The sequence below is a fragment of the Plectropomus leopardus genome, chromosome 14 (genome assembly GCF_008729295.1).
Source record: "Plectropomus leopardus isolate mb chromosome 14, YSFRI_Pleo_2.0, whole genome shotgun sequence".
Lineage (NCBI taxonomy): Eukaryota > Metazoa > Chordata > Actinopteri > Perciformes > Serranidae > Plectropomus > Plectropomus leopardus.
In genome coordinates, this window is record NC_056476.1 from 13,219,415 (window position 1) to 13,363,593 (window position 144,179).

The 144,179-nt window shown below is 40.7% G+C and overlaps 1 protein-coding gene across 5 annotated transcripts; it reads left to right on the plus strand.

Moving 5' to 3' along the window:
• Positions 1-265: 265 nt before the first annotated feature.
• qkia (QKI, KH domain containing, RNA binding a) lies at positions 266-98,416 on the plus strand. Of its 5 annotated transcripts, XM_042500784.1 has the most exons (8): positions 266-674; positions 38,110-38,252; positions 55,451-55,567; positions 66,298-66,441; positions 90,311-90,398; positions 92,200-92,637; positions 95,162-95,236; positions 96,507-98,416. In XM_042500784.1, exons 1-8 carry the CDS (start codon positions 530-532, stop codon positions 96,521-96,523), a joined length of 1,167 nt encoding a protein of 388 aa, XP_042356718.1. In that variant the 5' UTR covers positions 266-529; the 3' UTR covers positions 96,524-98,416. The 5 variants fall into 5 exon arrangements, with proteins under 5 accessions (XP_042356718.1, XP_042356717.1, XP_042356720.1 ...); XM_042500783.1 differs by lacking the exon at positions 96,507-98,416 and having other exon boundaries at positions 95,162-95,933; XM_042500786.1 differs by lacking the exon at positions 96,507-98,416 and having other exon boundaries at positions 92,200-92,499; positions 95,162-95,933.
• The last annotated feature ends 45,763 nt before the right edge of the window (positions 98,417-144,179 follow it).

A 144,179-nucleotide genomic window follows, 5' to 3' on the forward strand; every position in this document is an offset into this window, starting at 1 on the left:
GAAAAGCAGAAGAATTAAACGTGTGCTGTTCTGTGTTGACAACATTTCAGGGGCATTATGTGCATTCCTGCGCACTGCACACCATTGGCCAAAATTTCTGTCAATCATTCCACCAGCCACCCTGCCCCGCCCTCCTGGCTCAGACTCGGGTGCCCATTGGTTGTCCTATTAGTCCCCTGAAAGCCCCGCTGGCCAATAGCCGTTGAGGAGGACGGAGCCTTTCCGGTGGAAGAGTCTCTCGCGCCTACAGTGGTGGAATCGAACGTCCCCGAGCGCACACGGCGTAGAGGAGAGTACGGCGCACGAGTCTCTGGAAGGAAGATAACGGTTTCTTTTTTTGCCCCTCTCCACTCAAACAACAAGAACAAACCAAACCTGAATTTTTAGGGGGGGTTATACAGTCTTCACATCATAAGGAGGAGGGAAGCGAGGGATTGGAGCCGCAAGTTTTTTTTCTTTTTTTTTTCTCCTTTTCCTAAAAGAGGATTCTGTGTTTCACGGTGGTTTGTTCTCCGCTCTCGCCGCAAAGATGATGGTCGGAGAGGTCGAAGTGAAGGAGCGACCGAGGCCGAGTCCCGACTATTTGATGCAATTATTAAACGAGAAGAAGCTCATGACCAGTTTGCCAAATCTCTGCGGCATCTTCACACACCTGGAGAGGCTTCTCGATGAAGGTAAGTGGCAGTCTGGAGAGGTTTGGTGGGGGAGACGCTGGGGAGGAAGGGGAGGGAAGCGTGACCACGGCGCAGTCCGGTTTCGGCACGGCTTCGCTGGGCGTCCCTGCTGCATAACGTTAGCGAGACGATATTGCTGACTACGGCGAGCACAAAAACACTCACAAGTTCCCCCGATTGACACCTCACATCACCCAAAACAGGAAATCTCCAATCCCGACTGACTGGTAAACCCCAAACAACAGCTCGAGATGTGGATTTGGGAGTTGTGTTGCTAACGTTGGGAGTTAGTTTCTGCACTCTTGACTTTGTGGCGACGAGACGAAAACTTTCTCTCACGCACTTAGAAAAATCAGAACAGCCTATCACTGTCAATGTATTCACAAAAACAAATCTCTGTGAGGTTTTGGAGCTCCCTCTGTGTTTTTAAAACCTCAATTAATTTAAACGGGGCCTGAATCCACATGTTCAACAGCAATTTAGCTCGGGTTAGCCACATTTTAAGCTAGCGAGCCTGGGTGTCTGCATTCCGTTGAACTCTTCAGGAAAACGGTAGCGTTAACTTAGCTAACGCGTCCTCAGATAAAGACTTAACAAGTCGACGTGGCGTTACGGGCAAATGTCATGAATTGTTAGAAAAGTTATTATTTTTTTCGTAGGGCTTTTTGTGTTAGTAGTTGCCCAGCGGCCGAGCTTTAAAGCGCGGAGGAATGTGTCTGCTTGTTGCCCAAACAATAGCCAGTGAGTTGCTGCTGCTGCTGGGAGGGGGAGTGCACGAAGATTATTTCAACCGTCTAACTTTTTCATTAAAAGGGCCACCGTTTTATTTTTCTCCCTCACCAAGCCGCTACAATATTTGTATTCGAGCGAGGGTTGTATTTCCTTCCCTTGCTACTGCAGCAGTCGTCGTGTGTGTTTTTTTTTGCCAGTCAAGCGTGCCCTACCAAAAATTGCGTCGCCTTTTGTCGGCGGCACCTTCCAGACGGGATTTGTCTGTCTGTGTGTATTTTCTACGCGTTGTCACTGATTTGGGCACAAGCGGCTGATGGACGAAGCTTATTCGCCGTTTCATGTTGATAGTATCAATAACATAAGCTGGTCTAAGCGGAAGGTTGGACCTATGCTTTATGTAACTGAGCTGGGGACACTAGAGAGCGCCACAGCCCCCTAGCAGACTGTCCCCGCGCTGTGTGTAGTGTCGGACTGGACACCATGACACACTGATGAATAAAAATAACAGGCATTATGACTTCTTCACGGGATAAACGAGCGCTTTGCTCGCAGACAGCACAGCAAACAGCAGTGCACACTTCATAGTTTCGGTTGCATGTCTGGATGAGTAGGCTCTGTAGTATGTAGTTGCTAAACCGGTCTGCAAAGATTTTCTTGCTTCCTTGATGGGGGATAAACAAAATAGTTAAAGGCGTCAAGTAGACTATTTCCTCTGCCTCACCACTACAACAGTGCAAAAATACAATCATGTAGCACTGAAATTGCCCCTACTCATATTGAGTTTGAATCTGAATGTTATTTTTCGTGTAATAGCTATAGTAAGGTCCCTTAAATCTGACTATTGAATGCCACAGACACTGTGCGAGTCTTAAAAGATAATGTATTGCTTTTAGTCTGAAAAATAGCACTTCAGTTTCAGGTTGAGAAAAAACAAGAGAGACAAATTCCCCGATAGCAATTTCCCCACAAATGTGCAACCAGTTTTTGTCATGAGGGTTCCCATGGTCTTAGAAAACTTAGAAAAGTCATGGGATTTCACAATCACACTTCCAGGCCTGGAGAAGTCACAGAATGAGTAAAAATCCTTGAGTTTTGGAAGAACCATGCAAGATTATTGATACAATTTCATTGTGTATAACAAAACTTAAATAATAATCTTACATGGCTGACCTTCCACATAATAATGTAGCATAAGGAAAATTAATTTTCTCTATGTAATGTAATTTCGTTGACGTAATGCAGCTCTATTATATGTTGACGACATTTTGTTTACCATCATTTATGTTTGTCATTATCTTTCTGGGTTTGTCTTCCTCTGTGCCTGCTAGCTGAAATTATGTTTGAAAATAATTTGAATCAGTTTGGATCTGATATTTTTGGAAAAGAAGTTTAATTCCTTTCCACACCCCATAAATGTTTTACAAAAGAGGCATCATGAAGTTGTTGGGTTTTTTTTCTGAAAGAGCAAATTGCTTTATTGGACTTAGTTGCGAATGAGGGGTGTGCTGATGTTTTCATTGCGGGGAGAGTCAGGAAGCAGACTTGTTTTCTTTTTCATCCCGACTCCCTTTTGCCATTTCCCAGCCCCCATAGCCACGGACCCTAACAATTGTCTGAACAGTAAAGAATGGAGCTCGTGCACACTCTGTGTACCTCTCATTTACTCTAAAAACTCAGCCGTGCTGCCGTTGGCGTGCTGTGTGAGCCAACCCACAGAAAGGAAGGAGCTGTGATTTGGCTTCTGTGTGGTCAGCAGTGATTTTTTTATCTGATGTAAAATATACATTTTACATTTACTGACTTTTTAATTAATTTATTTATGGGACTAACTAGCTGTGGTAATAAGGGTTTGGGCTTTTGAAATAGCCTGTTAATTCAATAAAATCATCAATCTTTGTTTAAATTTTGTATTAAAGTTTGTTTCTCTGTGACTTCATTAGTCTTCCAGTGTTATGAAGGAACAGAACATTTTGAATGCAGCTGAGGTATTGAGCATTTAATACTGGGCCTTTAGTCACTGCTCTTTGTGCTTTATTTGTGAGACTAAAAAGTAAGAAAGGAAATACATTGCAGTAAATACTGAAGTGACAGATTTAACATGTATAGGCACATAGTAAATACTGCTCTACTAATTTTATAAGTTGGGATTTACGGTTAAGGATCTATGTTTTGCTTCATTTGCAGTAATAAAGTTAAAAGCAAGTGCTGAAAATAAATTGGTGGAACTGTTTTGCTTGTCACTTTTTCAACATGTGGCTTGATTTTTTGCACAACACGATTTTGTGGCTTTGGAGGAACCGGTCTGCCAGGGGTTTAAAAATCAATCCTGTAATACTGGACTGGCCTGACGATTTTGTGCAGCGCTCGGCAGATAAACGCTCCCCCCTCTGGTGTTAAAGAAATCATGACTAGGACACTGGTGACACACCAGCTTCAGTCTCACTCCTCTAACACTGCACAAGTCTGAGGTTTACAAGCGTTTCCACAGCACCAGCCCAAACTTTACCCTGCCGCCAGAAATTGCGTGTGTGTGTGATGAAAACCACCCCAGTGCAGAGGAGGCCTGTCTGACTGTCTGGTTCCTGTTAGGGGCGGTTTGGTCTGCTTTCCCCTTTGAACAGGGCTGTAGTTCTGATGCGATATTCAGAACCAGCCTCCTCCTACTCTTTGTCCAGTACTGATGAAAACTGACCCCACCCTGGGTAAAACCAAAAGCACATCCAGTCTCTGTGATTTTTATTAGTCTGAAAAAGAGAGAAGAAAACTGTAACAGTAACTAATAGCCCTTCCCTTTGGCTGAATACTCTTAAAATAGTTGTCGAGTGTGTGTTATTTTTAATGTGTTGCGCTATGTGCCCAGTGCCGTCAGATTTCTGCAATTCAAGAAGCTCAGAAAATTTATTTTTAATAGTTCTTTAATGGTAGCTTGAGGTTGATAATTGTGTGATTTTAAAAAAATTAAGTATAATGACAAATGAAGCATGTTTTGTGACTGTGGTTTATGCCAGCATTTAAGATAAACATCACACTTGACTGCAACTTCCAGTCAGACGGGATAGACTCCAGAAGGGAATCTTTAACTTGTGGTATTGTGGTGTGAATCACGTTTGATCTGAGAAGTCATTTTCTTTGGTGCGTGTGTGTAGTTTTCTCCTGTGAGTGTGTTGCAGGAGGCCTCTGAGTCAGATCTGTCTCATTGAAAGCGACCGTCTTTTCAAGGTGACAAGGAGAGAGCAGATGCAACTTGAAAAGCTATTTATTCTCAAGCAGACATAGAAACATAACCAGTCAGGGTAGAGTTATCACAAAATAAAAAGAAAGTCCAAAAAACCTGAAGATAATGGCCGTCCTAATTTGTCAACAAGGCATCAGTCGTCTTTCCTCTACGTTTTTGTGTTGTTGATTAAATCACAATGACGCTCTTCCCTTCTGAGTAAGTACTGTTTCATAGGCTTAAATGTGATTGAACATTTTAAATGCCCTCCTTTTGTTAGACTCACCGGTGCTGAATACGAGCAAAAAATCTCACTAGTTACGGCTGAGCGCTTCAAACTCATTCCCAAATAGTCCATTTCTCAAGAGTATACCACTCCGACAGCTGTCTCCCTCGCCCACCCTCCGTTTTTTGCATGTCTACACAGCTGTTTCCATGGCGGAAGAAAGCTGACACCACCCTTGTGTGTGACGACTGCTCCCACCCAGCTACAGTGGCGTGAGTGCATGGACGCCCCTGTTGCGCTACCAATATGTGTGTTGTCCCTCAAGGTCACTCTGGCCGATTGACAGGCCCCCTTTGAAATCCCCTTGCGTTGCAGTTGTTCATCTCCCTGAGGTGACACCTGCTATGGAGTTTTTTTATTTCTCTTTACGATCTGCCAGCCAACAAGCTGCTTCAAATTGCTATATTTTCTCTTGGCAGGAGGAGACAGCCCATATAACATCTAGAGATGTAGCCTAGTAGTGAAGTGCAGGCGCTGTTGTAAGGTAGCGAAGCATAGGAGAGAAGGAAGGTTTTTATTTTTTTTGTTGTCTTGAAATTTGACGAGTGTTTCTATGGGGACAGAATGGTTAGACTGATTGAAAATATTTATTCCAAGCTCTTCTTACCTTTCCTTTACAGGCTCATTTTTGATCTTTGTTTGAATAATAGATTAAATGGTCCGTTGTTCCATTGCACGCTGTGCGGTGGAGCCACATGGTGCTTTGTACCATTTGTTCCTGGCTACAGCAACCCCCCCCCCCCCCCCCCTTTGCATATACAGTTTTGTGTCTGCTTGTTTGTCTCTGAGTGCCGTGATTTAACAGGACCTTCCCGGGAGAGCTGTCAGCGTTTGGAGGACAAACTGTCTGCTGTCCACTGTGGTGCCTGTGTAGGGAACTGGTCCTTTGGGAGAAGCTGTTTAGAGAAAAGATTTTGATGAATGGGAGAATGCTAGAAGTGTGCGTTTTGTTTTCTGGCTGATGTCTCATATTTCTCTCAGTCTGCTCATATGGTTCTACTCCTTTTTTCCCTAATAATGACGTCATGCTGTGATGCATGGCAACAACAAGTGTGGCTTAAAGCAAAATTGCTACTGGCCAGGAGCACCATAAGTAGTGTGGAATCAGTAGCCGTGCATCCCGAATGTTTAACGAACAGCCCCGGACTTTTCAGACTCTTCTTGCAACTTACTGCTCAGAGTAAACTGTCAGCGGCTCTGAGCAGCACAGTTTGTCTCTTTCCCTTCGCTCTCTCTCAGCATGATAAAAAAACTATAATATAATGTATATAATGTATAAATGCGTATCTATCAATCTATATATGTGTGTGTGTGTGTATGTTTATATACACACACACACACATATATATACATATACTAATTTATAAATGTGCAGTAGTCATTGCAACATAGCAGCCTGTCAAAATAATGCAGGTGTGTGTGTGTGTGTGTGTGTGTGCGGGTGGTCTGATCCGCACTGCTGAGTAAAGCACCAACGAAGCGGCGCTATTTTACAAGTTTAGAGTGAGAACAGGCTGGCGAGGTAATACAGCAAAAAGAGTAGAGGAGAAATAGTTGGGCTTGCAGTTCCAGGTGGAAACATCTTAGTGATTATTATATATGTACTTTTCATTAATGTAAGACAATGTTTTTTGTGTTTGGCAACTGTTGGATATGTAATTTTTGGTCAATTTTATTTTATAGTAATGTTTACATTTCATACAGAATCTAAATCTCTTCATAGGTTAATGTTGTTCACAGACTAAGAAAACTTACGGATGATTTTTGTGAAATTTTTACTGAATATTTGAAGATGAACTATTTCACTACAGTTCACTATTTCTTTTGACATATACAACTATAACAATTAATTTGTTTCAATTGTATTCTTGAAATTAACAGAAACATTTTCTCAGTATTTTTTTTACATATCTTTAAGAATATTTTTATCGCAAAAATACCCTATCGCCCACTCCTAGTGTCTGGCTGTGACCGCACAGACAGAAGTCTCCCACTGTAGGTTGACCCTTGGCGTTTCCTGGCACAGATCTAGACCTGCACTAACCTCTGACATGCAATCAATTCAGCAGGTAACAAGACTGAGTACTGCTCGCAAAATAAGATACAGCTTAGAGCCGTGAGAGAGCACAGGAAGAGAGAAATGGGGTTGTTAGGCCAGGACTGTTGTTGCAAGCAGAAACCTGTTATATCCCCCCACCCCAGCCCGCTTTTCTTCTCCCCACATTCTCTCCCAAAGCACCACTTATAAGCTGGAATTTAATTAACCGAGAGCCATTCTGTGAGCTGGTTTACTGAGCCGTCGCCACCAGTGAAAAAGCAGAATTGGAGGCTTTGTGTGCTGTCTTCCTCTGTCTGCCTCACATGGTCCCCTCTTTCTCAGTGTCTCCTCCCTGGTAATAAATTAGGTGGTGGCATAAGTCTGACAGGGTGAGGTGTAGGGGTGGTGGCAGGACCCAGCATCACCTTGCCTGTCTCCCTTCCGACGTGCCACTGCCTAGCAGCCCTCCTATCCAGAAGCCCCACCACCGTGCCTGTGCGAGCGTTAGTCCCTGTTCTAGCCCCAAACCTGGACCCGTTTGCTCCCCTGGCCCCACTCCAGCCCCAGCAATGCCACCCCCCAGCGGGTGCTGTATGATAAAGTCATCCAACGACAGCTCCGGGCTCTTATCTCGGGCCTCAATCCCGTGAGTGCTGGGGCCTCCTTATCACTGCTGCCTCTGCCTGGCCTCCTGTCTCCATGCCCTACCCTGACTGCCTGGCTGACTATCTCGCTCGCTGTCGCCAAAACTAAGTGTCTTCCCTTCTATTACTGCCGGCTGTTAGACAACACATTGCTTGAGGCAGTTTATCTCTCTCTTTAAGAAAAAAAAGCCTCCAGCCTTAAAGCAGAGCAATCACATAAAAAATAATGTATTTTATTTTTTATTTAACCTTTTATTGAACTAGAAAAAAAACTCTTGAGATTAAAAATCTCTTTTTCAAGAGTGTCCTGGCCAAGACAGGCAGCAACACAAGTTACAGGCAGACAACATGGAACAAAAAATCAAAATAAATGACTCCAAAACAAGCAATATAAAACACAAAAAGACCATAAAATGAGGTAACTACAAGGAAGGACTTATAAGTACGTCAATATATGCTATAAGTGAAACACAGAAACTAGAAAAACTAAAGGCCAGTGCTGCAACAGTTCTTTAAAACGGCTTAGAGGGACCAACAAGGGCAAGTCTTTCTGCAGGAGATTCCACATATATAGAGCTGTATACATAAAGTCTCTTCTGCCAAACTCCATACAAACTCTAATATTCATTATTCAAAATAATGTACAAGGTAACTAGATGCACAGTGAATTTTGCTGAGGAGATTTCAGTGAGTTATTTCTATCAAAACAAGAGTCGTAGTTCTGTGCGTAAGTGTGTGTTCTAGATGGTGACAAGCAGTGTTAAAGAGGAAGATGAATTAAGGGATGTTGTAATAATTATGTCACAACAGCCTCCTGACACAGACCTTTTCATTTAAGTGAGTTGTCTATTCTCTTTTTCTGAAACCGTGGCTCCTCCCTTTGTCCTTGACCCAAGTTATGTCCGCTTTTACCATCTTTTTCTTCTATTTTGTGTCTCATGCAAAAACATTTACGGGAAGTAACGCCCATTTCAGACAGGAATGGACTACGGAGAAGGCGAGTCAGTGGTTTGTTTTTCCTTCAGACAGACAGGGAGAAGGGAGGGGGGGCTGTTTTCTGGCTGTGGTGACAAGAGGAGCCTGCTCTTCTTGTGCCCTCTCCCACAGAGGTGGGTCTGTTGCTCAGCTTTCTTTTTGATTTATTTAGATTGCATCATGAATCATAGCTCCTGTTCCTCCTTCACACACTTGTGTGGATCCGCTTCACACACAAGATTTCTCAGTGAGGAGAAGTATGGGCCCCACCCTGTTACATTCTTTAAATGCTTCAAATAGCGCTCCCACCCCCCTTGCTCACAGTGGTCCCCCTTATTGCCTCGATCTTTCTTTTTGAATCTTCGTTTTAAGCGTCTGAAGAGTCACAACAGATATAGCGTCTAACAATTAGGTTTTTCAGGAATCATACCAGCAACATTTGTCACCGTTTCCTGTTTTCTTCCCCATTTTTATCATAGAAAAATGAGCTGAATGCTCACTCTGTTCCTCTCTGACTGCGCCCACCCCTCTGCATTCATTTTCTCTCTCCTTTCAGAGGAGGAATGGCAAGCGAACGTTGGCAACCAGCTCAGGAATTTTACCGGGAGCACAGTCAGAGCACTTAACCTCCAGCCTGGTGTTTGTTTTCCTCACACACTCTCATAGTGTGTTTTAGTTCAGCTTAATGTGAATGCCATCCACGGTGAGGCACAGGAACGTCTACTTTACTTTAAATACCAAAAAAGTGTTGAATGCATAATTTTTCTGTAATTTGATTCGTTTTTGTTTCACGGCTGCCGTGAGCAAGCTCCATTCCACTTGTAAAAAAGTATTAAAGTTTCCCTAACTCTTCTAGTTTTGTGACACACTCACCCCTGTTTAACTGATTGTTTATTTTTGCGCTATTTCCCCTCATCGTTGTCACACAGGGTTCATACAAGGTGCTTGAAATACTTGAATCAATACCTTTAAAATCAGATACTTTTGAACTTGGTCCTTGAGAAGGAAGTAGAGTACATTTGAGAGGAGAACAGAATGGTGCATTATTTTGCAACGTATGGGATTAATGCTTTAAACTAGGAAGCAAAGAACAGCAGTGATTACAAATATTTGCTAATGTTGTATTACCAATTGGTTGGTAAACACCAGTAAATAGTCGGTACAAGAATGTTTCACCAGCCTGCAAAACCCTCACACCGGAGGAGCATCAGCGGTTAGCACGGGGTTTGAGCTGTAATTTGCCACTAAATAAGCAGCAGTTAATTATTAATACATTGATTTTAGGCCCTTGTAGCATGTTTGCTCCATTTACTGATTCGCACACTTTTGTTACAACAGATGGTTGTGGAGAAAAAACATCATCCTTAAAAATACAAATGAGTGATTGAAAAAATACTTTGAAGTCCTTTTATTTGACTCGCTCCTGTCTGTAAGAACACCGGTCCAAACTCTCTAGTCCAAGAGGTTCACTAGCCCCATCCCTCTTAGACACAGCCCAGTGGATCAGTCTGCCTGTGGTTTGCAGCTTGTGCCTTGGTTTCTCACTAGTTGCTGGCTGGCCGATAAATCAAAGATGAATAATTTACCTGTCCCTCAGCAGCCCGTGTTGTTTCTGTGAGGCTTGGCAAGAACAGGCGGTGCTGCCATAACCTTCCCTTAGGGCCACAGAAAGTGAGGTGGCAAGAGGTAGTGAGATTCCTCAGCAGCATTTTGCCATCTAATACAAAAGCACCGGGAACTCTAATCTCAACTAGTTTCAGCTGCTTCTCTCACACTCTACAGCTTCAACACATTTTTTAGTCCTCACATGTCGAAGTTGTGTCATACTATTCACAGTTCTCCTGTTGCTCTGTTCTGCTCGGTGTTCACTCTGCCATTGTTCATTTGAACCATTAATCAAAAGCTAATACATGTTTTTGTCAAAAGGTGTTTCTCAGCTCATATTTTGCACTGTATGTTTCTGCAGCATTTGCTTTAATCTGAACGTTTACTTCCGTCACCATGTCGTGCTGTTTATACACTGTTAGATTAACCTTCCATGTGACTCTTGAACTGTCACCATGACATTGTCTTTGATACATCTGTAAACGGTGTCCAATCTTCTCTAGAGAATTGTGATATTTTTTGGTCTGTCCTTAACAATTAGGCTTGTTTTCATCTCTGAGAAATGTTTTTTAGAAATGGCAAATGCTTCGGTTTGCCAATCATGTTTACCCAGGGCAGTCGTTCAGCTGGCTTTGTGTCTTGAATGCAGATGATGTCTTGTAAAAATGTTTGCTACACTGTTTTTTGGAGCTGTTGTCCCTTTAGATTTCACTGGGTCTTCCTTTGAATGAAATTGAAATATTGAATGAAAAGTCTTTCTTGCGTATGTTGAGCTGCCAACTTGGGACGGCTTTTCAGCACTAAAGACGACAAATTTGTACCTAAATCAGTATTTTCCACATTTCCCAAAAACAGCTGTAAATATTTTTGGGATGCTTTTGACTTTAAGGTAGTAAAAGTGATGATAACCTACAGAGTACCCCTTTATTTTAGTCTCAATCAGATCTGAGACCTAGTTATCAGTTTGATTCACCTCTGGAAATGTAGAAAACCTCCAAAATGCTTTACTTATTGAATGTTTTGGTATGTTTTTAAGGGAGCTGCGTATGAGCACATTTATGATTCAGAGTCTGACTCTAGCAGCTAACGGTGATAACAGTGCTAACAATGACAGCAGTGCTGACAAAGCAATGTCAGACTGTCGACCACAACAAAGACCAGAGAAGCTCAGATTACAACACATACAGAGGGAGTGTGTCTTCATTCACTCCTCTATAAATTTACATTGCAAATAGGGTTTTGTTTCAGTATTAATCCCTTGAATTCCATATTCATAACCTTTAAAGACAGGGATTCAATCACGTGTGTTCAATGTGAAGTAGATGCACAGCAGTTTGGGGAAGAAGCGTATAGCCTCAAAGCACTCATGCTGCAAGGCTCTCTGTGAGTACAGTGAGCTCTGTGTTAGTGTGCAAGTGCGAGATGTTTGTGAAAGAGCTCGTTCCACACTGCAGTTATTCGAGTTTGTGGTGTTTTTACCACCTGTGCCATCCTTCCCCACCCTCGATCACCCACGTCAGTCAGTACAGGCTCTCAATTGGATGCCATTGCTTAAATTGTCAGATCAGAGAGAGATTGCAAGTTGCAAAGTGCTGCACGAGTTGTTGATCAGCTTGTATTGATAGATTTATGTTAATGTCGAGGACGAGGTCTTCATTCACTTTTAAGCCCCTTTTCCACTGCACAAAGAGAAAAACTAACACCCAGTGATATCTGGCTTTTTTATTGAACCCTTTGAAATTGTTTTGATGTCTTTTAAAAACATGGGAAGAAAGCAGCAAGCAACTTAACAAGAAATGGCCCAAATATTAGCAAGAAATTGGCAAAAAGTTACAAGAAAATTATCTGAAAATAAGCGCAAAAAAAGAAGAAAATTACCTCAAAAGCAATGTATTTATGCGACTCTTCATGGAAAAAAAGGGTGCTATTCACCTATGTTTTAACTGCTCTGTCTACCAATTCATTATTGTTACAGTTGCTTTAACTTCTTTTCTCATTGACAAAGTCAAACATGGTGACTGTCGAGCCTGACTAGAGCTACATGTGTTGCACATTTGTATCTTACAGTGGCTGTCTGCCCCGCAGTCTTGTGCTGTAATGTAAAACATGATTTGCTTAGCATAATTTATGCTCATGTGCAGTGTGTTCAACCCAAAGTCAGTTTAGGAGCACACCGAATGAAGTCAGAGTTTTACAACTGCAAGTGAAACTGTTATGTGACTGTTTTGTTAGTTTAGTGTTTGTCGCTGCTTGTGCTGTTTGTGGTGAGGCTTAAGTCTGTCTGTCCTTATCAGTTCAGTGGTTTGGAGGAGATTACAGAGCAGAAACAATGGGTGGTTTTGTATGATTAGACTTTAATTGTTGAAACAAAGAGCCTCTTTAGCACCGTGTGTGACATAGGAAAGACTGGCATAAAACCCCACAGATAACTGGCAGGAAAGAATTTGCTGTGCATATGAAAGGGTTAGTGAGCATGAGCCTCGTCCCTGCTCAGTTGATTGATTGTGTTCGCTGAAAGGAAAAAGGCGAGCAAGGCTGCCGAGAGCAAGGGGAGGATGGTGAATGTGATAAAGAATAGTGGGGGGAGACAGAGGATTCCTATGTGTTGTGAATGAGGTCATTTGGTTGGTTATGAGGAAGGTCACTGACCCCTCCCTCAGCTCCACACTCCACCCCTATGTCTCTCACTTCCTCCCCCTCAGCTAATGATACACAATGGCTTTTTGTGCTTTAATGGGCCAGACGCACACACTGGGTCATTCCTACCAGTTCACACAGAAGTGTGCGCACAAGTGATGTCTGTACAATGAGTCCAGTAGGTTGCAATGCATTTATATGTATTGCATTAATCACTAAGTTTATAATCTTGGTTGCATGCGCAGGACTTGAGTGTTGTGAGCTTCATGCAGATAAGTGATGTTGTTAGTGCAACCCAAGACCCCCCATCTATTCTGTTGCTCTCTCAGTTGAATGGTGATAGTAGCAACAAGTTAAAGAAAGGCTCTGTAATCTTTTCCTTACATTTTTGTTTTCTAGAAAATTTTCCAGTGGTAAGACTAGAGTTGCACCAATACACTGGTTTTAAGGTATACCGTGATACAGAAGTTGACAATTATCATATTGCGTACATTTATTTTCGATATTGAAAAAAATGCAGCTGTACAGAAAATCTTACCTTTATTTTGCTTATTTTCAAATGAGAGACTTTTTACATACTTTCACTGAAATAGTTTCAATTATAGTGATGAAATGTTTGTTCAACCAAAAGAAACCCTTTTGTTTTTATTCCTTCCTTTAAAGGGTCTATTTGACTGATAATAATAATTCTGTAATATCATGATACTGTGAAACCATTATATTTTCTGAGACAATTGTTGTACTGTGAAAATTTCATACTGTTGCAACCCTAGTGATGACGCAAAGATGGCTTTTTATCACAGAGTAAACAGGGGTATGTTAACATGATTTGGAGACTGGGGAGGGTTGTAACACTTTCAGTTTCTCTAATCAGGAACAAGCTACAAATAACCTAATTTGCTTTGCGCATGTTTAGTTTAGTCCTCATTCCTTATGTCAGGAATAAACACCTATGGCAGATACACATAGTTTTTATAATGAAAAAAAACATTTTTTAAAATTAAAAATAGTATATTTTTTCATCTCATTTATTTTTGGAATAGCATTGCCTGTTATATAGTATTACAGTTACTATGTGTCTATGTAGATATCTTTCATGCAAGTTGTTGGTGCTAATATTTTAGCCATTGGCTTTAAGGTAAGCTAGTGTCTGGGTAGTTGTTACAACATGTGATGAAAAAGAAAAACTCAGTGCAGTACAGGAAGCACAAACAAACATGTACAGCCAAGTAAGCAAACACAAAAGTGCAAGACAAACACACAAACAGTCAAACACAAACATTCACACACAGTGTCGAATGAAAAGCTTTAAAAGTTTTTGTCAAAATCCTTATTTCATAATGTTAAATTTCACCCTAGGCTGTAGGCCTACTATGGGGTGCATTGTGACATTTCATTTCTTGCGTTTGAGACCAAACCATGCATTTCCTGTGTTACAGATAAAGCAGCTACACCATTTAACAGAAGACACGTGTAATTAGTTTGTACTACAGTTTTAAAACACTGGCTAAAAAGTGCTCTAAGATACAGACAGAAAAGTGTTAAAATAATCCCTGGTCTCCTTTACACAGAGAATAGCATGTGTGTATTGGGATAAACATATCCGTTTGTATCAAGCCAGTTCAGGGCCATTTCCTTACAGTTTCCTATATCCTGCCCTTTGTGACTGTACAGCAAGTAAAACAAAGTAAACATTATTATGTCGAGTACATAATAAGTGCACATGTTTTAGGGTTTAGCTGTAGTCAAACAGTGGGTCACATCTTAGGTTGCTAACATATGAAATAATATACACACGGGGGAGTGTGGTGGGATTGCAAGAACGAAGCAGAAGCATCCAGTTCACCTTAAAATATTTTTTGCAGTTTTTGTTGTTCTCTCAACTTGATCTAGCAAAGTCAGGCAATGTTTTTAGTGTAGCTTAAATTGGTAGTGATTGTGGTCGCCAGCAGCACCGACAGCCGTCTATTTCTAAACAGGCTGGTTTCATGATAAATAGAAAGATATCTATTCTATTTGTCATGACACTAGTCTGTTTTTAATAACAATTGTATAGTTGCAGCAACACAGCTGTATGGTTATACAATTTTGTCATTTTTTTTCTCCTTCATCCCTGGATACGAAAAAAAGGATTCCAAAAAGGAATCCATCAAACATGCTAACACCTGGCATCATTGTGGAGATCCACTCAAGGACACCCCCACTTAACACCCCCCTCCTCCTGACCCTGACTGTGATCCTAATTACTGGGGATTGAATTCTGGATGCACCTCTGACCTCAGACGTCTGGGTCATGTCAATGAATAATACACTGCGGCTAGCATTCTTGGTTACACAGTTCACAAATAGTGAATGGATTACCAATGTGAAGTGACAGTTACTCCTGTGTGCAGAGACATTCCTGCTGCTATGTTTGGTCACATTAACTCCTAATTGAGTTAAAAGAAGTTATTATAGATAGGGATGTCCCGATCGTATCAGTAACGGGCCTGATGAAGTCATTTTTTAATTCACTGGGATCTGTTATTTTGGGCATGCGTCCTGCCTTACATCCTTTACATCTGCTGTCATACAGATGTCAGGAACGATTTGTAGCAGATATTCAGGTTTTATTGTAATGCTGCTACTCCAATAAGTAGAAACTGATTTTTATTTCCATGTTCAACTTAAGCTGCTACACATCTTTAAGTGGAATTGAAATTTTTGTTGTGCATTTTTAGTGAACTAGTTTTACTATAATGCTGTAATAAGTGTAATTATGACCCTTTTTTATGTCTTGTGACTGGGGATGTTAGAGTTAAGCTATAACACTACTTTGAAGTAGAATTGTGATTATATTACTCATTGAAAGTGTTTTGTATGTTTTTTACAATTCTCCACTAAGTGGAATTGAGAGTAATTTCTTAAGATATTTTTTGTTTACTTTTTTGTTTTTCTAAAAATGAAACAAAAAACCCTTGGACGATGTTTGGATGCAGACATTTTTTCTTGCAGTACATTGCAGAGCTAACTGTCTAGCATACATACTGGATTCATTTAAATAACTTTAAAGTACTTGAAGTTTGCATCGTGCAGCTGTATTATCCAGGTCAATCAGCAGATACTCAATATTAAATGCCTCAGATTGGGACTGGGGGCAAAAACCTTGATCTAATTAGTTTTTTGCTTAAAAATGCAAAACCAGCTGGCTCAGTTAAATAGTATCCTTCCACCTTGTAGGTGCTATTCCAGCACACTGTGGCCTGTTACTTTAGCCATCTTGGCTCGGTGTCATAACATAGGAATGTTGCCCATAAAAAACTTACAAGGTGTTGCTTTATTGTAATCTGTGATAAGATTACAGCTGCTTCTGTCTGTCTAGTGGTTGGGTTATATTTTCTTACGGGACATGCTCACTGACAGAGAAAACAGTGATTTTAGAGATGGCGTGATTTGTATAAATTATTTGTAAACCTTAGTGGTCCTTAAGGGGAGGTTAAAGGCAGCTGGGGATGGACGGATTGTAGACACAGCAGGCGTGACAGGTGTGTGTATGAGCAAGGTGCCAGCTGTTGTTGACACCTTAAGGTGAAGAATAGTCTGCCAGGAGATGGACCTGTCTCTCTCTGTCCCCTCTAATCCCTCTCTCCCCGGCCCCTTTCCACCCTTCCTCTCCTCTCCCCTGCTCTGCTTTCTTGGAGAGTGTTTGTCTGACATGAGTTTAGGCTGTTTGTGATGGGAGCTCTTCCTGCAACCTTATTTTTATTGAGCGTCTGACACTTTCGATGAACCAGACCTCGGTTCTATCTCTGCTCCTCCTCCCTCATCACCATGTATAAATTCCTTCTCTGTCTGCACCCCAGTTGCACTCACGCACATACAGTTTGCTTTGATTTCACTACCTCTCTTATCTCTTCCTTTAGGTTTTAACATGTACATGCATCCCCCTCATTTGTTTATTTTATACTGCCATCTATGGTTGTCATAGTGTTTTCCATAAGAGAAAATTGGTATCCATTCTCCCAAGGGAATGACTCATTTTTCCTGGCTTTGTCTTTTACCTATTTAATTTAGTTGAGTGACTGTACAGCTCCCCTCTGTCTTTGTGATCTCGTCTCTCATCTCCAGATTTTTTCTTCACCCGCGCTCTTCTTCCATTCATTTTCTCCTCTGCAGCTTCCCTCTCTACTCGCATGTGAGGCAAAGAATCCAGCCTTGGGGCTACATTGCCTCCTTCATGTTAGGACCAGTGGTGACATTAAAGGCCCGCTACGTGGTCTGTCAGTTTGCATCAGCCCAGCTCTCACTGTCTGTGCTCAGGACCCTAGTATGCGCTTGGCTCTCCACTCAATCACTCCCAGGCTCAAATGCTGGTTGGTAGAGAACAACATGTCTGCACCCGCTGGCTGTAATTGTGCGCGTTTATATGTACTTGCAGATTTGTTAAGTCCTCACACCCAAGCTCTTTGAAGCAGATCAATGTTTAAAGGCTTAAGCATAGTGAACGTTTGGTTAATGACGGTTGTGTCAGCAGCTCTTTCTCTCCTCCCTTTATGACACTTTGACCCAGTTGTTACAGCCCCTCTGACATCTTTGTTTTTTAAATGCTCTAAATCAGTGATACTCAACTTATGGCCAGCAGGCCAAATCTGGCCCCTGAGAGGGTTCCAGGTGCCCCCCCTCAACCATTTTCTTATTCACAATAAAAATAAAGTGATTACACTAGGATTTTTTTGGTACTTTTTAATATACATAAATAACCAGAGTGCATCAAACAGCATCAAAGTAAAGCTTTTTTATTTTAAAAAAAAGTGCCGGGGAGGATCGGCCCACACACCTGTCCTTAAATCCTAGAATCATCATAAAATCCTAGAAACATCATTAAATCCCAGGAACATCATAAAATCCTAGAAATGTCAGAAAATCCTAGAAACGTCCAAAACAAATGACCTAAAATTGTAGAAACATGTATGGGGATGCTGTGTCTGGCCCCCTGTTGTTTTGCGAAAGTGGCTCCCAATCAAAGCAAGTTGAGTTTCCCTGCTCTAAAATGGTACATTCAACATGACTTGGCAGACAAAACAGATCAACTAAGTGATCTCCAGAACCAGACTACCAGACCAAACACAGCCAGAGAGCAGCTCTTCTGCAGGCAGGCAGAAAGGAGTAGGTCAAAGTGAGCTTTTTTACTTCTTTTTATTGTCAGTCCTTTAAGATAAGCAATCTTAATATCTTGAGGTGCATCAGGCACCAAGAGTTTTTTATCGTCTCACAACAGTGCCAGGCCTGTTTGTTCTTCATAGTGAATCAGTATGTACCAGTTTAACTTACGACTACCAACACTCGCACACAATCCGTCCTTGTTTCTTGGCTCAGAACAATTGAAGTTCTGGCAGAGGACCATGCATATCCATCCAGATATTTAACACATTTCTTGTATGTCTAATTTGTATTTTACAAGAGTAGGCGTTCGAAGTGATTCGATTCAGATCCTGGAAAAATGGTATGTAAGGCTCTGAAGACAATGAAGAGCCGGCACAAAGACACAACAACAGCTGCGATGCGTGTCTGTGTGTTGTCACACCCAGGGACAGCGACTGAGTGGCTGTTGGACTAAAACTTAAGATGCTAGCTACAAGTCCCGGCAGGCTCTGTGCCTGGGGATCAAACAACAGCTGACACACACGTGTATACACTTTGTGATGTAACCTGTTTGTCTTCCTGTTGTTTTGACTCATGTCCCTGCCAGGCTTTTTTATGCAAAGAGAATGCAAGCCTTGCTTAAATTTTGCGTTGTATTAAGTGCGTCACTCTCAACTTTAATCACAACTGCAAAATAAACTCAGGGCAATGATAGGTGAACATAGCTAACATAGCAGGATGATACGCTGGTAAAACCAAACATTTCTCAGTTTATTAGAGGACAACCTGTCAACTTTGAGCGTACCAGTCTTATATAGAGAGAGAACTTAGATTGGCTAAATGTTATGGTGATTTTGAAGGCTTAATTAGGTTGGACTGTTAAATTGTTTTGCATTACCCTGGGCAATGATTCAAATATGGTGTCCACCTCATTTATTTAATTAAAGGTACTATAGAGCTGCAATAATTAGTCGATCAATTGATAGGACACTTAGTTGGTTGACAGAAAATTAATTGGCAACTACTTTGGTTATCAAATAATTGTTTCAGTTATTTATTTAAGCAAAAGAAAGCCAAGCATTTACTTGTTAAATGCTCTAAATGTGAAAATTTCCTTTGTCATACATAATAATAAACTGGATAGCTTTGGATTTTTGGACTGCTGTTTGGATAAAATATAAGAAACCATATTACGTTTCAATTTTTTCTTTTTTAAATTTTTTTTTGGCAAAACAGTTAACCGATTAATAGAGAAAATAATTGGCAATAATGAAAAAATGAATCAATAATGAAAATAATAGTTTGTTGCAGCCCAAGGAAAACTGCATTAGTTTAAATCAGGTGTACTCAATAAGCTGGCAATGAGCAAATGTGCATCGAAAAGGCAGGGTGACATTGAACTGTCTTCATTAACTTTTTTTTGTTCTTGCTATTGTTTTAATTAATATGGAATCCAATACAACAAGGACACAAGCTACAGCGTTAAGCAACCGTAGCTTTGAATCAATTTCTATCTGGCTCACTATTATCAACAACTGAATATAAGATTCACAAATGTAGGAGTTATGGCAGGGCTGCTGTATTAGATTGTGAGGTTATAATGATATTTTCTGAGTAACATTAGTTTCAATGATAGCTCATTTATTTAAATGGAAGCGTGTATTAGTGCCAAATCGCTATTTTTTTAATGACAGTGTTTTGGATTATTGAATCAGAGCTGTGCTACCTAGGAGAGGTGATGTGTTACATGTATTGTTCCTTTTGAATAAGTCACTGAGGTGTTTGAGGCACCACTTTTGTCTAATTTTGATCCAGGAAAAAAGCCTCTGGCTACAGGTCAGTGTTCAGTTTCAATTTTGCTCTGTGGACAAGATGATGAGACTGTTGATGTCTGACAGTCTGTCACAGGAAACAGGATTGAAGAATAATTGCTTATGAAACGTACTTGAAGGCAGTTGTCACTCTATTTGCGTCTGTCTCTGTTATGTGGCATCAATGCTTTCTTGTTGTGATCAAGTGACCTCATTCCCTGATAATGAGAGAGGGAGAGGAATGTAGTTGTTCCCCTTCTGTCACTCCCCCACTTACCAAAACATATTAAATAAAGAGATTTTTAAAAAAAAAGTTTGTTGACATTCTCAATACTGAACTTCTGGCAGGCTCCTGCTCTGTTCCCATCTGTTCCTCCCCTTAAATCACCGGAGTCGCAGTTGATGTAAGGATTTGCTAAAGGTTTACAGTTAAAATGCAGACCCTGTCTTCCTCTCTCCATGTTTCCATTTGACAGTATTTAATTGGGATGGAAATGACCATCCATCCTTTTTCATGTTAACCCTTTGAAACCTAAGCAAATTGGTGTGATTACTTTAAAGAAAAAAAACATGGAAAGAGGGCAGTAAGCGACTCAACAACACTTGGCCTAAAAATAGCAAGAAATTAGTAGAAATTTCAAGAAAATGACCTGAAAATAGGCACAATTGTGCAGACAAGTAGAAAATATATGTATATATATTTTTTCTTTTTCTATAATATAATTTTAAACATATGATTCTAATGATAAGAAAAAAGTTTTATGGCCATTTCTCTATAGATTCTTTTTGATAATTTTGTAATAATTTTCCTTTTTAAAAATCAATTTTCAGGTCATTTTCTTTGTCACCTTTGACCACATTCTTGACATTTCTGGTGAAGTTGGTATTGTATTTTCCTGCATGTTTTTGAAAAACATCGAACCAGTTTGTTCAAAGGGTTAAATAGCTTGTGAAAGGCATCTGAAGGCAGCACAAAAAAACCTGACGTCCAACCAGGTTTTAAACAGATAATTGCTTGGTTTACTATTTGTAGACTATATAATCCCACCGAGAGCACTGTTTCCTGTGGACTGAGATAATTTTTAGAAGCATAGGTCAATTTTTGAATCAGAGGACATGGAGAGAGGTTTGATCACAGAGACATAAAGACATCAAAAATCTTAAACTGATCGTGGGGTGTATGACAAATTATCCTCCCTCTCATCTTACCGATTGGTCGTGAGCACTGTGGTCTCCTTAGTTACAGGGGTGGGGACAGGAAGCACAGTGCATGTTATCTTGTCCAGTCACATTGACAGTCAGAGCCTTTCCTTCCTCTGTCTTCCTGTCTTGCTTCCTCTTCTGACAGCTGGACCTTTCCTGCCATTGTTGCATGGTGGAGGGGGCAGCTGTGTGTCGGGGTAGAAGACACAGTTGAGACGTGTTAAATAGATGAACACATGTCAGCATTTTTAGATCTGAATGTCGGTCTTCAGTTCTTCTTTTTACTCTTTGGTCACCCTTTAAGGCATAGTCTTCCCTGATATCCTAACAAGAGCCAGTCTGCCTACTGACAGGAAATGTCAATCTTCCTAGGCCCCTCCAGGCAGCGGGCAAAGGAAAGGGACACCCCCTACTTACAGGCCAGAGGACACGGTTCCTTGGCAACACAAAACAGGGCCAAGGACCGCTTTTCCAACTCACAGACATAAACCCCATCAGCATGCATCCTGACTCTTCATCCTGTTATTCTTCCCATTCCTTATCTCGTATTCTCACATCTTGTTCAGCTCACAGCATGCATCCTGTGCCTTATTTTACATAGCATCCCCTGCATTGTTATGGTGTCTGTGAGCCTGCAAGTGCAGATGCATGTTTGTGGAAGTATGCTCTGGGCTTCGGTGGATAAAACAGTTTTGTTTCTAGATGCCGAAGTGGCGCATGTCCACAGAGCGAGACACTGACAGTGGAGTTAAATGGGTTAAAACAGAGCGGGAGAGGGATTCTTGAGTAGCACCGTGCAGCACGGCTCAGGTCTCGCTTTTGTTTGTCGGCTTGATTTTTACTGGCAGGTAAAGTCTGTGAAATGAGTTCCCACGAGATGCAGAAGAACCAACAATCTGCTTGGCTGTTTGCGCGCATGCTTTTTTCATGCTTTGTGTGTGTTCACACTAATTAATCCAGCAGTTTAAGACTTCTCCTGTCATAACGAAGCATCTCTGTTGATATGCACAGAAACACGCAGGTTATATCTCAAGGAAGTAAAAAGTGGGATCCCTCCTTGTATTGCAGCTTAGTCGAGGCAGGCTGTTTCCTTTTTTCGATCAAGTATATCCCCTCAAATTTGTGAAACCATTTTCAGCTCATGAGGCTTCTCTCTTAAAGCCAGCCTGTTAAATGACTATTGCTGTGACTTCCAATTTAACGCTACATATCGCTCCCCCTTTAGATGGCAAAAGCAGCAGTAAAATAGCCTATCTTTGCTTGGTATTTTAGAGGGAGCCTGAGTCTGCATTTGTGTGCATTAGGTTGGCTGTTTCAGCTGAGCTAGGGTGTTGGGCTACTTTAAAAGGTGAACCGAGGAGAGGAAAGTATTAACACAAAACTCTAGCTTCTGCTGTGCTGGATTAGAATATTTTTTTTGCAATTGTTGAATAATTAGCAATATCATGAATCAACCCTGAGAAGTAGCTTTTAGCTCTCTGTAAACTACCACACTAACACTTTGTGGCGCTTCCTGTAAGGGAATTTTATCTGTGTGAGTGTGTGAAAACAGTTTCTGTAGCTTTCCACCTTGCTCACTCGCCTTGAGGTGCCTCCCCTGAGTTTAAGTGTATGTGAGTGTACATGCACTCACAGGTCTCACCCCAGGATCCCGTTGAAAGTCCCCCCACGCAGAGAGTAATGAACGTTGGACCCTTGCGGCAACCATTAAGAGTAAACCATTATGGTTCAGTATCGAGCCAGCCCTCCCTGCCAGTTTCACCTCACTCTATGGTAGACCCCACTAAGTGCACAAAACTGGCACTCCTATGGCTCATTGAGCTGCCAGCGTGCCCCCCACCAGCACACAGCCCCATAAAGCAGTTCCACATCATCAAATGTGATGATCCCTTGTTCTAATTTTAGTCTGAGGTCTTAATAGCTCTGCAGATACTGTCTGAGCCACTCATTTCACTGTGAGGCGTGGGATGGGTTAGCATGGTGGTGTGAGGGAGGAGGATAAAATGGGTTTTTGCTGCAACTTTTTTTTTTAGGAATCACGTAAATTTTTAACCTGAGTGGTTGAGCCAAATGTGACTGACTGACTCTGATCGTACCTTTTTGTAAAATATGACTGAGAAAGTGATGATCATTTTTTTTTAACCCTTTAAAAACTGAACAAATTCATTGGCCCAAAAATTAGCAAGAAATTGGTATACGATCACCGGAAAATAAGCACACAAAAAAAGACAAGGACCTAAAAAGGGTGCTGAAAAAAGTCAGTGACCAAATTTTAAACATACAATGAAAATAATTATAAACATTGTTTTTAAGTCATTTTCCCCAGTTTTCTTCTTTTTTTTTAAAATTTACTTGTCACCTCTAATATTTTCATGCCGTTTTTGTGACATTTCTCGCCAAGTTGCTCAGTGCCTTTTTTCCCATGTTTCTTGGGTTTGAAAGGGTTAAATAGCTTGTGAGAGGTGTCTGAGCACAGCAAAAGAAAACTGATGTTGATCCAGTATTCAAGGGGTTAACGTTTAAAATGCTGTGTCAAATGAAAATATATTTTTTTAATTTTTAAAATTTTAAATTTAAAAAATTTAAATTACTAAATTAATTGGTCACATTTTAACGGGTGGTTTTTAAAATTAAAAATGGTAAACATAGCCAAAAATGGCCCGCCGTTATTTCTACTCTTCCTATTCCAAAGATGACTGGCATTAAACAGTGGATGAAGCATTTTGGCATCTTCTGAGCAACAGCTCTAGTCAACGCTGTTCTGTCATTTTTCCGACGCGTACCAACACTTTCTGAAGCTGCCAGTTTTGGGACCACAACAAGATTCTCCCTGACTGTTAGCATTTTTAAGACAGTCTTTGTGGTCTTGCCATCTTAGGACATTTTGTAACACTGTAATTTCTGGCCGCTTGACAGTTCTTTAATGACTTTGCCTCACTGATTATTATGATCTCAAAATTGGCATCGTAGCTCCTTCTTCTCAAGCCTCAGTTAACTTGGCCTACTTTTGAGCCGCGTTTTCCAGGACAATCGCTGCACCTGTTCATCTGTCACTCCTGGTGCTGGAGTCAAGTGACAATAGTCACTCTAGTCAAGCGGTTTTTGTTCTGTGAGCAATATATGCTGTCACTGTGAAGGTAGACATTTCATCAAACGTAAGACATCCCAACTTTTTCAAATATAATTTCCAACACAGGTTATTTTTTTCCTTGAATGGAAACTACTGTATATTCAGTCCCTTTTGTCTCACTCTATCACTGCTTCTGCTTCTTTCTTGCCTCCTCTCAGCTCTGCCTTTCCTTTGGTCCCTCTCTCCTTGTCTGCACTGTCTGTTTGCTTTGTTTAATCACCAAACTAACGTGCTATGACACGCTCCTATAGCACACCATCACCGTTGCTGCCAGCAGCCACAGAAAGCCACATTCAGCTTGGCACTTCTTCCCCTTCTTGCATGCAGTCACAGTGACAAGCCCAGAAAACATTGCATTTGCCACCGGTTATGATTAATGGCTTTGCTGATTGCTTTTCTTGGCCATCACCACACCTACACGTTCTGCTTTTAGCATACATATTCTCAGGGGTTCAGCCAGAAAAGAGGAGGAGGTAAACTGTGTGCCCGACTTCTCAATGTTACTGACGTAATTGGGAATGTAAGAGTGGTTTCAAGTCATGGTTTTATTTGATAGACCAGTGACTTCAGTTTTTTCGTCAGTGCTTTCAGTAAAAGTAAGACTGAAGCATGTGTGCTTTATTTTTGAGCAAAACTTGATTTCAACAAGTTGCTAAAACAAGTCTTGCTCTTTGTGTTTTAGATGCAGTTCTACAATACTTGTTTTTAAATTACATTTATGGTCCAGTGTGTGAGATTAAATGGGATTTGATGCCTTCAGTGTTAATTGTTCAGGAGGTTTTTACTGGGAGCAGAATCAGCTGCAGAAGGCTTTTCCTCTCCAGAATATATGGACCAGGTTATCTTACAACGGTAATATCATGGAAAAAAGTAGTTTTATGTATGAAAAACAGTGGGGTTTGTCGTAGAGGGGCTGCGAACTCTGGGGGCCAACATGACAAAGCAAATGGTCCTCTATAGAGTCTGTGTTTGGTTTGTACATTCTGAGCTACTGTAGAAACATGGCAATGCAGTCCTGCAGTCTCTGTCAATGCAGACCTGCTTTCTATGTAGATATAAATATAGATATAAACAAGTCATTCTAAGGCAACAAAAACACAATTATTAATTGCTAATTATTAATTATTTAATTTTTAGCTGATTATACACTAAAGAAAAGATACTTATTTAAGTCCATTCTTTTTCTGCCAGAATATCCCCCTAAATCATACACAATGACCTTTAAATTACTTAAAAAAAAATAGATTGAAATATTGTTAATGTGGGACATATAGTATGTTGTTGTGCCTGTTGTGCCTGTAAAGGTAGAAGAGGGAATAAACAGAGATCTGACTATGCCTGACAAAGATCTCTGTTACATCAAAACGTTGCATAATTAAAACTACTGGGAGCTTTCAATACAGAGTGCGGATCTCCTGTCTGATTCTTGCCTTTTACAAACTAAAACCGTGTCAATGGTTTCCACTGTTGTCAGCCATCGAGGGAAAAAGTCAAACCAGTGAGAGTCAGGGGAGAATGTGAGGTTGATGTGCAATAACAAACAATCGGCCTTTATGCTTTCTGTCTCTTTGTCAGTAGACTAAATATGTGTCAGTGGATAGTAAAGCAAGGTGGAGAAGAGATGTACCACTATTTCCTGCCTGTTTCCTGCTGTATTTGTTTAGCAGATTTTTCCTCTCCGGCAGTTTCCCTCCTCCTTCCGTGTGGAGTGTTATTTCTGTGGGTTCACTGTCTCAGGAGAGCCCTGCCTACAAACACACAAAAGCTCATTAGCTCATGTGTGTGGGGGTGTTTTGATGTTAAGTTGGGTGTTTGTTTTTATATGTATTATATGTATTAAGTCAGAGTCAGAGCACACACATTCCTATGCATTGTTGGACCATAGCTAAATGGTATGTAAGTTGTTATCTTCGTGTGTGTTTTAAGGCAGCTTCAGCTCATTATTGATGATCAGAGAGCGGAACATGGCACTTTTGGGGAGGCAGCTGCCTGGGATATAAATGTGCATGTGTGTACATTCGCACACCCAGCATGTACATACTTCCTGCACTATAGTGTAAAAAGAGATTGTGTTGCAGTGTAAGCATTTTATCGCCGTAAATTGCATCAAATGTCTGTTTCCCAATTTGGATGAAAGCATAGTTCCTCTGTGTCTTGGCTTGCCTTTTGGCCATTAGATGAATAAGCACGTGTGTATGTGTTTGAGAGTGCATTTTCAGTGATTTAATAATTTTTCTACCTGGCTCAGAGAGAAGAGAATCCAGAAACCTTGTTACGCCAGTCGTTTATTTAGTAGCCTATCTACTTAAAGACCTGACGCTGGAGCTTTTTACCCAGCCTGCCTCAGGAGAATCCCTGACACACAACATAAATCTCTCCCCCTGGCTGCCGGCAATCCACACCGTCATTTCTGTCTAGAGCCATTTAGACCCCTCAGCCTGTGGGGGCAGCGCTTCTATCCATCATGTCAGGGTTCAGGAACCATGTGGATGAGTCACAGAGTACGTTTACATGCAAAAAAATGCTGAATGCTGAAAAAGACAATATTCCTGCTAAGCTTTTTACATGTCTAATGAAAACAAATATTCCACTAACACTCCCGTTTACCTGCAGCTGTTTGTACTTTGATTAACGTGCCCTAATTTGCTGCTTATCACATCAAAATATAGAGAAGCAGAACAGCTGGGGCCGCTTGTCATTTTGCTTCTTTGCATCAAAAGAGGATATTTTCAGGGCTTCTTACCATGGCGGTCTTGTTGGACTCCCTCTTAACTTTCTTCACCTTCTTAAAGGTCGGCGCTGCGATATTTGTGCATATCCAATACCTGTTGATATTCAAGTCTTTTGATAAAGTTTAAAAGCAGGTGTGTTTCTCCTTTTGACCAAAATGTGGGGTTTTCTTTTGCATGCATCTCCACCCCAGAGCTTCGCAAACTGTTGGGGAGTTGGTTTGTACAACATACAGAGCTGCCCATAAACAGACAAGATGCTGTGTGTCAAAAACTGAGGTAACAAAATCTAGATGAGACTCATATTCCAAATTGGCTGTATACATGTCCAAAATAATGCTATTTAAACCCGAATAATACCGGCATATCCCACATCCTAATCCTAAATGATAAATTCAGAAAATGGCCCAAATCATAATATTTGAACAGAATATGCTGTTTATCAAACTTGCATCAAATTCAGAATATGGTTATATTAGGAATTATTGGGGAATTCTGACGTGCATGTAACCACAGCCACTGAAAAGTAAAGCGGAGATGTATTTTTCAGTACTTTTTTGAATTTGATAGTTGAAATGTACATTGTGAGAGCATTAAAACAGTTTGAATTGAAATAAAAGGGTTAGTACCATTAATTAGTCTCACACTACCCACATGCCATATGTGCATTAAAAAGTTGTTGATCACTGCTATTATATATTCCTCCTGTCCATACTGGCTGTGAAGTGATCCTTTGTTAGTGTAACTTTTATTTAGAGATCGGCGACAGAATCCTGTGTCTGTGCCAAAATGTAGCCAAAGCTAATATGATGCCTCAGCAGTCTGGGTTAGTTGATTTAAATGATTATCTTCCAAAGTAAAATTTTTTTGTGCAAAATTACCTCTGTGTCGCTATCCCTCTGCTACAGCTCAGCAAGGAAATGCTTTCGGGTAAACAAACAGGGAATTTCAACTAAAAAGACTTATAACTTTGGAAGACACCCAATAAGTAATCTAATGAAAACAAAAGACAATGTATCTGTTTTGCTGTGGCTTAATTACGAAACTATTCGGATGTGAATGAACATTATCATGGGGTGGCAAAAGCACTTTGTGTTTTCCACAACTGAGTATAGTCACATATCCACAGCAATAAACAGTCCTATGCCGTTCATTATTGCCTTTTCTTTCTCTGAATCTGCGGAAAGAGGCTGCTTGGAAGCCATGGGGAGAGCGACTTGCACCCAAGTGTGTTTTAGACTGCTGCAAGTAATAGACACACTTGGGTAATGCTGTCGCAAATGAGTTGGTGTGTTTGATGTAGCCATTCCCAGAGACCTAACATTGCCTTAATTGGGTTGAACAATGTTGATCCACAGTCTGATCTACTCCTGCTTCTCCAATGTTGTTATTATTTACTGGGGAACTTATTTACTTGCCACATAATTCCTTGGTCCACAGGGTCTTAAAAATGGACTTGCATAAAGAACAGAGTATCTTGTGTTGAGTATTTTGTGATTAAAGGGATACTTTGCCAGATTTTAACCAGCTGTTTTTCAAAACAATGTGGGCAGTATGTGTAGATGAACTGTGGTAAACTTTCCTCCATCTAATCAATGACGTTAGATTATGGCCTCCAAATGATGCTATTTACGTCACTTGGAGGATTTTGCTGGCTCTTGGGGCTTCTGCTTGAACTACAAGCTGTACTTGGGCATTTTCATATTACCCATGATTGCCTGCCGCCAGCCGCCACCTCAAGGAGTATACAGCTGATCAAGAGACACCCGCCCTTCTCTCTCTCAAACCAAAATCATATCAAACAGAAAAAAACAGGCTAAGTTGATCAAATATAAATCAAGATTATGATGCTGCACTGCTTATTTATTGCCTAAAATGTTTTCAGAAATGTATCTTAATGCCCTGTTGCGCTGTAATGGCGAGAGTTTGTGAACAAGCAGTGGGCACCATACTGCTACCTGCACAGTGAAATCTGAGGCAGAAAAAACAAAAAACATCAAAACTAAGCAGTGCTGATCAAATATAAACCAAGATTCTGTTGCTGCATTGTTTATTTCTTGCTTTAAATGTTTTCAGAAACATGTAATATGATATTGACTGCTGTTGTTTCACATGGAGCATTCGACATTACCTCAGCCAGCAGAGGGAGCGTAGCATTCTGGTAGTTTTAGGTTTTCTACCTCTTGAGCAAAAGCATCCTCTTTATCTGTTTTATCCAGTCATGTAGCAGCAATTTCAAAAGTATTTGCATCTTTCTACTGCAGAGACAGCCTACTGTTATGTGAGGACTGTATTTATATAGGTGAAATACTTCTTTGGGGGGGCTTTTTATGCCTTTATTTCATAAGATAGATGTCCTGTGAAAGGGGAAAGAGAGAAGGCAATGACATGCAGCAAAGGGCCGAGGTTGGAATCAAATCAGCGCCGCAGCAAGGACACAGCCTTTGTACATGGGGCGCCCGCTCTACCAGGTGAGCTAATGGGCGCCGTGGGTTGACATAATGACACCCACAACCCATTACATTAATTTCAGAATCTGGTAAATTGTCAACAAAGACAAGTGATCCCCTGGTTACAGGATGTTGACAGTAAAGGTCACTAATGCAAATATTCCCTAATGCAAGCTTTAATGACAGCATATTTTAATCCTCAACCTGGTATTTTCCTTGTAAGAACTGGAATAACTATGCTGTCCTTAACTATGCTGATAGTACAGCATACTCATTAACAGCACAGGAATAGTTTGTGCATGAACATCAAAGGATTGTGCAGTGTAGGCCTACTGTTAAATCAAAGATTAGGAAGTAAAAATAAGACAGAGGCATAAGGAAACTTTTTTTTTCCCACACAAAGAGGGAGGGGAAGAGAGAGGAGGCAGCTGTGAGTTGACGATAAGACCCAGAAATGCATACGTTTTCATGGCTCAGTCACCCCCACCAATGCACACTATATTTCTGCTCCCTGCTTTAAAAGAAACCTCCGTCTTTCATATGCTTGGCCTGCCAAACCCCTAAACTGTTGAAGTGGAGTGTCGTCTTGGATAAAGTCGTCTGTTCCGTGAATAAAGGGCAGGAATGCATTAAACGCCCAAATCCTTTCGTTTGCAACGGGTACCCGGGCTTTGTGATTGCTAAAGTGCACAGCTTTAAAGTGAAAAGGCTTGTTCCTCGCCTGAGTCTTGTTTCACTCAGCACCGGCACATTTAGGTGTATCTGTGATTGCTGTTATTTTTTCCTGACACGACCACCACGTTTTTATATGTCTATATTTACCTCAGCTTCCAAGTCGTTTTTTTTATTCATATCCTCCTGCTTAAATCATGAATTGAGAATGCACGCGTGTGCGGGCAGAAAAAGATAGAATGATTTTGATCACTACAGGTTTTTGAATCCTCCCTAAACTCATTCAGTCTCTCTGCAGAGTTGAACATTTGATCATTTTGGCTTTAAGATTAATTGGTGTTAGACTCAATCTGTTTCAGGTGCCAGATATTATCAGCTAATACCAGGCATCACAAGGCATCTAAAGCTGCTTTCCTCAGGCAAAGCTGATCACACTGATTGTTCGCCCATTACATCTCTCTCTCTCTCTCTCTCTCTCTCTCTCTCTCTCTCTCTCTCTCTCTCTAACACACATGCACACACACACACTCTCTCACACTTACATGGACAGATGTGCACTGCACGGTCAGAGGACGTTTTGCTGTGAGCTACAGGGTGAGGACAAAGTAGTTATGGAGCAGGTCTATTTTTGGGCTCTTAATGGACTCGTTCCCATTCTCTAGTGGAGCAGGTCTGGCTGAGTGATCTTCACAAGTCTTAAACCTGATTACAGTATCTCCTTCTTGACTACTCTGTTGTTTTTTTAATTTTACTCTCTATTTCTCTCTTTGCGCCATCTTTGATCTGTCTGAGATTGTCCTCATGCTGTGTTTCTATTCATTAGGTTACATTAGATAGGAGGGGCTGCAACAACACAAAAGCTTTTTACCTAATATGGCTATTCTTTTGTCTTATGCCTTTTCTCTCTTCGATCTCGACCTCCCCTGAACTGTTTTCCTTGATTCTGCCAGTGCTGCTTTTGTATGACCATGTTTTTGGCATCAGGCTGGGTAAATTAATGAAAAGCCCTCCTATCCCATGGTGCTGAGCCCACGGTGGCTGAGTCTGACCTTAAAAAAAGATCTGACATGATGCCACTCAGTGCATCACTCAGTGCCTGCCTGCTAAAGAACCAATCATGACAGTGGAGGGAGCAAATCACAAGTACTAATTGGGCAGATTATTTGGCTGGCATGCTGCATTTAAGCTTCATTACATGATGTCAACACATTTCATTTTGCTTATCAGTAAATTAATTTTTGTAATTCTAAGAATTTAGCTATGTTTACTCTATCAGCGCCTTGATTAAATCAGATGATTATTCTACAGACTATTAATTACTTGAAACTTAGTCATTAATGATGAATTTATATCTTAGGACTGTCTTTCAGCCTGAAAGTATTCACTTGGTCGTAATGAACTCATTATCACGGCACCATTATTCAGGCATCTTCTTATATTTGACCAAAAAATAACATATAGGGATACTTTGCCGATTTTCAACCAGCATTGTATCATTACAGTGTGGGTATTATTTGTAAAACAACTGTGGTACACTTCCTTCTGTCTTTTTTGTATGCCTGCCACCATGGACACAAAGAGTATAGAAACACATCAAGAGAAACGCCCCTCTGTTTCTTTTTCAAACCTAGACTGAACTCTTCTCTAACTTTGAATTTAGGCAGTACTGATCAAATATAAACCCAGATTCTGTTACTGCACTGCCTAGTTCTGGTCTAAATTCTGAATAACTGTATGTACCATGTAACTATACTAAATAATTGTATTTAGAAAAACATTTCAGTGCACTGTTTGGCTGTATTGTTAGAGTTTGTGATTAGACAGCGCATTTATCATTCCGTTGTGGCGCAATGCACTCTTGTAATTTTAGGTTTTTAGGTAAGAGCAAAAGCAAATGCCACAGCCCTTTTCCTCTTATTTTCTTTTACCATGTAGTACCATTTTCCAAAGTGTTTGCATCTTTCTGCTGCATAGATAGCCCAGTTTTATAAAGAGACCATCCTTCCAGCAGTGTAATACATCTTTAAGGTCCTCTTACTAGCTTTTTCTAGAGCTCTCAGCAATATCTCACTGTCTTCATGCTATAGTTTTGTGGCTTGTGTTGCAAACCTTTAAACCTCTGTAGCACCCCTGTGAAGTGCAAAAATTTAACGTACAACCCTGCAATTAATATGATATAATAATTTTTAATTTACATGTTGTGCAGCTGTATATTGTCAAACAGGGAAAAAAATCCCTCTTTGCATTTTATTTTGCTCATCTCTGTTTTTAGCGCTTGTACCATCTGAATGTGGCTTTGACTTACAACTGAACATGCAGCGCCTTTCGTAGAAATGACCAAGGTACATATCGAGTATCACCAGTCGGCCTGAAAATACAGAGACGTGAAATTTGGTCCATATCACACAGTCCTACTTCTTCAGCAGATGGCGTTTGGTCAGTTGCAGTGGAGATAGCTCAGCTGCCATCATATAACCAAAGTATAAATCTTTTGTCATGTGGTAACAGGTGGTCTTGTACAGGGGGTATATCACATTGGGTCACATGATGACAAGTAAGCTGACAAACACCAGCTGAGGGACAGGTGGTTGAAAGCTCCAGATAAATAGCTAGTAAGTAGACCTCAAGTTTAGTTTTTTTTTTCCAAGGTACGTTTTTCAAGGCCAAGAATGAATTTTTGCACTTAATATCCACCGAACAGACCACGTGTCTATGTTTTGCTCTTAACTCGCTGCCACTTTCACTCCCATATCTTTAGTTCACTGCCTCAAACCCCTCCATCTGCCATTGTCCTCTGTCATATCTTTTCATAGGTACTCTTCTCTCTACTTTGCCAAGATCACCAATAAGATGAGAAAAATCGTCTCTTTACTTGAGCTTACAAAGGGCAGATAGATCTGCAGCCACAGCCTGTGACATTTTCTTTTTGTCACTGCAGGTTTGAGAAGAAAGGGCAGAAATTAAGAGAAATAAAGAAAAAAGGAGAAAATGAAATGTGATTTAACTTACATCGAGGCAGAAAGGAGCAGTGCGAGTCAAATACAACAACACTCTGCTTGCTCAGCACTGTGGTTATAATTCTCCCTGTCTCTGCCTCATCAAACCTTCTTCCACTCTGCCCTCCAGCTTCTCTCAAGGTTGATTTTTGCCTCTTCCCGACAGATGTCTGGGTAAAACGCTAAACAAAGATATTATAATCTCTTCTTGAGTGTGTATGCAGCCACCCTCCACAGGTAAATAGACAGCTCTGACAGAAAGGGCTGTTTATGTGTGTGGTTTGCTGACTCAGGTTGTGGATGACACACTGGCACTGAGATGAGAGACGGCTGAAGGGGAGAAAGAGGGGATCTGTTACTGCCCCTCACAGAGCTGTTAAAAACACACACATTTTTGCCATATTATGCCGAAGTTCGGGACAAATTCTTATTTTTTGGAGCCTACTCTTCTCTTGCTGATCATCTTCCTCTTTTTTTCTGTTCTTTCCAAGATGGTGATCCTCAATCTCCCTCTCTTATGTCTTTCTTACAAAAGCCTTTTCTGCCTGGGTGGACAGCTAGACAAATGATTTTGTCGGTCGTGCGAGGCAGGGGGTAATTTTTAGGTGAGCACAGCGCTTCAGAAAAGACTTGCCACACTGAAATTAGAGGTTGTCAAATGCCGCACGTCTCCACTGATGGCCCAGCACGGCCCCCTTATGTTAATGTGGCATTTCAGCAAGAGGAAATAGAATTAGAAGCAGGAGGGGTGCTGCTGGTAGATGTTGGGTAGCATTGTCACATGTGCACACTTTGTCTTTTTAGTTTCTCTTGCTATCTGAAGGATGACTGCTCTTGCATGCATTTGAGTTTGTAAATAGCATACAGTATATTTGCTTTTGCTGTGAGCTATGTGCAGAGAACCAATTTTCTTACACACAGAATGCTAGCTTCTCTTATTCATCATTGATGGCTTCTACACACATGCTTAGTCCACCACTGGTCTGTTAAATGGCTTCCCTGTGTTTATTAATGTTAGCTGGAAGAGACAGACATGGGAAGTAAGGTGCTAATATTTATTGTAATGAGGAGGATTTCATTTTTATTGAATGCTATTTAGATAGGCATGGGTGGTATCACAATATTACTGTGTACCAGGGCATTTAAAAATCCTGATGGTGTGACTTTAAATGCCATCAAAAAATACAGACCCTTATCTTTCCATTAGCTTCATACTGGAGAGGCTGAATTGAGGATGTTTTGCATGCGGTGCCATTACGTGTCTTGGAGGTTACGCCTGGGCCACTGTGCATGCATGCATGAGCAGTTTGTGTTCACATTGGCAGTGTTTGTTGCTGTGACACTGCTGCAGAGCTGCCTACTGATATAACTTACTATATTTCCACAATTAAAAACATATGCTCCACTCATTTAAGAAGCTGTGCGAGCAACGTTGTAAGATGGCTTTTATTTTAAAACGGAAACAAGAAAGGTTGAGTGAAACAGATACATTTGTTTTCCCTCATGTCTGTGGAAGATAAACGCATTGAAACTGTAGTAAAAGGTGGTATGGAGTCGATATAATTATCAAAAGACCATTTTCACTGTCTGTTTTGGCTGAAAAACGTGCACGTCATGCAGAGTAAAATATCAGAGATTCTGTTTCTCTAGATGTGCCGCAGCACTGCTCACGCCATCAGTGTGGCTGCTCTAATCTGGTATCATGGGCACCGAATAAAAACACAACAGGTTCCCTTTTGTTGACATCTTGTGAGTGTATTGTGCACGGAGTAGACTGAAAATGGCAAGACATCTAGCAAGGTGGTATTAAAAAAACAGATACTGCCCAAGCCTAGCTGGCTTCTCTTTACCTGTCATTGATGGCTCCTCCACACATGCTTAGCCCACCAGTGATCTGTTAAATGGCTCCTCTGTGTTTATTAATGTTAGCTGGAAGAGACAGACACGGCAAGTAAGGTGCTAAGATTTATTATAATGAGGAGGATTTCATTTTTATCGAATACCATTTAGTAGTGATCATCTTTTCTGGATAGATTTGCATATCCATCAAGCAGTTACAGAGATTAAACTTATGACCTTGTGATTAAAATACTGTCTCTTTAACCACTAAGCTATCATGTTTAAGTTTTATGGACTTGAGGCTTCTTTGGATACACAACATACAATCATTTGTAGTTTACTGTCCTGTTTTTTATATTCCCATCCCTCCCTGTTGTTATGCTTTCCTGATCTCCTCCCTGTAAGATGTGTCACTGCCAAGCCCCTCTGCTTGTACTCAAAGCTTGGATGTGGCCTGAAGCCACTGGTGTCGGTTAGGACTGATGCAATCTGTCTTCTGAGCTGGATACCACGAGGATGAATTCATCTTTAGGGACTACTGGGAGTATCTGTGTGGACCACAGAGTGCTGAGGTCATGTTATTTGGGAAGGAGTCGCTCTGGGCCGAGTCTCCTGGCTTGTTTGTACGGATCCATTGTGTCTCACAGGTGTTGTCCATGCACGCAGCTGTAGGCCAGATGTTTGTGTGTGTGCTCGTCAGTGTCCGTGAGCCCATCAATCACACACTTGTCAGTTTGTCATCGACAGTATCGGGAGAAAACACTTTTTTTTTTTTTTTTAGCTCAACAGGAAATTCCCGCAATCTGATCCCATGACTAACTCCATAATTTTTTTCTAGATGTTTTTTTCACTTATTTTTCATGTTGGAAAAGTGTGCAGTTATTTTAACTTCAAACAAAAACAATCACTACACCGAAATCTAATTATGCAAGCTTGACCCACCTTCCAATTTTGCTTCAGCATAAGGTTAAGGCTTTGAGGTCAGGAGTGCTTTACTGAGGGCATCTATAGTTGAGTGTCAGGTTCCCCAGCTAGAGTTTAATATAGAGCTCCCAACTGCTCCAAAGTCTCATGAGAGATGGAAATAGTGCCTAACACCCGTCCCCATTCCATCTCACACACATCATTCCTCCTGGCCTCCCCAGCCCTACCACTTTGTTTAAGTTGTTTCACAGAAAAACCTTGTCTTTGTAGATTCCCCTTTTTGAATCATGTTTTTCCTATTACTGCTGACAGCTTTTTGGATCAGCAAAGAAATGACACAAGACTTTTTTGATACATAGATCCTGCATTACTGCTGCAACAATAGACCCCTCAGTATTCCAGCTCTGTTTTTCACACAGAGCCAAACAATGGCAGCGTAATGCTGCCCCAGTGTGTGATTTTAGATAGCATGCCAGTATTTCAGAAACACTGGTGGATTGTAACTAAGTACATGTACTAAAGTGCTGTACTTGAGTAGAAATTTAAGATACTTGTACTTTGCTTGAATATTTTCTGTTCATGTCACTTTATATTTTTACTCCTCTACATTTCAGAGAGGCATATTGTACTTTTTGCTTTACTACATTTTCTGAAAGCTTTAGTTACTTTACATATTAAGATTTTTGCATAAAACAACATAAGATGAGTTTAAAAAATATGATGTTTTGTTATAAATTAAATTATCGAACAGTTTATACGAGTACAGGTTCAATGATTAGTTGATTAATCAATCAGTTGATTGACAGAAAATTAATTGTCAACTAATAAGGCTTTTTCTTTTTTCTTCTTTTTTCAGCATTTTTTATTATTTAAATTATTTGAACTTTTTGGGGGGTGTTTTTCCATTGCTTTAAATAGTCATGACTTTTTGGGGTGGTTGTTTTTGTTTGGTTTTTTTTCATTTTGTCTAACAGTTTTGAGTTGTATCAATATTGCAATGCAAGACTAGATATTGTCTTAGATTTTGGTCACTGTAATATCATCATTGTTGTCTTTTCCTGGTTTTAAAGGCTGCATTTCAGTAAAGTGGCGTAATTTTTCTGAACTTACCAGACTGTTGTAGCTGTGTGTAGCTGTGTTATTATTTGTTTTTATCCACTTGGTCATTATTATATCCTCCCAAACAGTTGCCTGGTTGCTTTTCCTCTTTTGAGTTAGCTAATAGCTTCTATTTAAAGCTGCCAGAAGTGGCTTGCACACATAACAAATCGTCAAAACATCACACAGTTTTTAAATAAACATCAATTCAGCTCTGTTAAGACCTCGGCTGCTGACTTAAAGGCCCATACATTTTGTACATTTTCATACATACATCTTGTAAGGTGGAATAATGGCGCCACATTCCTGCCTTCAACAGGCTGTATAAAAGAATCTTCCATTTGTATTGCCGTGGCAAATGTGGGAGAAGTTAGAAAGCGCTACCAGTGGGTCTCCCCTATTAGTGGGTGTTACAACTGCAGCCGCCGATCCTCATCCAACTGTGACACACTCACACATACACACACAGGACGGGCAGGATGAATGAATGGCTTTTCTCAACCTGCATAGCACAGCATTCCTCTGCTATGTGAATCTGTACAAGCTACAAAGGCAGTCAAAGTGGGGGGTGTGAATTAGAGGTTAGCACGTGTGTGTGTGTGTGTGTGTGTGTGTGTGTGTGTGTGTGTGTGTGTGTGTGTGTGTGTGTGTGTGTGTGTGTGAGAGTGAGAGAGAGAGAGAGATAGAGAGAGATTTGGAGCGTCTTTTGGCAGTGTGTGCGCGTGTGAGAGAGAGAGAGAGGTCCATTAGTTTTATCTGACAGAGGGATCAGATCTGAAGGCATATACCTGAGCGATTCTGCGTCTCTTCTCCGCACCTGCCCAGCCGCTCGCACATGCTGCTCTATTAGAGAACAGCCACAGGGGAGTAACAGGCAAAAAAGGAAAGACAGTGGCCTTAACCCCTAAATAATGCAGCGCTTAACTTTTGTCTCTGGTATATAGAATAACTCGCAGACAAGCACACATTCACAGTTTTTTAGTCGTAGAAGAAAAAATGCTATATCCTGCAGGTATTGAGAAGCATCCGTGCTCAGCTGTCACATATTTTTACACTCGCAGGCTGTGATGATTTTTTTGTGAAGTACTCTCCAAAAACAAACTAACACAATTGTTTGTCTATAAAAGACAAACAATACTCAAGGCAATTGACAAATTTCTGTTGTGTTTCTTTTCTTTTTTTTCTCAAAGAGATTTATACGCTACATTAAGCCTTTACCCAGAAGTCAAAATCAATATGACAGTGATATATCAAATACAAAATAAAAAAATGTTTGATTGTACTGTTGTGTTCTGTTTGCTTACCACAGTGTACCTTTTTGTGTGTTTCAGAGATTAACAGAGTGCGTAAAGACATGTACAGCGACACAGTGAATGGCCTTGTGGACAGACACCCTCTGGAGCTGCCTGAGCCTATCGGACCCATTGTCCACCTGCAGGAAAAACTGTTTGTGCCTGTCAAAGAGTACCCTGATGTAAGTAGCTGGTTTACACACCTCACACTGTTGCAGCTGTATCACAGTGGCAATAATGTCAGGACATTTGCCGTTATTATTTTAGGACTTAATATTTACACTGGAACAAGCAGACACATATGCCCTTATTTATCAAACGAGCGTACAACAGATAATTGGGCGTATAATTATTTCCCCCTAAAGCTCAGTATTTATCAATGTGGACGTAAGCGAAAGCTACGATTACATCTCAAGACAGGTCTCAACTCGTGTATACTAGTTTGAGTCAGCTGTGTAGTAGCATAGTAAATCTGGCTGAGTCAGAGAATTGTTATTACACCATATTCTGACTGACATCAGAGTAGTAGCAGCTACATATTAGTCAGTTTAAAATGTGTAGTAAATGTGACAAAATATTACATTTTTTAATAGCCGATGTCAGTTTGCGCAGTTTTCACAGCTGGCAGTGTCCAGGCTCTGTGGGACTAGCTGCAGGCCTACTGAAGACTGAACACTGCTGCCCAGCTCTATAAACATTTACAAGGCAAAGCATGTTTACATCATTTATCATTAAAAAGAAATAAATAAACGCTGCAGTGTAAATATCTAAATACTGGCAGCCTAGCCAATTAAACCTTTTCCAGTGTCTGGGTCAGACACAGGTTGTGCATTTGTGTTCCCACTTCATATGAAAGTAGCCCCGAAGCGCACGGACACGTGCTCCACGTTCTGCGTAATTTATAAGAATTATAAGCTTTTATAAAAATACTATACAATATCAATATTATATGACATGTGGTTGAATATTATTAATATATCTTGTCCATAGGTTGGTACAAATCCCAGATGTATAAACAAAATATTGCAACGTCAGTTTGAGTTCAATTTTCCACTGCCACGCTGTCGATTGCAGCATTGATTTCTTTTCATACTGCGTTTTTCCGACTTCCTTTGATTACACTTTTCAGGCTGCCAAACAGAACCGGTTGGTTAAATTGGACCTGGGACGTCTGTGTTTCCATTTCCAGCTCTGAGCAGTTTCTCCTTTTGGCCGTACTATGCTTCTCCATGTCGTGAACTCTCAGGGAGATGCCTCTAAACCTGGAATATAATGGGGCGGGATATGTAAATGATGATTGTTTTCAACAGCTGCATTCATCAACAGCCAGTCAATCCTACGCCGTGATCAGCCAGATAAGAATGTTTCATGAAACACACATGAAAACTGTCGTAAGATGATTTCGGCACTCGGATATACACTGGTTTTCACGTTAGATTAATAAATGAGGGCCATGGCGTCTTGAGAAAAATACAGTTAAGAAGTACATAAAATTGATGATATAGTATGTCAATAGGAAAATACTGTTTGCTTTTCCCATGGCTATTTGAGTCTTGTAAGGAGCAGCTAAATCAGCAGCTGTGATAGACTCAAAATTTCTGTCTGTGGACACGCACACACACACACACACACACACACACACACACACACACACATACACACATACACACACACACACACACACACACACACACACACACAGTCAGTCCTGTTGCCTTTGGCCATGCGTCTTTGTGGTGTGTCATTCCTGGAATGACAGCTGCCGATACTTTAGCAATCTGTCATCACCGAGCACATACTCTCACTGTCTCTCTCTGTGTCTCTCTCATTCTTTTGTCACACATTCTTGCCCACTCCTTTGTGATCCACTCTTGGTTCTGTCTTTTTTTCTTCTCCTTTTTTTTCACACAACTCTTGACTTTTGTAAGTTTGTTAAACAACAGTTGCTTGACTCAAAGCCTGTATACCAAGTTGTTAATGGACTGCCGTTAAAGCTGTATCAGATGGCAGTCTAATTTGGTCTTGGTCTCAGAAAAACATGGCATGCTGGGGTGTTTATGGGCCGACTCAGTGGTAGATTAGTGCCGAGAGGGAGAGAAGTAGGGGATTGTGAGGAGGAGCATCTTGAAAAGTAAAGTGCAACTCCATAAATATTCATTTGGAAGGAGATGGAAATGATTTGGACTTTGGCATTTGTTAGAGCTGTGGCATAAACAGCTTTTCTTGGATGGAAAGATATACACATTTACATGCACACGCACAGCTGGAAAAGAATAGCACACCATGGTGTGATCGTGCTGTTTAGAGAAATGAGGAGGACTGAAGAGGCAAGTCAGTAAAAGCTTTGTCTGAAGAATGGCACTTGCGTTTGTGTCTATAATATGTAGGGCCATGTAGTGTGTGTAAGGTTTTGACCGCGGCCAGTCAGCCACCTCCCTGTCCTCATGGTAATCTTTGGCACCCACATGAATGGTTGTGTCACGTCTTGAGGAGCAGCGTTTCTCTTCGTAATCCCAGCAGCTTGCAGTGAGGAAATGAATGGAGGGAGGTGACGAAGGATAAGAGACACTGTAGAGCTGAGCAAGGCTCAGCCAGGCGTGGATTGCATTTTCCCCCTGACAGAATTGATAAAGGGCACCAGGGACTGGCTGGGATCAGCTTAGCTCCAGCTGACCCTCAGAACAGGCCCAGCCTCTGAACTCAAGCTAAATCAACCAACCACAACACAGTCTGTCACCTTTCGTCTCTAGCGCCTGAACTTCAGGTCTTTGCGCTGTCTCCTAATTAGCTGTAAGAATCGTGTATTTGCACTTGGTTCTTCTGGTTTTGTGTGCAAATTGCTTTAATTTTTTTGCTTGAATTATCATTAGCATTGATTGTTCTACAAAAAAACATCATGATTGCTATGGCATTTTATAGTAAAGTGCAGTTTAGCCTGTGCAACCTTACTTTTTGACATTATAAGTATATCACATTAACATATGCTCTACATTATGAGTAAACAAGAATGATATGCAAAACATCTTTAACTCTGAAAGGGAAAATGTAAATGTGATGAGGCTGACCCTGTCAAGTCGACAGATTAGTTAGCTGATGTTCAACTTAGGAAGAAAATGTCCTGCGTATTGCAAAAAATAGTAAAAGGTGACAAGAAAATGGCCCGAAAATAAGCTGGGGAGAAGATGAGATATTCAGAAAAAAACTAGGGAAAAAAGCACAGAAAAACTGTTATTCTTACAATCATATATTTAAAAGTATGTAGGGGAAAAAATATGTTCAGCTCTATTTTCTGTTTTTGTTTTTAATTGTAATTTTTTGGTGCTTCTTTCTTTCTTTCTTTCATTCTTTTCTTTCTTTCGATACTTTTCCCATAACTTTTTACTTATTTCTTGTGAAGTCGGTGATTGCCTTCTTCCTATGTCTTGGAAAGAAATTTAGCCAATTTGCTCAGGTTTCAAAGTGTTAAAGATAAAAGGACAAAATCTTTACCTCGTAATGTGGGATCCCTTGCTATGCTTTGCTTTACTACTGAAAACACTGCATATTGTGTGTGGTTGCATGTGTGTGGGTGGTTAGTGCTAACCCCATAAATGGCCTTATACATTTTACAGAAGAGTGAGGGAGGTCTGTGAAAATGTGTGGAGCAGCGGGTGCCACCTGTGGCTGTAAAGACACTCATGGAATGACTCTCCACCACACTCGCCGACACACACAGACTATTAAAAGCGTGGCATCCTTGGATGACCCCTGTGTTCCCTTTGCTCGATGTGCTATGCTGCTCTGCGCAGAGCATGGCTGTAACTCAGTATTGTGTTTACGAGCTGCCGGGAAGGCTACTAAATTAATTAGGCTTCCCCCTGGTGGCCGAGATGACTCACTGATGACCTTAGTCAACACTTATTTATACACACACTAACATGCACACAAGGATGCACAAGAAGAGGCAAATACACATTTGTGGCACATATTTCACTTGGACATTTTACTGCTTTATTTTGGTACACACTTGCACACCCCTCCTCCAAGTTTAGCCATTAGGTCTGCAGGAAAAGAGGAAAATGGCAGATAGCTTTGTTATATATGGACGTGATGATTGGACCAAGGGAAATCAGCAGCGGCTCTAAATTGAGTATTTTTTCCTGTTTGGAACACAGTTTATGTGCAAAGAAACTGTTGTCAAACCCACAATTGCATGCACACTCTGCACATTTTAGATTTATATCGACCTTTTTGTAAAGCCATAAGTTTTTGCATTCTGTCAGTGTAACTTGTAATAAGTTTTGCAAGCAATCTTTTTATTGACTTCTTTTTGTTTTCACTGCTGCACTCACTGCCTTTTGTAATTGTAAGCTGCTGGGTTAAGTGGGAATGAAATTTGGGATTTTATTATCTGAACTGCGCACAATGGCAGATGAAATGTTACCGTGTGCACAACTGACTTCCACCTTGAGCTGAGCTGGTCTATAGTAGTTTGAAAAATAAATAGACTGGGCTACAGTATCTCTCTATCCAGTGAGTGTTTTCAGGGAGGATAAAGACTGGAATCATTTAGTGTTGGAGTAAGAGAGGAGATGATGTAGGATCAGTGTGAAAGGCAAGAGAGGAACTGATGAAGGAAGGGAAGAAAAATGTCACTTCCTATCCCCATCTGCCCACTGCTAAAAGGGGAGGAAACTGTAATGATGATTATTAGACTGGGGAATATTTCCCCCTTCTCACATTTCCGTCTGATTTCCCAGATTCTCCCCCATCGAAAACGCATATGCATATGTGTGTGCGCTTGTGTGTTTGTGTGTCTCGCTGATGCAATTCTAGGTTCTTCCAAGAAAGCAGGGATTGATGGTCCAAGCCTCTGTTTTGTGTTCATGGCAACGACTCACCTGCCATGGAAGATTTGTCAGCCTTCTTACTATTTCACCATCTTTTCCTTTTTTCCACACTTCCCCTGTCATTTTGGGACACATGCCATCCACTTGCCTACCTCTCAGGTTCCACTTTTATTTAAAAACACAACTCCCACTTACCTTTACCCACCATATCCTTATGCTGAGGTCACACTTGCTCAATGGGGCTTTCGATGTCTCACCTACATGTCCCCTGCTCTGGTTTTACCAGTAGATAATTAGATTGTCCTGGTGCCTGGATGCAGTGCAGCATGTCAATTCTACCGAAATAACTTGCCTTGCCAGCACGCCTCTACTCTAATTCCCTTAAGTGTGTCCCTCTTCTGGCCTGTGTGTACTTGCCTGTGTGCCCCACATCTGTCTGTAAATGTGTTTATGTGTCTCTATCACTCTGTCTGCTTTCTCACTCCCTCATGATTCTTCAAAGTCAGCCATTTCCCGATGTCGTCAGTGGTGCAGAGCGCTGTGAAGCGTCACCGTAGTGACTGCATCTTGACTGACAGCTGAGTCGCAGGCTATCTGATAACTTCAACCTTCAATTAAATGCTATCTGTGGCTGCGCCGCTTCCCGAGCACACGCTCACACACACATTGATAGGCAGCTGACTGACAGCTCAGCATGTCATTTCCGTTGACCTTCAGGCATCTGATAGAATGTGTGACATGTCTTTTAAGTACTCCTTTGTCTCAACTTTATTCCCTGTGTGTCTGTGTTTGCCCACTGTTAAATGTCCAGGTGGGTTGCGGGCAGGTCACTGGATAGTAAGAAATGCTTAGGAGTGAAAATACACACATGCACTCTCAGACGCCACCTTTGCTGTGCTGACTCGATGAAATGGGACCCTCAGTTGGACGTAAGCCTTCGAGCTACTGCTAAACAGGACAGTTTGAACTCCTCTCGCCAGCCTTAAGAGGCCTGAGAGAAGAGAATGATCACTTATATGGATAGGTTTGTAAAAAACAGCTGTGCAATACAGCTCTGCTGCTGGTGTTTTTGTGGCATTAGTGTTTTTGTCTGGTGTTTAGGGGGTTGTCATGGTACTTTAGGTTGTTTGCCTCAGTAATGGAATCCTTTTAAACACCCCCCCCCCACAATTTCCCCTCTTCCGCTCCACTCGTCGCCTCTAAACTAAAGATCCTCAGCGGAACATGTGTTTGATCCCCCTGCAAGCCTACATTTTTTGGTTATTAGTCTGTGTTTTGAAGGCAAATGAATCCAATCGAACACTGCAAATGACTTGCCAACGTAAAAAAAGCCATGGAGTGGTTGATCAATAATGGCTCTATGCACTCAGTTGTCGGAGACGGGAGATTGTTTTCTTCTGTTGTTGTTCATCAGTGTATTAAAGCTCAAAGAAACTTTCCCTAGTCTCATCAGGGCTTTCCACGGGGATATGTAGCCAGTAAGTGGGCTCTGGGACATGCTCCCCTGCAGAAAAACAGCAAAAGCCTAAATTTGTTGGCCATTGGCACGTTCTAATGCCATTTTGTCCGTCGTACTCGCTCACCTTTATTATTGCAAATTTTAAGGAATTCTGAATGGATTCTCTGAACATTTATGTTGTTACACACAGAGCAGGAGAAAATATATCAATGACAGGATAACCAAAAAGTTAAACCTTGGATAATATAAAGAAGTATATGCATACATATTTACTACTATAGGAATTTCCTTTACATTATATTTTATTTTTAAAACAAGATATTTGGATATCTGATGTTAGTTTGCATAATTGGTCAGTTGCAAAAATTTAAAGTGTGCTTAGACAATTTAAGTTGTAAAATGACAGCATGATGCACAGCCTGTAATTCCCTCATTTGACAAAGGCCTGTGACTTTTACAAGATTGCCTTTTTTAAGTTTGTTTTCGCTGTGCTTCTCAAAGATGGCTCTGCTGTTCAAAGCGCAACATAAATATAGATCAATTATTAATACATTCATTTATTAAGCCCATAAACACCTGTGTGTCGTATATGGAAAATACTGCACTTTCACTGGATTTTTCTATGCTGACTGCCACATTGCAGGTGTTGCAGCCACTGGTGATTTTTGGTGTTTTCCAAGGAGGATGTCTCCTGTGCAATGCAGTTCTTAATTTGTTTTGTCAGCAATTATTTTTGCTAATATTTGCAAAACACCGAAGATGACTCACTGTTCTCCATTATCACGCTCACATTGTTTTGAAGCGCAGGTTACAAGTCATAAAATGCACATGCATTGGGGAATCACAATTGGTTAATCAAAACTATTTTAATAGAACAAAATAATGTATGTAATAAACTAACAGACTGGACTTCAGTGAGTAGCCGGCTGTCTGGCCAGCAGCTAGTGCTTATGTAAAGCGCTGTCTCACACATTTAAAAGTTGAAATGGTGCCTATCTATAAGTACAAGATGCTTACAGGATGAAAATCAGGTCATTAAAACAGAAAAAGAAAAAAGTGTATATGAATAGCTTAGTAAAAACTGATAATAAAAGCTAGTATGAAGTATTTGCTCAAAAATTAAATTTTATTCATTAACCACTAACACTCATGCAGTGATAATTCAAAATAAATAATTAAATCTGAGTATATTTGTATTCTTAATTGCAAACACTTAGGATTAAATTTTGTTTGCCATTCAGTGAATCTTAATGTGACGTTATTAATTTATTTAGGTATGACGCACTGTTGTTTAATTCCCTCAAATAGTTTTGATAAGTTTATAGTACCACAACATGCCGCGAGTGTGTGTGTGTGTGTGTGTGTGTGTGTGTGCGCGCGCGCGTGCGCGTGCGCGCGCGCGTGTGTGCGTGTGCGTGCATTAGTTTTGGAGAGTGAAGAAAACTCCTTTATCGCCTGGTGATGCGTCACCCCTCTGCAATTCACAGAGAGTTGAGAAAACCCAAAAAAAGAGACTCTGGTGATTTGAGCAGTCAGGATGTCCTGGACCTTTCTGTTTCACTGCAGTAAAATAGCCCGGACCAAACCAGCCAGTTCCCTGCACAGGGAAGTCATTAAGCTTGTTCCCATGAGGGTGTCATCACTTATCATGCCAGCTCCTGATATCCTTCTGACCCCCTTAAGTCATTACGAGTCCTGGAAATGTACCACCCCACACCTCACCTCACCTCACTGATAGAACAGCAGAGTGGAGGATTTTGATATCTCTAGCTAGCCAGCCATGCATGATGATGATAATTTGATGAACGGATGGTTTTCTGGTTAGCTGTTTGATGAGGAAGGTAATTACAATGATAATTTAAACAGAGAGGACTCTATTTGTTGTAGTCAGTTAACATGATGAAGGGCAGCAGTGTAAGCTGTTAGATGTGTATTTATAACTGCACTAATGCTGTAATTACTTGCATATTACCAACTTGGGCTTGTATACAGTAAGTGGAAGGTGTTTAGTGCTTCCTTGGCCAGTCATTCAGCTAAGAGTCAGAGGGAGGTAAAAACAGAGTGAAGGACAAAGGATCCAAGTTTACCAAAGATATCAAAGTTTGCACCAGGAAAGATTTAGTATCAGCCCATACAGTATCTGTGTGCACAAACCAGATCCCACTGAAACATGATTTTTTAGACCAACACTAATACCACTACTACTACTACTACTACTACCACTACTGCCAATAATAATAATAATAATGATAATAATAAGAAGAAGAGGAAAGTTTTAACCTGGGTTCCCGTAGATCCGTGAAAAGCCATAAAACATATTGAATGATTTAATCTAAAAAATAAGGCTTTAATTGGCATTAAAATGTCTTAAATAAATCTTTAAAAAAATCTTTAAATGCTCGGTCAGGAAAATTAGGATTTTTTGATTTTTATTATTTTTTTTTTTTTACTAATGTTGCTGATTTTTTTTTACATAAACACATTTTTGACAAGGCTGTTCTATTTGGATATTAAAGAGTTGTGCGTTTATAGAGGTATGTTACTTTACAGTTGAACATGACGTGCTGGCATGAGAGTGCCAGCTAAATAGTGGAGACAGGTGTCAGGTTTGAAAGGCCTTCTTGTTCACCTGTATGAATGTGATTGGCTGTTACTAGTCAGTTCATTGCCAGTCAGCTGACGTGTGAGCCAAAGATGATGGAGAGTCAGTGAAATGGCTCATGACTGGTCAGCTGATGTGACTTGAACTAATGCAATTCTCTAATAAAAGGATTTAGTATTGGCCAGACATGACGAATCTAAAGCTGATACCGTTTCTTTCCTTCCTCTGGATGAGAGGGTTGCAGATGCGGTGTCAGAGCATGGCTAGCATTAGTCAACAGCTTTCTCAGATCTGTCAGAGGTCAGTCCTCTATTGACTTGTTATTAACTAGCACTCGAATGAACCCCCTGAGTGAGAGACTGATGTTACTTGGCGTCTCCCTACACATTATTTTTTCTTTCTGCAGCTGGCTTATCTAAAAGTTCACAAACTTTGCTCTGTGCTTCCTTCACTCACGTCTGTAACTTCCAGCCGACATCAATCTTTACGCTTTCCATCTCTCAGTCTTCCCCTCCTCTGTATTTCCACCCTGCCTGCAACCCCAAAATAAACCCAAACAGAATTATCAAAGGAGCCATGGATTAGGCGCTAAATGCTGGATGTGCTGAATGGAGTGCTTTGAAGTCTATAGGGCTTTGAGGCGAAAATGTCACCATTGGAATCTAAGTCTAATTTTGACTCCTTCATCGCCCCAGTCTCACCTCCTCTGTCCCTCCTGTGGATGAAGCGTGCAAACTGCTGTAGGTTAGGCACCTGTCTGCTCCTTCCTGCTCCCTTCTTTCCTGTCCGTTTACTTTGTGTAAAAAGTATGTAAAGCTTCAGTGGGGATCAGGCATCAAAGAGAAGTTAAATAAGATGTATTCAGGGTTTGTATGGGCATAAAAAAACCTGGAAAAAGTCACTGATTTTACAAAAACAATACAAATACAAATAGCTATTTTCAGGTCTGGCTAAGTTTTGGAAAACTAAACATACCCTGAAAGTTGGAAATGTTATGGAACCTGCTTAATAACACATGATGTGTTCAAGGGCCGTTGGAAATTTGAAAATCAACAATTATTTCTAAGGGTTTTTTTTAGTTTCTGGCTGTGATAAATGGTGTAATTTTTGTGATTTTAAAGAAAATGCTTTTAGTGAAAATGCTTTCTTTTAAAAATCACCCAGAAAAATCAAAGAAGAAAATTGTCTTTTTTTTAAAAAAAAATCACAATAGAAAGAGAAAAAGGCATTTTTTTAAAAAAGAAAACATGCAGATTTTGAGGTCAAAATTTCTTTAAAAATCAGCAGTAAAATGAATTAAAAAAAACAATATATATTTAAATATTCAATTCTATTCAGTTTTAATTCTGTTCTAATATAATATTTATTTTAAAAAGCTACAATGTCGTAATAAAAAGGAACCAGTCAAGAGTAGCTATGGTCTTTTCAGATAATGTATGGTCTTAAAAATAGAAAAGTCACAGAAATTCATTGGTAAAAATGTGTATGAACCCTGTGGATTAATTAAATGATGGAACATTTCCAACCAAAGATGAATGAGTGATGAAAGACTTGGTGGCTAAGGAGGTTGTGTGTAGTCAGGGAGAGACATTGATTTGTGCTGTGAGCGACCCATGCACATGGGAGGATGACGAAGTGGAAGGGCGAGATCCTGTGTACTAGGACAAAGAGGAAAAGGAAGTCTGCTCAGTTTCCAGAAGCCATGAATGGATACAGAGAAGAGGCACGGAAGGAAAAGGGAGCGGTTCAACTCTGTGCCCTCTCTGAAGCCTCCAAATACTGAAACCTGAAGTGAAATTAGGCAGAAAGTATCTATGGTATGAGGAAAAGGGGAGTTGTGTTTTGATAAATGGTTAGCCATTAATTCGGTATGAGCTGTTTGGCGATGATACTTGTAACATTACAGGAGGGTTAGAATCAAGTTGACGAGAAGAGAGATGGCGGCGTCTGTTGAAACCACTGATTCCAGCTTGCTTCGATACATTGCACTGAATGAAGTGTTCCTCATTTCCATAAGCCCAGTGAAGCCAGCTAATAAGTGATTGGTATTCTCCTCCCGGCCTGGCCCAGCTCTTCGATAAGCTCTGCGCGCACACAGCCAGAGCCCCTCAGCATGATCTCATTTCCTGTCTCCCCACCACCACAAACAAACGCCGTCAAAGGCACAATTGTTCTGCTTCCCTGAGCATTGTTGGTGAAACTGCTGTTGTTTCTCAGTTGTTCACACAAAAAAACAAACACACGCTAACCCATGCGACAATCAGCTCTGAGTGCTGAGGGGTGTCTGCAAGAGTTCACTCCATACATTGTGGTATCACACACACACGCCCGCGCTCATAAACACACAGTGGCGTAGACGTAGATATGCTCACAGCATAACCCGCCTGTGGAGTAGCGATAACTGGGGCTAAACAAAGGCCCTTTAATGTCAGTGTAAGCCCTTGTCCTGAAGGGGGCTTTGTGTGTATGTGCAAGTGTGTGCATGTCTGTCTGTCTTTCTGTTTGCACACAAACTATGTTTGTATACACTGTATGCGTTTTGCTGTATTTGTGTGTTTGAAAAATTGAGATAAAATGAGACTGAAACAGAGGAGTGAGGGGAAAAAGAGTTTGTCCACCAAAGGTCCCAATGTCAGTAATCTCCTAATTCTGTAAATGAGCAGAGGAAATAAGAGTGCAGCAAAGAGAAAAAGAGTTTCCTAGTCAGCAGAACACATAGTTTATGCATGTGTTCTGTTCACCAGATGGGTGCTGACAGTAGCGCCTGATTAAACAGAGCTGGTAGACATACTTCTTTTTTTTCAGTTGTTTTGTTCAGTGCAGAATGGGCTATTGCTCTCTATTTTAAGTCTTTGGGGGATTAGGCAGCAGTGGTGAGAAACATAACCATTGATTATAAACATCACAATTTTACTTAGACCTTTTTTTTGTATATATATATTTATTTTCTATTCTTAAAAGCCTGTTAAATTTCAGCAAATTTCCCCATGAATTGTGGCTGCCTTAAGGGCTCAGAGAGCAGTTGTGCTTCAGCCACAGGGTCCAGATTTCACCTTACACTGTAAAAATAAACTATTTGCTTTAACTTAAAAAAGTTAGTGTCCGCGCTGACTTCAATTTTTAAGTTAACCGAATTTGAGAAGAGAAGTTGAGTCGTTACAACTTACCTCAACTTCGCTATTATTATTATTATTATTATATTCTGTTTCACAAAATGTAAACAACCCGTGGACTTAGAGACACTAAATTAAAACATTTTGCAAGAATACTTACTCAAAACTTAACCCATAAATAACACCACAACCAAAAAAAGCGAATATTATTGCTTGAAGACCAGTCATGCTGGAAAGGCGCAACATGTTAATAGGTCAAAAAATGCCAACAACAGTAAAATAGTTGTTGTACTGGAAAAAAACAGGTTGGCATGATAGATGATGCCCTTATCAGAGTCCGGTGGTCTGCACTTCAAAACAGAATGAAGTTGTTGTTTGTTTTTTTTTACAAACTTGACACGTTCATGAGACACTTGTCATCCATTCAGAATGGACCCACTACCAACTTCAGACCACAACCCACCAACTGGGAGCCAGTGTCCTAGAGGGTGCAGAGCTTTTGAAAATCCAGACAGAAAGCCGAGGTGGTTCCCAGACATTACTTTAAAAAAAGACTTCAGTCTGGGGTGCCAGTGGAGTTGATGTAACAGCAGGAATATAGAAGATGAAAACTTGCTTTTTTTAGTATAGGTGCGGAGGAGGCTAGATAGTTTAGCAAGAGGAGGTGAAGAGCGGATAGTGTATTTGGCACTGAGGGCACTGTATCCATCCTACTCCTCTGGCTGTACTGAGTGGAGTTCCTGGCAGGCTCAATGGCCCCTGCTCCCCACTGATAACTCGCCCGCTTGGCTTTCCATTGTCTCTGCATTCCAGTTGCTTAAAATGGAGGTCACCTTTTCTAACAGTGTATCAACATCCTCGAGAAGAATGTCGAACCATCAGTGCAGAGCGGGGACCGAGGGAGCAGAGAGAGCTATCCTCTGCAGTGTAAACATTGAGCTTTATTCCATCGCTGAGATGATTTTGGCATCATTTTTATTTACTGAGTTACACTTTGAATTGCAAGGTTTTATTAAGATGATTTCTTGTTATTGCCAGATTGTGGTGAGATGCTTAAAACGCAAACATTTGATGTGTGTTTGTGTTGAACTTTTTCTTGAGTGACGTTTGCGGGTGAAACTTGTGCGGGCTGCTTGGCCAGACACGACATCTGCTCTGTGCCGTACCCCCCGCCCACACGCATGTGCGAGTTTGTGCACATACCTCTGTGTCATTGAAACACATCTGACACTGGTGCAGACACTGGTGCACTAGCCTTTACCCACAAGCTCTAACTCCGTGGGGGGCATGGTTGTAAAACCTGAGCCACACACGTAACAGCCCTCTCTAATCCTTTATCCCTGAGCGACCTCTCGATGAATTTCAGTACCACATATAGAGAGAGTAAACTATGAGAATGTAGCAACAGCATTGGCCCTCTGTGCTCTTAATAGCCCTCCCTGTACTGGAAATACGAGACATTCGTGACTGTTTTCCCCCTCTGCTCTCATGTCATCATCTCCCTAACCTTTTCTCTTTTTATTTCTCTCAGCTTTCCTCCATCAGGCCCCTGCTCGCTGTCAAGCGCAATTGTCATCAACATATTCATGTCCACAGAGCTACACATTCCACTGTCAGAAAGAGGGTGGTATTAGTGACAGAAGGCCAGAGATAAAATGTTAAATGCTCCTTCTGTGTCGTTTTTGGATTTTCCAACAAGCGACCGCATCATATTTTGGATCAGATATACTTGTTCCCCTGCTCTTCTCTGTTATATTATTTCTGTAATTCAGCTACTGTATGTATTTCAAATATTCATGGTGAGGAAATCAGATGGGATCTGGACTGATGGATTATAGCCTGTTAGGCTGGTTGGGAACTGTCACATGTTCAACCTGCATGGAAAAATATTGAAACTTTTTAAAGGTCCAGCATGTAGGATTTAGGGGGATGTATTGGAAATGGAATATAATGTAATAAAATCACTTTTCTTTACTGTAGAATAATTTGAAAATAAGAATGGTTGTGTGCGTGTTACCTTAGACTGAGTCATTTATATCTACATAGGGAGCAGGTCCTCATCCACAACGTCTGCCATGTTTCTACTGTGTTTCTACAGTGTCAGAAAAAGACAGATTTTTTTTTTTTTTTACTTGAAACTGTTTTTTTCAGTGTTTTTTGTTTTTGTTTAAATCATCTGGTGTGTATGTTTTGACAAGGAAGAGACCTCTGCGGATAATCCAACTCCCGTTAAAAATCACCTGAAAGCTTAGATTTTAAGTTATCAGATGAAAAGGGTGAGCACACATTAGCAGGTGCTGGGCTAACTGACTGTATCCAACATGTCTAACAGCATTAGAGAAACATTGATTGGTAAAGTGAACAGCTTTATTCACTGCTTTTACTGATTTTAATCATTTTCTCTTTTTATTTTGGAGAGGAGGAGACCTCTGCAAATAATTCAGCTCCCGGTACAAACCCCCCCCCCAAACACTGAAGGGATTATAACCGGGAGAAGTATAAGCTGGCTGCAAACTGCAGCCCTCACTGTTAGATTCCACTAAATCCCACTAAATGTTACACACTGCTCCTTTAAAACTTGTAGGTGTACATTTTGTGTGTGCCAAATGACAGCTAGCATTTTTCAAATATGGTTCTGCAGTTGCTAGCGGGATGTGCTGTAAAACAACACCCAGGATATTGCCACTGTAGCTTTTGCGTAATAGTTTGGAGGCTGTGTGTGTTGTGCAGGAACACACAGCAGCACCATAATGCCCACAGCTTGGGGTTCACCCTTGTCTGCAATGGGTGCTGTGATGCAGACAGACAGCTCTCTCCTGTGCTCCTTGAGGCTGTGTGTCTGTGTGTGTGTCTTTGTGTGTCTGTGTGTGTGTTTGTGCATTCGAGTCAGAAACAGGCCACCGTGCATGGTTGGTGGCTGACCTCTGAGGACAGGTACATCCCTCAGTAGGCACACACTCACAAATAGCCCCTGCACCAGTTTTCTTGATTCGAGTTAACCAAACAGACAGTTGCCTTGTGACAGAGACACACACGCAGAAAGCCTGTGTAGCTGCATGCTATGATCATCCAGCAGGGACGCCAGCATCTCTGCAGCCACAGGGTGTGTCTTTCCTGCCTGAGACAGGCTACGGTTGCAGGCAAGACCAGTGACGGGGACAAGGGAAACAACAGCCTGGATTTTTTTACTGTCCTCACAAGTGTTTGTTTACGTAGTTAAGGGGAAATACACCAACATCACGTTGAATTTGTAATCCCTCTGTAATTAAATGTGACTTCTCTGATGGCCTTTTGGATTTTGTAGAGGCATCGGTGCGGTGGAGTGCGTAAGGGGATGTGACTGCGTTTAAGAATTTAATGCAGCGGTGTCACGACTCATTGTAACACTTAAAGAGACGAACAGTTGTGCTTCTCATTGTCAGGGAAAGCCTTCCACCGTGCCAGCGAGCATTTGAATATTTCAGGTTTGGAAATTTTGCTCCCAAAAATATCCCATTTTAATAGTGTCAGAGATTCTTACCCATCATGCTCTCCACCAGCCGCTGTGTGCACTGTTCAAACTGTGGGGGTTTGTTTACCCCTGAATGCGTCACTGTGCTCCCCCTCTCTTCCAGCTCTCCTCCTTTCCTTCTGTTTTTATTTTGGCTGAAAATTGTGTTGGATTATTTCAACACATTTTCCCTTTATCCCGTTGGAAGCCAGTTTCAAGTGGAGAGGATTACGTCGGTAAATGCGTTTCCTTTTGGTACAAAGCTCCAAAGCCACTCACCAGTGAAAGGGGGCCTTGATAAGAGAACTGTGTCAAGCACACTACCTCACCTCAGAGCTCACCTCCCCCTCATCACCTTATTCCATTTTCCCCTTGTTTTCTCCCCACCATTCCCACCCAGACTAATTTTCTATTTTCTGTTGGGGGGCTATTTTGACATCTAGTGGGGATGATGAAGCAAGTGCAAGCCCACCCCAGTGTAGCCTGTGGTTGGGAATCAAGCAAGGCAGGAAAAAAATCCTAAAATTAATCTATTAGAAAGCCTGTGAAAGAATTGCACAGTCTTCTTCCTTGGTAATATATCCAGGGTTCCCATGGCCTTTAAAAAAAACCTAAAAAACTCATGGAATATTGGATACACATTTTCCAGGCCTGGAAAAGTCATGGAACGAAAAAATCATTCTGTGTAATAAATGACATTGATTGTAACATAATGGTGAATTTATTTTCTTTAGCTTTAATTTGCCTCAACGTGTGACATTGTGTTCTGTCTCTCCCTTCATATCTGCCCACTAGGCATGTCAAATAATTTTTAAGCACTTTTGGCTCAGGGAAGGGGCATACAACTGTAAATGGCTGTATTTTCCCTATATTTTCCTGCAGATTTTTAAATATATTGAGAAAATATTCATGTGTTCTTTCAAAAAATGTTGGTGATTTTATTTAATTTTTTGCAATTTTTTTTAAGAAAACTTAAAAACTGTTTTGTTTGTGTGTGTGGGGTTTTTTTGGTTTTTTTTGTTTTTTTTTTAAAGAAAACAGATTTGGTAGGCATGTTCTCTAAACTAAAAAAGTTTCGTCAATTTTATTTCTCTTTCTCTCTCTTTATCTCTCTTCTCTTCTTTCTCTTTTTTTAATTTACGTTAAACCTTTTTGGCAATTTTTATTTGTTTTCTTTACAAATCGCCAGAATGACACCATTTATCACAGCCAGAAACTGTAAAAACAGAAATTATTGTTGGGTTTCCAAATTTACAATGGTCCTTGAACACATCATGCGAGAAGTAACGTGTGAACAGAATTTAAATGTTTTATGTTTTAAAAATGCAAGGCAAGTGGGTCAAGAAAAGAAATATTTTGTGTCCCCGAAAAGTCATGAAAAAGTTTTGAAATTTTGTCCATGATAATGTGTGGGAAACTTGTATGCCACTTATTCTACTCTGTAGTGCCACCACCTCATGAGGAGAGTAAAAAGCATCCAGTGAAGCTAATTTGGCAATGCTGCAGGAGAAACAGTGGCTAATGGGGGGCCACCTTCTCTTTGTGCTGGAGAGGCAGACTGTGACACACAGATGTAGTAGATTTGATGTGTGTAGTCGTGGCAGCAGAGACTCGATATCCAGCAAGCTGATGTCATGCTCTCTGGAAGCTCATGGAAAGTGGAATCCATGTGTCTGTCTTTGTGCATATGGTCATAATGCGCCTGTTGTCCCATGTTCAGATGATCTTTACCATTTGAGTTCAGCCCTTGATATACTTTTTAACTACTTTTAAAGTATTTTTTCCATTGTGGTCTGATTTTATATACAGATGTCCTGGTGTAAAGTCATATTTCACTTTCTATTCATCCATAGACTCACCGGTTTATTTCTCTCTCTGTATCTGCAGTATAACTTTGTGGGGAGAATCCTTGGCCCTCGGGGACTCACAGCCAAACAGTTGGAAGCAGAGACGGGATGCAAAATCATGGTGCGAGGCAAGAGCTCCATGAGAGACAAGAAGAAGGTAAGCTCATCAGCATGGCAGAGGGCCCAGTGTGTTTGATGTGTTTTATCTCCTGATAAAATTGTTACTTAGTAAATTCAACTCACACAAGCAAAAAAAAAAAGTCCTTCATTTATTTTGCCAATGAGGACAGCACTAAATCTCACCCTCTTTTTTCCTCCACAAGGATTCATCTTCTGTCTTGAGATATTTCACAATAATGTGAAGCTTGCTAGGATTGCTGTCACGCAAAAAACATCCCACTAGCCCCGTAGAGACATGAGGCAGACACGCTCAGTGGATGCCTGGTGGCTGCATTCTGACATCTGATAGGGCTGTTTGCAAAACGCTGTGCAGTGGAAAGTACAGGAGGGAGTAGTAAAGCAGACGGCTAAGGCCAGAGGCAGCCTCTATTTCTGGACCTACTGAGCTGAGGTTGGAGACTTAAAAGGTTAATGTTGTGTGTCTACATGTCCTGAGACCCAAGGAGTGAGCTTAGACAAAAACTCTTTGCAGTATCTGCAGTCACACAATTTTTTTTTTTTTTTTTTTTAGAGTTTTTCTGATACCAGTTCCAGTATCAAAAAATGGTATTGGTGAGTATTCTAGTCTAATTACTGGCTTAAAATGACATTATTTATTAGTAAACTTTCAGAAAAAAAACAACAAAGTTACACAAGTTTACATGCTGTTTCAGAGGAACGAAAAAAAATCCACTAAATTATTTTCGCAGTTAGCAAAATGTCAGCAATATTAGCTAGAAGTGGGAATCACTTCAGGCCCAACAATAGAATTTTATCACAATGCTTGAGTCACAATACAGCATTACTGCCATCAGTATCATGTATCGCAACATATTGTGATTTATTGCCTTCTTTCAGCTGCGAATTATGTTCCAAAAGGAAAACTTCATCAGCATCTGTTATACTAGATAAAGTATTCAATCTATTCATCTCACTTCAACCATATTATTGCAGCAAAATGTATTTAGTGGACTGAGGAGGATATTTTATTCTTTTAGACTACCATAAGTTTAATTTGTATTTGTAATATTAATCATTTCTAAAATTAAAAATAAATAAGTAAATTTAGCGACCTTGTATCAATACAATATTATATCACCATACTATACAGTCTTATTTAATTTTGCCAACCCCTTATACTAAAAGTATTTTACACTGGTAAGTCCCACCAGTAAGAAGGCAATCTGTACAGCATGCAAGACCTAAGTTTTAGATTTAGTAGCATACAGCTGTTAATGTTTTTTAATTGAGGCTTTGGCATCAATATCGGGGAGACAAAAATGGTATTGTAATGTCTCTGCAAATTTTGCAAAATATATTTTGGCTTTAAGTAGCCACAACACAACATTTGAAAAAGTGGATATAGGAACCGGGGTCGCTCTTCTAGGACGGACAGACGTGCAATTGTTGTCATTTGTACAGAACAGATAATAAAATAAAAGCAAACCATGTGATGAAAGTGTGTTTGGCCATGTTTAGCTGTCCTGCATCGGCCCATTGTCCAATCAGTCTTGCAGTAGTTTCTCCTTTAAGCTTGCAAATTTGACTCTAGGCATATTTCAGCTGTCTCCATATTGAATTTTGATGCACCATACATCAGCCAAAGCAGATAATTAAACAATGAAAACCTAAACTTTGAATGCTACAGCAACAGCAACTTGCATGCATCCCCAAGGGACTCCAAAGTGTGTCAGATCAGATTTGATGATGTACTTTGAAGTTACCGCGAGGACAAATTGACAGTTTTAAAAATCGCGGTATGTCAAGCATCTGTGCATGTATTGCCCATGGGCTTCAGTCGTGTTATAATGGCTGCTTTTGGCTGTTTTTTCTGTTTTGTTTTGTTTTTCTTCTTCACTGAGTGACACTTTTGCAGAGGAGCATCTTTGTTTTTTAAATCTCTCCCTCTTTTCCTTTTTTTTCTTTACCTCCCAGTTGCTCTGATTTGCCAGGCAGCGGTGCTATATGCATTTACGTAAGTCAGAAGGAGTGTATTTCATCCTTCTTCGTATGGGAATCACCTTCTCTGCATAGACACACACACACTCCACAGTGCATAGTAACAGAAACAGGATTCATACACACAAATGTACACAGATTTTCAGCTGAGTCATAATCTTAGAAGCTCCAGTGTGCTGCAGGGCCAACGTTTTCTTCCCTCTTTCTTTTTTTATGGCTCCTCAATTCATATTTTAATTTCTATCTCTTCCTCTTGTTTCCCTCGGAGTGTGTTCATTATCACAGAACAAGATGAAGATGCTCTGCTATGGTTCTTTCTTTGGAATTAGATCCAGAAGTAGTTTAAATGGGAGGGAACGCGCTCGAGCATGTACGAACTCACACACACGCACATGCACACACTTAAGAAGTTTCTCTTAGCTCATTACATGACACTGTGATTACCTTCATAATCTCTCACCATCTGAAAATGTAATGTCGTGTGCCAGTTTGTTTGGGCAGGACTTGGGCAATTACTACTCTAACAGAAGCCTAATAAAGTAAAACATTTATACAAAAAAAAAAAAAAAAGTCAGCAGGGTCACTCCTTCACTCAGTGTTTTGGTTTGAGGCAATGGAATAACCCAGTATTTAAAATGTTTTTTATATGGTCCTGGCTGGTTATTTATAGAAGGTAAGAAGTAAATGGGATTTTTTTTAAAGGTGGCAGACAAGGTTTTGAGCACACATCTGTATTGTTAAAGGGATACTTTGCTGATTTTCATCCAGCTTTGTATCAAAACAATATTGGCAGTATGTGTAGATGAACTGTGGATTTATTCATGCTACATATTTTGCCACTGTGGTTTCCTCCATCTAACCAGTGCCTAGATATCCCCCCCAAAACAAAATATAGCGTAAATTAAGTAATTTGGAGCCGTTTTCCTGGCTCTCAGGTTGTTGCTTGGACTGCAGGCTGTACTTCCACATTTTTTTATTGCCAGCCGCCGCCTCAAAGAGCATACAGCCAATCGAGAGAACTCACTGCCTATTTCTCACCCAAAATGTTTTCAGAAATGCACTTCAATGCCTGTTTTGCTGAAAAGGTGAGAGTTTGTTAACAGGAAGTGCACACTGCTCCCTGTACAGTGAAAACGGAAGCCAAAAAAACAGAGATCAAACAGTAAAACTAAGCAGCGCTGATCAAATATAAACCAAGGACCTGTCACTGTGTTGCATATTTCTCACCTCAAATGTTTTCAGAATGAAAAAAACAGAATGTTTTTAGCTTACTCTTTAACTGTAATACTAGATCTGGCCGGCTGCCATTGTTTCACACGGATAAGTTCACATTATGTCACCCATGAGCAGGTGTGAAGCATTATGGTAGTTGTAGGTTTTCTACCTCGTGAGCAAAAGTGTCATTCTTATCTGTTTTTCTCTGGTCATGTAGCACCAATTTCAAAAGTTTTTGCATCTTTGGACTGCAGAGACGGCCGAGTTTTTTGTGAGGACTGTATTTATATAGGCGAAATACTTCTTTAAATGATTGTCAGCTTTCTACACAAGGCTTTATGTTCTTAACTGTCCTCCACTGAAAATACTCTTTTGTTACTCTCTAACTTTTTGTCCGTTCCCTGATACCACACTGGTGTCTGCTTTAGATATTTACGGTTTCAATAGGTTAAGCTGGGGAAAAGATCATGAAAAAGACACCCAATGGTCTGCCACTTTTTACATCCTCCGCTGTCTCCACTGTCAATAAATCACAAGAATCACTACAGCTTTTGGATGGCCAGGGTGTCATAACTGTGTCAGCCCCAGACAAAGCCTCAGCCGTCGCCTCCAGTCGCTGCGTCCTCAACCTCAGTATTTCAGCTTGATGCCCTGTGGCAGCAGAGGAAGCCGCGGGAGCAGCTTAGCCAGTGTGTTTATTCAGGATCCATTAGCGGCAGCGTTTTTATGCTCTCAATAATTCAGCTGGTTGCTCCCTCCTGGGCCGCACTGCCTGGCGGGGAGTCGGCTCACTGGAGCTATGCAGTGGGAGAGAGGCGAGCAGAGACTGGGGGAGAGAGGGAGACAGAGTGAAATAAAGAACAATGGTGAGAGAAGAAAAGCAGATCAAGTAGACAATGAGGAGGAAAGAAGCAGGTGAAAAGAATAATGTGGTACTTAACAAATATAATGGTTATAATTAGGGGAGTCCTGTCCCCGATCACTTTTTTTCACTCCTCTTTCCATCCCTTTCACATATTTTAATACTGAGTATGTACTGATACAGAGTTGAGTCATTTTTTGTCATATTTTATATGTGGATTTCCTTTGATTGTTTATTATAATGCAAATTTTTTTGATCGTCATTTAATTCAATCAAAGTACTATTTAAGCCTGCTTCACTGAATATCCCGATCTTTCCTTAAGCTAGCCTTTGCTTTGTGAGCCACTGCCAGACAATGCATTTTCCCATGGAGGCTTTCTTTTATTCTACATTTTCTGTTAATATTAAAACAATGTTTTTAGTACTACTACTGTATTTTCAACACAAGTCTCACTACTCACTATTGAACACGTTTGAACTTTGCAATTTGAAGACAAACTAAAGACATAAGTTTGTTGGCATTTAAAACCAAGTGCAGACACAAAGCATTCAAGTAGTCAAGATTTAAAGAGTTGTGAATTTTTAAAAATGTTGTAGTAGCAGTAGTGCATATCTGTCCTAGAATATGAAGAGAGAATGTACCATGAATATTTATCATTTATGTATTGCCAAGTTTCCCACACATTCATTTCTTTATGGTGTGCCACTACAACGTTAGCATCCACTGACACATGAGGATTTTCTAGTTTTGGAGCTACATCTCTCTCGCTCTTGTGGCAGTGTACTTTGGGCACAGACAGAGAAAGAGAGTGCCAAGCTCAGTAAAAGTGAAACTGAAATGTTTTTTAAATCATACAGTTTTAGTGTTTTCTGTTGTTTTTCCAGTGTACTTTCGATGAAAAGGGCCGCATTCCCATGGAAACCACGACTCAGTGCTGGGTTTTATCTATATAACAGCAGCAGAAAAAAGCTTGCTTTCACTCATCTCTGCAGTAGCAGTTCCTCTAATCCTTTGATGTAATCTGATCAGCCTTGGTCTAGCCGACCACACCCAAACAAAAAAATAAACAAAAAAACAATACAGTCATGAAAAGTTATGATTATGTTCACAGACCTGCAAAAAACTCAGATTTCAGAAAGGACACAAAATGATCACGAAGGAAAACTCCCATCCCCAGGTGTCAGATAACGCCACACACATAGAATTTATTTCCGTCGGAACACTGTTTTAAATGGCAGCCATAATCACAATATCAAAATGCTGAAATCACTAAACCCACCTGTGTGTGTGGATGAGACTGGATCTTCAGCTCCAATAATGGGAGACAGGAGAGACAAACGTAGGATAATAACCTGTCCCAGGTGTGCACTTCACACCCTGATCAAACTAGACCAAATATGAATTTATTGTCATTATTTGTCTAAACAGTTGAAAGGAAAAATGACTCCTCCTGGAGCCTTATTCCAATCAAACTTTCATCTAACGTGGCAGCTCGAGTCCCCCTGGTTTTCACTCTTACAGTCATGCTTAATGCAAAACAACAGCAGGAACAACAGCAATTAAATTACAGGTGCTTTATATCGACCATTGCATGAGTAGAATAGGGATTTCCCTACCTTTTGCAAAAACAATTCCCTAATTCTATTTTGGCTATGACACAGTGTGAGATTACAGTTAGCATCACAGACAGCTGTTTTACTTTGAGCCAAACTAAGTGTCCTTTCACACTTGCACTTTGAGATGTGCTCTATAATAAATAAATTTCATCTGACCAGCTTTTTTATGCTGATTCTCCCTGCTCATAATGACTGAAACTGTGGTATCAGCACAGCCACTGGCAGAACAGAATAGGCCTGAGGCTCGGACTAAGTGTTGCCAGCAAATAGACAGTGCCACACCACAGTGCCCACATTTCATTGCTTAAGAACTAATGTGTGACATTGCCAATCAATATGTTAAACTTGATTGGCCTGTTGGCACTGCAGCATGCCCACTTGTTTTGTTTAAAGTTTAGGCTGACCTGTTTTTTTCTCATCTCCTGTGTTCTGATTACCTGACCCAAGTGCAGCTAAAAGCTAGTTTCTTCTTTATTAAGAGTTTAAAGGGAGCTATTGTGCTGATAAGAAAGGCAGAGTGAAGTCCAGGTGTTCCTTTTGATGCCTTGAGATTAATGGCTGGAAATGACTTTGAGAGAAGGAGATGGTGAAGGATATAGACAGCAAACAGCACAAGGTGTAGTGTCCCCTGCACGATTGTTTACTGGAGCTACAATTACTATACTCTGATCAGTCACAACATTTAATAAACCTCTGGTGAAGTGAATAACATTATCATCTTGTTACAATGCAAAGTTCTGCTGGGAAGCCGTGGGTTCTGGCATATATGTAGAAGCCACTTGACGCGCACCACCACCCAAACACAGTCGAAGACCAAGTACACCTCCTCCTAGCAGGTGCTCCCAAATGACAGTGGCTACCCCAGAAGACAAATGCACCATGCAACACTGCAAAACCTGCTCAGGAATGGCTTGGTAACTATGACAAAGAGTAGACATGACCTCCAAATTCTCCTTATCCCAATCTGATCGAGCATCATGCCTGAACAGTTTAGAGCCAAGTCTTTTGAGCCTCAGACCTGCTGGATGCATAGTCACCGGACCTCTGGAGGTGTCCCGTGGTGTGCGGCAGCAGGCTATTGGTGGTGTTGAGTCTTGTAGATTGCAAGATGGAATACTAACATGTCCCACGGATGCTCAGTTGATCAGGATCTGGGGAATTTAAAGACCAAGTAAACACCTTGAGCTCTTTGTCATATTCCTCAAGCCATTCCTATTTAGTTTTTGTGCCATCAAAAAGTGCCACTGCTATGAGGTTGTAGTTGGTCTGCAACAATGTTTTGAATGTCAGTTAGCATCTACAATAATGCCAGGACTCAAGGTTTCCCAGCAGAACATTGCATTGTAACAAGATTATCAGTGCTATTGCCTTTATCTGATTGTGTAATTTCCTCTTTTTAGGGGTGTTGCAGTACGGTTCCTTTTTTCACACTGATCAAGGGACCCTGACATTTAGGTGACCTGTTCGACCTGTGTAGCTCTCAATCTGTCCTTTTTGTCCTTTTAGATTTAGACATTTGATATAGCGCTTTATTATATTAAAAAGAGATTTAACCCAAAGCAATCACAGGAGTAGACTGAAATCATCACGCATTAATTAAGTCATGCTTTACTTCCTTTCTCAAAATTAATTAATCTTTCAGTATTTGAAGGCACTCTGTTTTACTGGAAAAGTCAGTTATAAAGAATTTGAGAAGGCTGTGGTTTGTTCTGTTTAATACTTAATATTTTATTTCAGATTTCTGTGTCATTATCATTCCTCTCCTGCTCTCTCTTGTCCTTCCCTGCCCCTGCAGGTCCCCACTGCACCTGTTCGGTGTGCTGGCATTTAGCCTTGGTGGCATTGACCCCAATTGGGAATGTACTTTAGGATCAAAGCAGGAGGGACTGTTCAGAGTGGGAGAGCTGAAACAGTGCAAACAGTCTCATTTATGAGTGTTAAAGTGCAGCATTGCCGGTAAAAAACTGTGGCACGTCGTTCAAAATCCTTTTGAGGCAGCAGCATGGTATATTGAGTGGGACTGACCTTCAGCCACAACACCAAGGATTGAATGCTTTGTGTCTGCAAATATGTGCCGTGTTAAGTGTCCTTGAGCAGTGCAATGAATCTCCTCCAGCTTCAGGGGTGAACCAGCCTGACCCTGTAATATAACCTTCATGTGGAAGGGGTCTGGCGAATTGATGGTACAAACAGGATCAATAAAGTAACATGTGAGCACACAGATTGAACTGCCACTCTTATTTTTTTAGTACATCCAAAAATGGTAGGGAATGGTCAGAAAGAAAAAGACATTCTTGTATTTTTGTCACCTTTTGCATGTGTGCTGTCCATGTTAAGAACGTAGGCCTTAAAATTTATTGGGCTCATGCTGAAGGGTGTGAAAGCCAGCAGGCAAACAGGTGGTGGACAGAAGATTGAAGTCAGGCATCATAACTGACAAGCAGTCTTTCCCTCTGATCCTATTCTTAGATGTTGTCTCTAGATGCAGCGTCCATGCTATTTATTCATGCTACATATTTTGCCAAAACAGATTAGCCTCTGGTATGTCGTTATTGCCATGGCATTTGATGTGGGCCAGCGTGGACATTCTCTTCAAAGGCCTTCCCAGTGTTCCCTTTAGCGCCTCCCCGCCCCCTTTTCTCACCCTCCCCTTCCACCCTTCCTCCTGTTTGTCATGCTGTCACTTTCTCTCAGAGGGCACACGGTGACCTTGTTCACAGGCAGTCATGCTGGTGTGTGTGTGTGTGTGTGTGTGTGTGTGTGTGTGTGTGTGTGTGTGCGTGTGCGTGTGCCTTTTCCCAGATCTCTTTCCGCACAATCCTAACTAAATCAGAGTCTACCAGAGCGTTGGCATGCACACGCTATGCACACACGATTGAATAATCTTGTTAGGTTCGACTTGGGCAACATTCTGTCAATACAGTGCATTTATGTATCAGTCATGTGCTACATACAGTGCCAAGCAGCCCTTGTGGCCTGTCTGTCTGTGTCCCCTGTAGAAAAAGCTGAGTCACCCTCTAGTCCCCATGTCCCCTAATAGGCCATGAGCAAACAGCCATGGTGAAATAATGGCCTGACTGCCGAAACTAGGCCCTCCCCCCTGTGTGGAAAAGGGGAAAACGAGAGTGGAATATTGAACTTTTTCAGTGTGTGTGTTATAAAGAGCAGTGCCATGGCAACAGGTCTCTGTGGAGTAGAAAGCAGGTGGGTGGCACTCTGCTCAGGCTCTGTGTGTGTGTGTGTGCTTGCTCTGACTCCATGGTGCTCATTGAGTGAATTGAAATCATGTCAGGTGGACCCCCTGCCGACCACCGCAACTCATTGTTTGTAATTAGACACTCTCACAGTGGCTCACTACTCAGAAATGAGCAGTGAAGCGAAGTTGGGGTGGTTTGTATGGGTGGGGGTAAACAGCACATCGTTCATCAACAGTCTGTAACAAACCTGCACCAACAGCAGGAGGGGAGAAAGCCTGCATGCAGTTGGCTGCTTTAGACTCTGACCTCCTTTTGGAAAGGAAATACTTTTTTTTCCTTTATTGCAGTGTTTTTTTTTCAACATCTTACAAATATTTGTAGAAATCATTACTTTAAGTCCATTGCATATTTTTATGCTTTTTGTGTAAATTAAAACTTCACACAGAGGCAAGCAACCATACACAAAAACACGAATAAAAGGATGCAAGTGCAAATTTACAATAAAATGTTATCACCCTCATATTCGTTATTAATGATAACAAAACAATAACAGTATGTTACTTTGTGTACTCTGCTATTGGGATATAATTTGTTTCATTTCTTAAATTGGTTTCTAATTGAGAAAGTTAATTTTTCCATTTCAAGACTGTGTTCTACTATTTCTACTGTTGTGGTCCATGAGTTTATTTTGGGGTGGATTTTTCAATGTCATTGACACCTGCTTCATGGCATGAAAAAGGAAACTCTGATATTGAAATATTGTTGCTTTCATTTCAGCATTCCTGTTTGTCTTCATAAAATAAGTCAAATACTAACGTTGTGACATTAAGTTCCTGTTTTGGTGTTTTACGTGGTGTCACACATCAGAGAATCTGAGGTTGTGTCTGTTTCAGACGACCTAGACCTCAACTCTTCACCTCAGGGGGAAGTACTCAGCTTTCAAACCGATGACTTTCATGGTTGTACAGTGACATGCGATACAACCTCAAAAGCTTTTTCAAGCTCGCTTAGTGTCTGCTCGCTGTATTTACTGTCAGTGGGGCAACTAGAAGACGGTGGAAAGTAGCTATGCTAAATGGAAAGGCGTGTTAAAAAAATTTGACGCTACTCCATATTTGTCTCTACATATGCTGTTTGACCTTTTTTACAAAAGAGTGACTGGGCTTTTTACGCAGGCACCCTAGAAACGTTGGGCACAATTTCCCAACCTCAGCCTTTCCAATTCATATCATGAAACGGCTTTCTATTTAACTGCGTTGAAAGGCTATCGAGCTATGATGTTGGATTTGAATACAGCCCATTTTGCCTTTCAGGTACTGCTAGGGCTACAATTTGGCACCCTCTGAGTGCTTTGGCACAGCCTTTTCAGGGGGGAAAACGACTCCCTCAGAGAGCTATTGTTACCCGGACAGTATTGTCCACGCAAACACAAGTCAGGAGACAGAGGCACAGGCTTGTGCACCTTCACACACAGTCATGCCATTCTTTGAACTGTATCCATGTATCATTATTGCATTCCTACTAGTTAAGTTAGTGTGGCTTAAAAAAACCTTTCTTTGATCCCTTCCACCCATCCATCTTTCCCTGATATTAATTGCTGCAGGGCTAGCTGTCGTCTTTGTCTCTGTGAAGCGAGGGATCTATTAAAGAAGGGTGTCCTTTCAAAGTTAAAGCTAAATAGCTGACTAAAGGACCGCTCCTGTCATCCTGCTTCTCTTCACAGGGCCCCGTCGTCCTCTGTGTATGCCTGCCTCTCGCCTCCGCTTCCTCTGATATGCTGTGTTACTGCACTGGTGCTCCAACACACCCACACTGTCACATCCACTCACTGTCTATCTCTCTCTCTCTCTCTTTTGCTCCCTCTCTATCTCTGTCCAGGAGGAGCAGAACAGAGGGAAGCCAAATTGGGAACACTTAAACGAAGACCTCCATGTCCTGATCACAGTGGAAGACACGCAGGGCAGAGCTGAGATCAAGATGAGGAGAGCGGTGGAGGAGGTCAAGAAGCTCCTCGTACCTGCTGTGAGTACATACCACACACAAGCTCATATATGCACATCACACACACTGTGGTAGCTGCCTATGGCCCAAGTTATTTTTCTAGACCTGGAGAAGTCATGACATGACGCAATGAAATTTTTGCCAAAATCATGGAAACGTATTTTGTGTATTAAATGAAATAACATTCATGTAACGTAACAGCGAGCCCATTTTCTGTAGCTGACAATGTAACATAGCTCTAATATGTGCTGACATGCAACAACATTCTGGTTGTTTATGTTTATGTGTTAATCAGGAAAGTTTCTTCATTTTTTTTACCGCCCTTCATGTCTGCCCACCAGGCATATCAAATAATTTTTTCAGCCCATACAACTTACATACAACTTTAAATGGCTGTATTTTCTATTTATTTGACTGCAGATTTTTAAATCTTTTCAAAATTTTGGCAGTCTTTTTTCCCCTGCTTTAAAAAAGTTGTGGTTTTTATGGAAAACTTAAAAAATGTGGGAGATTTTTTTTCTTAATTTTTTTTAAAGAAAACTGGTATGGAAAGCATCTTTTCTTTAAAAAGTTTCGGCGATGCTTCTCTTAAATTTTTGAAAGACATGTTTTCTTTAAAACTTCCCAAATGACAAAAACTACCAAATGTAAAAACAGAAAATATTGCTGGATTTTTAAATTTCTGACAGTCCTTGAACATATCACGTGTGATGCTGAAATTATGTTTGAATAGAGTTCGAATCTTTTATGTTTTAAAAATGCTAAGCAAGTGGGGCAAAAAATATATATTTGCGTCCTTAAAAAAATCATGGAAAAGTTTTGAAACTTTTTCCATGACAGTATGTTGGAACCCTGTTTAAAGTTCTCCACAAGTAACCCAGTTTAAGTTTTCAAGGAAGTTTACACAAAATGTGCTTTATTTTTGATTTAGTTGTGCTGAGAGAGACCTTTCCATGCTTCTTAGTCCAAACAACAAAAAAATGGGCCTACATATGGAGCACCACCCCTATCCCACTGTTAGCATCCTGTTTACTGCCATATATAGACCAGGAAAACAGGTTGGCTTTACCCCCAGTAGAGTGGAAAAACATAGCTAGCAGTACACACCTCCTGTGACTGCCACATTTCATCTCCGCTTCCCCCCGGCTTCAACTTCCTCATACATTGTGCCACTGGTGATGGCAGCTGATTGCTTTTTGGCATGCAGTGTGTATTTTCCCTGTTAAACTGTGGTGACCAGGTGGACGGGGCAGCTGAAGGTCCAGATTTGCCATCAGGTGGCAACGCACAGGGCTTGGTGGTCTGCGGAAACACTGCCAGCCAAAGCCAGGCATGCAAGGTTAAACAAGAGAGGCAGTGTCACTTGAATCGTAATGTTGTTAAGCTGCTTTCCTTCATGCCCTTTATCCCATAAATGCAGAATTATGTTTACACGTGTACTTCATTTACATGCTTTCATTCTGGGACAAACATATGCAGCAGGGCCGATGTTTGCCCCACATATAGCTGCATTACAATTTAGGAGCTTATAATTTTCAGTAGCAGAATTATGAAGCTTTCTACAAACACTGTAAGTGACAACTTAGGGACTTAAGGAAGACGACCTCCTTTGATTATAAACAAATATGCAAAGCTTAGAGAAGAGCTGGAAGACTTAACAGGCAAAATTGTGGAACGATTGTACATCTGTATGCACAATAAATTAAATTTAAACATGCCTGAAATGGTTACTGGATCAGGATAACTTTATTATGGCTGTATCTAGCACCATGAACTTTTTGTTTCACTCATCTGAACTGCACAGGTTATGGATGTAGGATCTGACACAAGGTGCCATCATGCAGGGGTCTCCTGTCTGGTGTGATCATTCCTCTCTGTCTGTCTCCACGAGGCCTTAGTCCAGCCTGACAATGTGGAAAGCACTTCAATTCATGTCCTCTTGTTTAAGGATTGCTTGTGTCTATTCAGCCTGCCTGTCACTTCTTTGGGCACTTGTTTTGTTTCAGAGAGCAGGAGCGTTTCAGATCTCCACAGCCTGTATGTACACACGGACGATGTTGACACACTTATACATGCACACACGCGCGCTCCAGTATGTGCGTGCGCACACAAACTTGGATGAAGCCAGCAATGTTCTAAAGAGTGATGCAGAATGAGTCACTGTTAACACACATGCATAGACACATACACAACAAAACCCCCTTCGGCGTCCTTTTAAGTCAATGACAGCTCTTGGCAGCTAACAGTCATCTGAATGGAGTGCCACAAAAATAGCGTCCTCGCTTTTCTTGAAATCTCTGTTCATTTTGCAGCCTGACAAGTGCATCAAAGATGGTCTGGTGATTCTGTACCTGAACCGTTTATTGGGTTAAGGAGACGCTCTCTTATATTTCACACACACAAGAAAGCAGCTTCAAGCTCTTTTGAGACACTAATGAAATTTTTCTCATAAAGTTTCACTCTATCATTAATTCAAATAGAGTTTTATAGAGCTAATTAATGACCCATTGCAATTCACCAGAGGCCATTTTCCTTAAAGCAAGGCATCTTTGTTCATTTAAATGAAATAAAAAGATCTTTCCATCAGATAGATGCTCTGTGTTTTTCTGAGCCTGTCAAGCTCACCTGTAAATGCTTTAATTCTTGAAGCATAAATAACATCAGAGTGACATATTCCTTCGTTTTTATATTTATATATTCAAAACTTATAACTCCAAAGTATGTTTTTAATTAAAATTGCTTTTGAACATATTTTGGTTCTTGCATCAATACCTGATTAATTTGTACTGATCATAAGCCGCTTTAGATTTCTATTGTAGATCTGACTTTTCATTCTGCTTACATTAGGGGCAACACTGTTTATGTGCATTACCTCTGTACCTCTGGCACTGGTGTGACACATGAATGTCAATAGAAGTGACGTAGTGTCAGTATGGCAGAATAACTGTCCAGTAATCCTGTTCCTGGATATTGGGTTGGTGTATTATCTACCAAGAAATCCCTTAGGGCACTATATTTTCTTCATGTCGTTGCGTGCTCGCACATGCACACATGAGTGGGTGGGCAGTAGAGCTGGCTGGCAGTAATGCCCTTTATCATGCTAAACTAGATTGGATTAAAGTATGGACACGCTGCGAACGCACTGTTCTAATGAAGGGCATCTTCTCCACTTTGGCGGCGTAAAATCGCCTTTATTAAATCGCACAGGAAACAAAATGTGAGGTCATGCTTTTTTTATTCCCTTTCAAGGAACAGGCTTTTCTTGTCATTGAAGATGACCCAGCTGCAGAAGTTAAACAAAGAGGGAGTATAAAGTGATAATCAAAAGGTTGTTTTGTTTGCAAAGCTAGGGGTAGATTGAAGTTAAAAGCTTTTTAATAATAGTTTTGCTTTTAAATAATCTCATAATTGACTCATATGGGATTAGAGGCCAGGATGTCTGGCGAGAAAAACCTGTACTTACCCAGCCAAGCTAAAGTCGCAGTGATGTAACAGTCAGGCTCATCGTTTTTATTTATATGGTGAGAAAGCTGTGTTGTAGGAACAGTTGTTTAGTTTTATAGTTTTTAATTTGATAATTCAGAATGGTTTTGTTTTTGAAGATTTGTTTAAAGTCTCAAACTAACATGCTGCCTTTTGCAATAATATGCATTAACTGCGCTGACAATATTTCAGAAAGATGTAGGACCAACATATATGTTAGCCAGGCAAATATTGACTGTTTAGTAATGCTCCATCAATGGCTGCTGCTTACTAAGTGATTGATCGGCAGTTGGAAGATGGTACAGGTGGCACCTTTTAAAGTTTCACATTTTTTTCCCTTTTTGCCCTCTATAGGGCTCTTTTGCTCCCCAGTCCTGTGAACTCCTCAACTCTCTGTGAACTGGGTGCAGGGGAACATCGGTGATATGTGAGAGACAGAGGGAAGAAGAGAGAGAGATGGGTGGGAGAGCTTGATTGAGCTACTCTTTCAAGTGTGGATTTACTCCACTGATCCTGCCCTAGTACGCACACACTCACAATAACGCGCGCGCGCACACACACACACACACGGATAGGCATGCCCAGAAAAATACTTAGACAAATACTGCACATGCATGCACGTACACACGCATACACACTCGCTAAAATGCTCTGCTCATCCCTTGAGTCTTTGGTTAAGGCCCTCAAACGGAGCCGGCAGCAGAGCCCCACTGCACTTTGGGTAACCTCCACTGAGATACTTGCAGAGCTGTATGCATAAACCCTGACTGGCCCACTCTACTTCCCCTTTCTGTCCCTAGAAGGGCTGGAGAGCAATACCAACTGACCCAGGGTTTCCCACACATTCATTTATTTGTGGTGGGCCGCCATAATAAAGTAATCTACTGCAACAAATAGATAATTTTCTAGCACTATTGGAATATATACCGTGGCATTATTTATTGCACCACACTCGCCGGGCGCAGAGAATACAGTTGTTGCAGTAGCAGTAGAACACCAGGCACAGTGAAAGTGAAACTTAACTGTTCATTGTGCTTGGTCTAAAAGAGACCAATCACTAAAATCAGGTGGGGAAAAAAAGATATAAGGATATTGGCATAATGAGTTGTTATATATTGGCATACCAGTTTTCAACAAAAAATCCAATATCATGCATCCCCACAACAGTCCCTTTCAAACTGTGACAGAGACAGAAAACAAGACTTATGGATATGCCATGAATCACGATTAAGTACACTTATTTAACCATCACAAATAAGAACCGGCTCTCAGCTGACTTGTGTAAACAGACTCTAGCTTAAGTCCAAATCCATCTGAATTACATTCATATGTTATTCGTGAACTTCTGCTGAGTTGTTCTCCCCATGTCAACCAAGTTTTGGATTTGGAACGCAGAAATTCTTCTGCTATGTATTAAGACTTAGGCTGGAAACTGTATACACATATCTATATGAGTTTGTGTCAAGCTGGCCTTTGGCTACAGTGCAGTTTCAGTGTAATTAATGATTAAAAGACTCAACATGTATTAATGAAATATAGCAGATAAACAGAGAGAAAACACCTCAACTGAGATCCACCAGGAAGCAGTTGAGGCAGACAACCACTGCTGTGCTCCTCTGTATGTGTTCAAACATGTAAGCATGTTGCACCTTGGCCAAACCCTTGTTATGTTGTCAGGTAGCAGCAGGTATTTTTACTTTTAACAGCTGAGCCAAAAAAAAAAAAACCTGCTGTGACATCACTGATTGCGATTGGCCACAAGAAAAACATTCCTTAATGTTTTACTACAAGCAATGCAGCAGCAGTCTCCAAGTGATGTAGTGTAAACGCACAGTCTCTACGTACCTGATGGCAAAGCTGCGTGCACGAGGTGTTGGCACAGTGTCTCTCTTCACCTCCCCCCAACCAACCAAAACTTTGACGATTATTGGCTGTTGATTAATGCCGAAGCTCCGGAGCCCAGACAATGGTATTCGGGACAGCCCTAGAAGAGAGAATAGTAGGGTATCTTTTACGTTTTAACAGCCTTTTCGGCTCTGATAATAAGTTGACAACCTGGCTTCCTATACTGGTTAACATGCATAACCACAATTAAATTAAACCAACCTTGCCCTGCGATGTCTGCTTTTTACACAGCAGATGAAAGTGTTCTTGGTATTTTGGAGTCATGTGTAGGTGGTAAGTAGCAGTTAATTTAGATCTATTGCGGAGCCTCTCTTTCTGCAGCAAGATTTTGACAGATGTGATGATAGATAGGTGACACAGTGCTTGCGTTTGAATATGTACACACATTCAGCTCTGTCAGGCTGCATTTCTGTTTTTGTGTGTCTATTTGTGTATTTATGCACACATGTGCTCATTAATGTTTGTTGGTGTGATTGACAGGTGTATGCACTGGACATTGTTATGGCGATAATAAATTCTCTTCTGTCTCCTCAGGTCACTGCACTGTATAAAGGGCTTATGGGAAAATGACAGACAGGGAGACAATTGGACAAGGCCGTCTGAGTAGAGACAAAGGCCTTGTCCTGAGGTAACCCTGAGAGCTGTCGCCCAAAATCACGTTTATATTTGGCTGTTTAGAGTCCTAGAAAGGTCTTTGTGTTTGTGTTATGCTTTTAGTTACTTGTGCTGAGTCTCACTCAAGTGTAGCTGGATGCAGGGTTTCTTTAAGGGCTAATTAGAGAGACCTTGGATTTGTATCATGCTGAATCCTGTAAACACTCATCAGACTCAGACAGCAGAATCATATTCTATTTAGAGGTCCCCTGAGTTGCTCTGCTTTTCTCTTTTTCTAGCATTTGTCCTTTGATAGAATTGTCAGGGCGCAATGGCTTTGACCTTTGTATTATTTTCGGCAATAATGTTGCTGATCTAGAAAATGAGGTATATAATTCTGTCGCATTGCACACTGCAAGTTGCACTATAAAAACCCCAAGCAGACTAAATCCTAAAATGTCAATGTAAACATGTTACCCTGGAAACGAACCCCCAGTTCAGCACCTCATGCTTTCTGAGAGATCACATTTTTATGCTCTGTAGTGAGAAGTCAGCTGCGTGCAGAATTTTTAGTCTGTTGATTCTGGTCTTTAGTGGATATCATTTGATCTGAAAGGACTGCTGTAAAGCAAATATTTTTTTTATTTCATAAGATCTTAAAGAGGAGGTTCCTATAGGGACAATCCCGTACGTGTTGAAGCAAGAACTGAAGTCATGTAATGCAAGATTGCCTGATAAAGGAAGCTCCAGACAATGCTATCTACATTGCTCTACATTTGATTCTGTGCAGTGACGGCAGGCACTCGCCGCAAGGTATCTACAGTACATTAAGAGAGGTTCAGACACACACACACATACACACACACAAAGAGTTCCCGTGAAGCAGGAAAGGTTAGGTTTGAAAGGAGAACAGCACACAAAGAAAGAGAAAGCTCGTTGGTGCACGGGCACTTTGGCCCTGGAGAGCCGAGTGCATGTCTCCCTGAATGAAACTGTCATTGCCGAGAACAAAGTGAGTATGGTAGCAGCCCGAGCAGACCAGCGGCCTCGAGCACTACTCCATTTGCAACATGGTGGGAACCCAGTCCTGCTCTCTTGCTCCAGCTCACTGCTCTCTCTTGTGCTCCATCTCCCCACTTTCCCCTAAATACTTCTATCAACCTTTTTTTAAAGTTTATTTTTTTTCCACTTATGTAGTTCTCGTGCACATACTGGAAATTAGAAAATGGTTTCATTGCTCCACTTATCTTCCTTTTTTCATTTTTTAAATAAATGCTTTGGCAGTGGAAAGCAAAGTGGAAGCTCTCCATCCATTGTCATGTTTGGCTCCCCAGTCTCATTTGTAGTGCTTCCAGGCCAAGACTAAGTTTCTCTTTTGGGCAAACCTGCACACCCGTCCCTTTGTTCTTATTCCTGTCTCTTTGTCCCCAGAGCCTGCTGTATCTCCTCATCTCTCTTTCTCTTTTTCTCTCCTCATTCGCTCAGCTATGGACCACCTTTGAGGAAGAACATACAGTAGATGGTGTTTTTGTAAAAGCCAGACAGATGGACTCAAATGGACGCCAAGTTTGGCGATCTGCGGGGTGTTGTGTCTGTACTCGCCAGTATGCATCCGCCTTGGCAGAGCACTACAATGGCAGCACCATCAGAACCACTCAGGAAAGGCACATGCACAGGGAGAAGATAATGCAGAACGAGCGGAGCTAGATTTAAACAGTGGAAGTCTGTTATATGCTGCAGTGTACCGACTTTGCAATCAATAAGCACCTCTTTTTTGTTTTTCTTTCTTTCCAGCTCTCACTCTGTCCTCCTCTCTCTCTGTCAGCAGTGTATGACAAATGAGTACAAAACACCATCTGGCTGCATCCATTCTTGTGTGCCTCTCCAATTAATGATGTTTATTCTCTGTTAGGCCTACCTATCACTACCATTCTCCTCTTATTTACTCTTAATTTACTCACCCTCCCCACCCTGGGCATCCTCTGTCATGCATGATATCCACCCATTTCCACAAGAAGAGAAGCTTTTATTTTTTATTGTGCCTCATTGGATGTTGCACTCCTTTGACTGTGTGAGGTGCAAGTTACACAGAGGTTGTTTAAAACAGGATAGTTTCTATTTTTTTCTTGTTTTCCTTTGTTGCAATGCATCTGTCATTACTTTCTTGTTTTTTCACTTTAGTGTTTTTTTTTTAGATAAATAGACACTAAAATCACATTAATATCCCATTCAGCTAAGTTAGCTCAGGCAAGCTAAATTAATACCCATTATGCATACATTTTGTTCAGTAAAAATACACTAAACTATTGCCACCAGTCTGCTGCTCGCTAGCATTATTTTGGCTGGTAGGAAATCAGATCTTCTTTTGATCTGAGTCTCATTGGCCAGTGAGTCTCAAAAGTGAATTTCAGTCACAATGTGGGAGATTATGTGAATCGGAACGAAAAAGAAGTTAAGGTGTGGAGAAACTAGCTTATGTGTTTCTATCATCCTGGGCATCTTAGAATTCCCCATTCCATCTTGTTTACTGCCTGTAACTTAGCTGCAAGGCCTGCAGTACAGCTGTAGACTCTGACACACTCCACAATGCAATAAAGCCTCTAATATCTGCTCTTGTCCTGTACTGCACATTTGTGCACATGTTAATGTGATTAATGACAACGGTAGCTATTTTGTCACTAAGCCAGCCAGCTCAGGTAGGCTTATGGGCCGTGCAGGTAGGCAGAATGTAGGTAGTTTTAGTCGACCTTGCAGCCTCTCTGTCCCTGTTGGCTGTTATTACCTTCATCAGGCTAATGAAGGAGTTGGATTGGATCATATTAACCTCCTAATCTCCACCTCCCTGGACACCATAGTTACAACAGACTGGACTGCACTGTTCACTGCTCTCATTATATATATTTGTGTGTGAGAGAGAGAATTGTGAGCCTGTCCCACCTGCACGTAGACACTGCATCTCCCACAAGAATGTTAATCATCTTTTTAATTGGCTTCCTTGACTTAGTGACCTCTACTTGAGACGGCAAGCCTGCATCACTGTGCTCCTCCCTCACCGCTGTGCTGCTGTTTTTGTATGAAATATGTGTGTGTGTGTGTGTGTGTGTGTGTGTGTGTGTGTGTGTGTGTGTGTGTGTGTTAGTGTAGTGTCGTGTCTAGCTTCCAGTCACTCTCAAGCAGGAGAAATTGGAGCTGGCCTGGAGGCAGTGTGATCTTTGACCCCCAACCATCCTCTTGTCATCCACTTTCATCATTATCCACCTTCACATCCTCACACTCTTTGTACTCATTCATCTGGCCTGTTGGTCCTTCTATGCCCTGCTAATACATTTGAGATAGGTACTTCACAGACACCTATTCAGACCCTGTAACCAGGAGAGCAGAGCAGAGCAAACACTAAAACTGGGCGATGTATAAATCGCCTCTGATTAATGATCTAGAGGTGATAAGTGGGTAATTGGAATTGACCACTTAAGCCGTTTTACCACAGGAAAAAGATGTGGCTCTCCCGACACCAGTGTCAATAATGGTTACTATTTGATTCTGTAGTGTGTGTGTGAGAAGCTAACCATGATTGGCCCTGTCAGGTGAAACAGTATTTACCCACCCATGCATGACGGCATATATACATCCCCCAGTAGCTTCCTTTTTTCATGACTTTGTTGGTTACATAAATAACTGGCAAGCAGCTGCTTTTCAACTCCAGACACCAGAGCAACAATAAAATGCTTAATTCCTCTGGCCTTAATGTTGGCATTAACTTCAAACACCTGAAAGCAGGCACAAGCAAGACCCTGACTGGTATCCCCAGTATAGACTGGGTTGAAAATAAACACACAGGCAACCAGTCAGATCACACAGAAGCCCGCAAACAAAAACACACAATTATTGGCAGAAGAATGTGGGAGCTATTTTTACCTGGGCCCTACCTCTGTATGTCAGAGAGAGGACAAAGAGAATGTTTTTGTGTTTGCTCACAAATGTGCTGGAAGGGAAACCACCATCCATCTCTCTTTGGTAAATCATGTTAGAAGAGAACAGTGGTCCACATATATTATATTTCACTGATTTTGTTTGCATTGTTTTTATTTCCACTTTTTTCTACCATTGGATATGTCACCCACACTTTCTGGCCAAACAAAGGTGTTATTCCCTAATAGTCAGGGTCTGAATTTAACACCCTCCAAGCTCCAAATGCGAGTAGATTTTCCATTTGGCAAGTAAATCTCGGAGGGCTGTCTGCCACACTGGCGTGTGAATGTTTGTACCAAAATAGCCGTGTTTAAAGTCTCAATGCTGAGAGTCACTGCCGTGTTTTGGTGTCAGTTAGGGGCTCTGCTGCCCCTCTGCTGTCTGTGTCCCACATTCAGACCTGCGCCTTTGTGGCAAAACTTGACCGCCGTGAGCGCCCCTGGTTTTGCAGCACTGTTTACTGTTTGGGACATCAGCTGATCCGCTAAACTATAACCCACCACCGGTCTGCTGCAAGCATTGCACACATTTTTATGGAGGTAATTAAGTATTAACACCCAAGCCCCGTTGTTTGAACCAAGATGGCAAACTCTTTTCGCCTCTCCGTTCTTACCTTTCACAGTAAAAGCCCTACAAGGATACACTGCATCACTGCTTACCAGAGGGAACTCATGTGCATGCTGAGGCTGTGGTCATGAGTTGTTTAATATATTTGAATGTTTTTTGCTTTAGATTTTCCTCTTGCTTCTTTAAGTTTGCTGTCAAAATAATACATTATTATTTCAATGAAATGTAATGAAACAAATGTAAATGCAGACAAAAAGGCAATTTATTATTGTTTACCGGTAAAAATATGCTTGGCCAGTAGATTTTTTCTTCAACCAGCCACCTTGTTAATCAAAAAGTCAATTTAGGAAACTGCTTGTAGTTCTTTCTTTAGTCTGTGTTTTTCCTTTTCTGTCTTTCCATCCATCTTTCACCACCCTGTTTCCTCTCAGTGTGTGTCCTTTCTCATTTCATCCTTTTGTCGTGTATTTGCCCTCTTTTCTTGCTGTCTGCTGCTCTCTTTCTCTCACTGGGTGATTGAAGGGACAAGCCTTTCACCACTCTCTTCCATTACTGTATCTGCAGTGGCCTGAAGGCCACCACATCCTGTTGATAACACACAGGTTACAAACCACAGAACAGGCAGAAACTGTCTGTAACAACTTTGCCAGTGATGCAAAAAAAACATGACAGTCACTCATGCATGATAAAACTGTACAAAAAAGATATTTCCTATAGATTGTGTGGAGAGGACATGCAATAACATGCTGTATTTTCTGTGCAATAACAAATAGGTAACTTCTACCCTATTTTAAAGTATTTATTGGCCCTTTATTTGTTGTATGTGTGCCTCATATTTTATTAGTTTGTGTTATTGTTTATTTTTAATACTTGCACTTTGGAAGTGGCACTTTTAAATTTTTCATATTGTCCACAATGACAATAAATGCTTTCTATACTGTTCGATTCGATTTGATTCGATTCTATCAACTATGCCAGTGATGCAATAAACTGTGACGAAGAGTCACTCATGCATTATAAACCTATAAAAAGATGCTTTCTGTAGAATGTATGGAGAGAACATGTCTCTGTTTTTACTAGTTTGAACCTAATTTAAATGACTCCCAAGTCGCACAAATTCCTCCAGTCTAAGCTTTTTATTGCTTCACTACATACGGTAACCACTGAGCCTCTTTCCATGTGTGCCAGGTCCCTCCTGTCAGCTCGAACCTGACAGGAGGGACTTGGTCTGGTCTTGGCCCAAGGGTTCCTCCCCTGCCATCCCTCCCCGCCACACCTCCATCTGCCCATCTCTCCTCATCTCCAGCTCGATGGCTCTCCTGGGGGGCAGACAGGTGCTTCTAACCCTAAAGAAACTGTACCCCTGCAGGGAACAACCTGCCATAGCCTGGCCACCTTCCCCAGTCTTGTCCTCCCATGTTTAATGTCCTGGCCCTACAACTGAAAGTTAGGCTGACTTCTTCAGCCAGCCTCAGTCTGGAGAAACTTGGCCGCTCTGCCTCCCATATGTTGTTATGAAACACGTAGAAAAACAATCTACAGCCGGCGTGATCAGATATTGCCGCATGCCTTTAAAACAAGTCTTAATCATCATCAGATATCTTCAGCAATTAATGCCTCCCAACAAAGAAACGGTTGATTGTAGTGACTTTGCGATCGTGGTATTAATTGTGTTTAATTTAGATAGAATTTCTTGTGTATGTGCAGCTTCCCAGGGGGCAGACCTATGGTATGCTCATTAGTTGAGGGGGTTGTGTTTCATAAATGTGTGCTTGCACGCACATGGTGACATAAGAACAAGGAGAGAGGCATTGTGACTTTGAATTCCACTCTGCCTGCTGTTCCCCTCATCATCTGGAGTCTGCTCACGGAGCCAGCCACAGGAAACTCTAAAGCGGGGAAAAGATTCAGATTGCAATAACATTTGTGCTGAATGGCACCTTTCATCTCCTTCCTCACCTTTCCTCACTTGTTTTATCCCTCTGTCATTCACAGCCTCACTGGTGTGGACAAGCAGGGAAGAAAGAGAGAAGCACAGTGAGATGCATATGCATTACTACAGTCATGTAAAATCTAGAGATACCTAAATTGTCAACTAAGTACAAATAAATTAGATTTAAGCTTTGACTTTGACCAAGCTTTGGCAAATTTTCTGTACATATGGAACCAGTGTAGCATAGATGGATATATTTTAATCCATCACATTTTTCAACAATGACTGATCAACATTTAATCACTTAAACAAACACACATGGTAAAGTCTGGTTAAACCTGGATCAGACATCAGTTTTCTCATGCTTTGTTCAGATACCTAGCATTTCAATCTCTCAGACGTGAGGAAATTGGTTTGATTTCTTTTGAACAAAATGGAGAAAAAGGCAATAAGAACCTAGGCCAAGAATGTTCTGCAAATTGTAAAAAATAATAGTGAAAAATGACATGAAAATGAGCATAAGAGAGAGAGAAAGAGAACCAATAGAGAATTATCAGAAATAATCAATAAATCTAATTTATAATAATTAGAATCAAACATTTAAAATTAAGATATGGAAAAAATATTTTATTAGTATTACTTCTTTTTATATATTTATTTTTAGCACTTTTGTTCCAAGTCATTTCCTATTTCATTTATTATTACTTTTCATTTTTAATTTATGGTTTGCTAGTTAATGGTAGGTGGCAGGTAATTTTTTTGGTCTGGTTTTTTTATGTAATATTTTGCAAATTTTTGGGTCATTTCTTGTTCAGTTGCTTTGTTGTCATATTTCCACGTTTTTGAAAGTCATGACGCCCGTTTGCATAGGTTTTAGAGGGTTAATGCTAGTATTGAATGAAGAAGAGTGTCCAGTCACCTTTTATTGGTGGCAGCTCTGTGTCCCGGGTTTGAAAACTTGCCATCCATTGTCCTGAGCCCAACCTCAGCCTCATCATACCGCAATTACCACGTTCTCTGTTACACTCTCTCCCGAGTTCCTCCTTTCCTTATTTCTCCTTGAAACATCATCCTGTTCCTAATCCATCTCTTTCCTTTCTTCCCTCTGAGGGGAATTACTCCTGTTTCGTCTCTTGTCTTGTTCATTTAGTTTTTTAAGTCGGCTGAGATCCCCAGTGAAGGTGCATTCTATGTACACAGGCCCTCTGCACCACTTACAAAATTGCCTTTGCCCACTTGTACTGTCCTTTTAATTTCAGTTCACACACATACACGTGCACTCCGGTCCCTATCCACCCAGGTCCCTTACATCATTGTAAAATAACCTGCTTCCTAATCCACCAGGTTGTGTTTGGCTCCTCCGGGGGGCTTTTCAAGTGTCCTAATACAGTGCACAGGAAGGGAAGGCGGGTAACGAGGCAAGCTCAGAAGCCCGGGCATTTTTAATCTGCCCTGGTCCTCCAGTGGCAAGGAGAGGGACCCTGCAGGCCTCTGGCCAATCTCTCTGCCTCTCTTTGAAGGTCTCCTTAATCCCCTTATAGAGAGGCAAGGAAATGCAGATGTGTGTGTGCATGTTTTCATGTGTGCATATGCCTGTGGGTCGTTTTTAGCTGTGGTTAGGACCGTGCATCTCCAAAGGTCCAACGCTGATTGAGACTTGAGCACATTGTCTCTCCGCCACTCTGTGCCTTTGTGTCTCACACACACAGGCCGCTTTATATATTGTCCTCCCAGAGTAGTTTCTGAACTTCCCCAGGGGCATTACTAGGGCCAAGCTTCAACATCTGCAAACTGGGAACACACACACACACACACACACACACACACACACACATACACACACACATACATAGTGCTTTCATCTCTGCCTCTCCAGCGACTGTGTGTCCCAGTGTTTAGGCAGGAAAATAGGATTGTGTAGAGCTCAGCGTTTAGAGAGCCCAAAGGCCGCCTGTCAAATTCAGCTCCTACAGTCTGTGATGCCTCGCTTTGCCAGCCGTCGCTCAAGTCATTTCAAACTCCATTCTCTCAGTCCCACCAGCCAACTCCGGACTGATGGCTTTCTTTGCCTCCGCCATGGCATCTCAAGTGCAGTTGCTTTTTTATCTCACTTGGGTTCATTTGGTTTGTTTATCGCAGTCCCCTCCTTTTCGCTTTCACAGTGTTATTGTTTGTTAGTGTTGATGTTTGAAATACTTCACTTGCTGTCTACTGCGCTGACTGGTTTTCCCATGGTGGAGCTTGGGTTGTGTTCAGTGGGGCAGAGCAAGACTAAAACCAAAACATTTCTTTTTTTCCCCGTTCAAAAAGCTCTTTCGAAATCCCAATGTTTTGTTGGGTTTTTTTTTCTTTTCTTGGCAGCGACGGCACACAACATCTGTACACTATCATACAAAGAAAATAGAATATCCTTTTCAGCAGTGAATTATAGGCGACTGAATTGTCCTTCAAGCTTAGTCAGTGAACCAAATTATCAAGAGAATCACAGGGAAAGTTGTCTTTTTGGTAGCATGGTGACATATGTTTGCAGTGAAGAGAAGAATTAGTTTCATGTGAGTGAACTGGACTCCCAGATCTATCAGCCTTGCATGTTCACACTGTTTATGTGAGTAATTAAATGAAGTAAAGATGATTTTTTTTTTCATCAAGCCAAGGACACCCAAGGATGTTTTCTTAAATTAAGTAATTTAAAAAGGTGTTCTGACTGCATACATCCAGGTAGATCCATCCAAAGGGTTGCAGGTTTGAATGCACATCTTTCAGTAGGTACTTAGATCCCTGTTTTAGGAGTCAGGATCTCTGAATGATGCAAATCCCTTAGCAGTATTTAAAGCTCCCAAATCATCCCTGGCCAAATCCCTTCAAGATATTCCCTGCTCGATTGGATGGCATTAAAGGATCGCAGCGACAGAACAATACACCGTCTGGCAGCCTGGTGGAATGAGGGATAAAGGGAGGGGAGGAGAGGGGAAAGCGGAAGGAGAAACAGAATGGAAGTGGATGAATAAGGTAGAGGCCGAGAGTGCAAATTGGGAATACGTGCTGGGAGGACAGAGGAAGGAAAGGGAGTTTTATTGGTAAGCAGGGAGCAGATGATGAGAGAGAAGGGGACAGGAGAAACAGACAGCTGTTTGTTGGGTTGAACAACAAGGTGGGACTGAATGATCCCTGCTGTTCTTAGTCTGTAACATCGTCTGTTTGTCAACGGCAGTTCAGGCCAACAAGCTTTAATAATATATCCAAATCTTGTTGTTAAATCTGTATATATTTTTCTAGGTTATTTATATGAAGTTTAATCCGCTCTTAATGCTGTTATGTTACATGGAATACCAGCCCAGTTTCTGAGGATAAACAAGATCACTCAGAATTTCCGTGCAGCTTTTCCCCTTGTACTATTGGAAATGCTTTTGATGGGAGAGAAAAACTGTCTTTTTTTTTTTTTTTTTTTATTTCTGCAGTGAGCGGGTAGAAAAACAAATTTTCTCTCCTTCTCCCTTTCCCCTCTCAGTTCTCCTGTCAGTGGCACTGAGTCTATGTATGTGCGTGTCAGTTGATATTGATGGGACTCTCACAAAGAACCAAGGCTGCCCACTTCAGTCCTTTCAGCACAATAAAAAGCTGTTATAAGCCCCATAGATCCAGAGGCCGTGCCAATGCCATGGCCCAGGCTGCATCCGCCACCCATACTTACTTTGCATGTTACAGCCAACATCAGAGAAGCTGTGGGAGTACACTGGGCTCTACCAATTTAAATGAATACTTCTCTGCAACATATAGTAACATCATGAGCAGCCACCAATGCTCCATCACACAGAACACGCAGGAGCTTTGTTATGATGCAGAAAGTGAAAGTATTAACACAGGAGTTAGTTTCTGACTTTGTAATGTGCCACTTTCAACTGTACCTCAGTAAGCTGTGTGATTGACAGTAATGGGGCGGAGCAGCCGTGATGAGTTTGTAATAATCTGACTGGAGTCAGGTTCACTTCTATGCTAATGAGCTAGTGTGTTGGTGGTTTAGCATGACTAATGGCGCACATCGCTAACAGAGCTGTCTGGGAGAGAGGACGGGGAGCAAAAGGAGGAAAGGAGAAATAAAGAGGCTTTGCCGGAGTGTCGTGAAGGTATAAGACAGTCAGAGTTGCAGGAGATTGCGTTGTTAGTCTTTGGGGAAAAGGAAAATACAGTTGAGGTCTGATTCCCTTGGCAGATATGTTCACAAAAGCTGAGGAGCAAGGCAGAGGAAAGAAAATTGCCTTTGAAAGTGCAGCAGTGAATTTGAGAAAGGACATGTGGTACTTATACCAGCACACTTTTTATGTTACTTTTTCATGTGCTTTTTATGAAAGAGAACAGGAGAAAGGCTCTGTTTGTGTACCTTTTATGTGTTTTTTTCTCCCATCTTCTTGATTGAAACATGGGCTTATTTCTGAGAAGTGAGAGGTGTGTAATATGTGTTTATTTATTGTATATATAAGTAGCTTTTACTCACATTTTAGTGTTTGCTTTAAGCATGGTGTTTTCAGGAGAAAGAAAAAGTGTGTGTGCAGCTTATGTATTTTTTGTTTTAGCAGGAGTTGTTTGATTTATCGTCTTGTCGATGAAAACATGGGAATCAGGTTTGCCACACATGTGTTTTCATTTCTTACCCCAATCCAGCTTCCAAGTTTGCTTTAGTTGCCTTGGATTGATTAAACTTTCTTGTCACTTATTTATTTAGTGTGGAGATGTTTTGAAGCTCGCTACAAGTACTCATTCCTTCCTCTTCTCTAACCCTACGCTTCTGGAGAGTGTGGAATTGTTGATAAGTCGTCTTGGCAGCGTGGCGAGAGTAATCATTTTCCTCCAGATGTTAGAGTTTGGGAAGGAACCAAAAGGGAGGCGAGAGAGGGAGGGGAACGGGAGAAAAACCAGCTGCCGCCACTACCAGTTCCACCCTTCTACATGAAGTCATCTACTCCTCCCTCCCCGAGGCTCCCAATACCTCCTCCTTCACTCCACTCTGCAGATTTTTTTCCCTCCCTCCCCTTTCGTTCTCAGTTCTACACATTCTGCCTCTCTCTGTATCCCAGGAGGCCGCCAGGGCAGGCTGTGTTTACTGCTGAGGTAATTGGAGTAGTTTGGAGAGAGCCTGACCCCAGCCCTGCTAAGGCCTAAGATATGTGTGTGTGGCTGTGTGTACACACATGTGAGCATACGCCTGTTTGTGATGACTGGCAGTGAGGCCAGGGAAGGAAAGCAGGCCTTAGCCAGTGTCAGCCCACTGGGGAACAGACAAATTGGTTTTCACTACGCTGTCTGTCTTTTCTTGTCTCGTATTCTCCAGCTATCCCTTTCTTCTTCCTGTATATCTCTCCATCTCTCCACCAACTCAAAGACAATCATTCACGCTTTCTGTTGTACTTGCTCTGCAGCGCTTTTTCTCCTCCTGGTACTCTTTTGTTCCACCTCTCTTTCTATCTCTCCCTCTGCTCATCATTTCATCTCTCGGAGCTGAGCTGTTAGCTGAGCCGAGCTGCATAGACGGTGACTCTTGCCAGATATGAGCAAAAACTCCCCCTCAGTTGCAGCCATAGACATGAGCAAATTCATCCAACCTAATCCAGGCGCCTGTTGTGTTTATCTGTGGATGAGATGGATGGGAAAGGGCCTGGAGTCGGGGTGTCGGGAGAGTGAGGGTGCAGCCCTGTAAACACTCTGAGAGAGCCTGTTGCTTATCGTCATCCCCATGCACATACATTATATAGCAGTGATACTCAACTTATGGCTTGCAGGCCAAATGTGGCCCCCCCAACCATTTTCTAATTCATAATACAAACAAAGTTATTCACACTAAGAAATCTTTTTGTACTCTAAGTATACATAGGGTGCCAGATTGCATAAAAAAGCATATAAATAAAGCTTGTTTTTCAAAACAAGTACCAGTGGAGGATCCCCCGCAGCCCCCAACAGAGGTCCTTCCTAAGCCCTTAATGTCCTAAAAGCCTAGAAATGTCCCAAAATCCTAGAAACATCCTAAAACCCAAGAAACATTTTGAAAATCCAAGAAGTGTCCTAAAATCCTCAAAATGTCCTAAAATCCTGGAAACATTCTAAAATCTTAGGAATGTCTTACAATCTTAGAAACGTGCTACAATCCTGGAAATGTCCTAACATCATGAAAATGTCCTGTAATCCAAGAAACATCCCAAAATCCTACAAATGTCCTAAAATCCTTAAAATGTACGGTATAAGCGGCTGCTGTGACTGGCCCCTGGCCTCCTGTCATTTTGCAAAAGTGGCCCCCCAAGCAAAGCAAGTTGAGTATCCCTGCTGGATAGCATTGAACATAAGCTATATTGTGTGTTACAATTGGCTTTAGCTACAGTTTGTTTGTCATCAACATGAACACAAGCTTTGATCAGGAGAGAGTGCACCATGACAGTGATTTAGCATGCATCCAGTGACCTCATCGCAGGGTTGTCAGGTAGTGGCAGTGGGACACGGCTCACCTACTTTAGCTCATCGTACTCCCGTCTGCCTTCTCCTCCCTCCTGCTCCCCTTCCCTCCTTCCCTCATCCCTCTGTCTTGCTCCTCCCTGATAGCTTTTACCGCTCTGCTGATTTCACAAATAGGCCTCATTGATTGAATCTGATTCTTGTGGATAGAGCAGTTTTATTGAGTGGCTTTTTCACTGATGGACAGGAGCGTGCGGCTGTGTGTGTTTGTTACGCACATGCATGTGCGCATGTTAGGGATGATAAAGGAAAACTTCCTTTCCCCATCCCTCTCATTGTATAATCCAGCAGCTATTCCTCTCTGGGGAATTCCAGCAGCCATATCATTACAGACACACATGCAGCACGCTCACACACGGTCCTAGAGATGGCTGTGTCTGAGTGAATGTTTTATTATAGGTGCTGCATGCTGACTGAGGAGTCTGTTAATTGTGGCGACACCTTGAGCGAGGCGACATTAAAGTGTTAACTGCTCTCCCTGGTGCTGTTCATCAAACATTCATCTAAGCTGTACTTCTGCAGTAGGAAGCAGGCCCAGTCTACTCAGGGCTACACAATTCAAGTCAGTCCAACTCCACTCCAGCAGTGTCACCAGCATTATCTCTTGGTTTGTCCTGATCTCACCGCTCTGTCTGCAGCCATTTTGGATCTGGATCCTACTTGTTGTGTAGCTCAAACCCGGGCGCTAACACTGCCAACACTTCCTGAACATCCACAGAGAACACAGAGAAAAGCAGGGGAACGTCGCAGGAGGGAATTTGTATTTTGATGGGGGAAAATTAGCTTGTTTCACATGTAAAACAGAAACGATCTGTAGGGGTTTGGGGGATTTAGCTTACAAACTGTGTTAGTGGGAAGATGGAGCTATATCAGCCGCACTCCACTGGGAATACACACATTTCACACACAGCGGCGCACACCTCATCCTAGTGGCAGCATCTGTGCTCTTCCCCTCTCGCTGCCCTCTATTTCGTGTCTCTCTCCTCTCAACAGGCAGTGTGCCACCTATGCAGAGTTGGATGGATCGTGGCACCCTCATGCCCCGCGCCCATTTAACCCCCACAACCCTGCAGATCCATCATCATACGACACACAAACGCACAAGCAGCCCTGACACTCACATTTGAGCGTGCAGTCCTCCTGAGCTGCAGCCTGCTGCTGAGCTCCCCCTCATACACACAGTCTTGTGAGAGACAAACGCACCTCTGACAACCCCCCAATCTCAGTATTTTAGTGTAGACAAAACAAAACCAAGGAGACAGCGGACTTCTGTGTTTGGGCAGTGGTTCCCAACTGGTGGGACACTGTGTTGTTTACATTTTGGGAAGTAAAATTGAATATGTGATAATTTATCTGATCTGTGGACCTTGAACTAATGATGGAGAAATCTGGACCTTGTGGCTGGACCATTTGGGAATCACTGTGTTAGGGAAAGCTAGCTAGCACACGGTCCCAGCAGAGTGGATAGTGTTTATGCATCTCTCCATACAGCGACAATAAAAGGCAAATGTTCTGATTTCTTGTTGCCACAAACGTGTTAAGCTTTGAAAGCACAGCAAATTCATCCCCTTCCATAATTTGCATCTGGTGAAGTTATGTTCTTATTTTGTCTCATCTTTTTCTCTTTCCCTTCCTCATTTCTCAGTTTTGTCTAGCAAGTTAACTTGGCCCATTTCCAGCGAACCACTGACAGTTTGTAGGAGACACATACACACGAAGACGGAAGGAAAAAACAGCTGGTTTGATTCGTGGGTGGCATTAGCAAAGTGCAGCAGACTTGTTTTTTTACTCTCTCTCTTTTTTAATTGTACAAGGTTGAAGAGGTCAAGATCTGATTTAATTAACGATGTAAATAACTAAAGAGGAACAGAGAAAAGGAAGTAACAGAGATTGGGGAAAAAATTGGTATTGGATTCAGTAATGTTTACTTTGCTCTCTTTTAGGTGCGATAAGCAGCTATTTCATGTCTTGTTAATTCATGTGTACAAGTGTTTACATAGAGATTGCAGCATCTAATTAGTGGTGATTTTGGCTCTACATTGAGTGGGGTTTACTTGCCAATATTAGCCATGGTAGCCATTGACCTGGGCCTTGTTCAATTAGCCTGGCGAGGTTATCGTTGTTGACCCTGCATGTCAAGTGGCCCTGTTTTCACCTCCAAGGCTGTTAATTAGGGGACAAAATAAAGCAACGGAATCGAGCTTGGCAGCTACTCCAGGGAAATGTGATATTGTGTATGACAGAAGACAAAATGTGTTTGCACAATTTTCATAACTACTTAAGGCTGATTTATACCTGTTTTACGTAACAAAATAGATATGTTTGTTTCAAACATAAATTTTACTGCCATCATGCCTCCGTGCGTCCTTTATGATAGCATAGATGCATCCTATAGATGGCTTTGGAGGCCGTGATGATGTACCTTTTAAACAAGGTACATTGCTGAGTCCATTAAATACATCGCAACATAGTGTTTCCCAGAATTAGAGTGAATGTGTGGTGGTAGCTGACTTTTTAACTTTAGTTTTTGTTAGTTTTGTTTTTTTCCTTTGAAATGTGTGTCCTTTTGCATCATTCTATGTCCCCTCTCTAAATTTAGAGTTGTTTACGGGTCCATGAACACAGTGCATGTTGAGCTCTCCATGAGTTCTTTTTACCTCAGCAGCAATTGTGACTCGTGGGGTAGATGGCTGATCTGTCAGTCCATTCACAGCTGATCTGATTAGATCATATTGATGGATTAGAGGAGAAAACTTTTGCAAACTTTAAGACGGTTACATTTCACTTTTAATGTGCCTGACGTTCTACTGCTCCATCTGTGCCCAAAGTACGCTCTGCGCTCCAACAGTGTGGTGCTATAAATAACCAAACAGGGTTTATATTCCAATAGCACTCCTAATGCAGGTCCATCTTCAAAAAATGTAAAATCTTTTTGTGGCAGCGTGTGTATTTATCTTGGTAGGCCGCCACAAGTAAATGAATGTGTGGGGTACCCTGCAACATGTGGATGGAGAATTTTTTTCACTATATTATTGATTTGTTTCAGCCCGCCATTTTTAAATGTCCTCCTGGTCTCCTATGGTCGTATTTCATTACTAACTACGCTACACTGCCTCCATGATCTCTGTTGATACCGTTCTGTTTCGTGCTTATCTGTAAGTACAGAGAGAAGGCTCTGTCCATCTCTGTACATGTGTTGTGCATAATTGAGCTCTTTTTTTGTTAGTTGGGATGACTGCAGCTTAGAGTTGAGTTTGATAATAAATACTAGGGTCACAATTTTACATTACCATATTATTCTAACAAAATGAATAATGATTTGATAATTAAATTGTAACCCATTTGTAAAATATCATCTTTTTGATATTCGGCCGCATTAAAATTATGAACATTTTTCAGCTCTGTGATGCCCACCCTCAAATTTTGATAACCAGAAATATTTAAATCATGCCGGTTGCATCACCAGTGTTTGCATCACAAGCCTTTCGTCCGTCTTTGCACAGAAAACGTGTTGTAACTTGGGAAAAAAAAAAGTGTCATTTTTTTGTGCTTTGAGTCTTCCCCATTAAAAGAGAGCCAGAGCACGGTGGAGGTAGCGAGGGAGAGAAAGCAGTAGAGAGAATTTCCTTGCTTCATTAATTGGCAGCTCTGTGGTACACTAAACATTGCACAAGCGCACACACACACACACACACACACACACACACACACACACACACACAGCTGAATACTGTGACTGCTCTGAAGCCACTGCCTTATATTTAGTCAAGGGAGACCAGCCTCTGTCACTTTTTCTCTTGCTTAACCTCGCTCTTTCTCTTCCTCTCTCTGTGGCCGTGTTGAAGAGGAGTCTCATGGGAGGGCTTAACTCTGAGCCCTTATTCTTTTTTCCTTTCTTTCCTTATCGTCCTCTGAATAGAGCGGTACACTGTTGTTAAACTTGGTCCAGGAGACACACTCTGTGCAGAGATAGAATACAGAAACGGAGGAGGTTCGGTATCTGCCTTCCTGCCTTTATTACCGCCACCGCTAACAGGCTGGTCTGCTTTGCTCTGTGTTCACACGATGCATTTTTGTGCAGCGGCAGAAAATGTGTGCAGGAGTCTTTGTATTTGCGAGCTGAAATGATGAACAAGCATCCCGATTTTACCTTTTTGCAGCGAAAGGCATGAAATCAATAGTTCACTTAAGGTGGAACTGAGGTCAGCAGGGCTTTACATGCCTGTCTTTGCACCTTTCAGCTCGGAGAGTAATTCACATAAGGCCCTGCTTAAATTATGATGTACAACCTAGAAAATAGCAGGGGCTTCTGTGATGTCATGGTTATTGAGTGTTCGGTAGCTTCAGGGGAGATTTTACCTTTTTCAGCCACTGTCATTATCGCCAAATTGGGGGGTGCAAGTGGGAGGAGGGGTGCTATCTTAATTGCTTTCCGTGAATAATTTCAGTCCCCTAATTTGGCGATAATGACAGTGGCTGCGGCTTTTGTATTTATTTATCCAAACATTAATTGACAGGACTGACATTAGCCAGGGCGGTTATTGCGCATTTGATTGCGCACAAGGGAGCAAAGAAAATTACAGTAATTATCATTCTGATATGGATTATGAATATGCATTCCCACACTTAATGTGTCTGTCAGCATTTTAGTAACAACAAGGCACTCTGCCATGACAACAGCACTTTAGCTTATCTCCATCTCTGTTTCCCTAAACCCGATCCAACCGGTGCTTGTGGAGAACAGATGACATGTATTGTCTAAATGATTTAGCTGCCCCACTGTAGCTTTTTAACAACACCCGGGCATGTAGTTTGGTGAAATGGTCGTCATGTGGATTGTTTCAATTGGCCTATAAAGGGGCCTCAGCTTGTGGAATTAATTGGAATTAGTGCGTGGTGTGTTATTGGGAACGGACATTTAAGTTTCTGTTTTTTTCACAGGCGGAGGGAGAAGACAATTTGAAGAAGATGCAGCTGATGGAGCTAGCGATTCTCAATGGGACATACAGAGACAACAACATCAAAACACGTAAGTGAGCGTCCATGGAGTTAACACAATCCACCTATTTTGCATCATAAACAACCAATCTTTTAACAGCCTTGACCATACTTAATTATCGTATATATTTGTTTTGTATTTCTCATTAACTAATACTGTGTACCCTCATAAATGAATGTGTAGTGAGACCTCCTGTGTACATACCATCATATTATCTCTGACCACTAGCAGACATCTCTCTCTCAAGCTCTCCAAACAATTCATGTTTACCTACCCAACTATGAGTAGGACGACTTCCATTCTGTTCTACTCCGTATTTCTTTCCTCTTCAACCATTCCTCCATCCGTCCCCCCTCCCTGCAATCCAGATGCCATCGCTCTGTATCACTTGCTCTTGGCGGACTCTAAACTTTCAGCACATTGCTGTAATCCACTTGCTCAACCCTGCATGTTAGTCACTAGCTCACACATCTACAGTGCTTGTTAATCACCAAATGCCATTTCTTAATGCAGAATCACAACTAAGATTAGACCATTATGCAAAGGCCAAACATTTTTGTTGCTTCTCAACTGGTGGGTCATGGTCCAAAAGTGGTTTTGTTCCATTCTGAGGGGACCACAAGTGAGTCATGGACTTGTTAATTTTGTAAAAACACACTTTATTTTGATGTACATTGAATTCCTGGCACAGAGCTTTTATTTTGAAGTGCCATTTCTGTTTATTCTTGCAGTATGTTTTATTTCTTTGTGATCTAACCCAACATGTTGTTTACATTTTGTGAAAATGTACTTGAAAATCAAATATGTGGTTTTATAATGTTTGGACCGCAAACTAATGACTAAGGAAAAATCTGGACCCTGTGCCTGGGCCAGTTGGGAACCACTACAATAGAGCATATTAGTCCAGAATTTGTGCATTTACTCTCTGGACCCTTGGTTATGCCCTTAATTATCATTCGGAATTTTATTTAAAGTTAAGTATTTAAGAAGTTAAGTTCTTCTATGCTCAAAACTTTGAAATAAAATAAAAGTGCAAATTTTTATTGTTTAATTGTCCAACTTTAAAATCTGCACAATCCACAGTGAACTGGCCCACCTTCTAACCGTAGTCACAATAGTGCTTGATTTACCTGACCTGCCTTGGGGGAAGCTTGTGTGGCACAGCTCACGGCACGTGCTGATGCAGAACCACTTGAAAAATGATTTTTGTGTGTGTTCATTTGTGTGTGTGATCCAACTTAAATGGACTGCTGACTGTCTGGGGGATAAACATTATTTTAGGTTGCTAGCAACTTAAATTTAGTAGGTTCCCATGAATTCAGTGATCTTCATATTCAAGCCAAAATTCCTTATCAGGCTTTTGTGAAAGCTGGTCTCCATTGAATTTATCTCCTCTGCGTATAGTCAACAGCTCCATTTCTGTTGGCATGTGTGTTGTTTACCTCACCTGTGCCATTTCCAGTAGATGAATGTATAGTTGCTGTGGTGATTTGTATGCTTTGAATGCATTGGGATGACAGCAGCATTTTGTGCTTCTTGGTGTGAGGGTTTTTTTTTTTCCGTTATTTTAATTTTGTTTGGCTATGTTGACTTCCTTTGCAACAGATTGTGGCTTTTGTGGTTCACCACCATGATCATTGCATGGACTAATTTTCCCTTTTGCCCCCCTCTTCTCTCCTCTCTACCTGCCACCTCCCGTTCCCTCCTCTTTTTCCTCCTTTGTATTTTTTCCCTTTCACTGCTCATCTGTGATTATGATCAACCACACTTCACTTTTATCTGTCGTCCTCTTTCTTTCTACTCCTGTCCTTCACTCTCTTGCTTATGGCAGCCACCCTTGCATTCTCTCTTGCAGCAGCGGCAGCAGCCGCTCAGGGCCCCCGTCTCATAGCGGCCCCTACTGGTCAGGTGTTGCCTCCCCAGGCACTCCGGCCCCCAACACCAGCTGGGGCCCCCATCATGAACCTCATCCGGCCCACTCAGATGGCTGCCATGCTGCCCAATGGCACCCCCACCCTGGTGCCTCCCACACCGGATGGCGGGCTAATCTACACCACCCCTTACGAGTACCCTTACGCCCTGGCACCCACCTCCCTGCTGGAGTACCCCATCGAGCACAGTGGGGTTCTAGGTAAGAGAGCCTGGGGAAGCATGGGTGCAGCAGGTACTCCCAACTTTAGCCAGCCTGGACAGGAGGGCAGCTTGTTTTACCCCGGAGCTGGGGTGCTGGACGCAGCTTCCATGAGCCACAGTCAGGACTTGTTGAAAGGTAAATATGTCGTGTCCACCTGAGGATCAAAAACAGACAAACTCACAGAGTGGATGTTCTGGTGATGGGATGACCAGCTATGTGGCTCATATGGACACTGTATTAAAAAGGCAAAGGGGGACAGAAGTAACCTTGAGAGGGCTAGGCTCTTGGAAAGTTCTCGTTGTTATTTAGACTTCACTGTTATCGTCACGCTCTCGCCAAACAATTATGCTCTCAGGTTTACATAGCCTCTTTTCTGCAAGGTTCATATAGGAGGACTCGCCTCAGTGTGAAATGAGGCACGCCGACAGAAACACATACACGCAGCCTGCTCTCTAACCCTTTCATGCACTGGCCTGGAGGCATATTCAGTCTGGCGGCAGATCCCCTCGGATTTCTGCAGCTTTTGAAATCATTTCTCTGTGCTGTTCTCTGCAGGCAGGCCTTGATGCCTGTAGATAGTCCCTCTCTCACTCCCACTGGGGATGTTCATTAAATTCCTCCAGTCTTCCTTTTTTTCTTCTCTCTCCCCTCTCTCCATTGTCTTAGCCTCACCCCTCTTGAACTTGAGCTCTGTGCTAATACCTGACACTCCCCTTAGTTTCTGTGTCAGGAGCGCAGTTCAATATGAGGGTCTGTGTATTATATTCATTCTCAATGGTGCTTTAAGCTCAACACATCTGCTACCAAAGAGATAACTATTGATGAAAAACAGTCTGATATGAACACCATATGTTGTATTGAGGCTGCCGTTAACAAAAGCAAAGCTGTTTCCCATGTACTGACAGAAGAGGCTTTTGTCAGTTGCTTTCCAGCTTTAATTTGACACAGTGCTCCTCTAATGTTGTCCGCGGCATCATCTGGCAGCAGCAGACACGAACGTGATTTTAGCTGACCTGTGTATTTGACGTGCCTCTGGGAGTCATGTGTAGAACAGACAGGGGCAGCTGACTGGCTTTTCTCTCTTTAACTTGCAGGGTTACACCAGCTTAGTGCATTTTATTTACTCACACTATTGATTGGTGCCTTCAGCAACACAGGGCCCTGTGGAACACACTCGCTCCCGTACTCACAAACACTCATGCACTTGGTTCGGCTGCCTGCGCTACTGTATCTAGCCGCCATTGGCTTCTCTGAGAATAAAGAAATGTCAGGCCATCTGCTTCTTCAGAGTAGTGTAGGTGGCTGCGTAGTCATCAGCCAAAAGTCGCTCTTAAACTTGACAATGCCAGAACAAAATCCTTGTTGGATTTTATAACTTATTCCACATGTCCCCTCTTCCTCTGGGAGGGCTTGATTTATTTTTCTTAATTCATGCGCGCATTAGGGCTGTACCCGACTCAGAATTGTGTCAGTCGAATCGGATTTGGCTGTTTAATACAAATACTCAACAATTTGCTTTGTTTTCCATGTGAAGCTTTAAAGTTTAACGGGCTCCACGGGACTTTCAGTGTGACAGCAGCATTAATGTAATATAGTAAACAAGCGAACTTGTCTATCAAAGGATGACAAATGCTCAACAACGTTTTTTGCCGACACTAGATATCAACTAAAGCCAGTTAATATATCATATTAAGTTGCTTTGAGCTGCAAATTCACCACTTTTAAGCAGAGGGTCTCTCCTTTTTCTCCCTCCGTGCCGCTACCTGCATGTCTGCAGCTCCAAATAACAGCGTGAAAGTCAAGAGCGCTCAGTCCGCATCAAAATCTCAGGACCAAAACGTCCCAAGAAGTACACTGCACAGCACACTGACAAGCAAAAAACAAAACAAAACAAAAAAAAGACCGCTGCTCGACCTAAAGCAATCTCAGTCGACTGAGGGGTTTCCAACTGATGATTCGAATCTCTAACCTTCAGTGGGCAGTCCTAGCGCGCTTCACATTTTTGTTGAACATACAGCAAACAGTTTGTGTCGTGTTCACCAGACTCTGTCAAGCACTGCAGCAGGAAGGAATCAGTTGTGACAAATCTAAGAGGAAAATGACAGCGTCTGCCGCCAGTGAACAGATTGACCCGGAGAGAAGTGGTGAAAGAGGGAAAGAGAAAATGAAAGAGAGAGGGAGAGGCAGGTGGTGTCTGGCACTATTCAATTACCATCAGAGCTGTATTGGATTTCCCCACCTTTCAAAATAAAGAGACAAATTTCTCTCAATCCGCCTCTGGATCCCAGAGGAAGAATCGCATTATTTTTCCAGACAGCCCAGGAGCCTGTACCCTTTGCCTGCCCCCTTTTTCAAAGAGTCCTCCGTATTACTCTGAGCACTGTGGAATTTTATTACTTAAGTTATGCATTTTTAGATACCAAGTAAAGCTCCAAAAAGACATATTATTTTTTTCTACTGCATTTTTCTACAAAAAAAGAAGCTCTGTGTGATGTGTGTATATGTACTATAATCTGTATTATGTTCTGTGTATTGTTGTATTATTCAAGCATTATAATGATAATGGTTAAAAATGTGAATGTTATTACTGTAAAAGATGACTGTTTTTCCCCAGCTCAAAGTGAATGGTTTCTAACCTTGTGGACCTGTTACAATCTAGGTGCAATGGCTACTAAAGTGAGACGGCATGACACGCGGGTCCATCCTTACCAAAGGATTGTGACCGCTGACAGAGGTCAGTTTAGTCTCCTAGCTACACTCTGCTATTGACTGAATTTCAATGATTATTATGCCTATTATGCCTCGATGCCTTAGTTGGGAATTTGTATATGTATTGTGTTTTTTGTCCCCCCACCCCCCCAACCACCACCACCACCACCACCGCTCCTATCGCATACATCCACACACCAGCTAAATGGTTGATCGTGGTATGCACATTTTGTTTACATTTAGTACTTAACATATACAGTATATGTAGATGGTGTATATGTCAAAGCTCAGGCAAAAGTGATCTGAACAGCTTTTGGTTTATTGCAGCTGTGAAGCCAGGACAGGTAGTACTTTGCAGGCAGTGTTAAAGGTGTATAATGACATTCCTCTGATGTGAGATTAGAGCCTAAAATGGGGCAGGCTTGTTCCCATACATGATTTATCTCCTCGGCTCATAAGGAGCAAAAAAAATAATAAAAAAAAAAAAGGGAGAAGCATTTTCATACTGTATGTGAGAGATCTGGTAGGCAGAAGACAAAGTAGCCATGCTGCTACCACGCACCATTTCACCTTGAAATTTAAATTTATTTTGCATTTTATTTTTCTATGGAAGATAGACACGCACAGACATAAGCTGAGGTAGCTTGCATTCTCTGCAGTGTATTGCGAATAGATTGAAAAAAAAAAAGAAGCTAAAACACATTTTAAATATTTCAGTTGTACATGAGGTACTGTCATTTTATATTTTAGCATTTTATATCAAAATGTATTTATGGTTCTTGTGTATATTTATATTATATAAAAATATACTGCTAAATAAAGAGAAAGAATCGGAAAGCATCGATTCATCTATTCATTGCACATTTAACACTAGTCACAGTTCACATAACATTAGTAAGTCTCCTTACCACTAATCACACTGTTTGTAACTTGCACTGAAAGACACTAAAACACTAGATTTTTTGTTGTTCTTATTTTGTTTGTCTGTTCGACCTCTCTTTGCTTCTGTTTTGATTTTTGGTGGCAATGTGCGCTTAAATTAAACCACCAAGCTACCTGATTCAGGGTGGGGGCTTAGTAGTTGGGATCATGATGTGACAGCGTCATGATTTTAATAAGATTAGCTGAGTCATCTCACATCTGCAAGGGAATTAGGAGCAGGGTGGGGAGGGCGACATAAGAGATTGCATTCATTTTATTGTTAAAATGATGTCATTCCAGTCTCTTCTTGCTGACACTAATATCCTTTCTATCTTTTTTTTCTGTTTGTTTTGTTTTTGTTTCTAACCACCTAGCCGCCACCGGCAACTAACACATGACCTTCTGACCTCTGAACTCTTCACCCAATGACGAGCCGCCCCAAGCCTGCCTGCTGATCAGTTAACTGGTAATTGCCTTTTGCTAGCCTCTCGGACGCAAGTGAGAGAGAGAGAGAGAGAGAGAGAGAGGCGCCTGCCCGTACAGTTACCCTAACACGTTCTGACAAAAAATAGAAGACAGAAAACACAACAAAAACCCAACAGAGTTGTGTAATATTCATTTTTTCCCTCTGTTCATTGAGTTCAATTCCCATTCTTTCTCTTTCTTTTTCTTCATGAATCATAAACTGGGTGGATGTGTTTGTGGTATTACTCATGAATCTGCACTGAATTATATAGCAATAAAGACCCCCACCCCAACCTGCCCACCCACCCTCCTTTAATCACTCTAATTTGGTGACCTCAGTTGTTTGAATCCGAGTTCAATATCTATTTGACGCAAACCATTTGGTTTCAGAGTAATGACATCATCCTCCTTCAAAAAACAAAACAAAAAGCCCCCACCTGTCCCACCCTGTTCCCACCTACCGGGAGAGAAAAAGAAATAGAAGGAAAGAGAACGTACACTCACATTAACTTGTTTAATTTCTGTCATTTTTCACATGTAGTGCAGTTGTTGAGCTCTAAGATGTAATTATGAGCTGACACATTCTGGGTGTGCCCCTCCGAACAGCTTTCTGTCTGTTTTGTTTTGTTTTTTTTTAAAGCATGGCTGAAATGATTGCAAGAAGGAGCTTTTTACGATTTGTGTGGTTTATTTTTTTCCTCTGTCTTTTTTTTTTTTTGGCTTTACTTTTGAGTTATTTTCTCCACTTGGTTTTTCTGTTGTTCATATTTGACTAATTAGCTTTGCTTAAATTGACTAGCCAAAATGAGGCAGGTGGTTATCTCTGGAAAACAAAAAGGCAATCTGATGTTTGAAGCAGGCTGCAGAAACTGAGAATTGATGAAGGGCAAGATGGGAAGGTCACTAATTGGGCTGATGGGTTTGTGTGTGTGTTTTTTTTTTTTTTTTTTTTAATTAATACTACAATGAAAGTAGGGTGTGCTGAGGCTTCGGGGACATTGGAGCAGTGCTTATTAGCTACTGACCATTGCTACGCCCCCATCCACACTACATCCATTATACAGTGCCTGATGTATTTAGAAAAATATCTCAATGAGTTTAGCTGAGCTGTGATTGAAAAGACAAAAAAAAGTATTAAGTGTGAATTTAGCCAAAGGGTTTTCCAATTAATTATATATCTGCAATTATGCATCTGTCTCACAGAGGGCTCTCTTTGTGATTTTAGAGTTTGGAAGGGTGTGAGTTTGTGGTGCCTGCCTTCAGCTGGAACAGACAGCCAGTCAGTTAGATGAGTTTTGACCCATTAATGCTCTATTTTTTTTTCTGAGGAGGAGAACGCAGGCAATTAACACTAAATCAACACGCTACTCAATTACAGTACGTTGCTAGGGGGAAGGGCACTTTGAAGTTCTGTACATAAATGCTTTTGTCATGAGGCTTCTGTATTGAGTTGCTTCATCAGCCACATTGCCAAAAGACTGTTTATTTTCTTTATTTTTCATTTTTTGCATCTCAACATTTGGTCATTTTTGTTCAAATGTATTTTTTGTTTTTAACCCCAGTCATCACATGGGACATCAGGTGTTTAGAAATTAGGCAAAATCTTATTTAGTTCCGATTACTTTCGTGATGAAACATTTTTTTATCACATGAACGAACCCTCCAAAAGCGCATCCACAATGTGTCACACCTCCCTGTGAACGTAGTCTCCTGAGCCCACAATCTTTTGTTGAACTCTCTCAAGAAAAAATAGGATGTGAAAGCCATGCCTGCCTGTTCAAATTGCTTTATACATACGTCTTATATATATATAAATATATATATATCTCTCTCTTCTCGATCACCCTGTAATAAATATATAAAAATGTAGATATCTGTCATTGCATATACAAATACAGAAGAGAACAAAAAATAGATAATTTTACAGGGTGCTGGAGAAGAGAAAAAAATTGAAAAATCTATTTTTGGCAATTTTAGCTTTTGATACTTTACTTGCAGTTACAAAATCTGAAAAAAATGTAATAAAAAAAAAAGTTAAAACAGTATAGGGGGAAACAGATAACTGAGTGGGTGAGGAAAAAGTGCTGTTACCTTGGATATGATTGGAAAGGAAGACCAAAACAGATCAAAACCCTTGAAAAAGTTAGTGAGGATCAGAGCGAGTCAAGACGCCTCGAGAGAGTTTTAAAGAGGATCAAATCAAAGTGCCTTATCAACAGTGGTTTCTGTTTTCTGAGTATTCCAGTTGTGTTCAATAATATCCAGCACCCACCAAGATGGCGCAGAGAGGAATGGCTAGTGTTACACGCTCTGAATCGTCGAGCAGGGTAGCTCCCACCGTATCGTGGTGTTACCGAAGTTATTCTATGCAAAAAGAATAGCAGTCGTTTTGACCAGCTAAAAATATGTGCCATGGTTTTGTCTTCCTGAATTTTTTTTTCTTTTTCCTTTACTTGATGGCCCTTTACTCTGCTGTATGTGCAGGTTTTGTTCTCTTTTTATTTAGATTTTAATGATCATTATGAAATATTGTCTTGATTTATGGTGACTGTGACTAACTTCCTAGAACAAATTGAACTGCCAATAGCAATGCAGTAGTCTGCCAGAACATGTTTTGATCATGAGCTGAGAAAAATACATAACGTTCAAGGGAATGGATAGGGAAAGAGAGAGCGAGGGGGGGAGTCGTCCCCGTTGGCAGGAAGCCCCGTTTGTTTCAACAGCTGCAAACTGAAAACATCCAGTCCATGTCTCTCGATGTCAATTTGACAACCAACTATCGATACAATCACGAGATTTATAATGGACGAATGAAATGCTGGATAATGAAACAAGCAACTCTATTTCACAGCCAAATAGTTTTCAGTTATTGAAACAGCTGACAGTTTGTTGCTGGAAGGTGGAATAAACTCGTAATATAAAAATTGAGGAATTCTTAGATTCCAATATTACCCTTGGCAGTTTGTTTTTCTATTCATAGCTCTTTCATCATGCTGTTACACCGAAAGGTCAATGAATTTTTTTTCTTCTTCAGTGTTATTATTTTAAATTGAAATGCAATATTAAAGTGGAGCAAGTGATGGCTATTCAGCATTTGACAGTATTAAGAAAATTCCCTCTGCAATGTTACAACTTGCTGTGTCATTGTGAAAGGCTGGATAAGTCCATCAGGTGAAAGGTTAACTCTATACCTACCGTATTCTCTCTGGCCTGCCTACTACATGTATGATAATGTAATTAACAGCCATTGTTACAGGTTTATAATGTATTTTTCTAATCTCATTTTATATGTATATTAATCATGTTTCTGAGTGCTTTTTTTATTTTATGAAACCCTCTGCTACTTTTTTTTTCCTCCCCTAAATGCCCCCCCTCTCTTCCTCCCCCTCCCCCCTTTCTCTTTTACATCTTGAAAACTGTCTCTTGTGGGGAGTGTTGCCTTTTCCCTGTTATATTTGGTTTTGTTTTCTTGCCAATTCCCAGCTTGTTTAACTCATTAGCTACTTTATTAGTTTTCTTGTCATAAGTATTTTTACATGCTTGCATTTAGTTTTCATGGTGTATGCTGTTATTTTTCTTATTAACCTCTTGGCATTTATTTTAATAAAACATTCTTAGTAAGAATTTTACTAACTTGCTGATATTTTGTCTTGTGTTTTTAACCAGTTTCATGAATGTATTACCTTGGTCTGGTTCACGGACTAACACAATTAAAACTGGTGTCTGGCCACCACTTACACTGACACTGCACAAATACACACACTAGTCGAACTGTGCACATATGCTCCACATACACACACTCACACACACACACACACACACACACACATACACACAATCTAACTGGAAACTGCACGAGTTGATAAGCGTCCCTCACTCCCGCTCACGCATTCTCACCTCTGTGCTGGAGAAATCTGCTGACACTCTTCATACTTGCCCTCCCCGCTCAGTTCCAAACACCGCTGCTGTGTCTCGTCGTCTCTGTTTCGAGACAACCTCTCTTGTTAGTTGTCCTGTCTTTCTGTGTCACTGACCCCGTGAGACGGCAGGAATAGTTGGGGGGTGAGGGGCTGCATGAGGTCACTGGTTCAAAAAGCAACTCTGGTATTTTTCAACTTGGACCTTATTTTCTCATGTTTTTGTGACCTGTGGAGACAACAGTTTTTCAAATTGGTCCAGAATTGAAAGATCCAGCCAGCAGCAGTTAAAACAGGCTGCAATGTAATTAGGGGGCAGTTGTGCACCATCAATGTATGTTCACTAAAAGTGTTTCACTGACAGGTTCATATTGTTATTAAGTTTCTGACAAGTAAGTAAGATCCTTTTTGTTTATCCAGAAACAGCCACAAAATCATCATTGGCAAACCCACCAGGCTCCATTTAAATGAACAGTAATAGTAAGAGGGCATCCCCATGAACGTCAGAGATGCAAATCATCAATCATAGACCCTCAATCGACTGAGAGAGCTTCAAGTCAAGAAGTGTTTTTGTTTTGTTTTTTTCCCTGGGACAATTTGGACCCCAGATTTTGCTGCGCGGTTATTATTACTGTTTATTTTAATGAAGTCTGGTGGGTTTGGCGATTTCAGAGCCTGTTTCTGCTTGAACAAAAATGATCATACACATAAACAAAAAGGTTTATCTTTGTTGGGATCCTTCCCATAATGATGTCAGACAAGTAAAATAATAATCTCATCCAAACCCACCAGACTCCATTTAAATAAACATTTTATCATTGTCATTTTATTATTTTTAAAAAAACCCACCGTTCCAGCAATTAGCAACTGTGGTTTAATTGAAACAAACCCTTAATTCATCCAGATAGATGTAAAAATGTGCTGGCTCTATACACACTAAAATTACTGTTTGGGGATGATGATTTTGTTTAAAAAAGGATCCTTCTTTCTAACAGAAAGATCTTTCTCTGTAGTAATCTTCCCCATGAGGCTGTCAGACATAATAACAATCCGAACAAAAACACACTTACTGGATGTAAATTGACTGTGCACAAATGCCCCAAGCGGTTACATTGTAGCCTGTTTTACTGTCTCTAACTTAAATTTAAAAAAATGTTGTTCCCATCAGTCACTAAGACAAAAAGACATGAGAAAATAGGGTCCAGGTTGAAAAATGCCAAAGTTGCCGTTTAACTTCTGGGTCAGATTTTAAAAAGGGTGTCTGTACACAAGAGTCAAAAACACATTTTTCCACCAATATCCTCTTTCTCTAACTATTAGGGCTGCTCATAATCTGTGCAAAAATACTGCATATTAGTCATCTCAAAAGGATTTTACTGTGAATTATATAGAGAACAGATCATCTCATGAGCAAACATTATAGATGTAGTTACAACGGACACATAGATGACAGTTGTGTGATAGTCTAAAGCTGTCCCCAGTTTTTCCCCTCCATGGCTTGTTATGCCGGGATAGCAGCATTACGGTTATCACCAGCTGTTGTCTGTTTGGTGAACACTTCTCCCCATTCAGCTTATTGATATAATGGCTAATACTGGGCCATTTGGGAGCATCCATAATGCTTAGACACACACCAGTACACCATGCCAATATGAAGTACTTTGGGATCAAAACAAACCTTACTATTCCTTTCAGTGTAAAATGCTGATATGGCTTTCAGCTAGCTAGTATTTATTGGGTTTTTTTCTTTCGTCTGAAACACTGCCAGTGTGTGTTGTTCACTCTTCTACTGTGTCAGTGCACTCGTCCCTGGGTTCATTCAGCTCTCTTCCTTCTATTCAGCTTTTTTTTCTCACTAATTCAAGGTATTGACACTGACACACAAGCAAAAGATTAACTTCATTAATCCCGATTATTACTTTAACCCACTGAGTGATGCCTCAAGATTTTTTTCCTTGTTTTCCCTCCTTTTTAAATCTGCACAACAAAAAAACAACTTGGCCTTAACTGTTGCAATCCTCTTCATGTCTCGGCAAGCAAAGAACAAGGATTAAAAGTGTCTAACGTCAAACTTAACATTTCTCTCCTCGCTGAAATTAACATTTTTGTGTCTTTGATCAAAAAAAAAACGGGCGTTAGTCGCCTATAACACCTGCTTAAAAACCAGCAGGTAGAGACAAAGATTGGATTACTGGCAGCCGGCCTAAACAGTTTTCCCTCCTTTTTACATCTGGTGTTGTCAGCCGTAAGCCTTTTGTTATTTATTAATGTAGGATTGGCCTTTACTATTTTTTTGATTGGCTTCTCTGCGCCGTACACAACCTGAGCTCGAGTCCGTCCACAAGCCTCAACTTTTTATACATCAGAGAGGTTTTCAGTGGCTCATTTCAACCACTGAGCTGATTTTTTTTTAAAAAGTGGAATTTCCACAGCAGCACAACTTTTTACAAACACTGCCTGAAATATTGCATCTGTGAGTTAAAAAGTGCCTTTTTTCCTGCGATTGGGAAATGATATATTTTTGTACTTTATCATTCAAGTGCCAATATTGTGTCTTCCTTTATTTCGCCAAAAGCTTTTTTGTTGAGCACAAAAAAACAACTAAATGCCCTTTTTTTCCAGCACATATTCTTCCAAATAAAAACTGGGAAAGTTTGACCCAAAATTGGGAATTTGGCCTCAAGATTTCCCACCATTAAGTTTTGGCTTAATGGATCCAGTTTTGAATTTGATCAACTGAGAACTTTTTTCCCTGATTGGACCCAAGGAAACTATAAAAGAAGGAAAGGACATGACGGTAGTTTTGAAATTTGCATTGGAGCCGGATTTTGTTGCCACTTCTATTAAAAATATCTTTGTTGTTTCACCTTTGACTTAAAAAATATTTCCATTAAATTTAAAAATTGCACATTACTTCATGCTGACTGACATTTTGTATCTACATGTGCATGTTTTTTTCTTATTGGTTTTTTAAGAGATCACAGATCTAATTGCTAACGTTACATCATGACACATAAACAAAGGGCCCCATGTTACTTTTATAGTTTCCTTGATTGGACCACAGTATGTTTGCATACTGAGTTCTCAGCGCCTTTCCAAATCTGTCGCAGGGCATTCAGTGCATTTATCTACTAACTACCTTTTCACCTGTCAATCTTTTTATTTTCTGTTCTGTTTAACAAACATTCCTCCAATGAGTTAAACGGCAGGTTAACCAATCAGTATTGCTCTCAGCGATGTAGCACTCAGGTGGTTAAAGGGCAAATGCTACCAAAATACAGAAAGAAATTTTTTAGCCCCACTGGATTTGTCTTTTTCTTTATTTTTTTGACTGTGATAGATAAAAAAAAAAAAAACATCTTTTCTAAAGTTATACTAGTATGGTATAAACTGTAAGTTCCTCATCCATTATAGTGGTGCACTAAAATCTGTGAGATTTTTTTCTTTTTTTTGTGGAGTTGTAAGTTTTTATGTGAAGTAGCCTTTATTTGTTTTGTGTTACCTTGTTTTTATAGCGGGTTAGACTGAGAATTTTGAATAGGGTGTAAAACATGTAATGCCAGTTTTTGTTGCTCACACCAAAAAAAAAAAAAAGGAAAACAAATGTCATGTGTGCAATAAAGAACCATATTTACAAGCTTCCTTCTGACTGCTCTACCTGGACTGGTCCTTTGCTTCTGCGCTCATGCTTCTTTATCGGTGACATCATTTCTTTGGATTTGCAGTGACTTTGGGGTTTTAAAGGTAGGTGCACCACATTTGCTGGAAATAAAATGTGAAAGTTCAACACTGGAAAAATAGCTCTTGCCTAAGCCCTCAAAGTGAGATCAAGCCCTTGCTCGGATTTTAATGTGATGGCGGTAAAATGTTGACCCTTTGCGAGGGTCACAGTGAAAGCTTTCCGTCTGGAGATGGTATTTAGCGGTCAAATCCATTTCTGGCTGAAGTCATTCTAGTGTCTAAACTGACTTTTGGCGTCGGGCTGAGGAATAACCGGCACATACAGTATGTCCTCTGTGTTCCTCTTCAGTCTTTTCTGCACCTCCAGCGATCGTGCACAACAAATTACATGTAGTAGTTTGACATATTTTACTGCAAACTGACACTTTAGAGCAAATCTATTTTAATAAAGGCTGATACACAGTTATGTGTCAGCGTGTCACTGCTGCTAACACTGAACTCACCACCGAGGTCAACCAGTCGCCAAAAGCTGCACTTCATCCTGAATGAGCTGCCGTGCTGACATATTCAGAGTCTGCAAACAGCAATATCACAAAATGCCATATGTCAGACAAAACACTGAGATTCTCATAAAAGGTATTTAAAATTCAATGTCAATAAAAAAAATACATCTTATCTTACTGTGCAGTCCCCAAACAAAATACTCTTTCCTCAGGGCCACAAAAAAAAAGGTTTCACTTATAAAACAATGTAATTTTTTCATGGTCATCCACCCCCTCCAAAAAAATCAGCACAAATGGAGGTGATTTTACTGAAAAATACATCCTAAATGTCTTCATAGGCAGGACAATAAAATAAAAAATGAAGGTTGTTTCTCCCGTGTTGGACAACAAGGAAGCCATTCAACCCTCATATTTCCTCTTAAACAGCTCATAAAATTATAAGTGTGATACTTCTGACTTTTTTGAATTGATTAAAACTAAAAGAATTTTGGACATGACATGTAATTGCAGATGGCTCACATCCATTACATTCAGAGATAGAGCTGCTCTCGTCTTATAAGACGTCCTCTATTCCCTATGCCACGCTGGCAATGAACACAGAATAACTGTATCAGGTAACAGTAAAAATGTGCGTTTTTATTATTTATATAACTTATTGCTCCTACATGCTTGTTTGCATTCTTGTATCTTATACATTTGTGCATTTTTAATGGTGTACTTTGTTTTGTGTTTGTATGAACCCTTGCTGTGTTTGAGCGAAGCAAAAGACATTAAAATGCTTGATTAACACCACTTAAAAGGGTAAAATATTTAATATTTCAGTAACCATAAATTAAGATTAATAGTTATATTTACTTACATTTTTCAAGGCAATCAGTTTTTCAAGTAGGATCAACTTTTCAGATTTTACAGTGTAGCTGCTGTCATCTCAACACTATTTTTTTTTTGTTATTTTAAGGCTGACAACAGAATCATAATCCCATTAACAGAATGACTGAAGGTACTTACACCTTAATCTGTCTTTTGTTTCTGCACATGTGCCAACTGGAAGTAACCTGGTGTTTTTACCCAATCAGTTCATTTTAAGCACAGGTGGAAAATCAGACTCATCAAGAACAAACACAGGATGTCCCTCCATGTTTCTTCTCTTATTTTCGGTTGTCAGGATGTGATGTTAACTGCAGGCACATCCTCCCAGACATTTAACCTAATTATCAAACATATCATGTCAACTGTTCGTTACTGGGGGAGTCAAGTGCATGCAAATGTAGCTGCAGATGCAACAGAATCCCTAAACCTGCAATGAAAGTAATGGCAACCTGCCGCTTCAGTGGGTAATTATCACTTTCTCTCCTGTCAAACTGATGAGTCAGTGCTGCAGTTTCTCCCCATTTACACCAGTATACAACTCCTATGGGCTTCCTGATGACTTACGACCTGTGAGGAGTTGAAGTGAGCCAGCTGTCCTCACACTGTGAAAGTAGAGCAGTGTGAATGTACAGTTACGCCTATTCGCAGTCGGGTTCCCACTTTTTTGCTTGATGCAGTAATAAGAAAAAACAAAGGACTTTGAAGTGGACGTCTCATTACTGCTCAAGCTGGCGACTCTGCGGGAAGGAATCCAAAACGACAGGGACACATCTTCCTTTCTCTTTTCTCTCATCCTCTTGCTGGAGGACAGAGCTGCCGCTGCTGCTGCTGCTGAATAGGACAGTGGGGAGTAAACGGTTCGCGAGGGGGCTTCTGGAAGTGACTTTAATGTCATGCAGGAAGCGAGAAAAAGAAGCAGAGAAGTGGAAGGAGGAGGGTGCTGATGGTGGCTTTGGCCCCCAGGAAGATGCATCAAAGGAGCATTTGTCGCAGAGACCAGCTGGGAGTCTAATCAGAGAAAGAGAACTGGAGTGTGTGTGTGTGTGTGTGTGTGTGTGTGTGTGTGTGTGTGTGTGTGTGTGTGTGGGTGTGTGTGAGAGAGAGAGTGAGTTGTTTTAGAGTGCGCAGTTGTTGCAGGTTTGAAGCACAGATTGATGAATGAAACTCTGTAGTTCTTTGGGCACCTGTGCAGAGTGACACAGTCTAGCAGCTGGATCTTGTGTGTTTGCAGCTGATTGTGAGTGTGTGTGTGTGTTTGTTAAAATGAATGAGATTGCGAGACAGAAAGACAGACAGTAGAGGGAAGCAGCAGCGGTTTTATTTATTTTGCGGCTAGAGAGAGTATTTCTCCTTCAGGAATCAGTAACAGAGTCATTTTGAGACTCTTTCTGAAATTCATCACTCTGGATTGTAAAGCACAGGTGGTTATGTCCTCTGAAGACGATCTATCTTTCCAAGACAAGCTCTTGGGTACATTTCCTGCTTTTTTTTTTATCACTGCAAATAATATGTCAGGGTCGGTGGTGGATGTGTCACTGGATTTCTTGATTCAAAAGTCTTCATATCAGGGAAAAACACCTATTTTGACATTTTTGTGTGATTTTTCCATAACCGTGTCTAATCGGACAGGTCAGTTGACATTTCTCTGGTCCATCATGTCCCCACTGACACACAAATGTCACTGCGAGAAGTTAAATCGCCGAGCCATCAGTCACGTCACTCCAGCTCTCGGACGGAACGATGAATCTTCCTCGCCAGTCTAGCAGGCCGTCCAGCTGCCTTTGAGCTGTTTTCGTGTTGAGTGATTCAGACAGGTGTGAATACTGCAGGCCTGCTGTGTCACCCAGTGCTGACAGAGAGTGTCTAACAGGTGTGTGTATGTGTGTGTGTCTACTTAATGTAAATATAAGTTTTGGTTGTTGACCAGAAGATAATGGCTTGTGTCAGCTACACTGGTGTTAATACATACACTCCAGTGACAGGAACAGTTCTGTGTCAACGCAACTGACATCAATGAGAAAAGTGCACTCAGTGCAGATGTCCACCAGGTGTGTCTGGGGGTATGTGGGTGGGCAACAGAGAAGTCAGGACAGGTTGTGTGTCCAGTGTGTATGTTTGACAGTGGAATGAAGGGGAGACAATATGCAGGTTACATAATCAGCGTGTTACCAGACCACTGACACAATGTCCAGTAAAAACCCTTCCTCCCGAACAAAGAAGAGCTGATAGACTCCAGTGGCCCCGACGCAGCCAGACAAAAAAAAAAAAAGCATAAACCAGGTAACCTGAACAGTCATGACAGCACCTGATTTGAGTCCAGGGGCCAGATGCAAAATCCTAGAATATGCATATGCATTTTTTTCATCAGATTTATAAAGTCATGCATACACCTGGCTCTGTTTTATAAATCATCATTGTGGCACTGAGCGCACGAGCACGAGCACAAGTCTCATTTCCACACCCTCACTTCACCATAAATGGATGTCGAAATGCTCTTAAACATGCTTTTGCATATTGACATGTATTCCCCTCCACCATTCATTGCACCTGTCAGTGAGAAATACATTAAAGAAATTGCAGTTTCACAGACTGTGTTGCATCGGAGAGGGTCTCCAATGATGCCAGAGCAGCAGCCATTACACACAGCTGTGGATATTTGTAGCATCTGTACCACTAATTCATCACATTTCTGCAGACCATTGTCGCTGTGAAATCTCACAGCGTTACTGTCACGATGGCTGCAAAGATAACAAAAACAGGGATTCATTCATCTTGTATCATGCACAATTTTAGTGGATTGTAACATATCAGGTATGAAATGAATCTGCAGATGCTCTGATTCAAATGAGACCAATTTTTTTTATTGGTGCCAGTTTTTTGAGCTACAACAAAGGCCAAAATGTGATCTGCACCCAAGTGAGGCTTGTTTTTAGCCTGGCCAATTGACGGAAATGCCTTTTGCTATGTGATTTTGTTGACCACTTGCAGCTCATACCAGCTGGATATGAGGAGTGAGAAGTCAGCAGTCAATGATGGTATAGATCGGTCAAAAACTCCTTGAGCATACAGTCATAGATGTGCACAAAAATATGAAGCTGATGGTTCCAGCGGTGTGCCAGATTAGCTGTGGAAAGACAAACACACTCACTTCCACAAACAACTAAAAGCATGAACCCGTCCAGGCCTGGGAGAGATAATAAAAAATCTGAGTCAATTTAAGTGTCAGCAGGTGAAATGTATTCTGGTCCAAAGCTCGACTCTTTCATCACACATCTGGAGCTGTTTACAAGTGGCAACGACTATGACTGAACATTGAGATTTAGGATGCACTTCCTAAATTTTCCAGGTGGCGCCAAGCACGTTTAGTGTCACTTTGTCCTGATATTAGCTGTATTACTGCAGACCTCAGACACCACAACAATTAAGAGTAAAAAATCCTCTTTTATGCATTGTGTACAGTCACTTTATTTTCCTATCAGCTGATCCCAGTCAGTAGTGCTTCTTGCAACAATAGTCATTTGTCCAATAAATTAAAAAAACCCTGGTGTTGTCTTGTAGTAAATGCCCCAAATTACGAGGCAATGTTGTGTTCACTTTCAGCATGGTGGAGAGTTAAGAGTTACAGTCTGCAAATATATTAAGAGATCTGAGACCTTGAAACTACAGTAGGTTAACATTAATACTAGGCCACTATTGAGTTTTAAACAGGACAGGTGTTTCAGTTTTTTCCCCTGCATTTGTAAACATGTTTTTATTGAGCATCAACAGTGTTAAATATGCCTTAAGAGAGAAAAGGCAGTACAAATCTCACTTTTTACCCCTATTATTGTTGAACCCTGACCACCTCTGCTTTGTGTAACATACAAGACAGAATAAAACAGAAAACAGGACTCACATTAGCATAAAAGAAAGAAGGAAAAAAACAACCCCCAAAATAAAATAAAAAAAGATCTAATTTTGATCACAGTCCAAAGCTAAATATTTTTTTGCTTTCCTCTGTGATGAAATCTACAAATGGATGATACATACCTCCTTCACACAGGGGGAGAACATGGCGATCAGGACAATTTCTGGACATTACGAAAATAATTGTACAAAGTAATGGACATTAAATAATTTTAGTGAATGTATTGTTTTTACTCTCTTCATTATAATACGACGTCACCACTGTTCCCCCCCTGCCATTCAGAAGATATTTCCGTCTGTCTGACTGTCAGTGAACGCAGCATCAGCCTTCAGCCAAAACCTGTCAGGAAAAACGCAGGTGACGCTCATAACAATACTCATCACTTTGCTTCATTTTAGTGTCTCAGCTAAGCCGAAGAATCAAACCATGCCATTTTTTTGTTTCAGTATAAAGAAAGCGGATGTTTAATAAATAAAAGAGACACTTTAAATACTTGTTTAGTCGGAAGTGAATCCTCTCAACGCATGCTAACTACGGGAACGTAAACTCAGGTAAGCTAATGTTTAGCTAGCCGAGATAGTTTCTGCTTGCTACGCTACGTTACACTCGGACATAGTGTAAAATACCGCATGAGCCAAAAAGTCAAGGAGCGACAACATGCTTAAACATCTCGTGTCATTTGAAATTGTTGTCATTTTTACTGAAAACAAATAACATTTATAGCTAGCCTGCACAACTATATCCAATTTAACGACGCTGAAGTTAGTTTCGGATTCGTAGCTCCCATTCAGCAGTGAAGGGAAACTTAATGCTCGTTTTTTTGTTTTTTTTTTTGTTTTTTTTGGGGGTTTTTTTGTACCTGCTGCTGTGATGAAAGCATGTTTGACGTTTTAAGATAATCTCAACGTAGCCTGAAACCCACTTTAAAATTTTTATAACCTGTATTGTAGCTATTTGTGAAAATGCAAAAAAAGGAGAGATTTTGCTGCTTTTTTCCACATGTAGACCACATTGGACCAGATCTCCCTTAGACGGGTAAAATCTGGACTAGGTTAATCCAGAGAGGCTCAAGATGATTTAAAATGCATCTTCAGTTTTGTGAAACCTATATTCTGTTTGTGAAAATGAAAAACAAGGGGGATATCACTGCGTTTAGATTTTCATAGAGAGGTGCAATGTTTTTTTTTTTTTGTTTGTTTGGTTTTTTTTTTGCATTTTCACCAGTATAATACAATACAATTTATAACTGTATTTTAAATAATCTTCAACCTCTCTGTGATAATCTAGTCCAGATTTGACCTGTCTGTGTTGTGGTCTTGAAGAGAGAACTGGTTCAGTGTAGCCTAGATGTGAAAAACACAGGGAAATGTACTTTTTTTGTTGTTGTTGTTGTTTTGTTTTTTTTGCATTTTCACAAATAGATTATAGATTTCACAAATCTGAAACTATATTTTAATGAATTTTTAGCCTCTTTAAGATAATGTAGTCCATATTTTACCCGTCTAAGTATGGTGGTTTTTGAGAGAGACATGGTTCAATATGTTCTAGATGTAAAAATAAAAACCCACAGTGACATTGTCCTATATTTGCACTTTCACAACCAGAATAAAGGTTTCACAGATCTGAAATTGTGTTTTAAATACTCTTTAGCCTGTCTTGGATAATATAGTTCAGATTAGACCTGTCTAAGTTTAGTGGTCGTCTAGAGAGACCTGGTTTAATGTGGTTTACAGGGGGGAAAATGCAGTGAAATCTGGCCCTTTTTTTGCATTTTCATAAATATTATATAGGTTACACAAATCTGAAATTTTGTTTTAAATAATATCTAGCCTCTCTGGGATAATCTAGTCCAGATTTTACTCATTTAAGTATAGTGGTTTTCAGTATTATTGTGGTCTACATGTGAAAAACGCAGTGAAATCGCCATTTTTTTTTTGCATTTTTTTGCATTTTTTTTTCAAATTCACAAAATTGAAAGTGGGTTTCAGGCAATGCTGCAGTTTTAGCTGGCACTTCCAACATGCGTTCACCACAGTAGGAGGTGCAAAAAGCTGAGCATTGCTTGATATGCATCACAATTTATGTTTCCGTCTCTCCTCTAACTTTAGTGTCCGCCTAACCCATGCTGGTACTGTTATCAAGCTAGCAGCTGCAGCACCAGCAGTGTATTTTAGCTGTCTTTACACTAAAAGTCACAATTTTTGTGCTGCTCCTCACAATTAAAATGATCTACAAAGCCATCAAGTAGCACTGCTAGTTTGCTTTAAGCAGAAAATGTGTCAAACAGGTTTGAGTTCTGCCTGTCTAGCCTCATACAAGCCAGCTCCGTTCTGCTTTTCATCTCTTTTAATGTATTTTTTCAGCGTGTTGCCTGTGCCTTTTGTTGAGCTCCACTGTACTGATTCTTGCTGCTCTCTGCTATTGTTGTTATTGCTGTAACAGAGCGGCTTTCATGATTTGAAAATAGACTTTTGTAATGTGAAGGTGAACATGAGGAGAGGTGGCCACCGCCAAAGCAGACACACACAGAAGCACAGTTCAAACTTTGTTTCTTTTTTACGGTTGCTCAGGACTTTTTGAAGGGAGTTGACCTTCCTCTGACCTGCCTCCCCTGTGGTTTAAACCCTGGACATGGTGGCCGTTTAAACGGTGTTTCCACACAGTCATACATAAACACAAACACAGTCACAAAAGGAGCCATAAAAAACAACTTCCTCTGGTTTTATTGTATCAGATACCGGCTGAGAATCTTTGCCTAGATGCAAGAATAACTCCTAATCCTGCTTATCTGGGAAGTGTTAATGTGTGTGTGCATGCACGCGTACTGTATGACTGTGCGTGTGTGTATTCTTATGCATAACATGTGCAGGTGTGTTTGCATCAGGGTTCACTTTGAAATAGCACAATTTTGTTAGTGTGTGTGTGTGAGTGTGAGTGTGTTCACCCTGGGAAATGAAAACGCTGACCCAATTTAATACACCTGTGTCTCGCTGCACTCTGGCCTACCACTCAATCACACACGCACACGAACACACACACACATAAACACACACCTCAACCCAACTCCTGTGGAGTATAGCTCTCCAACACCACATAATCCCAGAGCACTGCCTCGGCTATACAGATAAATTCAGCCAATTCAAATATTGGAGGTGTTTTTTCCCACTTTTTTCATTTTTTCCCCACTTCAAAGTCAGAAAATAATAATGCTTCAATATGAAGATGGTACGGAGCCCGGGAGGGGCCATAAAGAGAGAGAGAAAAAAATCAAGACCACGATTGAATAATTTGTCCACACAATATATAACTTGTTACGTTAGTTTCTTTAAATTGTTCCTGTGTTTTGGTTTAATTTGTGTTCATAAGACAAGTGTTTATACAGACAGTCAGCACGGTCCTTCCACCTCACTCCCTGCGGCTCGAAGATTAGCCTACTTCACCAGGAGGAGAGTGGGCAGCAGCTCCAGGGAGTCGTGGCGGTCTGGAGCTCTGCAAAAACCCTGTGTGTGTGTGTGTGTGTCTGTGTGTGTGTGTGTCTGTGTGTGTGTGTGTGTGTGTGTATGTGTGTGTGTGTGTGTGTGTGTGTGTGAGCGGCAGAGAGCCGGATAGAACACGACAGAACTGAAAAGTCAAAGCGAGTCTCATGCCGATGGCTAAAAAAATAGACAGTTTATATATTTTATTTTAATTTTGGCATCACAAAAAGAGGGAGGGATGAATTGACGATTGATGGACAGATAGGAAGGAAAATTTTGATTTTGTTCTTTAAATCCTTTAAGATGTAAAAAAAAAAGGCCTAGTTTTTCTTTTCGTGTAACATAGGCTCCATATTTAAGGAGGTGTATAAACTTAATAATTTTCAAAATTATGACGGCTTGCTTCTTTATTAACAGTATTCACCTGTACTTTTACTTTCAGTGCTTAACATTTGATATTGTTATTTTTTTATACTTAAGAACAGAAAATATCAAGACTTTTACTCAAGTGATGTTTTAATATGTAACTTTAACTTCTGCCAGAGTTATTTTTTCAGCAATATATCTCTACTTTTACTCAAGTATAGCTTTGAGGTTCTTCCATCACTACCGGCTTCGCTAAACTCACTCTGCTGTTTTAGCTTCATTGAACTCTAAACCAGCCCACTTTTTAGCAGTCAAGTCAAATATGAAGGATTTGATTAAATACCTTTTGTAACTGTTCTTACTTGCTCTAACTTCTGTTTTAACCAAAATGTGGGAACAATTTGATTAAATTGAGGTCACAAATTATACCTTGTGTGCACAAATAAACCAAAATATAACCACCATTTATTAATTTTTCTCTCTATGGCCACTCACAGGCTCTGTTAAATGGAGTTATATCTTCTTTTTACAAGTTTTGCTTTTTTCATGCGCGTGATTAAGGAGATGTGCAGATGCTGGAGCTGAGTAGAAGCACAGTTTTAATAATTAAACAAAGCTGTTTGGATGTAATCATTTCAAGTCGTTTAAGCAAAACTGTGCCTCTGCAGGTGTGCCTGCAAAGCAGAGATGTTTAATAATACAGGGAGCATTAATAATGTATGCATATATACAGTGGAAACAGCAGATGTAAATTATTCTGGGATTATTTGTTTTCAGATTTCTGCTTTCATGTTTGTGTTATATGTCTGCTGTCAGGGATGTGCCATCATACTGGGTGTGTTTCCCCCCTCAGGCTGAGCTCCCAGCATGCCATTCAGGTCCCAGGGAGCAGCTCTGTGCCGGGTGACCTCACACTGAGCGGTAAGGCGGTAATGAACTTCCTGCCATCCAACTTCCACACATACACACACGGAGACATAATCTCATCCACATCCCCGAGGCACAGAGAGATGTCACATTAGCATGGTGCTATCTTTCCTGAGTGTGTGTCGGTATGTGTGTGTGCGTGTGCTCAGGGAGACAAATGACTACATTGTCTCTGGATGTGTACTTCCTGTGTGTGTCTGTAATTAATCTGGGCATGCGGCGGGTGTAAACATAAGGAAGGACAATTTTTTTTTTGTTCTCTTCTCTTTTTTTCTCAGATTAATCTGTCTTGTCAGATCTGCATTCACACTAAATCTCGACTCACTGGCCTGGCAGGGGACTCGTGAATGTGCTACCATCCGCCCGCACAGACACACATACACAGACACACAATAAAAAAGAGATTTACTGCACATTTTTCTACATGAATTTATCATGTAATCATCATGTTATCATTCTATTAAAATGCTACAAATTCTAAATTAATTTCTGCAGTTTTAATAAAATGTGACTCAGGATGTGTTTCCATCAACTACTTTCATGCAAATAAAGTCAATATGTGATAAGATCAGAAAATTAATTAAGGACTACTTATTCTGATGCATCACAGCATTTCTACATGTTTCCCACCTAAGATGGCTTTACATTTTCTAATGATCCACATGTACTCTGGTGTATTATTAGCCACTGTGGTGATAGAGTGTGTGACATGCAACAAGCTCTGCCATCTGGACTATTCTTAATTTTTAGGTGAGTTTTTCTTGCAAAGGAAACATGAAACAGCGAGGGGCACAATGACAAAAAAAAAGTTGTTAACAAAAGAAACAGAGGTAGGGTATAATTTTAAAATCTGTTTTCATCATCACACTTTTATGGCATCTTTTTTTCCAGTATGCCAACTTTTTCACCTCAGCCAAGCTTTCTTTAGCAACTGACAAAACACTTTGTCGCTTGTCTTGGGGTTTCGATGATATCACTTGAACTTCATCAGCAGATGGAGTTTTCCAGTTGTCATTGATGTCGAAATTTCCATGTTTTCTGAGCATTTTAACAACTTTACTTAAAGCTTCGACTGTTTTGTCAATTGGTGTTTCTGAGGTTAAGAGATTTTCAATATTTTGACTCTCCTCCACAAAACTTTGGGGCTTATTATGCGCAAAAGAAGTGCATCGAGACAAGCAGCTCTTCCTCTTCCCATTTCCCAGTATTGTTCCTCCTTTTCTCCCCTCTCCCCTGGCCTCCTGCCTGTCACCCAGAAATCAATCTCAGTACACCATTTTGAATGGCATCTCAATTCTTAAAATGCATCCTAAGGAGCGAGGAGAGAGGAAGCTTGCTGAAGGAACTATGAGCAAGGAAGCGCAGGTATTTGCTTTGCAGAATTTATTTGGTTAAATTTAGGTAGAGATGTTGGAACGTTTTTGTTGTCTGTAGACTGTATATAAAGATGGATGATGCATCTCCACTGTACAAAAATGAAGCCAAACGTATGCCAACTTTCACCATATTGTGCTGTTGATGTCTTTTAGAGGCAGTCTGTCAGAGGATCTGATTTTCTGCATTTTTCGCATCTGTCAAAAGACTTCTTTGACCAAGAAACATGACCAAATGTGGCGGCAGGACACATCATTAGCAAGAGAGAGGAGCAGAGTGCACATTATCTTTTCATTACTCAGATAGCTGACTTTTAACAGGTCAGATAGTTATACTCAGGTGGATGATGATGAGGGAAGCACACAGACAGAGATCGAAAGTGTGGAGACTGAGAGGGAGGACATCTCAGTCCCTTTATGTAGCCTCGGTGCCAAATGCCAGACACTGGGAGAGAGTAGAGACAGCCAGGAAGGCAAAAACTCCAGGGAAGAGAAGCAGGCGGGGCAAATGTGTCTTAACATTTTGCCTTTGTATTGTGAATTGCAATGAGTGGAGCAATAAAACACATCAGACTGCTTGTGCACAGTAGATTTTAGATTTTTCATGCTTTAGAGGAGCAAACAGGTGGATGGACAGTCATGGTCAAACTGCTGTCCCCTTTGTGGCAGATCATTGTGCTGTATGCTATAAAGAGGCTGTAGTTTCAACCCTTTCTCTCATCATTAGCCTCATTGTTGCTGTAGCTAAGCCCTTTTCCCTAAACGTTGGCTCCCAGCTTCTCTGCTGACCTCCTCACACCTCAACCTCTGGCCTCTTCTCCCCCCTAAGCAGCTGCCCTTCAGCCCGAGTCACAGTGTCTCCTCCCTTTGACCCCCACCCCTTCCCTGGGCCAGTCCCACTCCTCTGATCCAAGACATTACGTCTCTAATTGAAGCTGACAGCCGCATCAATTTCACAGCCTGGCGTAATGTAGCACCAGGCTGTCACTGCTCAACACAGCTCAACGCAGGTGAAATCGCACCCTAGTGAGCACAAGGAAAGCTGTAATATTACCCTGTTAATTATAGGGACGGCACATCTGGAGTCTTCATCAATACGGCTGTAATTGGCACAGAAGGGTGAAATAATTGTGCATTAATTAGAGAAATGAGGGAATTTGGAGCTTTTAACCTCTCGCTGTTTCTGTATTAGAAGTAACCGTATGATTTTGTGTTGTTGTTTTGGCAACTAATACCTCCATGTAAGCAACTGCACCGCATATCCGACATCTGGGAGATGCCATTTGATTTCAGCTGAAGATGATAAAAGGAATGAGATGTGCATAAACCCTCCCACTAAGCAATAGATGTCATTTAAACACCATCTCCAAGCTTTAGCCCTGTTATAGACCAGGATTTATAGGCTACATATAGCACGATTTTAGACCATATTTTAAAATTATCAGTAGATTAGATAGATAGATAGATAGATACTTTTTTTGTCCCTGGGGGGGAATTGGTTTGCAGCTACAATAACTTGACATTTCCATATATCCACATAACAAAAAAATCACATCATACATAAAACCCTGTAAATAATTAAAAGTACTGCATACCCCTGCATATACATTATGAACGTTGACTAGACGTCTATTACACTCACTTTTCAACCTTGAATAACAAAATCTAAACATAAGGACAAGGACAAATAAATTTAAACAGCTAAACTAAAATAAATCTAAACGTCTAAAGTAAAACATTAAAAAAAGAACTAATCATCTAAAGACAAATAGATGTATAGACATCCAATAAACGTCTTTCAACGGTAAGCTGCTCATTGATGCAGTTGTGTGTGTTTGGAAACCTGAAGGCAGATGATGTATGCATACAGAGGTGAATGATGAGAGATAGGACTTTTCTGTGACACTGTTGGAATTTCTGGTGCCATGATATATAAATTATACATCAGTATACTTCACATTCAGCATTTTGACATTATGGTAGGTCAGTTTTCCATAAAAGGGCCTCAGATTTCCTGGAATGAGCCCATGAGAGAAAATCAGAGTTTCTCTGAGTTTAATGTTATACAGAACTTCGTTGATAGAAACGATCATGTGAAGAAATGGCATTTTAGTAGAATGATGAATCAGATGAGGCCAGCATCAGGTGAAGCCTGGTGTTAGTGTAATGGACTCTGTAAGATTTGAATTAACCTGTGATGGGCACATATTGAGGAGGAATTCTCAGCATCTAAAATATGATCCCTTTGTTTATTAGATAGGTCTGTTCCCAGGCATTTATGTGTATTGTGTCCAAGCTTTTCCAGTAATTTTTTCTGTTTTCGGCATCTACGTAGTGTTTGTGGATGCTTAGCAGTATAAACAGTGGATTAAGTATTATCCTAATTCATTTAGTCATTTAACCCTTTGAACCCTGAGCAAATTGTTGTGATTTCTTTTCCAAACATGGGAAAAAGGCAATGAGCAACTTGGTAAGGAATGTTCCACAAATTGCAAGAAATCAATACATTCAGATTTTTTTTTTTAAAGCTGGGGAAAAATTTAATTACAGAATATAGAATAATTACATATTTAGAATTATGTTGCAAAATTATATATTTTTTTTACCAGTTTTTTAAAGTCTCGTTTGCCTTGGAGTTGTTTTTTTATATTGTTTTTTTTCTCTTTTTGTTTTCTAATAAGTAATCAAAGTTCAGTTCAGTTTTGCAATTAAAGTAAAGTTACTGTGGTCGGGTTTCGGAAAAGGGCTCATAATTGCATGGGATATGTACGAATTCGGGTGCATTACTTTTCATAGGAAAATGTAGCAACAGTATTTAAAAACAGCCTGACTCTGTTTGTAGATATAAATGGCTCATTCAATGGTATGAAAACACAACTATTTTTAATTTTAGGTGATAATTCACTGATGAAAACCTAGTAATGAATAATATATTCCATTTACGCCAATATGTTCCCTTAAACCCTGGACCTTTAATTCTTATTGCCTTTTATTTTTTAAGGAATTATTTTTCCTTTTTGTTTGTTTTTTTCTCACAGGTGCAACGATTTACCCAAAGAGACATTCTGGCCTGTCATTGCTAAAAAAACAACCAAGCAAACAAAAAAAACCCCATTCAAATGAAAATACATTTAAGCGAGTTTGTTCCAAGTTCCTGGTATCGTGCATGCTGGCTCACTGGCGTGATTTACTGGAAACCTTAATGGAACTGAGCCATCATTTACATAATTTGTTTCAGCTGTGCTTCTGCTATGACAGATCAAAATATCTGCTGTAAAAATAAAAGGTGTGTTGCAAGATGTGATAAATATAAACTCTGATGAAATCTTCAACTATAAAGCTGCAAAAAAATATATATATATTTTGAACCTTTTTAGGGAAATTAAATCCATCACTGCTCTTTTTTAGGCAGAGCACTCCGGTGATATCCAGCTCAGGAGACTCGCACACCTGTTTCGTCTTACGAAGTCATGATTGTTGGAGGTAAGTCTGGGATACGTGCATGTGGGAGACTGAGGCCACAGAGGACCTTGTATATGTCTGCTCTTATCACTGTCTGTGTCTTTTTCTTTCTGTGTCTGTCTGCCAATATCTGCCCATCCAGCTCTTTTTGTGTCTGCTACAGTGCACCCTGTGCAGCAGCTCGCTCTCCGGTTTCTTTCATGTTTTTCTCCTCACTGCATCACTTTGTCTGATGGAAAGAAAGGGAGAAAGGGACAGACACAAGGACTCCTTCAAATGTGTCTGGTTATTCATTTTAATACCAAGGTTGAGGTATTTCTGCTTTGATTAATTGGCGCTGCTCCACTTAAAAAGGGTGTCAGAGAGTGCGTGTGCGTGTAAACTGGTCTTAAGAGACCAAGGTTGGCTGGTTTTTTGATTATTATGAATACGAGGGCAAGCTTGAGGAATTGAAAGGATGAGTCAACCTTGTTCACACTTTTTTTAACAACATGTGCAGTGTTCTCAATAACTTGATCCCCCGACAATATAAGAGAAGTTCTCTGGATGAAGCCAATATTGCTTACTGTCCCTTTGGTCTGGAGAATAATACATAAGAATAGAGCACGACTGAGGTGTGTTTTTGTTATTCTGCATGATGATAGCCAGTCCATCCCATAAATTAGCTCTACCTGGCAGGAATTCCCTCTATAGCCTTATTCCACATTGCAATAAGGCTGCATTTTAATAATAAAAAGGCAGTTTTATAAGTAGAAAGAGGCGCCGCAGCACAAACAACTCAACAATGCATGCTTGATAAAAAGGCAAGTTTGAGAAATATTTGCATTTACTGAGCTGAGCAAGATCAAAAGTGTTTCCAAGGTCATTAGAAACAGTATGAGATGCAGCACTGGCAGTGCAGATAAACCACCAAACATAAAAGAGTTTAATTAAATGTGTTGCGCTATACTCCCGCTTTAAGTGTCTTTGAACAAACTGGAGGAGAAAATGTAAATTTAAGATTGAATATATACATAGATAAGTAGATTTAAACAACAGTCTGTGTTTGTCTGACAGTCAAGTCGGCACAAGTATGAGCAGTCTGTAAACACACACACACAGACACACACAAGTAGCAATCATGCATAAATTCTAAAAATAAACCACAACATATGGACATGACTGCATAACAAAATCGGCAAAAAAACCAAACCAAAACAACAGAAGACAATAACATCCGCTCTCACAATAGCTGGGCGTTTTCAATGAGCTATGTTAAGCACAGCTTATCGGCCAATCTGCTTTCTCCATCACACACACACATTCGCACACACTCAATCCCCCGCCCAAACATGTAGGCCTGGGGCAACTTTTCATTAACTTTGTGGTATTACTTCAAACCCATTAAAATAGGCCCCTCCTAATCTAAATCCAATAATTTGTGCACTTCTCCCTCCCGTCACTGGCATCATGCTTTCCTCTATCTAACCCAATACTAAAAGAGAAGATTCATTATCTCTTGTTTGGACAGGGATTATGCTGATCGGGGCGGCTTAAGGCAGAAGATATAAAGACTCTTAATAAAATTCTTCAGCCGTTGCAGCAATGTGCCATCTAATTTAAAGCAGTCAGACCCCTTAACACTCACACACACTCACTCAGTCACACACACACACACACACACACACACACACACACACACACACACACACACACACACACACACACACACACACACACACACTCGCGCACACACAGACACACACACAGTCCCCTTTCCATCACCTTCCCCTTCTTACCTAAATCTCGACATACCCTTTTTCTCATCTCCATTTCCATCCCTCTCAGATCATCCCTATTTCCTTCTCTTTTGTCACTAAAACTTACATGGAAATGTTAGTCGGGGTCAGATTTATTATCATACTGACTTTCTACATGCGAGTATCTGCTCACGTTTAAGTGTGAACTCCCTATTTTACCCCTAACGCCAAAGCAAGTCAGATCTGAGAAAGAAAAAAAGCATGTTTAAGTCCAGGTGAAGCAAAAAAAAATATGTGTAATGTTTGCCACATACACATACAGTGCTGTACTATGTATTATTAGAGTATGTTTTTATTTGTTCTCTTGTATTTTATTTGTATTCTTTGATCCTTTTTACTATGTAAAGCGTCTTTGAGTTCCCTGAAAAGCACTCTATAAAGAAAATGTATTATTATTATTATTATTATACACAAAATATTTACCAGATTTAAAGGATTAAAAAAAATCAACAAGCGTATAAAATTAGGGTTTAAAATCCTGAAAAAATGTGTAGTATTCTGTTCATCAAGACTCTGGGTGTGGGTCTGCTGAGGGCGCCGAGCTAAAGAACGAGGCACAGTGAAACCCATGAACCCCAATGAACACAGCTCAGCCTTGCTTCCGGTTTTTTCTCAGTGGCCACTCGCAGCACTGCACCCCACGGCACGCCTTTTGTCCAGCAGTGAACAGCAGCTAATGTTAGCACAAATTACACACCCACAGCATGTGAGCAGTAAGTGTCTGGCTGGGTAGCTGCTTCAGGTTGACTCCGGGTTCCAACGCATCCTTAAAAAGTCTTAAAAGGCACTGAATTCATTAATCTAAAAATAAGGCCTTAATTGATATTAAAATTTCCAAAATCAGTCTTTCTGAACAACAAGTCTTAAAACATTTTAGGACACAAAAAGATGAATTTTGAAAAAAAAAAAAAAATGCATTGTAAAATCTGAAAATAAGTGGCAACATTGTTTTTTTGTTAAATAATTTACCAAATTTATTATCTTAAACCCATCTTGGATCTCACATATAGAGTGAAAAACTCAAAATCACTAAGAAAACCAGCCATAAAATGCCATATATTCCTGGTTGGTAAACCAAATAGATTATTATAATATAATGTTCATTGTCTTCCTTATGTTCAACACAATAAAGGGATTTTTTTAACACTTGGTATCGATATTCTATTGACAAAAAATATCATGTTTTATTTTACGATAAACATTTGGACAAAGCTGTACTACTACAATTTTGGTTATTGTAAAATTGGTCTGAAATTTAATTCCAGATGGCATTAAAAATGTCTTAAAATGCCTTAAATCTAATTTGCCTTAAGGAACCCTGGGTTGACTGATGAAAAGGTAGTGATGGCTATTTTTCTTTCTTATTTGGTGGTGGCATTTAACAAAGATATTTATATTAATTTGACTGAAAGAGCTAAAAGAGCTTGTGGATTCTTGCAAACTCACCGACAATGATGTTATGTACACCAGTAGTAATAATATAGCTTTTATATAGTGAGGGTGGGGCTGGATTCAGTGTGTCGTTGAGCAAGCTTTTAGACCCACCCAAAGAATCTTTGACGTAGAAAATGATGAAAAACAGTTTCTACCTTCAAACTACAGTACTAAACACTTCCCAGTCTTTTCACTTGTTTCAGGTATTTTCTAATATAATTTTTTTAAGGAAGAAATCGCTGATTTTGCTATACCCGAACTTTAAATTCTGTTTTGATATAAATCATGCAGGCGATGCTAAAGGAAGAAAAACAAAAGTATATCTTTAAAAAAGTATCAGGGTGTTTTTGTTTCTTTTTCTCATGTCATTACTGTGGTTGAGGAGCAGCTGGAGTGTCTTTTTATTGGTTTCTATTCACAGAGGCACCGGAGTGAAAGTGTACGGAATTCAAATGAAGAGTTTTGAAAAAGTAAATCATATCCTTCAGCACCTGAACTTCATCATTCAACACTTGAGTATACACCTGAAAATGTAGGGCATTCGCTTTATGAACACTTTGTTCACTTTGTCAGCAGGGGAGCTTAAAAAGCGCCTATTTTATTTCAGGTAATCAGTCTTTTTAAGGTTACCTGTCACTGTTTTTCATCAGGAATTGTAGAACAAAATGGCGCTTTTAAATTTATTTATTTTTTTAACTTGTTGAAAGCAGAGTCTGTGAAGACCTGTGCATTTGCTTTTAGTTGTAGCAGATTAAAGGGATACTTTGCCAATTTTCAACCAGTTTTGTATCAAAAAATCTGGTTAGTACGTGTAGATGAGCTGTGGTAAACATCCATCCATCTAACCAGTGTCTAGATATCCCTCCTTCCCCCACAGTAAATCTTGAGTTTCGCTGGCTCTCGGTAGCGACAACAGGGTAGCAGCATCCCAGAGGTTTACTTAACTTGTAATATGTAGACGTGGAAGTCCACTGACAAAGCTGCAATGTGACGAGTTGGGATGACAACATGTTAGTTTAAATATAGCACGAGATCCAGCCAGCTGCCATTGTATCAAACGGACGAGGTTGCATTACGTCACCCACCAGTGGGAGCGTTTATTGGTCTAATGCATTCTGGTAATTGTAGGTTTTCTACCTTTTGAGCAAAAGCCAATGCCACAGTCTTTTTCTCTTTGTTTTCTGCGGTTATGTAGCACCAATTTCAAAAGTTTTTGTGTCATTTCTACAGCATAGACTGCCCAGTGTGGACGCTTTTTCAATTGGTAAAATTCTTCTTTAAGTCATGAGAATTGGCACAGTGAGCCACAAAACTGGCAGCTTTGCCAGTGTTTTCATGGTCATCTAATATACATGCAGAAACAAGTCTGGGGAGATGCAAAATACATGCATGAGGTTTGTGGAAAGTTCAGAGCAGTTTTGATTGCTCTAGGGTGACACAGATGCAGTGCATCCATCCACCCTCCTCCCCCTCTTCAGTGGGTTAATGATCATAGACCTCACCACATCGCAGTCCTTTGCAATTCAAACGCTAGTTCATATCCTGCTGCTGTTTATGTGGCACTGAAGGCAGTTTTTATGAAGGTATCTGTCTTCTTGATGTCAGCGCCATTTGACAATTCATTGTCAGCTGAATTGGCTGAAAGAGTGATTGCTAGCCATGGTGCTTTAAACAAAAACATTATCAGAGGATATTTTTTCTGGCTCACTTTTCCCCTTGCCTTTGTTTATTTGTTTTTTACTTGTATGCCATTATGGTAAATAATCTGCTTCACAGTATCTGAGTGCAGTTCAGTTGATGCATCTATTTGGATTTCCTGTGTATTTGAATTCTAACTACAAAAGGAAAATGCAGATGTGAATGAACATTTGCAGAGACGGCTGAGGAGAATGTGTTAACTAGAATGGCTGGTGCAAGGGAAAGTAATGCACACACGGCGACACACTGTTGGGTCAAATGGGAACCTGGGAAACACCACACAGTCATTTGCAGGCAGCAGTCCACACATGCGTACTCACACACAGCGATCCAATTAAGATTCATTATGTGATCGGGTTTCTGAGGTGACCAGGCAGCGAGTGCACGTCTGCTTCAGTCATCATTAATGTTAATTTACAGGCGAGTCTTCTCTCCCAAAGCTGAGGAGCACTGGAGCACAATATCAAAATCTTTAAAACAAATACATAAAATATGACCTGTTCCGAAAGAGAATCAATATTGCATGTTTGTCTGGAGGAAAGCTGCTGATGCATTTGCTGTGCTGACTTTTCCAATTTCTACATCTGAGATTACCATCGCTTTCGAGTATGCTGCTCATTTTGAAAAACAGAATTTCATTCAGTCGCTGCTCTAGCTGTATGCCCTGAGGCTCTGTGAGAGAGGGAAAGTGTATTAATGAAATGAGAGACAGACAGTGTTATTTAAATCACCTCAACAGCGTAACCCGAGGCCTAACACGGGCTCTCTGCTGCTTTTCAGACCTGTTTTCATACCTCACCCAACCAAACCAAACTTAATCATATCCAAATAAACTCAGCCAAAGACAACCAAACTGAATCACAGTAAGTCAAACTTAGCCACACTGAACTGAGTTTATTTGGTTAATCAGATATACCATACTGTTATAGCGTAGAATACTATGTTGACACGCGGTACACCAAACACAATAAAGCCAAATGCTAATTCAGAAAAACTAATGACACAATTTCTCAGGCACATACATGAGACGAGTAGTTTGACAATTTGGGAAAAAGTCTTGCTCTGAGTTAGATTCATACCACTCTTATATCGGTGCACTAACTATGGCGCTAGAGCCAGCAGCTGGCTAGCTTAACATCGCGTAATGGTTGGAAACAAAAGGAAACAGCTAGCATAGCTTATTACAAAAGGTAACCGTGATCGTATATACAGATGGACGAAGTCAACAAACGGTCATGGTAAGATGATGCTATAAAAGCAGTTTAGGATTAGGAGTAGTTATGATGTTTAGGATTAGGCAACAAAGGCATGGATGGTTGAGTTTAGGCAAAAAGTGCACATGTTTAGGGAAGTGAACAGTAGACAGTCCAGGGTTTGTTGGATCTCTCCACTGCCCCATGCCTGCCCTATAAGGACCATTGTGCTCCTTATGCTACGTCATTACCTGTGTCCCGTCTGCTAACATGGAGGGGGCGGGATTTATGACCTATACTGCAGGGGCCATTGAGATGTTCATATCTATACACAGTCTGTGGCTCCAACTGAGAAACAGTTTGGAAAAAAATGCGAAATCCTCCAACGTAAAAGACAAAATGCATCATTTGTCTAGTTCTGCTAGAATGACACATATTAGATCTGATACTCCTATTGGCAGGACAACTTTATTTTTTGTGTCTTCTAAATCTGTTACAAATAACTGTTTTATGATGTGACAACTCTATCATAAAGATTTAGTCAGGCTTAGGCTGGCACAAAAAAAAAAAAAAAATTAAATAAGCAATTTGTCAAGGTTAGGGAAACATTATGGTTTGAAGTAAATTAACAATTTCTAGGTTAGGAGAGGTTTGTCATCGTGGTGACAGTAATATATACAGTTATGGGCAGATCATGGTCATGTTTTGATAAAACCAACTTTCACACTGGGAACGATAAAAAAACGTGGCCTCTTGTGTTAAAGTCTGCTGTGCTGTTGACCTGCTCATTCAGCCCGACATCTTCCATAAACACACTTTACTTACTTCCTCCTTTGCTCTTGTTATAATTATACCGGTCGCTGGAGGGCTTTGTCACTTGAAAGTAAACATATGTCATTTTTGAGCACTTACTTCTTTTGCCTTTCTTCTTGAGTGGGAAGTGTCAAAAATGCATCTTTCCCAAACTATGCTTTTAAATCCTGAACTTTATAACAAAGAAACCACAACAAACTCCCTATTACTCATGCCATTTCTATAAAGTTTTTGACTCCCATGTTGTAAAAGCTTTAATAGCTTCCTTAAAGCTGTCAACTCTGTCACAATAATAAAAGTCCGGTCTAAAATAGATTTTACACATTTTTAGGAAGTCATAAAATTGTGAAAGAGGAAAATCTTGCAGTTCTAAGACATATAATTGTTGGTAATGAGCATAACATTTCTACTCTCTTATCTGACTAACTTTAATGCATTTAAATTAGATTTTAATTTAACTAATAAATGCATATGATAACTCACTACATGCATGACTTGTGTCCCCATGTTTTTATCACAACTTAAAATATAAACTCTGCTATTGTCAACCCCGTTAGCTTATGCAACAGCTGAATGAACATGCTTGGTAAACACTTTTAACAACGACTCAGCTGTGGACCGAAAATCTTGTTTGTGCGTTCAGCAGGAAATCTCAAAGAACTCATCTGGTAAAAGTGTGTGTGTCTATGTGTATTTGTGTGTGTGTGTGTGTGTGTGTGTGTGTGCGTGGCGTGTGTGTGCGTGCCTGTGGTGCCTTCTGCATGCCAAGGCTTCAGAAGCTACCTGTTCTCCCAGAACAATTAAGCCAAGCCTCTTTACAGTATCTCCGCTCCAATTAATTTTAATATTTAAACAGCCATGCAGAGACTTCTGAACCCACTAACGCAAGATTAGAGTAAACTCAATTAAATATTGATGGCCATAAATAAACATTCTAATTTGGAGAGGCGCCATGGTGCGCAGTGAATCAAGAGAAAAAAATGGTTTCAGCTGAAATGCTATGCTTATTAGCTGAGCAAATGTTGAACCGGGAGGTCAGGAGAGGAGGTGAGAGGAAGGACAAAGGATTAACGAGGGACATCACGTCACTGGGAGTCAAATGGGAAAAAGACATACTGCAGGTGTTTCTGTCATCACTGAGAAATTCCATCAGGTGTATTTGGAGATGTGCGCATGTTTAAAGCTACAATCCATTACCTTCTACACGTTTCCCCTGCTGTAATATGAAATCTTGGTCTTTGTTAGAATGCAGTTAAAATGTCATTTAAGGACCAGCTGGTAATGCAGATTCTTCAGAATTTTGTGGGCTGTTTTTGGTGTTGTTTTAGCTATAAATACTCGATTTCCCTGCAGCTTTTCTAGAAAAAATTGTAATGTATGTTTTAAGTTTTTTAGGTGTTTAATTGAAAATTGCAGAAATAGTTGCAATACTGTCTTGGACTTGGAGCCTATTTTAATGAACATTCAGTGTTTCCCATAGAAATTACAATTTGTTTGTGATGATAGGGTGGTGGGAAGGGGGCCGTTTGACTCAATGTTGAAAGATGGTCTCCGTTAGCCTCTCTTTTCCTTCTCTCTTTAACGAGTAACAGCAGCAGCGGCTAACAACCCAGTGGTTAGTGGACTGCTGTTCTGAAGCCTCAAATTCAGGATGTCGGCCGTCACCATCTTGGTTTTTCTTTTGTTTTGTCTAGGAGTCTCATCCACGTAGTGACATACACATACAGCCTGTCACTCAAGTGGCTCCATATCCTTAACTTTGGGCCTTAATAGAATGTAAATGGGTAAGTGTTTAAAAAAATCCACCTTCTGTACCCTCTGAATGTTGAAATCAGTAGTGGCCAAAATAGATTTTTGTTTTGTACCAGGCTACAAACATTATTTCTGCTGCAAAGTTGGGCATTTTATCATGGGGGTCTATGCGGGTTTACTCTGCTTTGGAGCTAGCCTCAACAGGCCTTTTGATGAACTGCAGTTTTTGGGCTCTTTCATGGCCTCATCTTTAAGCCTCGGACTTGCTTCTTGTCTGTGACGATTTCTGAGTCTCTGGAAGCTGATGTTCAGAAAATCTGACCTGAACGTTTCAGAGGATTTAACTGCAGAACTCTGGCCTCATATTCAAGCTTTATTGACCTGAAGAGCACCAGTGTGGTGAAGGTTTATCACAGAAACGTCTTCTGTGACATTATAATATCCGCCCTTCATCCTCTGAGCCCGCGGAATAATTTTGTTTTATCTAAAAAGGCTGGAAGATGTTACAGAACTTCCAGACAGAAAACAAGTCCTTGAGAGGCTGTCCACGTGCTCGGCTCTGACTGACAGTGAATCATTCATGGAGCGCAGGAAACATGATGAGAGCTTGATTAAGGACAGGGAGAGATGGGCTCCAATGTTAAATCAGTCCAGACTGAAGGCTGATTAGATGAGAACTTTTAACATAAAAAACTGGAGGACCTGAAAATCTTCTATTAGACATGTCGATGAATCCAAGTCCACGAAAATGGCAACTTTTTAAATGATGAAGGCCATAACATGCACATATTTATATGCCAACTCCCTATATTCAACTAAAATGTATACATGTACAGATTATTTCTCATCATTGCCCATATTCATTTTCTTCAGTGTTACATTTATGCAGCATGTCATCAAGGCTGCACCATTTTACAGGAATCAAAAGCAAACATATGTACATAAAGACAGAGATACAGATGCACTTTTACAGAGATTTTTCATCTTCAAGCTCATGAATTCATAAGACAGTGTGTATGCCGAGCAGAGCTGGCTAACATGACAGCCTCCTGACAGCTCCTGTACACAGGCAGCTATGTGTTTTAGATATACAGTATATTTTTGAAAGTTATTCAAGAGCGAGGAGGGGGAGGTGGAGAAGCAGTAACACCACATGAATAAATAGAAATCAAACATTCAGCGGCGGTGGTTTTGGCACTTTGAGCGGAGATATGGGGGAAGGTGTCAAGGGGTATGGCAACAGGGTTTGACAAGGGGGCCACGACGGGCAGCAGCCGCTGTCAGAGCGCCAGGTGGTGATGCGTGAATCGGGGGAAAGGAGACGTGATGCGGTGGATTCCTCCGCTGGTCGCTGGAGAGGACCAGAGGCCATGGGAGGGGCCCCTTAACACACCGTCCACCTGTCAGAGCTCTGGCCAGCTTCACACATACTCACATGCATGATCGGAGACATGCAAGTGCACCTTTATGTGAATGCAGAAAAACAGAGTCTTTTGACAGGCTGTGGTTAGAAAGCAGAAGGAAAACCGAGACCTATGGGTGGACATTAGGAAAGGTCATATTCAGAAGATATAAAAAGACGCAGGAAATTAAAAGGCCAGGCATTTAGTGACATTGATCATCGCCCACAGATAAGGCCGATATGCTCGAAAAGAATTTATTTGTACTAAGAACTGTACAGCTGTTCTGTTTGATTTGCAATACTAAGGTCGGAAATAAGAGATCACAGAAGGTTGGAGGCAGCAGATTGTGACAGGGCAGACTTACATCATTGTTTTGCAAAAGCACAGTTTGCCCCGAAACACCAAGCTGGCATTTTAAGATCACTCATGCCTACAGGCTGCAGCCCAATTGATTTTTGCTCTGCTTCTTTGATTTAACCATAAAAACTATTTAATAGAAAAAATAGACTTCATTTATTATATTTCATCAAACATGCATGCTAGATGAAAGTAAACATGTCCTTGTATTTCTCTTAACTAATATTAATATGGGTTCTTGTTCTTGATAAATTATTAATGAGTGCTCAATATGTAGTTGTTTTAATTAGCTGTAAAATGTATTTGCATACAGTATGTTCTAAATGACTTTAAAACGTAAAACACATTGGGGTTTTAGATTTCAATGCAAACTTTTATAGGAGCATCTAGCGATGAGATTGCAAGCAGCTGAAACGTCTCCTTTCTGCCAAATGCAAACTCCCAGATAGGATTCCTTCAGTGTTCACTGTTAAGGAGGTTTATAGTGGGAGCCAAATTATCCACAGAAGTCTGTTCTTCCCTTAAACAAATGAACCCGCTATTTTAAACCATTAAAAACACTGAATAAAGTAAACCTCAGCGTTGTTCCTGTGCTTTCGTCACAGAGGGGCTGCGAACTACGGTGGCTAATGAGAAAACATAAATGGCCTTATCTAGAGCCAGTGTTTGGTTTGTCTCTTCTGGGCTACTGTAAAAACATGGTGGTTCAAAATGGCAATATCCATAGATGAGGACCCTCTCCCTATGTAGATATAAATGGCTCATTCTAAGGTAACAAAAAACTATGCCTCTTATCTTTGGGTGATTGTACACTACAGAAAGCATGCTTTTAATGTTATATTCCATTTTTGCCAGTATGCCCTCCTTAATCCCACACATTGCACTGATTCATTCCCAGGTCATCAAATACTTGATTGGCCACATAACTTAAATTAACATGCTCAACAGAATAAAAACTGTTTGGGTCTCTATTGTTAATTTCCCATACATGACAACTGTACAGGGTGTATTTTTATATAACTTGTTAAAATGTTATTAAGGCTTCAAATGATGCATAATTAGGGGTGGTGCCACTTTTAGTAACAGGTGAGTGTCGTCCATTCTAAAGTTGCTACCTTAGAGACATCATTGGTGAGGTAACGTGACAATGTTTTGCAATGCAGAGAAGCACAAATTGGTAAATAAACATTTACCAGAATGCTAGAAATGAGGTATTTGATGCTCAAAAATTTTCTGGCAGAGGACCCACAAACACCCATTTTGTGTGTTTTCTGACAGTGTTGAAAAAAACAACATATGTTCTTGGTACTATCACAGTTCACCACAGCTGTAAATGCAATCCCCCAGGAAGAGCTCTGGGCTTTGAAGCCAATTTTCATATTAGCCAAACAGTGGTAAGTACCAAACTTGCCCCATAATACTCTATTCATGAAGACCTGTGTGCTTTTATTATTTAAGCCTTCTCCCAGCACAGAGAGCTCCAACCTGTCTCATTGTGAAGCCATCATCTGAGGAGCTATTTCCACAGTACTGCAATTTCCAGGGTCAATCACATGATGCCATTGGGACCAAAAGGCTTTTCCCATAGATGAACACTAGGAAGAAAATACCTATTAAACAGGGGATACATTTCTGGGGGCATTAAAACCCTTGCAAAATGACTCATTTTACCATCCAGATTTAAGATTTGGGCCAAATGAAGCAGAAGCAGCACCAATCATTTGGGTCGTTTCATATGTGGCAGTTGAACCATTTTGGCTTCATGCGCCACTGAGCAACTTTCATAGGAATGAACTGAGCCCTGCTGCCCATACTGTACCCAGGTGTCTGTATGCATCCATGTGTATGTGCACCGTGCTAACCAAGCAACCGGCTAGCGTTAGGGTTAGCGTCACCTTCTCATCGAAATATAGTCACATCTGGCTCCAAAGATGGTTACACCCAAAATGCCAAATCTGAGGCTTCAAAATGGGGGTCCATGAATCAGTGATTGATGTTTCGGCAGCTACATCCATTATTTTATACAGTCTACTGACTGTATTTGAGGACCTGGGACTGAGACACAAAATCTACTTTTTTTTTTTCCCAGAATTGCACATACAATTTAAGCTCCCTTTACTTACCCACTCTAATTGCCATAATATATGTTATAGTTATTAATGGTATTTGTATTATTATTATTATTATTGTTATTATTTGTTCGATACTGTTTGAAGTTCCCTCTATTTGAGTGTTTTCATGCTTTGTGTAATTTAAGTAGAATATTCTTAAATTTAAGATAAAATATATTAAAAGGATTAGCTATATGTTTTGATGAGAAATCCGCGAGTATTTTATTGTGACCAAATATTTACTCCACAAATCATGTAATGGCCCTCACATTCAGAATTAAAGCTTTTATGTGTTTGCTCTCTCTCTCTCTGTCTGTGTCTCTCTCCATCTGTCTCTTTCCATTTCTTGAGGGAATAGCCGGACAGTGGGCAGAGTGTTTTTTGGAGCCGGCAAGGGAAGCAAAGGCAAAAGCCAGAGAGGGAAAAAAAGGCTTCCATTCACAGCCCCATAATACTCTATTCATGAAGCCCCATGTGCTTTTATTATTTAAAGCATTCTCCCAGCACAGAGAGCTCCATCCTGTCTCATTGTGAAGCCATCATCTGAGGAGCTATTTCCACAGAAGCAAAAAAATAGTCCTATTTGTGAAATACTGGTTATCTAAAATGGGACCCCAGGGCCTCGACGGAAGGGAATACTGGATTCCACACGCTTCCACATCCCACTGGTGGATTATGTTTTTTGTTTTTTTTTCCCTAGCTCTCCTTTCCCCTCATCCTAACGCCACTTCATATCATTACACATGCCTTGGATACCAACTGTCAGAAAATGCAGAGTGTAATGCATCACTTGTCAGCGTGAAAATATATAATTATGCTCATCTAACAAGTTTCCAAGGCCAAATGGAGGTAATATCTCTTGTGTGAAACAATAATCTCGCAATGCATCAGTGTAATTGAAATTTTTTTTTGCTACATTTGCTTATTTGTCAACTTGCAGGAAATATGCTGTGTTGACAGCTAAAGTAAAAAAAAAAAAATCACAGAAAGGATGCTAGTAATTAGCTTTGTGTAGGTAGATTGGTGTAGATGGTGCACACAGGTGTGTGTGGTTTTGTGTGTCCTGCTCATTTGGATTACAGCGTTTTGTCTTACTTGCCTGTGTTTTTTTTTTTGTGTTTGTTGAATGGTAACATCCTCTCATGTACCTTGACACCCCAGCCTATTGTTGCTACAAACAAATCAGAAAGCCACACTAATTGCACATGTACTGATGGAAATGCAATGTTTTGGCGACCCTGGAGCTGACAGCTTCATTATCACACTGGAGTGAAGTGATGCAGGAGGGCGAGACACTTTAACCCTTAGAAACCTGGATCAGCGTCACTTTTCTTGTGCTGCATTCCTTTCACAGGTATTTATTCCTTTGAATGTGAGCAAAATGGTTTGATTTCTTTTGAAAACATGGGGAAAAAAGGCAATGAGCAGCTTGGCAAGAAATGTCCTGCAAAATGACAAGAAATTAGTATATTTAGAAAATTATATTTTAAAAAGAATTTGTCTAATTATTACACTGATATATGTAAAATTATTTCACAGAAAAAAAACTTGAATTTCCCTGGGTTTTTTGTTTGTTTGTATGTTTGTATTTTATTTCATTTTTTGTTTGGTTGTGGGAGGTTTTGTTTGTGTTCATTTTCATGTATTTTTCTTGTACTTTTTACTAATCGCTTGTGTATTTCTGGGTCATGTCTTCTTAAGTTACTCATTGCCTTCATCCAATATCTTTTTTTAAAGAAATCAGGCCAATTAGCCCAGGTTTTAAAGGGTTAAATACAGAGACGCGTCTTCTGTATAGGCAAAGATGGCATGCGATCTCTGCAGAAAGAGAGTTAAGCTCAGACAGGGACAAAGACAGTCATATGCTCTAAGAGAAAGGACTGGAAGGATTAACAGCTACCTGTCACATGCACTGTATGTGCAATCAGGCTGATGCTGCTAAATACTGGCAATCAGGGCAGATTCATCAGAGCCCTCTTTTCCTGCCAAGGAAGGCAGCACACTGTAATTATGTAGGCATCAGCCTCTGCGACAGCCACCCGCGCTTGTTGTAATTTCGCCCAATTTACGTTAGAAGGCTTCAAAGGGCCTATAATTTGAATCCCTTCAGCTTTATGGTAATGTGTTAGCATTGACTGCCGCACCTTTGTGCTCACCATAAAATGAGCGGGAGTGTTGAAAGATGTGTTGGAGGGAATGTGCAGGGAAATAGTTGCGATGACAGAAGGATTGAGGGCTCTTTCACACCTGTGGTTCAGTTCATTTGGCTCAGATTTAAAAACAAAACAAGAAATATATCATTGCCTTTTAGTTCTGGTTCAGTTCGTGTTCATGCTGGCTTTTTACAAACAGACAGAGCTGTAAATATGAAGTCTGTAGACTGATGGGTGATTGATTCGACAGTTTTGGCGACTGCCATCCTGCATCATCAGCACAACATGGACCCATGTGGAGAGTCAGGCCGTGCTGCACTTGACTGTTCCTTATGACTATTTATCTACTATGGAGCTAGCAAGTTCAAAAAGAAATGGCTGGTTGTGAGTATTATTATTCAAGACAAAAAACTGACTTCATGAACGCAACATAAAAGGGGCTTTTAGGCCGGTTAGAGCTGCGCAGTATGTTTTCAATTCAGTTCAATTTGTTCAACATTGGTATGTTGGAAATAATTTCCCTCCAGTGTATTTTAATTCAAAAAGCAATTTGTTCTATTTTAGCAGTCAGCAAGGTCTTATTCACAGAGTTTCAAAAAACCTGTGCCCATTTTGCATCTGCGTGAAATGCACCAGGTTCATAATATGATATAATAATATAATAATTAGAATTTATAATATAGTTATTATTATTAGTTAAGTGCACAATTAATGTCTTTATAGGTAATATAGTAAGACTCAATAAATGAGTTTTTAATGCCATTATATACAGTTATTGGAAACAAATGATGTCTTTTATGTTCTTTTCACTTATAAGTACTTATAAATGCCTTAATCGCACACTAAACATGTTTATCATGGTATTATTAACACTTTAATAGTTTTATTAACAAATGTCAACACACCTTATAAGGACTTATGAGGTTCTTATTACTTATTAACTTGTGTTTCTTACATGGGCCTTAATGTAAAGTGTTTCCCGTTTTTGTTCACCTTGAGGGCTTGGTGTGAAAGCAGAGAGGTGTAAGTAGATTGCGGACACACATACATGCAGACAAATTATGACATGAATACTTTGTAACCTCTGTTCCTCCGCTCTGTGCACACGCATTTCTGTCCATATGGTCAATTAGAGTTCGTTAAAGGTAATGACAGCGCCAGATAACTATTGGCTGAGGTGTTGAGAGGTCACAGGTCAATATAGACCAGTCGGAGACAGCTAAAAGCCACACAAAGTGTTTCAAACATGAAAGAAAAATCGGTGAATGGGGGGAAAAAAAACAAGCTGTTGGGGTCAGAGGTCGTTGTGCTTCACATTGTGTCTGACCAGGATTATAACAAGGCTACTCTGCCTTCTCTTATACTGTCTGCTCTGTTCCTCGTCCTTCCTCTCTCCTCCCCTCCTCCCCTCCTGCTCTGTCTCTTCCTCCTCTCTAAGGGCTTCTTAATGACTAACCTGTCAGGATTAGCATCTCTCCCTATTTCACACTGTGGTATCCAGCTTCCTCCTCATCCTCTAATGAACAGCCGCGGCTCCAAGGACAGAGCAGACAGGGGTGAAGACAGATGAAAAACTCAAAAGCGCACATCACCGCCGAGCTTCACATTTCAGGACTCCTCACCACCCGCGTCGAGCCGAGCCGGCTCTTTTCCTCTCTTCTCGCCCCCTTTTAACGTCCTCTGTCGTTCCCTGCTTCCGATGCTTAGGACAACTTAATTAATCACTGTACAGCTCTAATGAATTGACCAGCCGGGGTGTATTGATCCCCGGGGTATCAACGGCTCGCCTTTGTGAAGTTTAATACCCTCTTCTGAGCTCCGAGATCAAACATCTTGAGAAAAAGTGGGAAGGAACATCACACTGAAACCTTATTTTTTTGGGGGGGGTCAGCTGAAAAGACACTGGCTGAAGTCACTTCAGCAAATATGTGCATTAGGCAGAAAGCAAATCCTCATCTTCATCCCCCTCACGCTCCCCTCCTCTTCTACCCGTGCCTCAGCTTGTGTTACATGTGTCACATTTATAGAAATAACATTCCTTTCATCAAGGGAATTAGTGTTATATTTCAGGTTGTCTTAAATCAGAAGAGGAGCTTACAGCTTATTAAAGTGTCGTCACGGCACCACCACTAAGGATGCTGGGGGATTTGGCAGCCTTCTCCGAGACTGGATCGCTCAGATCTTTTTCTGGGCCGAGGTTAGATTAGGCATTGATCTGAAAGGCTAATTTGATGCCACATTACAGCTGTGAAATTACAGTACTGTATGCCTTCCATTTAGGAATATGAGCCGGACAACTCCCTCTCCACTTCTCAGAAATCAGTTATGTAAATGCTCACTGAGTAGCAGCGAAAGCTCGGCCATGTACAATTATTATGCACCAAAACGGAGGAGCAGCCGAAGAATTCAATTATTAGTTTTCAATTGTTAATCTAAAACATGTTCCACACCTTTATCCTGCTGCATATTCCTATTTTTAGTCCATTAGGTCACATTAGAAGCCACGCAGGTAATGGCTTTACTATATTTCGAGGCTCAAACAGTAATCGGTGTGTTCAGTTGGTTTGGTAAGGCTATAATTACCTGCTCTGTCAGATGTTGCTCTCAACACCTGTTACCCAAACAAACGACCACTTTGTTTTTACCTACAAAACTTTTCACTCGGCTGATGAGGAATTCATTTGGCTGATTGGCTGTACACACTCTTCACTAACATGAACAACTGTGTGTCAAATTAGAGGTAAACAGTGTGCGACGTAGCATGATCAAAAGAAAAAACAAGAGTGGCTAAAGTATAACTTCCAGTCTGTAATTATCATCAGGCAAACAAACAGGCACAGAACAGAAGTCCCTCTGAAATTACTTTGATTCATACAAACTGTACAGTTTATTTACATCATAAATACTTAAAAAGATGATGTCTGTTCAACACGTAAAAAGGCTGGCGGACAGATGTAGGTTCTTCATGGTCACAACTGTTTTATTGACTGTGTGGCTTTGATACTTTTTCTTCTGCATGATGACATTACGACCACTAATGGTCCACTATAATTGTTTTATCCTACCAACATGTTTAACACTGAAGCACTACCAACCGGGGTCCCTGGAGGCTCCAGGAATAAATTACTGTAAGAAACAGCCATAAAAGCAAAATGTTAGCGTACTTGTTCTGAAAACATCATTAGTTATTTAATTTATGTCATCTGAAACAGACAAAACAGACAATAAGATTAATATTAGTAGGAAAGTTACAGTTAATTTGCATATGTAAAACAAAAATATACGCCTTTCCTTTATACAAAACAAAGTGTAATACACATTCATACTTAAAGTGTGTCATGCACACTTTGAGGTTCACGCTTGTATTATGGGTTTCTAATAGAACATGTTTAAATGCTTGAATGATCAAAAACAGTTTTTCTCATTCTGTCTGCCTGATTATACCTGTGTTCACCCTCTGTTTAAAATGCTCTGTTTTAACACCTTTCACTTTAAACCACAGGCCTGAAAAAGCCCAGCCAGACTAAATAAATAGCTGTCATTAAAAATGTTATGAAATGATGTAATGTATGTCTGACTTTGAACATCACCTTAGTGAAGAGCAGCATTTAGGGTCATGGACCGAACATTTCAGGAAATCTGTGTGTGCTTCGTTGATGTCTGTCTCCTTCAAAATAACTGAACTGAACTAACTGATGAGTGTTAAACTTAACTCAATCAGTAGTTCCATCTATTAAAACTGTAGAGATGGAATTGGGTGCTTTTGACAGGGGACCTCCAATACATTAGCACTTTTAAAAAGCTCTAAATAAAACAGAAACAATGAATGAAGTCATGAAATAGTCATGAAAAATGGAAAAATTATAGAAGAAAGTACCTGTGAGATATGACAAAAAGTACTTAACTCTGGGGTCTGCAGGTAGTTGATAGGGTGAGGTTTTTAATAGAGCACATATTATATAGTGCTGATAAAGGAGAACTAATAGCTCCATCGCCTGATAAAACAACTTTAGAGTGTTGCCAGCATATAACTAATGTATGTCCTCCTATAGCATTGCTTGATTTTCTTTTGGACGCTCTTTAAAGGCTGTGACACACCAAACCAATATCAAAGAACTAGCGGGGAGAAGAGCACCCTGCTGTATCGTCTGACGTCATGGTGTCTTGGCCAAATTGGAGTGATTTTATTCATTAACGGGCTAACGGTGTGGGACACATGGCCACTACGCAGGCCATAGACGCTTACCATTGTTCCAACGTGGGCGGATAGCCGTCCATTGGCTTGTGTTATGGCCTAAATTTATTTTAAAATAGTGACTTTATATGCAGTCATTTAACAGTTGAGATCTTATTAACATTTACAAGTGCTTTGAATTGATACACAAATAAAAAACAATTTAAAAACTACAAAAGCATCAGAGATTGTCTGTCCCAAGAAAGATAAATCAGTTATGCCGTTTGACCCTTAAATAGCTCAGAGGTGTAGGTGTGTAAGGTCACATGTAGTCCCTGTCTGTGAGTCGGATTTTGTGTCTTTGTCTGAGCACGAGTCTTTCGGAGCATTATTTCACTGCACGGCCGTGTTGCACTGTGACTGAGTGAGTGAGTGACTGCCTGGCTGGAGATGCCAGCAGATTTAGGCAGAGAGGACACTCTCTCCGTCTCTGATCCACACACCAGAGAGCACCAGCACAATGGAGTTAGTCAGTGAAGTCTATCTGCCATAAACTAAATCCCTCTCACTCTCTGCAACTCCCTCCATCCCCTCTCAACTGCCCTTACCCCCTTCTCTCTCTCTCTTTCTCTCTCTCTGTCTCTCTCACACACACACACACACACACAATAAAATGCTCTTTAACTTTGCTAAATGCCCAAGCGTAACAACCAACGCCCCCCCACCCCCCCGCCCCCTCCCACCCTCTCGCATGCTCTCATGCTGATGCATTGGGTGGGATTATGCGCAAAGGCTGTGCGCTGTGCCGTCCCCCTGCCGTGCAGGGGCCGTGTGCCGCCGGCCCCTGTCTGCATGGCTGACTGTATTAAACATAAGCAGCTTTACTTGATAGGGCTCTATCCAGCTTTAATTACCACAAACTCACAAAGTCTGTGGACAGCACTCCTCACTGCCGCCACTTTGCAGAACAAACAGGGCAAAAGCCACTCGTCTGTCACTCTGCACAGAGGAAGAGGAGCAGAGGATGATGATGAAGAACATATCTCACACTTAACATCGTTACAACCATAAAATGTATTACTGAATATGATGATGATAGGACACAATTCATTATCGCAGTCATTGTAACGATGGTGACGCCTGAAGGTAACGGTGACCTGGATTTGTTCATTGCATCTGCAATGTAAATACTGATTCTCAGCCATATTGTGTGCACAGCATGTTGAGTAACAACAGTGTCCGTAATATACAACAGAAGTGAGTAACTCTCTGCAGCCAAATTGAATTTGTTTCAGCGTACTGGAGGTTGGGATTTTGACTACATAGGACAAAAAACAAGTGTAAGGATAATTTGACAACATTTCACGGTGAGTTTAGTCAAGTTTTTTCCGACTGACAGCCAAGACTGGATCTAACAACAGGGTGTCCTAAGTGCTGAGCAGGGAAAAAACAATATAGCATTTCAAAACACCCAAAGTTTGTACATTTTGACTATTGAAACAGTATTTATGCTAATTTTAGAGGCCTTGCACACTCACACAGTTGTTTTTAATTGTTCTGCTTGATAAGGCCACCGCTCACGTCAGAGGTGGAGCAGAGCTGTGCGAGGAGTTGACCTTTCACTTTTTAAAATTTCGTAAGACAGCTCAGATGTTTACATTAGACTACTAACACACAACACAAAGGTTAGATTTTTCCATCATTAGTACTCTATGTTTCACTGTGACATGAGATGTCTGTATACATCATAGAAACAGAATGAGAGTGGAACGGACATTCCCATTCAAATCGACATAGCAGAATGGTCAGTGCTGTGGCCATTTTTATGTGTACCGTCATGGGCGGATTTTGAGACAATGGTCCCCTGGGCAAGTCTTATAATATGCAAAGGGCCTCACCACCTCTACATTGCAGACAGACACACAGACTTTGTGGTGGTATTGTATCTCTTTGTGGTTTTGTTGTCCCCCTTGTGTTTTTGTTATCTTTTTGTAGTTATTTGGGTATTTTTGTGTCATTTTATGGTGGTTTTGTGTCGCTTTGTGGTCATTTGTCTACTGGTGGTTGTTTCATGTCTCTTTGCCATTGTTTGCACAATTCTGTTGTTATTTTCAGTCTCTTTGTGGTCATTTTAACTCTCTCTCTGGTCCATTGAGTGACATTTTGCAGGTGTAGGCCCTTAGAGCTGCTGACACTTTGGGCGTCTGGGCCTGCACTCGATAGACCTTTACAGTAATCCACCCATTTGCCATTGCAAAGTAGTACCCTTGTAGTGGGTTAACTTCCATACTAAACTACTTTTTTTCCTCTTTTTTTTTAAACGTTTTTTTTTCTTTTTTGATAGGTGAGCCAGAGATTGACAAGAAAAGTAAGGAAGAAGGAGGATGAATCCAACCATGCAGCATTGGGACTTACATGGGGCACATACAGTACCAGGTAAGCTAGAGGCCAACCCTGCATAGACCAACTTGTGGCATATCACACTCTCACTGAGGTGAGGTTTTGCTGTGACAACTAACTGAGAAGTCCATTAGTATAAAGCATGGAGAGGTCTTGCTGCTAGAGAGGAATTGGGGATTGCTGGATTTAACTGCTTCATATTTCTATTTGTATGTCATAAAATTTTATTCATTAAATGTTAATGTAATATTACAAATTAGCTAAATCCATGTCTAACAGTTAACACACACAGCCCTGAGAGGAGCTCTAATCAGGAAAAGTGAAAACACCTGTGTGGGTGTGGCCTGGGTGTGAAGGGCTTTCAAGAAAAACTAACTGCTATGATTGGCCAATTTGATGAAATGGGGCTGAACTATCAAGAGTCCGAGGTGTCTAATTGGCTTATTTTGAACAGATCCAAGGTCAGTATTTTGCTTTGACTGTTTGGTGAGGAGGAAATGAGCAATAACACAATGAACCGTGGAACGTGTCCTCTGAGTAAGGCTGTCAAAAGAAAACCTGAAAAGTAAAAGCATGAAAGAGAAACGCAGAACAGTAAAAGCTTTAGTTATAGAACAAAGGAAGAGGAGCTATGATGCCGCCCACAGTGATTGTGAACTAAATGAGCCGCAGTAAAGTTAGCCAGAAAAATGGATACATCAGCTGCAGCAGTAAAACTGGAGAGGAAGCTGGATTTTGAGGATATACAAAGCCACTTTGCAAAAACAAAAGAGAAGGAGCTGCTTGTGGTAAGGAACACCAGTCTATTTACTGTTTGCGGTTTTGTGTATGGTTTTTAAGATTGAATGTTTCATTGATATGCAGTTGAGATGCACTGATGTCTGTTAACCACAGAGGCCTGCTGTTATGTGGTTGTGCTTTTGTCATTTTTATCTGCGTATGATGGATGCCTTGTGATTTCTGCAGCTTCATATGATATTAATTTTAAGCTGATAATATGCGTTCGCCGTGTGGCATTGAAGTGTCAGCAGACATGTTTTGGCATGGTCGGCTGCCCTTTGATCTTAAGCGCTTAGGGGCCCTTGGAGGTCTTGCTGACAGCCTCCCTGGCCGTATCTGAACGTCCCCGTCAACCCACTTTTCCAAAAGAATTAAGGGCATTTACGTTGCACCTCTGACAAGAAGAACAAGTTGACCACACACTGTAATTGCTCAAAGAGGACTTTGGGATGTCACAGTGCTGTGCCATAAATTAATTATCCTAAAGCGCTTAGTGAAAGTCACTATAATGGCTTACACTGAAGCAGAGAGGGGTGAAAGGAGGTGAATTCATGAGTACGAGGGGAAAAACTTGAGTGACGGTAAATTTATACAGTAGTTATGAGTCTCATCAAGGCAGCTTGAGTGAGTTATGGCCTGCTCTGGAAATAGTGATTGTGCTCCAGCTGTGGCCGCTGCTGTCTTCCTGAATGCCTTAAGGAAAAGGACAGAGAACGTAAGAACTGTTGTCTCATTTCATAGAAAAAAAAATACCCCCAGTTTAAAAACAGCTGGTTGAAAGAAAACATAAATTGAAAGAAGGCCAGGTTTGAAGTCTGGTGGGAGGGAGCTTGTATGTATTTGTGTAGGTGGGGTGTGTGTGTGTGTGTGTGTGTGTGTGTGTGTGTGTGTGTGTGTGTGTGTGTGTGTGTGTGTGTGTGTGTGTGTGTGTGTGTGTGTGTGTGTGTGTGGGGTTGTCACAGTCGCCCTGCAGTCCCCTGGGGTTGACCTGGCTGCCTGCTGTCAATGGAAATCATCCATCTTTCCTCTTATATTCTCTGCTTTTCTTGTATTCATTCCTTGGTCTCTCTGTTTTTTCTCCTTTTCCACACATCCCTTACTTCAAATACATTTTTTGGCAAGATTGTTCATTTGAGCTCACTTGGACAAAATTCCACATGTAGAAAAATGTGAAGTGCATAATTTTTATATGAAATATTTCACCTGACATTCAGGTTGAAAACTGAGCTTGGTGCTCAGTATTCTTGCTCAAGGACACTTAAGCTCGTACTCACAGAGATCAAACCAGTGACTTGTCAGTTACACAAAAGACTCTGATCAATTGGCAAAACTCTTGAGGTTTTTTTTAAATTGTCGGTGTCCCCCTGCTCGTGCGTAGCTCTAAGATGTTTCTGCTTTTCAAGGCTGTTGCCTTAATTTGGCTTCATGCAGCGGACTGTGGGGCCATGAGAGTGTTTGTGCTGTTTGATGTAACAAGCTGACCTAATTACCCACTAACAAGTTACACTGAGGCACAGCTGAGTACCAACATCCACTCCAACATTATTGGTCCCCTTCATTCCCACTCTGTCTCTGCCCTGTGATAGGATGTTGCTAGGTTACCTTTAATTGCAATCAAATTCTTTTCAGTTAAATTTTTTATTGCCCAATTAGGGAAATTGGGTTGCAACTCAGAGTTAAAGTTAAAGCCTTTTCAAGAACAGAAATAATATAAGTGGTGACCACAACATACACCTAATATTTGATGTAATTTGTTTACTGTTGGTGTTGTTTGCATAAAGTCTCCATCCTCCAGCAGAGGAGACAACTCACTATTTAATATTTTTTCAGAAATGAATGCAGGCCTTCTAATGAAAACTTTCAGACATATTAAACATTCAAAATCATTGTGCGTCCATATCGCTGGCAGAGGTCACTGAGGAGTGAAAAAAAGCCTATGGCAGCAGAGCCAGGTGTGGATGAGATTTGTCCTGAGAGACTGAAGGCCCTGGATATTGTTGAGCTGTCTTGAGATGCATTTTTAGGATTGTGTGGAGATCAGGTGCAGTACTGATGGAGTGGCAGAGGGTGGTGGGTGTGCTCCAGTAATGGGGGTATCACATTGCTCAGCCTCCCTGGGAAAATTTATTCCAGGATGCTGAAAAGAAGGCTCCGACTGATTATCCAACGACTGATTCTGGAGGAGCAGAGCAGATTCAGTCATGGCCGTGGACCAGTAGACCAGCTCTTTACCTGTGCTGGAGGGGTTGTGGGAGTTTGCGCATCCAGTTTACATGTATTTTGTGGGCTTGGAGCAGGTTTACGATCGTGTCCCCTGGGAGTCCTGTGTGGGGTAATCCAGGAAAATGGGGGTACTGGGGACTTTGCTATGAGCCATCCAGTCCTTGTATAACCAAAGTAGAAGCTGTGTTCTTATACTCAGCACAAAGTCAAACATGTTGACACTGAGTGTTGGCCTCTGCCAGGGTAGTATGTGTTAATTTGCCCAAACTGCCCTGCTCATCTCTCAGCTAGATTTTTTTTTGGCATTTTTGCCTTTATAAGATAGCACAGATCAGCAGTGTGAAAGGGGGAGAGAGAGGGGATGACATGTAGCAAGGGGCCGCGAGCTGGACTCGAACCCACGACCGCTACGGCACGGGGGGCTACTTAATCCACTAAACCACCGGATGCCACCTCTCAGCTAGATTTTCACTGCTTTAACGGCTGTTGGTCAAACTACAGGTTATACTTCTTGACTATACTTAGGCTATAAGTATTTTAATATTACAGGTTACTGATTATCTTTTTTATTTGTTATTGTGGTCTTATTCTGCTGTCTTACCCTTGAAAAAAAGATAATTGATCTTAACAGGACTTAACCATGGGCTAAATAGAATTAAAACACTTCTGCACTTTTGTATGGCTGCCACCACAGACATAAAGAGTGCAGAAGCGGATCAAAAGAGGCACCCCTCTGCTGATTAAACATAAACCAAGATTATGTTACTGCACTGCCTATTTCTTGCCCATTTTTTTTTGTAGAAATATATT

Coding starts and splice junctions, on each gene's coding strand:
- qkia (XM_042500783.1), top strand. CDS start 530: ATGATGGTCGGAGAGGTCGAAGTGAAGGAGCGACCGAGGCCGAGTCCC. Junction 38,253..55,450: donor CTGTCAAAGAGTACCCTGAT/GTAAGTAGCTGG, acceptor CTGTATCTGCAG/TATAACTTTGTGGGGAGAAT. Junction 55,568..66,297: donor CCATGAGAGACAAGAAGAAG/GTAAGCTCATCA, acceptor ATCTCTGTCCAG/GAGGAGCAGAACAGAGGGAA.